Below are 144,179 nucleotides of genomic sequence, written 5' to 3'. Positions count from 1 at the left end.
ACAAACCTGGCCGAACCAGTATAGTTATACATTCCATTGATACTGGAGATCATGCCCCAATCAGATCTGTTCCGTACCGTGTGAATGGGAAAGTTTTGAATGAGATCAAAAAGGAGGTGGAAGAGATGCTGGAATTAGGAGTGATCAAGGAATCCATCAGTCCCTGGGCCTCAAGTATTGTCCTGGTTCCGAAAAAAGATGGAACGACCAGGTTTTGCATTGATTATCAGCTAATCAATAAAATTACTGTCCCAGATGCGTATCCTATGCCTAGGGTAGACGCTATGTTAGAGTTATTGGGGGCAGCAACCATTATCTCTACACTAGATCTCTGTAAAGGATTTTGGCAAATGGAACTAGACGAGCAATCCAGAGCCAAAACTGCCTTCAGTACACCAGATGGGTTATATGAGTTTGTGACCTTACCCATGGGACTAAGGAACTCACCAAGTTCATTTCAGAGGCTAATCAATACTGTGTTGCGAGGCATGTCAGATTTTGCAGTGGCCTATATCGATGACGTGGCCATTTTTAGCAAGTCGGTGCCTGAGCATGTCCAACACCTGACAACAGTATTGGAGCCCTTAAGAAAAGCAGGCCTCACAATAAAAGCTAAGGAATGCCAGTTTGGACTAAAGGAAGTAATCCATTTAGGACATAAGGTGGGGAGTGGGAAAATCACCCCCTTATGGAGCAAGGCGGAGGCAATACAAGCGTGGCCGATCCCCTTAACCAAAAGACAAGTAAGGGCATTTCTGGGTGTGGCTGGATTTTATAGGAAGTTTGTGAGAAATTTTGGGGAAATAGCAACCCCCTTGCATGAATTAACAAAGAAGAAGTGTTCTGAGCATGTGGTATGGACGGATGAATGTCAGAAGGCTTTTGAACTACTGAAGCAAGCCTTGTGCCAAGGACTCATATTAATAGCACCAGACTATGAGCAACCATTCATCGTGGCTACAGATGCGTCGGACCTGGCGCTGGGAGTCGTCTTGCTACAGGAGAGAGAAGGCACCAGACATCCAGTGGCGTATCTGAGTCGCAAGCTGACGCCGAGGGAAAAAAACTATTCGTCGGTCCAGAAGGAGTGCCTAGCGGTCGTGTGGGGACTGAACAAGTTGTGCCCATACATGTGGGGACGAAGATTCACAGTGACTACGGATCATCGGGCCTTGTTATGGTTGCAGACTATGAAAAACCATAACACTATGCTGCAGAGGTGGTCCTGGGCCCTACAGGACTATCAGGTGGACTTCCAGTTCATCAAAGGCAAGGACAATGTACTGGCCGATGGACTTTCCAGGCAAGTGGCTGGGACTGCAGTGACGTGACCAGACAGAGGAACAAAGAAAGACATTTTCGCCATAGAGACTTTTATTTGTTAACGCGATGTATAAATCCTGGAACAGGAATAATACTCTGCTGTTGTTTAAGGGGGGGGAAATGTGATGTTCCTATATTAATGTATATATGGTAAGTGTTGTTGTTTTAGAAGATACATGGTAAGTGGAGTGAAAGAGGAGGGGGAGTGAATGGGCAGTAGGATGCTAGATGATTGGCTGAGTTTAAAATGGCTGAATGTATAAAAGGAAGAGTGAGAGTGGAATCAGGGGGGAGAAGAGAAAGAGTGGATTGCTTGGTGGGGTTTAGAGAGTTGTTTGACAGGAGAGAGTGGAGAAGGAGGGAGGTGGAGTTCGGATTAGTATTGAGTAAAACCATATGCTTATGTGCCTTAAGAAGAAATCTTGTTAATCTTGTTAGCTTTGTTATCTGTAATAAATACTTAATTTGGTTTACCAAAGGCTTGATCCTTGGCTGGGGTTTCACAGACCAGAAGGGAGGGTAAGGTAATGACCAAGGCTGAAGGGGAACTGTAACAAATGGTGGCAGCGGTGAAGAGAATAACAATACCAGTATTCAGAGTCTCTGGGAATACTAGTATTGGGACGTTACTGGTGGTTGCCTAGCAGGGGGATCTGTTGAGATCTGTGCTAGAGCGGATAGGTAAACCATAAGAGAGTGCGGTCCGGACTGGTGGAGTCCCTGGTGGTGCCTAGAGACAGGCAGTAACCACGAGCAGGTAGGAACCTGACAGGGAGAGCCAGGGAAGGACGCATCACAGAGTCCCTCAAGGATCGGTATTGGGACCTGTACTTTTCAACTTGTTCATTAATGACCTAGAATTAGGAGTGAGCAGTGAAGTGGCCAAGTTTGCTGATGACACTAAATTGTTCAGGGTTGTTAAAACAAAAAGGGATTGCGAAGAGCTCCAAAAAGACCTCTCCAAACTGAGTGAATGGGCAGAAAAATGGCAAATGCAATTCAATATAAACAAGTGTAAAATTATGCATATTGGAGCAAAAAATCTGAATTTCACATATACGCTCATGGGGTCTGAACTGGTGGTGACCGACCAGGAGGGAGACCTCGGGGTTGTAGTGGACAGCACAATGAAAATGTTGACCCAGTGTGCGGCAGCTGTGAAAAAGGCAAATTCCATGCTAGCAATAATTAGGAAAGGTATTGAAAATAAAACAGCCGATATCATAATGCCGTTGTATAAATCTATGGTGAAGACATCAGAGATAAAATTGTTAATGCTCTAGCAAAATTTCTGGATTTGAATGAAGATCGGATGGAATTTGAAATAGACAAAGTGTATAGAATTAATTCCAGATATGCAACAATGAATAAAATTCCAAGAGATGTGCTTGTTCATTTTATAAAGAAGACGACCAGAGATATGGTATTACAGCAACACTTTAAAAATACCTTTAAAATTGATGGTAAGGAAATACTGGTGATGAAAGAAATTCCTATTAGACTTTTACGTAAGAGAAAAGAATATGCTTTCCTTACAGAGAAACTTAAGCAACGCAAAATTCAATTTAGATGGGATGTTCCAGAAGGAGTGATCTTTACATTCAGACAACAGAAATATAGATTGAATACTGTTCAAAAAGCAAGGGACTTCTTGAGAAAAGCTTCAAAAGATATGGATGAAGATAAACTCAAAGATATGGATATAATTCCTGGGGAACAAAGTCAACAACATATGCAGAGGAAGGGAAGGAAGATGATGGATTAAAAGGAGCATCAGGCACATTTTAAAATACACGCTTAAAGATGGATTACAAATATCTAACTTGGAATATAAATGGAGCCAATACGGCGCAGAAGAGAAAGAAAGTGTTTCATTATTTGAAAAAATTAAAATTGGATATAATTTGTTTACAAGAAACTCATATTAAGAAGAAAGATTCCAAATATTTGATTTGTAAAAATTTGGGTGAAGAATTTATTTCGGCTGGACCAAAAAAAAAAAATGGAGTTGTTCTCTACATTAACCCACAATTGCTTCCTAAATTGGTATTATTGGATGATAGTGGTAGATTTGTGGGGGTCGAAATTACTTTACAGGGCATAAAAATTTTGATAGTGGGTATTTATGCCCCCAATGAAGATAAAACAAGGTTTTACACAGGACTTATGGAAAAATTGTCAGAGTTTTCATATGACCATTGGTGCGTTATGGGTGATTGGAATGGGGTAATCTCACCAAAAATTGATAGGCTTTCTGAAAAAAATATCAAAGAGACACAGGGTAAATTACCGAAGATTTGCTTTGAACTGATGGAACATTTAGAATTGGTGGATACCTGGAGATATATAAATGATAATGCAAAGGAATTTACTTATTTTTCAGAAAGACACAAAACATTCTCGAGGATTGATATGATTTGGATGTCTAAAATTTTAGTGAAGGACACTTTTAAAATGGATATATTACCAAAAACTTTTTCGGATCATAACCCTGTGATATTAACTTTAAAAAAGAAAAATCTTGGATTTAGATGGAGACTAAATGAATCTTTATTACAGAATGACAAAGTAGTACAAGAATGTAAGAAGAAATTAAAAGAGTTTTTTGAACATAATTTACATAAAGGAACAAGTGAAAATATCATTTGGGATACAAGTAAGGCATTTATGAGGGGATATCTTATTAAATGTAACTCTGAATTAAAAAAAAAGAAACAACAGAAAATGCAATTAATTTTGGAAGAGATAAAACAAAAAGAGGAAGAATTGAAAAAGAATCCAACTAAAGTTTCTATTGTAAATCAAATCAAAATGTTACAGAAGCAAGTATCAATGCTGACAGTTAGAGAAATTGAAAGAAAACTAAATTTTGCTAAACAAAGGACTTTTGAATTTGCAAATAAACCTGGGAAATGGTTAGCATATAAATTAAGAAAAGAACGTCAAAAAAATATCATTTTAAAGATACAAGAAGGAGATGAGACGTTGACAGATAATGTAAAAATTAAAAAGATTTTTCATCAATATTATTCAACATTGTACAAATGTCAGGAAATTCCATCTGAAAAAATAGAAGAGTATATATCTAAACAGAATTTGCCTAAAATTACAGACTTTCAGAGACAAGCTATTAATGGTCCTATTACGTCAAGAGAGATATCTGAAGCTATAAACAAAATTAAATTAGGAAAGGCACCAGGACCAGATGGGTTATCTGCAATGTATTATAAATGTTTGGAGGAAGAACTCTTACTACCTTTACAGTCTACAATGAATCATATTCTGCAAGAGGGAAAGATACCGGATAGTTGGAAAAATGCTATTATAACATTAATACCTAAAGAGGAGCAAGATTTAACTAAAACAAAAAATTATTGACCAATATCTCTATTGAATAATGACTATAAAATTTTTACAATGATCTTGGCAGAAAGATTGAAAATAATATTGCAACAATTTATTCAGGAAGATCAATCAGGGTTTTTACCTAAAAGACAATTACGTGACAACGTCAGGAATGTCTTGAATGTCTTGGAATATTTAGAACAACGAAATGATAAACAAGCAGCTTTGATTTTTTTAGATGCTGAAAAAGCATTTGATAATTTGAATTGGAAATTTATGTTCCAGGTTTTGGAGCAAATGGATTTTGGAGACAATTTTATAAAATGGATTAGATCGATTTATACATCTCAGAAGGCTCAGATAATTGTTAATGGAGATTTAACGGATTCATGTGAAATACAAAAGGGTACAAGACAGGGATGTCCTTTATCTCCCCTTTTATTTATTCTGGTCTTAGAAGTGCTGCTTAGAGATATAAGGCAAGATAAAAGAATTTCGGGATTAAAGATAAAAAAAGAAGAATATAAATTGAGAGCATTTGCTGATGATTTGATAATTGTACTAGAAAATCCTTTGGAAGGAATTAATGTATTGATGGACAAATTAAAAGAATTTGGACCGTTAGCAGGATTTAAGATCAACAATCAAAAAACAAAGATGTTGGTGAAAAATTTAACTTTAAGGGAACAGAAAGAGTTAATGGACAAGACAGATTTTACAATATAGAAAAAGTTGAAATATTTAGGTATCATTATGACAAATAAAAATTCAAAGTTGTTTCATAATAATTATGAAAAATTATGGACAGAGATTAAGAAAGACTTGCTAAGATGGGATAAACTACAACTGTCATTAATGGGTAGAATATCTGTGATAAAAATGAATGTATTACCGAGAATGATGTTTTTGTTTCAAACAATACCTGTAATATCCTCTGATTTACCTTTTAAACAATGGCAAAAAGATATCTCTAAATTTGTATGGCAAGGAAAAAAACCAAGAGTTAAATTTAAACTACTACAAGATGCCAAAGAAAGAGGAGGACTGGGATTACCAAATCTGAGACTTTATTTTGCTGCCTGCTGTTTAGTCTGGATAAAGGAATGGATTTTATTGAGGAATAAAAGACTATTGGATTTGGAGGGCCATAATTTGAAGTGGGGATGGCATGGATATTTATGGTATGACAAAGTAAAAGTAAATGTAGACTTTAACAATCATTTTATAAGATGCCCTCTGTTGAAAATATGGAATAGATATAAACCAAGGTTTTATTCGAAAATACCATTATGTGTCTCAAGTCAAGAAGCGTTTTATAGAAGAGAAATGGCTGGAAAAGAGAAATGGTTAACTTATCAAGAACTATTAGAAAATGTACATGGAGAATATACAATGAAAGAGAGAGAACAACTGACAAAGGAAGGATATAGTTTTCAATGGTTTGCCTATTTACAATTGTTAGAAAGATATAAAATGGACAAGAAAATGTATGGGTTTGAAATAAGTAAATCTGATTTTGAAATAGGATTGTGTACAAATGATGAAAATATAATTGCGAAAATGTATAAACTTATTGAAAATGGATATGGAGGAAGAACAAGTAAAAGAGTGTATGGTAAAGTGGGCAAAAAATTTTAGTCATAACATACAAATGGATCAATGGGAAAATATGTGGAAAAAAGGTTTGAAATTTACACTATGCTATAATCTTAAAGAAAATTTTTATAAAATGATGTACCGTTGGTACATGACTCCAGAAAAGTTGTCAAAAATGTATAGTAATGTTTCTAATGTTTGTTGGAAATGTAAACAACAAGAAGGATCATTTTATCATATGTGGTGGTTATGTAAAAAGGCAAAATCATTTTGGGCACAGATAGGTATTTTTATTTATTTATTTATTTATTAAATTTATATACCGCCCGACTAGCGATAGCTCTCTGGGCGGTGAACATAAAATAGTATAAAAATACAATGAATAACAAAATAATATTAAAATACAATCAACAATACAATAAACATTTTTAAAATTAGATCAATGTAACTTAAAATGCTTCAGAGAATAGGAAGGTTTTGACCTGGCGCCGGAAGGAAAGCAGAGTCGGCGCCAGGCGTACTTCCTCAGGGAGACTGTTCCATAGTTCGGGGGCCACCACTGAGAAGGCCCTAGATCTTGTCATCACCCTCCGGGCCTCCCTGTGAGTTGGAACCCGGAGGAGGGCCTTCGTAGCAGAACGTAGATAGGTAGGAAGATGCAAAAAATTCTAAAGATAAATATTCAGTCAAAACCAGAATTTTTTTTATTGGGTTTTATGGATAAACAAATAGAAAAGAAATATGGAAGAATAATATTATATATGATTACGGCAGCAAGATTATTATATGCACAAAAGTGGAAAATGGAATCAACACCAACAATGGAAGAATGGTTATTGAAATTAATGGACTTAGTAGAAATGGATAAATTGACATGTTTACTTAGAGAAAAATCGACAGATACATTTCTTAAGGAATGGAAGCCTCTTTTAGACTTTTTGTTGAAAGATCAAAATAAAATGATGATACTGGGATTTGACGATTAATTAAGACAGCCTATGGAGAAAAGGGACTCTGTATGTATACATTAAGGGACAGGTTTGATGTATATTATATACTTATAGCTGATCTGCGACAAATCGGAAGTCAACTATTTTATTTTCATTTTTTGTTGATGTATTGTTATGTTTTTTTTACTTTGTTTTGTTTGTTTTTGGAAAAATTTGAATAAAAATTATTATAAAAAAAAAAAAGAAAATAAAACAGCTGATATCATAATGCCGTTGTATAAATCTATGGTGCAGCCGCATTTGGAATACTGTGTACAGTTCTGGTCGCCTCATCTCAAAAAGGATATTATAGAGTTGGAAAAGGTTCAGAAGAGGGCAACCAGAATGATCAAGGGGATGGAGCGACTCCCTTACGAGGAAAGGTTGCAGCATTTGGGGCTTTTTAGTTTAGAGAAAAGGCGGGTCAGAGGAGACATGATAGAAGTGTATAAAATTATGCATGGCATTGAGAAAGTGGATAGAGAAAAGTTCTTCTCCCTCTCTCATAATACTAGAACTCGTGGACATTCAAAGAAGCTGAATGTTGGAAGATTCAGGACAGACAAAAGGAAGTACTTCTTTACTCAGCGCATAGTTAAACTATGGAATTTGCTCCCACAAGATGCAGTAATGGCCACCAGCTTGGACGGCTTTAAAAGAAGATTAGACAAATTCATGGAGGACAGGGCTATCAATGACTACTAGCCATGATGACTGTGCTCTGCCACCCTAGTCAGAGGCAGCATGCTTCTGAAAACCAGTTGCCGGAAGCCTCAGGAGGGGAGAGTGTTCTTGCACTCGGGTCCTGCTTGCGGGCTTCCCCCAGGCCCCTGGTTGGCCACTGTGAGAACAGGATGCTGGACTAGATGGGCCACTGGCCTGATCCAGCAGGCTCTTCTTATGTTCTTATGTTCTTATGAAAATAACAAGATTACTTATGGGATATTTAACAAGCGTATGGTTTCATATATTGTGTTCCTCTTTATGTTTCTAGTCATATATAATCTGCCTCAATACCAGCCAAATATAATCCAACCCACAACCAACTCCAAAACCCAAACTCCACAACCAACCGACCACCCACTCTCAACTGTCATCCTCTCATTTATACCTTCAGCCACTCAAACACTCAGCCAATCACAATACAGCATTCTCCAGCATTCTAGCCCATGTACTCCCCCTTCTCACTCACTCTACTTACCACATTTACCCTACAAAACCTGCACTTACCATATTTACAGTAATCAAAATACAGGGGCATCACCGAGGGTTGTAAGCCCCCTTGAGGGCCTTTTCGCCAAAAGGCAGGGTAGAAATAAATAATAATAATACCTTACCTGGGAATAAGCCCTATTGAACCCAATAGGACTTACTTTTGAGGAGGCCTGGATAGATTGTTCAGTAAGTCTCACTGAATTCAGCTCCCTGTGATTGGTCTGGGCAACGGTTTTGAGCTGTCTATGACCCTGGGGAACCCCAGGTCTCTGGCTGGCCTTTGGGACTCTCCCTAGCCACACCCCTCACTGGTGCTGCTCTGCACCTCCTTGAGTCTTGCCTGGCTGGAATCTGTTCTTGTACTCTGATAATTTATTTTATTTATTTATTTAGTGTATTTGTATGCCGCTTTTCATCACCAAGTGATCTCAAAACGGCTTCCATATAAAGAACAAAATAATATAATATAAACATGCCTCTTGCTAATGCCTCTTGCTAATTCATGAGCATTTGTAGAAACTAGCTTACTGTCATAAAGGTAAAATTTACATTTGTTGCTCTGTTCACTTTTGTCTCTGGCTCCACCCACCATTGACATGTGACCCCTAGAAGGCTGCCCAGAAGGAAATGCAGCCCTTGGGCTGAAAAATGTTCCCTGCCCCTGTCCCAGGCCATTGTTCCACCTCCCCCATCATTAGTGGAACTTCGTTTCATTTATTTTATGTTTCCTTACAATTTTGTAGAGCTGAATTTGGGCCATTGCACATAGCAATGCAAACTTGTATTGGTTTTAACGTAGTTTAATTGTCATGTCTTCCTCCAATGAATCCAATGAATTGTAGTTTGGTCTGGGTATGCTGAGGAAGATCCTTTACTAAAGATATGGCTATGGGCAGGTACACTAGGGATGGGCGAGAATTCCACTGAACTTGGACTTAACACCTGATTTTCCAATAGTTCACATATTCTCTATCTTTGCAGAGTGATCATATTTGTTCTGAACCTCAGCGTCTTTCCCCTGACATTGGATTTTTAAAATCTAAAGTCTCCCTCATATATTGTTTTTGTACTGATTTTACTCACAGCACAACACAGCTGTAATACCTCTCTCTCTCTCTCTCTCTCTCTCCCACCTCCCCTCCATTCAAATAATCCAAGCTCCAAATGGGGAGTGAGTGAGACAAGGCTAGCTTCTCTGTCACGATTAGGAAAAAACATCACCAAACTATCTGAAAGTATAGCATTTAAAGGATCAACACTACAGAGATTAAAAGACAAGTCTAGTAAATCTCCTTAATGTGGGCGAGACTATCTAGACTTGCCTTTTAATCTTGGTAATGTTATCCTTTAAATGTCTTTTCACCTTGTTCCTTTCCTCTCCCCACTCATCTTATTTGCAAACCCTCTCTCTCTCTTTCTCTCTCTCTCTCTCTCTCTCACACACACACACTTAAATCAAACTGCATAAAAGTAGAAAATAGCGGAAACAAACTATAATAGAATGGAATGTCTAATTAGTTCAGATTAGAACTAATAAGCGGATCCCATCCCTAAGGTCCACACCATACATTTAAAATGCATCCAACACACATTTAAAGAACATGATTTCTCCCCCACAAATCATGGGAATGGTAGTTTGCTAACAGTGCTGGGAATTTGTATCTTTACGAGGGGAATATCACAGTTCCCAGAATTCTTGGGGGGAAGTCATATGCTTTAAATGTATGGTGTGGATCTGCTCTAAATCTAATGTTCTCAACTAAGAATTTGGGGAGACCTTTTACTCATACTTCAAAGATTCCCAAACCCACTTACAAAATTATAGTTCTCTGGGGAAAGAGAATCACTATTCAACCACTCTGTGGTATGCACCAACTAGCCCTTAGTTACTGCTTCTACAACTGCCACCACATAGGATCAGAGTGAAAGGTATGATACTGGTTGGTCAGGTAGAGACCATTTGATCTGACTCAGAATAACATTGTTGTGCTCTTACCCAAGTAAAGTCCTGAGATTTCATCAGAGTCCTGCTCTCTATGAATGAGTTGGATTATGCAATTGTGCTTACGTTGGAAAGATTTCTTTGTTTTTAATTGTGCAACTGACCTAGATGACTTCCAGCATGAATTATTCTCCACTTGTCAAGGTTGGCTGAATAAACTTGAAAGCAAAATTCAGAACGGGAGCCACAGTAACTGCCACTGCTACAGTTCCCCTTGCACCCTGCACAGTAAGCTCCCAGCTCCAAGAGAAATCATAGCACAGAACTGCATTCTCTCCTTGCCTTTTTGTCACAGTCATCTCCCCCTCTCCCCCCTCCTTTCTGGGAATGACCCATTGAGTTTTTGTATGGGGCAGAAGGATGCAGAAGTATTTTATGCTTCTAGCCATCAACATTTTAACCAGCCTGCCTTTAACTCAAAAGGGGAATCCCTTTTTTGAGTAAGAAGTAGATAGCAAACCTTTTTTGCAGGCTAATATTTGGGGTGGGGGGCTCAACATGACTGGGGTCAGCAGTAATCATTACTCGGTAGCCAGAAAGTGTCCTTGATTCTGATCATGCCTTTTGCTTGCCTGGGCAGAGATTAGAGAGGGGTCCGTAAGTGCGTGTAGAAAGAAAGTAGTCTATTGTTGCAAAAAAAGTAAAATGCCTCTGGCTCCACCCACGAGTGGCATGAGGTCCCCAGAAGGTTGCCCAGGAGGGAATGCAGCCCTTCGGCTGAAAAAGATCCCTCACCCCTGATATAGAGCATCATCCTCCCCGTGCCTTGTGCTCGGGGCGGTTATACAGACTGGGAAAGTGAAAGGATCACAGCATCAACAGGTGGACCCATTCAGGGAGGCTACTAAAAGAGCGCCGCCTGCCCCCAAACCTCCCATAAACTCTTAGAACTAGTGCTGGGCCTTAGTAACAAAGCTGCATGAAGGGTCTACTTCCTGCCTGCCACTCAAGCATGAAGCCTCCTAAAGCTGCTGGTGATTGGCCCGGGGGGAGGGGGGACAGCCATTACCTGAATCTGAGTGCAACATCCTCTTGGCTCCCCGTAACATGTCTCTCTGCAAACTCATCCCTGTTTTTAAAGTTGGATTTGGAGAGCTCTGATCAGAGGCCTGTTGCAGGGGGCAGAATGTGCAATCAGCAGATAGACCTCACATCTGTTGGCTTAGAGGACAAAATCATGCGGGATGGGCCACTCAGCAGCTCTCAGCTATGAGAGGTCAGTGGGACCTTCAGGTTCAGAGGCACTCAATGTAAGAAACTGCCTTATACTGAGTCAGATTACTGGTCCATCTAGCTCAGTTTTGTCTACACTGACTGGCAGCAGCTGTCCAGGGTTTCTCCAATCCCTATCTGGAGATGCCAAGATGAACCTGGGACCTTCTGCATGCAGAGCAGATTGTCTGCCACTGAGCTACAGCCTTCACTCTACCTCCAAACAGCAGATACTGGGAGGAAATAACAAAGGAACCACTGTGCCTTGCTTGTGGGCTTCCCAGAATCAGTGACAGCTGGTGGCTCCATGTCAGTGGGGCCATGGAATCTGCTGTGGGTTTTAGTCTGAACTTTCAAGGAGCTGTCCAAAGTGCTGAACCCATGCTCCTTCAAAATTCTCACTAAAACCCGGAGCAGATTCCACTGCACCACTGACATGGAACCATCAGCCCCCACTGCCCAGAATCATCTGACTGGCCACTCCTTGACACTAAATGCTGACTGAGATGGATATAAGAGCATAAGAAAAGCTCTGCTGGATCAGGCCAGTGGCCCATCAAGTCCAGCTTCCTGTTCTCCCAGTGACCAACCATATGCCCATTATGGGAAGCCCACCAGCGGCGCCTGAACACAAGAGCACTCTTCCCCCCCCCTGTGGTTCCCAGCAACTGGTATTCAGAAACGTTCAATATGATCCAGTAACTGTGGTAAAATTAAGAAATTTTAGAGTGTGGACTTAATGGTCTGGGGTAGGGAGCTGCTTTAGATTTTAATGAGGTGTGTGACTTCATTGACTTCAAAATGAGATGGGTGCAAGGCAGGCCTACAGTCAGTGGCATCTGGTAACTCCATGTCAGTGGGGCAGTAGAATACGCTCTGAATATTAGTCCAGACTTTCAAGGAGCTGCCCAAGGATCTTGGCCATCTCCTTGAAAGTTCAGACTGAAACCTGGAGCAGATTCCATTGCCCCGCTGACATAGAGCCACCTGCCACCACTGACTGCAGTGTTTGGGGGCCCTCCTGTTCATTCTCCTGAGTGGATGCTGGAATTCTGCCCTGAAAGTCATGCCCTGACACGACCACTGTGCAGCAAGATTCCTTTTATGCTTGACACAGCTGTCAAAACAAGCAAATCTAAGAGGTTTTGCTGCAATGGTTCTTGCTGATAACCTCGTCCACAGCAGGGCTGCAATGTATAACCCAGCTAAGAAAAGCATACCCCTCCAGATATTGCTGGGCTCCAACTCTCATCAGCTCCAGCCAGCTCAGCCAAGTCAAGGTTGATGGGAGCTGTCATCCAACAACATCTGGAGGGCCACACGTTCCTCAGGCCTGTCCTACAGGGTGGTGCTTGCTCCTCAGAGTGAAAGAGAAAAGATGCAGAGGGGTAAAGATGATTGCCATTTTCAGCTAGCAGCTGGTGTTTCCCGGACATGCCCATCCTGCAAAAAGGGAAACGACAGGTGGGAATCAGCCACATGGAGCTGCTCACACAAGGGCCAACTCCTCTTCACAGTCTCACTGAGGTGGGTGTGCCCTGCCGAGATGTGGCTCACCAGCGCTCAGCTGAAGTAAACAATTGTGCAAGTTTGCTGGCTTAGAAATGCACTTACAACTCTCTTACATAATTTGCTCCTCTGCAAGGCCTGCTTTGTGACAACAGGAGCAGCCAAACTCAAGAGGAGACCCTCTAAATAATGGGGAAGCAGGAAGGCAAATTAGCCTGCTCATGCTGACTGGCTGTTGCTGTCATCAGGGCTGACACGAGCTTCTGCAAGCATAAATTAGTTTGCAGAATTCCAAACCACAAAATCTGCCCATGTAGCTGAGTTAGGTATTTTTTTAAAAAAAAACACGCACACACAAAACAGTGGATATGTGGTGTTCGTTTTGTGTGGAGCTGGATAAAGAATTTGAAATGCGCAGGCAGAGAAAAAGAAATAGATCTACCTTGCTCCTGAGGAAGGAATACTCCGAAACGCATTGAGCCTCAATAAATTTACCAAGCACCGGAGCCTGCCTCTCTTTTTTGTCCAAGGTGCATTCCAACCAGAAGGGGCACCATCCCAAGACCACAGATTACAGCAACATGCCAGCACTGGAGGACAGTGAGGAATCAGAGGAACCTGCACAGCCAGAAGGGGCAGCAGAGAGTCCTGCACCAAGACGCTCTAACCGCACCAACAGAGGTGTACCTCCACTGAGACTGTCCTACCTGGCAAGAGCTGATGAACTTCCAGAGCCTGAGACCTGGAAAGATATTGACGCCTTACCCAAAGCTGAAGCTGACAGGTGGAGACAGGCAGCCAAGGAAGAGCTGGAAGCTCTACACAAGAACAAAACGTGGACACTTACCAAGCTTCCTCAAAGAAGGAAAGCTGTAGGCTGCAAGTGGGTATTCAATAAAAAGCCAGATGCTGAAGGGAACATTGAGAGATACAAGGCAAGACTAGTGGCCAAAGAATACTCTCAAAAGTATGGACAAGACTACTATGAAACCTTTGTTCCTCTAGTCAAACATACAACAATCAGAACTCTACTAAGTGTTGCTGCTAACAAGAAAATGCAGGTGGAACACATGGATATAAAAACAGTGTTCTTGCATGGGGAAACAGAAGAGGAAATTTACATGCAACAACCACCAGGGTTTGAAATACAAGGAAAGGAAACCCTTGTATGCAAACTGCAAAAGAGCATCTAAGGACTGGAACAAGCTGCAAGAGCATGGAATGACAAACTGAACCAAATGCTCTTGAAACAAGGCTATAAAAGAGGCGAAGCAGACCAATGCCTATATAGCAGATTCAAGAACAACAAATGAACTTATATTTTGATTTATGTAGATGATTTACTACTGGCTTATGAGAATCCACAAGACAAGTAAGAGTTAGTAAATAATCTAAGCAAGGAAGTTGAAGTGAAATGTCTGGGCGACATCACGTACTACCTTGGAATACAAATTGAAAGAGAGGACGATGGATCCTTTCTTCTGAACCAAAAACAAAAGATTCAAGACCTACTTGAGAGTCTAGGACTGAAGGATGCACATCTAGCACCTACACCAATGGAAGTAGGATGCTTGAAACCAGACCAGAACAATCAACCCTGGGAAGACAACGAAAGGTACAGACAAGCTATAGGGAAACTCCTGTACATCAGCACAATAACCAGACCAGATGTGGCGGTAAAAGTGGGATACCTTTGCAGAAAAACCAGCTTGCCAAACAAGAAAGACTGGGAAGCACTCAAGAGAGTGGCAAGATATCTGAAAAGCACTGCAAACTTAAAACTAAAGCTATCAGCTACTCGAGATCCTAAGCTTCTAGGATATGCTGATGCTGACTGGGCTGGAGACACCAAAGATCGCAAGTCAACCAGTGGAAACTTGTTCTACTATGGACAGTCACTTATCTGCTGGACAAGTCGAAAGCAAGAGACTGTAGCACACTCATCTACTGAGACTGAGTACGTATCAGCTGATGAGGCATGCAAGGAAATGCTGCGGCTACGCAAGCTTCTAGGAGACTTGGGCATATCTGAACCAGAGCCTATCAGAATACTTGAGGACAATCAAGCCTGAATAAGACTTGCAGAATCAGAAGGGCAAAGTTCTCACATGAAGCACATTGATGTGAAGTTCCACTACCTCAACGGAGAAAGGACTTCTAGAGATGACCTACTGTCCAGCAGAAGAGATTACAGCTGATGCTTTGACCAAACCATTGGGCAAAGTCCGACACCAGGAACTATGAGGCAAGATGCACCTTGTAGAATGAACCAAGTTCTCGTTGAGAAGGGGTGTTGGAATGTATGTGGTTCAACTCCAACTTGGTGGGTTAAGGCTGCATGGGGTTAAAAAGGGTAGCTAGGGAGGAGACCTCTTTGTTGCTAGGCTATACCTGTCCTTTGACCCTTGCCATCTCTCCCCCTCCTGCTGGACTGATATGCAAAGGATGTTGATCCCAGTTCCTTCCCACTTTCCCAGTCCTTCTTCTCTCTCGAGAGGGGAGCAGACATCTTTCCTTCTTCTCTCCCTCTCAACCAGCATGAGAGCTGCACTGGGACCAGTGCCGGCTGCTCCAACATAGCTAGTTAGCTAGATATAGAACTCTTTCCTATCAAGCATGTACTTCCAGAATAAAATAGTTCTTTCTTATTTTAAAGCTTAAAGTCTCTGTCTGACTAACTTGCAGGGAAGGTAGAATCTTAGCAAAGATTCAAACACACACACACACATAAGCTCGCTCAATACGCTCCGCTCTGCTACGCAACTCAGTAGAATTCCGACACTTCCAGCCAGGCTCTCCTCCCCACTGTGCTATACCAGCTGTCTATATGAATGTATACATTGGGGAAAATAGCATCCAAAATACATTTATTAGGGAAACTTTTGCAAAAATGTATACATCAGGGAAAATTGCATACAACAATGTGATTATTTTACTCACACTAAAATGCTGATGAATTTTCATGAGGTTTTAATTAAAAAAATCTCAGACTATTGTGAAAATGTGGAGAACTGAACTTAAGACTGGAAAAATAAGAAAAACCCAAACAGACATATTCACCCATACCTAATCACAGGTCAACATCAACCAGGAATCCCCAGACATGGCATGCCTCATAGCCTGAGATGGTTGCAGGTGTGCCACCAGCGGGTGGCCAGGTCTGGCACTAGCAAAGGGCCCTGTGGATAGCTGAGGGCCCTTGCCACTAGCCAAGGAACCCTGTGGCTAGGACGATGGAGCTCTGGCTCTGTGATCCCTGCCAGTATCTTGGATGATGGCAGGCATGTGCACTGACACACAAGGTGACACAACCAGGGCACATATGGATGGAGGTGAGGCCGAACAATGGGCTAGTGCCCAAGGGCCTGTGGCGGGCTGGTGCTGGTCCTGGATGGTTGATACAGGGGAAAGGACTCTTTCATGCACTTGGATCACAAGCCATTTAGGGCTGTGTACACAAGTACTAACACACTGAATTGGGCCTGGCAATTTACTGACAGATATGACTTCATAAAGGTCGGTCAACAGCTGTTAAATAGCTAAATGGAACCCCCATGTTCAGGGTCACTATACCTCTGAGGACTAGATTCTGGGGACAAGCAATAGGGAAAGGCTATTGCCTTTCAGCCCTGCTTGTGGGCTTCCCAGAGGCATCTGGTTGGCCACAATCGGAAACAGGATCCTAGACTACATAGGCCTTAAGTCTGACTCAGCATCAAGTTAGTTCTTGAGCAGAGCAAACCTGGAGGGCTGTGTACTGAGAAAAATGAAAAAAAATGGAAATGGACTGCCTTCAAGTCGATTCCGACTTGTGGCAACTATATGAATAGGGTGTTTATGGTAAGCAGTATTCAGAGGGGGTTTACCATTGCCTTCCTCTGAGGCTGAGAGGCAGTGACTGGCCCAAGGTCACCCAGTGAGCTTCATGGCTGTCTGTGTTGGCTTACTAGGCCTTACTACCAATGTGTTTTTTCATCAGGTCTGAAATGTTTCAAGATGTATGGGAAAGCAGCCTTATCTGCTGTGTTGGCCTGGGAGCGCTCATTCAAGGCCAGACAGTAGTTGTCATGGTAACGGGAGATAACAGCTGGGAAAGTTGTAACTGCTGTTAGTTGTTCCTTCTTCTGTGTGTGTCTTTGAAGCAAGCAGGTCTATCCTTGAAGGGGGGGGAGAATTCTACTTGTATCTATCCTCTTAAGCCTTTGGCCGTAATGTCTTAGTAAAGACTCTTAAACCTTTATCAAGCCTCTGTGAAGTTTCTTGCTCAACTTAACTCCAACGTAACGTATGCTGTTCACGCAACAACGCTCACACATCAACAGGGTTATGGACCCAGATCCACAGCACGTTACACAGGAGTAAGTGGCTGGTCTGAACGGCAGACGGAGTTCCAGAGAGGGCAGCTTGATTGATTGTGCCAGACAGAGGTGAGCAGGGTGGCTGCTGTAAACATGTCTGGAGGCTTGCCGATGGAACGACTTAATGAAAAGAATTATGGAAGCTGGAGTCCAAGGATGCGTGCTTTCTTGATAAAAGAGGATTTATGGGAAGCTATTGATGGAACACCCCCTGTACCCCTTACAGCGGCCTGGACTCGGAACGATGAGCGGGCGCAAGCTTTTATTATTCTGGCTCTATCCGACTCTCAACTGCTACACGTGAGAGATGTTACAAACGCCAAACAGATGTGGGACGTGTTGGAGGCCCTTCATGTGCAACAGACCGCGGGATCTAAATTGTGTTTGGCAAGGAAGCTGTACCAGATGCACTTCACGAGTGAGTGCAAAATGAGTGAGCATCTCACGGAATTCAGACGCCTATTTGCTGAGTTGCAGGATCGAGGCATGGAACGCTCTGTCCTTCAGAAGACCTATTTGATCCTGGCTTCACTCGATGGGACTTGGAATAATTTTGTTATGGGAATTGAAGCCATGCCCGATGGGGGGCTGAATGTAGCCTTTATTGAAGAAAAGCTGACCCAGGAATGGCAGCGGAGACAGGAGGCGAAAAGTGCCGTGCCGAAAGAGGCAGCCGGAAACAAGCAGGAGCAGCAGCGGCTGCGGAGCTCGTGGGCATCTTCAGAGAGACTGTGCAGTCAAGCGAAACTCCAGGGACGGAGGCTGGAAACAGAGCGGCAGTGTGGGACTTCCGGGAAGGGTGACTTAGCCTGTGCCTGCTTTTGAGACGGGCTCCTGCCTCAAAAGAAGCTTATTCAGATATATCAGTCAGTTTTTTCTTTTTTTTTTGACTGATTAAACTTCTCCCGGGTAGGGAGAAACGAAGAGATTAACCTCAAAGCCTATTTTTGTTGGGACGACCAGATCTCATTAATTTATGGGACGAGGTCCAGCCGACGGAGGTGGGACGGATTTTTAACAGCAAGCTCTATCTGATAAAGCGAACGTTCACCTTATCTTCTAAGAGAGAACGCACTAACAGGCAAGCACCCTTCTTTCTATATTTTTCTTTTACTTGACTTAAATTGTTGCTGTTTAAAAGAGATTTGCCAGATTGATCGGTTTTTGACATCTCACTGGGGAGCCATAACTTCTCTCTGCTACGCACTAATTAATAGCTTATCTCTGTTTTTGTTGCAAAAAGCTGTCCTGGATTTGCATTCTAAAGATATACACAGAAGAGGGATTTCTATTCCAGATTTTTATTTTGAAAAATATTATACTGTTTTGAGACTACTCTCTTTTTGGTCTATTTTATTTTGACGAATCTGTTTCTTGACGATTGCCATTAATTGTTTCGATCCTGGGAACTGCATTTTGTTTACTTAACTATTGGAGAGATAAGGCTGTCTGCTCTGTTTATACTGTGATGTCACCAAGTTTGGAGTATTAACCCAATTGTTGCTGAAATAAGAAGTGGTTTTCCTATATTTTTCTTTTAAAATGGCAATTAAGAAAGTGGCTGAAAATCTGGAAATAACTATGTTTCAGAAAATAATGGATGAGATTGAGATAATGAAAATTGAATTGAGTAAAATGAAGCAGGAGATTAAAGATATAAGGGTCCCTGTGAGAGAGGTGACCCTGGAAGGGGTCCCTGTGAGAGAGGAGACCCCGGAGATTGGAACAGGGGTCCCTGTGAGAGAGGTGACCCTGGAGACTGGAATAGGGGTCCCTGTGAGAGAGGAGATCCCGGAGATTGGAACCAACGTGGAACAGGAACAAGATTTGGAGTCTATGGACTTTAGAAATAAAATCTATTGTTTGGAACTCAATGTTATCTCTGAAGAAATGAATGAAGATTCTAGAGATAAAGTTATCAATGGCATGGATAATCTTCTGGACTGGAATGATGTGATGGAGCCCAATATAGAGAAAATCTATGGAATTAACTGCAGCCATGTGACAATGGAAAAACTTTTAAGAGATGACCCAGTGTATTTTGAAAAAAAGAACAGAGATATGATTTTACAGCAGTATTTCAGCAACCTATTCAGAATGGATGGCAAGAAAATATTTGGGATAGAGGTAATCCCCATCAGACTCTTACTATATGACTATGGCTTTGACAGCAAGATTATTATGGAATACTGATAATGGAAGATTGGATATTGAAATTACTGGACTTAACAAGACTACTGAAGATGGAAGATGGAAAATGGAACTAATAGAGATAATAGAACAATGGCTACTGAAATTATTGAACCTAACAGATTCTGATGTGATGGATTAATTGAAATGTTTATTTTGACTATGGTTATGACAATAAGATTATCATAATTAGTAATGAGATGGATTAATCGATATGCTTATCTGGAAAAAAAATTGATAGATATATTTCTTAAAGAATTGAAACCTCTCTTTGACTTTTTGTGGAAAGAATAAAGTAATGTTTATGAGATTTGATGATTAAGTAAGATAACTACTGGAGGAAAGTGATTTTATAATATGACTTAAGAGACAGGATTGTTATATATTATAGACTTATAACTGATTTGATCTTTGACAAATGGGAAGTCAATATTTTATTCTTTATTTTTTATTTTTGTTTTTTTTTTTTTTCTTTTTTTTCTTTTTGTTTAACTATTTTTGATTTTGTTTTTTGTCTTTGAATGTTTTATGATTTTGTCTTGTATGTTTTATGAAAATCTGAATAAAAATTATTGAAAAAAAAAAAAAAAAACAGAGCGGCAGTGTGAACTTTGTTTGTAAACAGAAGTCTCAAGATTTAGGACCTGTTAACTGGATTCTTGACAGTGGGGCGAGCCATATATTAATCAAAGACAGGAGTTTGTTTTACATGTCTACAGATGAGCAGGACTTTGTTCAACTGGCGGATGGATCACGCAAGAATGTGGAGGCTTGAGGTCTGGTGAGATTTGATAAACTTGGAATACTGTCAGATTGTTTGTTTGTACCAGAACTGTCTCATAACATATTGTCAGTCAGAAAACTGGTGAGTTGTGATTTTTCAGTCTTGTTTGACAGAGGGAAATGTTTTGTGCAAAGAAGAGGCAAAGTTGTCTGTCAGGGTTTCATGACACAAGGGCAGTTTAAAATGACCATGGGTATGAAGTGTGCTGATGCCTTGAGTTTAATGAGGCGGAAAGAGAATGACGGTCAGAGCTGTAAGAAGACAGCTGTTAAAAGCACACAGCCACAGTATTCATGTAATGCAGTCAGGCTAATGCCTGAGAAAGTGCAACGTAGTGGAGTTCGCAAGCCACAGGGAAAGAGAAGTGGCAAACTGGCACCCAGAACACAAACACAGCAATTAATTCTGAGCCGAAGCATTAAAGTTGCAGAAAAGCCTTGGGATCAAAGGCAAACAGTCATTCTTACAGGATCAACTGACACACAAGCACAAACACAAGCACAAACACAAGCACAAACATTCAAACCAAACCTTGACATAAAAGTGGAAGGCACACAAATTCCTCTCAGGGATGCGTTAAATGAACTCATTTGTGGGAAACGTAGAAATAAGAAATGCAAGGCTGAAGAAATGGAATTTCCTGATCAAGCTGTGCCAAGTACCAGCTCAGATGGGGGGGCTGAGAGAGCAGAAGCTCTAGTTCCTTTGAGACGCTCTACAAGAGCGAACATTGGCAAACCGCCTGAAAGATTTACTGTGGGGGTAATTACCAGCCCAGGTATGCATAAACAGGTTGAGATGGATCCAGAGACACTATATTTGACCTGTGTTCAGCCGAAATTTGATTGAATAAAGTTATGAAATGTACTGAGTTGTTCTGAAATGTACTGAAATGTAAACTGGATCTGTATGATGCATTATCTTTGTATTGTACAAATGTGTTATTGTTATTGTTGTAATGGATTTACAGACATGATGAAAGGGGGAAATGTTGGCTTACTAGGCCTTACTACCAATGTGTTTTTTCATCAGATCTGAAATGTTTCAAGATGTATGGGAAAGCAGCCTTATCTGCTGTGCTGGCCTGGGAGCGCTCATTCAAGGCCAGACAGTAGTTGTCATGGTAACGGGAGATAACAGCTGGGAAAGTTGTAACTGCTGTTAGTTCTTCCTTCTTCTGTGTGTGTCTTTGAAGCAAGCAGGTCTATCCTTGAAGGGGGGGGAGAATTCTACTTGTATCTATCCTCTTAAGCCTTTGGCCGTAATGTCTTAGTAAAGACTCTTAAACCTTTATCAAGCCTCTGTGAAGTTTCTTGCTCAACTTAACTCCAATGTAACGTATGCTGTTCACGCAACAACGCTCACACATCAACAGTCTGGGGATTCGAACTCTGGTCTCCCAGGTCACAGTCCAACTCCTTAACCACTACACCACACTGGCTCTCTTACACCACACTGATTCTTATTTACCCAGAAAGTGGCTGGTTTGTGTACGTCAGAGCTGGGTTTTGTCTGTAGGTAATTTGCTTGCACTGATCTTTCACCCCAAGCTATACTTGTAACTGTGGAGAGCTGCAGTTGCCCAATGCCATCAATGGCACAAGCACCCGTCCTCCTTGGGTACCTCAGGTCTCAGAAGGAGGGGAGAGGTTAGGCTAGCCTTCCTATCCCCATCTCCATCTTAAGAACATAAGAACATAAGAAGAGCCTGCTGGATCAGGCCAGTGGCCCATCTAGTCCAGCATCCTGTTCTCACAGTGGCCAACCAGGTGCCTGGGGGAAGCCCGCAAGCAGGACCTGAGTGCAAGAACACTCTCCCCTCCTGAGGCTTCCAGCAACTGGTTTTCAGAAGCATGCTGCCTCTGACTAGGGTGGCAGAGCACAGCCATCATGGCTAGTAGCCATTGATAGCCCTGTCCTCCATGAATTTGTCTAATCTCCTTTTAAAGCCATCCAAGCTGGTGGCCATTACTGCATCTTCCCTTTGATTCGGAGAGAAACTCAATAGACCTTTCCTCATCAGCTTTTCCCGCCTCCTTACAATTCATGGCCTCATCTTGTTCCCCACCCCATGCCACCTGCAGAGTCATAGGTAGGCCCTCAGTCATGCATAGGCCAGTAATGCACCATAAAAGATGAAAAATCTGATGTCCCCCCACAATGACGGGTCAACCGTCATCATCTTCCCTGACCACTTCCAGGCAATCTCTGTCTCTCAGCTTCTTTCAAGGACAACCCTCCAAGGAGGTCATCAACACAATGCATGACACACCGGGAGATAACCTTCTTTCTGGCACATAAACAACCCTCTACCCACGTTTTGCAATACACAATTAGCTAATCCACCCTGCCAATCTCATGTACAAACACAATTACATAGTGAACAGCTAGATAGCTGCTTCCTCAAAGTGAGCAAAAGATCCCACACACAAACGGATAGCTTACATCACTTTACCACCCAATCCACACACAAGTTGCCCTTCCCAGCTACCACAAAACACAACCCTGATAACCCCATTATCCGCACACATATTTTTTTTTACAAAGCATTGTCGGTTCTTAATACATGGATTGCACACACAGAGCACTGCTAGATCACAAAGATAATTTGTGATGCAGTTAGCATGTCAGCCCTAGTTTTTGGCTCCTTTGTTGTAATGAACCTTTGGGTTTATTTCTCGTTTCTGTTCTTTGTTGTTGTTGTTTTGAAAATGCTCTGAATATCTCTGTCGAAATAAGGGTGCTGTCTAGCTGGTAAGCCCGCCTCCAACTTTGGAAACATGAGTTAGCCCAAGAATCAAAATTTTACTGCACTTTGGGTGGAGCAGCTCTCTCTCCTATGAGGAAAGGTTACAACATGTGAGACTTTTTAGTTTAGAGAAAAGGCAAATAAGAGGGGACATGATAGAGGTGTAGAACATTATGCACAATGTGGGAAAAGTGGTTTTTCTCCATCCCTCATACTACTAGGCAGAGCTTGGAAAAGTTACTTTTTTTGAACTACAACTCCCATCAGCCCAATCCAGTGGCCATGCTGTCTGGGGCTGATGGCAGTTGTAGTTCAAAAAAAGTAACTTTTCCAAGCTCTGGTACTAGGACTCAGGGATGTCCAATGAGGCTGCATGCTAGAAGATACAGCATAGGCAAAAGGAAGCCTATCCTGAAAACAACAGAATGAAATTTAACAGGGATAAGTGCAAAGGCCTACAACTAGGAAAAAGAAACAAAGTGCACAGTTTTAAGATGGGGGATACTTGGCTCAGCAATACTGCATGTGAGAAGAATCTCAGAATTGTTGTTGATCACAACACTGTGATATAGCTGCAAAAAAGCCAAATGCTATTTTTAACAGAAGTATAGTTACCAAATCGTGTGAAGGACTAGTTCCCCTCTATTTGGCACTCATCTTGAGTACTGCATCCAGTTCTGGACACCATAGTTTAAGAAGGATATAGTCAAACCAAAACAGGTTCAGAGGAGGGCAACAAGGATGATCAGGGGACTAGCCCAGGGGACAAAGCCCTATGAAGAGAAATGAAAAGAACTGGGCATGTTTAGCCTTCAGAAGAGAAGACTGAGGGACGATATGATAGCACTGTTCGTCAAAGGTTGCCTCACAGAGGAGGGCCAGGATCTCTTCTCGATTGTCTCTGAGTGCAGGACACAGAATAATAGGGTCAAGTTACAGGAAGCCAGATTTTGGCTGAACATCAGAAAAAACATCCTAACTGTTCGAGCAGTATGACAATGGAACCAATGACCTAGGGAGGTGGAGGGCTCTCTAATACTGGAGATATTCAGGAGGCAGCTGGACAGCCACCTCTCAGGTATGCTTTAATCTAGATTCCTGCACTGAGCAGGGGGTTGGACTTGATGGCCTTATTAGCCCCTTCCACCTCTGCCATTGTGTGATTCTATTATTCTAAATATACAGCATATAGTTAAACTATGGGATTTACTTCCAGAAGAGATAATGATGGCCACCAACTATATGTCTTTTAAAGGGATTTAGACCAGGACCTGCACCAGACTTCAGGGGCCTGCAGTACAATATGACCCATGATTCCCTCTGCTGCTGGCAGTCTCTGCCCTGTCACCACTAATCCTCCTCTTTGGGCAGCAGTACCACTAGACCTCCTCCTCTCCCCTGCCTCCCCTCTCACATCTCCACCACCTGGTTTCTGAGAAAAGGCCAAGGGGGTCCTTCATCTCAGAGCCAGGTATTCTAGGTGAAGTGGCCAGGAGAATGACTGCACACTCCACACTGCAATGTTTTATTGCAGGTCCCATTCATAATTTTATAAACATCTGTCATGTCCAGGGTTGCCAGGTTCAAGACCTGAGACTGACCCTGTATCTTTAGGAGAAGAGAAAGTCAGCCAAGTGCGGGTGTTCTTGCAACACTGTAATGGGAACAACCACAAGGTGGAATTCTCCCTTCCCCCTGCACAACTTTTTTTTTTTTTTTACAATAATTTTTATTCAAATTTTCATAAAACATAGAAAACAAAATCATAAAACATTCAAAGACAAAAAACAAAACAAAACAAAAATGATTAAACAAAAAAATAAAATAAAATAAAATGTTGACTTCCCATTTGTCACATATCAAATCAGTTATAGGTCTACAATATATAACAATCCTGTCTCTTAAATCATATTATAAAATCACTTTCCTCCAGTAGTTATCTTAATTAATCATCAAATCTCATAAACATTACTTTATTCTTTCCACAAAAAGACAAAGAGAGGTTTCAATTCTTTAAGAAATATATCTATCAATTTTTCTCCAAATAAACATGTCAATTAATCCATCTCGTTAATAATTATAATAATCTTATTGTCATAACCATAGTCCAAATACACATTTCGATTAATCCATCTCATCAGAATCTGTTAGGTCCAATAATTTCAATAGCCATTATTCCATTATCCCTATTAGTTCCATCTTCCATCTTCAATAGTCCTGTTAAGTCCAGTAATTTCAGTGTCCAATCTTCCATTATCAGTATTCCATAATAATCTTGCTGTTGTAGCCATAGTCATATAATAAGAGTCTGATGGGAATTTCCTCTATCCCAAATATTTTCTTGCCATCCATTCTGAATAAGTTGCTGAAATACTGTTGTAAAGTCATATCTGTGTTCTTCTTTTTTACAAAATGCACTGGCTCATCTCTTAAGAGTTTTTCCATTGTCACATGGCTGCAGTTAATTCCATAGATTTTCTCTATATCAAGCTCCATCACATCATTCCAGTCCAGAAGATTATCCAAGCCATTGATAACTTTATCTCTAATATCTTCATTAATTTCTTCAGAGATAACGTTAAATTCCAAACAGTAGATTTTATTTCTAAAATCCATAAGCTCCAGATCTTTTTCCAATTCCACATTTGTTCCAATCTCCAGGGCTTGTATCTTCCCTTTATTTTTTCTTTTCTCATCTCTGATCTCATTCTCCTCTCTCACAGGGTCCCCTATTTCTTTAAACTCCTGCGTCATTTTGCTCAGTTCAATTTTCAGCTCCTTACTACCCTGTCGCAGGGTTTGTTTCGTTATCTCAATCTCATCCATTATTTTCTGAAACATAATTACTTCCAGATTCTCAGCCACTTTCTTGATTGCCATTTTTAAAACCACGAAAACAAAGCAAAACAAAAATAAAGAAGAACCACTTCTTATTTCAGCAACAATTGGGTTAATATTCCAGGCTTGATGACATCACAGTATAAACAGAGCAACCTGCCTTATCTCTCTTGTGCAAGAATGCAAAACAAATTTAGTTCCCAGCATCAAAACAGTTAGTGGCGTCGTGAAGAAGCAGATTCGTCTGGGTGCTTGCCTGTTAGTCCGTTCTCTCTTTGAAGAAAAGATAAACGTATCGCTTAAGCAGATAGAGCTTGTTAGAAAGTCCGTCCGGCATTGTTGGCTGGACCTTATCTCATAAATTAATGAAATCCAGTCCTCCCAACAAAAACAGGCTTTGAGGTTGATCTCTACGTTTCTCCCTGCCCGGGAGAAATTTCATCAGTCAAAAAAAAAAAATGTTTTGACTGATTTATATCTGAATAAGCTTCTTTTGAGGCGGGAGCCCGTCCCAAAAGCAGGCACAAGCGAAGTCACCCTTCCCGGAAGTCCCCCTGCACAACTTTTAAAGATAGAGAAGACCTCTTGGAGGCCGGGCCTGACAACCAAAAGTTCTTCCACTCACGCATTTATTTCACTGCATACTGTCCACAGAATGGAAAACCAGTTCAGTTTTACAATTGGAAGGGCCAAGGAGGACTCCATTGGGATTGTAGCCCTTTGGGGATTCTGGGCATGGCATGGCAGATGGAAGGAGGTCGCATTTAAAACAATCTTGTACCACTGTTAACTATCATGGCTTCCCTCAAAGAATCCTGGGAACTGTCGTTGTTAAGGGTGCTGACCTCACAGTGCTACAATGCCCAGCATACTTAACAAGCTACAGCTCCCAGGGTTCACCACGACTTGTGTGTAAATGTGCTTTAAATGTGGGGTGGGGAATGTGACCATAACAGGCAAGAAGAGAATGTACCAAAAAAAGGCAGTGAGATGGAGAGGAAGGAAGAGGAGGCAAGAGAGATGATCAAATGAAGCAGACCTGCTTGCAGAAGGTAGGGCTGGAACCAAGGAGTTGAAATATCAGGGAAACTGCAGATTTTGGCTAAATGTTAGGCGAAACAGTAAGCACTGTTCAGCAGTGAAACAGCCTGCCTGCCTCAGGAGATCTTAAGCTCTCCTTTGCTGAATGGCCATTGGTCAGGGATGCTCGAGTTTCAGATTCCTGCACTGCCCATCATGCATTGAGCAGGGGTTGGACTGGATGACCTCAAAGATCCCTTCCAGCTCTATGATTCTGTGAAAATTAGGGTCAAAGAGGAGTTTTAACACATCCTTAATGAGAAAGCCCCACTAGATCAGGATTCCTAACCACCCCCCACACACACACACACAAATTGAATGACACATTTCCCAGTCACCACTCTATTTGCATGCATTTCTTCAGCTGCTTCCATAATAAGAGGAAGATGAATGATGCAGGTGTCAATCAACACCAGACAGCCCACACTGCTCTTGTCATATTAAGATATAACATTAACTGCCGAGATAGATTTTTGCCATAGTTGAAGGCAACTCGGGTCAATCCAACGGAATGTCATGTCAAGAACATTTAAAGTGTTGCAATCCCAGCATGCCGTTGGCTGGCAGATCTCCACTACAGATCATGAGTGATGAATCAGACGGCGCAACGGTCTGGGAGGGAGGCAAGCTTTCGAATGATACAATTTTGCAGATGGCAGGCTGAGCTAACGATCACAGGATTAAAGATGGATAAGGCCTCCCTGCAATTCCACGCTGGATGGAACAGCTGGGCTGCCTCAAGGCGAACTCTAAGGAAGGGTGATGCCTTTCAGTGAGTCCAGGTCTGCAGGTGACACGTTACATAAATTATATTCCTGCAACAGGAAAGGTAGGTGGAACAGCCTAAGGGAAAATGACTCAACCTGCAATCAGCAAAAAAAAAGGAGGGGAGGGGAAAGCATTTGAAAATTAACTGCTCAAAATATATGCTGTCTATGCTGAATCTCAGCACAGCAAGAGTCAGATCTGGGTGTAATAATTCTTTCCATATTACATTTCCATATCACTGTGTACATACAGCAACTCAGTAATGTGCAACGCTCCCATAGAGCAGGCTGCTATTGGGTTGTATCGAATGTTAGTCCTTGTCAGAGTAGACCTGTCGAAATAAATGGGCATGACTAATTTAGATCCATTAATTTCAGTGAATTGACTCCAAGGAAAACATAGTTGGATCCAACCCGTTATAATCATTCATCTCTCCATATTAACTATCATTTTTAAAAAAAATTAAAAATATAACAGAAAAAAAAGAAACAAGGTCAGCTCACGTTAACCCTATGAATAACTCATCAGTCCTAGTTTAAAGATTATATATTAATATAAACAGTTTGTATCCCAACAGATATCCAAATGGGATTGACAATTATGAGGTATATGTTCAAATGCGGAAAGGGCAGGGGGATCTTCAGACCACAGAGTGTTGGATGGTGGGTGTACTGTTTACCCTTCCAGCCTTTAAGTCTCTTTGCAACTATAAGAGCCCACAGGGATCCGTTTTCCTTGTCCTTCTGTACATCTTCACATCATTTAAAAGTGAGCATCCACAAATGACAGGGAAGGACGTAGCTCAGCTGGAGAACATCTGCTTTGTATGCAGAAGGCCCCAGATTCAATCCCCAGTGGCATCTCCAGGTAGGGAGCAGGTTGGGTTGGAAAGACCTGTCTGTTCCAGTTCTTTCAGGTTCTCATTTTTCCAGTGTTAAATTTTCTACACTTCTACAGCAATCTGAGATTTTTTAAAAAAAAATCCTCATGAAAACTCTCCACCATTTTAGTGTGAATTTCTCCAAATAAACACATTTTTGTATGTGGTTTTGATAAAGCTACACATTTTTGCAGCCATTTCTCATCATTTCATGCCTTTTTGCATGCTATCTTCACTCATGTATTCATTTTTATGTACACGTTCCCCTAACATATGCATTTTTATAAATGTTGTTCAGTTGGCAAACTGCATCCCAAAATTCTAATAAATGCAAATTTCAAAGGATGGCTCTGTTCCGGTTCTCACATTGTTTTGGAAAGTGTGAATTTTATAAATTCTGCTTGAAATGCGAACTGAATAGAAATTCCCACCCATCCCTACTGCCAAGACACAGCTGGGGGAGGCCTCACTGAGGAAATCTTCATCAGGGGAAGGGCAGGAGGTGCCAATTATGGGGGCCCCACCCCAAATCAGGCCACATCTGATGGTGAAGAGCCACGATGCTGTGACGAGGTCAAGAGAGGGCCGTTTACACCCAGGGCAAGTTCAGCCTCAGACACTGAGGCCGAAGAGGTTCCAAGCCCAGGGGAGAGGCCAGCTGGAGACCCAGCCCATTTTGAGGAGTGCCCGACTGTAGGCCCAGATGCTTTGGGAGTAAAGGTCTGGCTGAAGGTGATTAATAGCAGTCAGCTGAGGTTTGGGGTGTGGTTCCAGCAGCTCCAGCATAAAACCCCCCAGTGCTGGGCTGGAAGAGCTGCTGGAACAATGTCTGTACATGAGTCCTGTGCCTGATCTGGCAGTTGTTGATGGCAGACCTGCCTCTTGATCTGTGTTGCACATAGACTGCTCTGGCTTTGCTTCTTGCCAGACCCCTTTGTTGTGGTGGACTCTGTTTGGACTCTGACTTTGGACTGACCCTGGATACTGCCCTGTAGGGTTGCCAGGTTCATGGCCTGAGACTGATCCTGTATCTTTAGGAGAAGAGAAAGTCAGCCAAGTGCAGGTGTTCTTGCAACACTGTAATGGGAAAAACCACAAGGTGGAATTCTGCCTTCCCGCTGCACAACTTTTAAAGATACAGAAGACCTCTTGGGGGTGCTTCCAGGTGGGCATTATTTTGGAGGTGGGGTACCAGCAAATTCAGGATGCACAGTAATAATTGATTGGGGAGGTCTTATGCAACAAACCCACTTCCCCCAAAAGATCAAACTTTTTGGAATAAGGAAAGTGATCAGGAATGCCTGAGAAACGTTGTCTAACCTCCCCACAAACAAATAAGGAGGAATGGTCAATAAACACATCATCCAAAAGTCCTTGGCCTTCTTTCTCCTTTCTTTTACTTTTGTTGCTTGTTCTAAATTTTGAGTACTTTTGAGGGCAGATGGTTACATCTGTTGAATGAGGGAAGGAGCCCCTCTTTGATCACCTTCAGACTGTCATTCCTTTGCAGGAGGGATTCAAGCACATTCCAGAAATTTAGTGTCCCACAATTAAAGTTGATCAAACTGAAGAGTAGGGATGGGATCTGTTGGCCGTTTCCATTTCGAAAGCATCAATTTGAGTTATTCTCTGTCTGCAAGCAGTTGCTTTTACTGATCCATTTTCCCCCTCAAGAAAAAAAGGGATACTAATATCAATATTTTTTAAAAGGAAATGTCAATATTTTGAAAGGAAATGTCGATACAACATATCTACTTTTTTAGAAGGGTTTTTTTGCAGTCAGGAAAGTGAGTAGGCAAGTGTACTAAAAAAAAGTGGGATGAACAAATGGTTAACAGGAAGACATATGGCCAGCACACCACAGGATGAATGTTCCCTGTTGTATAACTTCCCTGCAAGCAAATCAGAATGAATGCTTGATACAGTCCAGACATGGTCTAACCTCTGTGTGAAATCAGGGTGAATGCCCATTAAGCAGCTCATCTGCAGGAGCCCTTACTTTGTATGCAGAATGTGAGGTCTGCCTGCCCAGCCTCACAGAAGGGGTCTCCCCAAGCTAGTTGTTTTCCTTCGCTCAGCTTCAGAAATGCATATGTAAGACCTGAATTTCCACTTATCAAGCCAAGGTGTTCAGAGCAAACAAACCACAATCCAGTCAACAAAGCCTGATTAGAGGCTTCCTTTTTCTCTCTGTTTCACGGTATCCTTGAAACAGACAACAGAAAGCTGGCTTGCAAAACAGTCCTCAGGGTCTCCATATACTCTTCCAGTAGACTTCCACTGCCCCAGATCCAAGCATGGTCTGCTTGTGCAAGCAGAAGGTCCCAGGTTCAATTCTCCAGGTAAGGCTGGGAATATCCCTTGCCTGAAACCCTGGAGAGCAACTGCCAGTCAGTGCAGACAAGACTGAGCTAGATGGACGAATGGTCTGACTCCGTGGAAGGCATTTTTCTATGTTCCTTAGCCCTGCAGTGGCTGCACTACAAAAAAAAAAGAGAGGAAGGCTCACAGAAAGGCCATTTAGGGGGGGAGGAATGAACTTTGCCCCACATTTTAGACTTCTGAAAGAGAAATAACAGCATATTTCCAATTAACATTTCCATCCTAAACACATTTTCTCTGAAGCAAGTCCTATGGATGCTTTTGATGGCGTAAGTGTTCAAGTAAGCAACCTTCGGACTGCCGCCTTATTTTAAGTTCAAGATTATGATTCCGTTACAGTTTCCAGGTGCTTACAAACGTCTGTGCGTGTGCATGCGTGCGTGTGCGTTTGTGTGTGTGAGCATGTGTGTGTGTTCTCTCACTGGTGAATAATACTGAAAAACCTGTTCCATTTGCCCTGCAAAAAACACGTGCATGAGTAAACAGGGTTGTGGTTACCTCCGTAATAACTGCATGGCACATCCTCCACCTGTAACTCCTGTCTGTTGGTGACAGAGAATAGACAATGGACTCCTTCCAAGCCACTGGCAGCTGTCTCACCTTAGTCTCTCCCCACTCCTTGGATCTCTGAGAACTCTGGCACTGGGGAAAGGACGTCGCTCAGTGGCAAAGCATCTACTCTGCGTGCAAAAGGTCCCAGGCTCAATCCCCAGCATCTACAGGTAGGGCTGAAAAAGACCTCTTCCAGAAACTCTGGACAGCCACTGCCAGTCAGTGTCGACAATACTGAGCTAGATGGACCAAAGGTCTGATTCATTATAAAGCAGGTTCCTATGTTTTTGTGAGAGATTTCAGGTCTTCTCCCTCAGTTTTCAGCTTTCATTCTGAATACGTTTCTGTTCCTTAACTCAGTCTTTCCCAACCTTTGGGTCCCCAGATGTTGATGTACTACAGTTCCCATCATTCCTGACCATTGGCATGCTGGCTGGGGCTGATGGGAGTTGTAGTCCAACATCTGGAGACCCAAAGGTTGGGAAAGGCTGCACTGGTAGAGATATAAGGAAACACATGCAGTACCATATGGGGAATGGTTATCACAGACCTTTTTTGCAGGGCCGGGCTGGTCTTTTTCAGCCCCAGCAACTCAGAGGCATTTATCCCACATATACCACCATTTCTACTGGTGTTTTCATTTCTTCCGCCTTTGTACACTTGTCTTTATTGAATTTCACACATAGAGATTTCTTGCAGTTGCATAGATACTTCCACCTGATCTTCAGAAATGTATGCAGCATTCTCTAGGTTCATATCATCTACTTATCTAGATTATCATAGTCTCACTTCCTCCCTTCAAGCCATCTTTAATTTTTTTTAAAAAATTGAACTGTACCAGGGTTGCCAGGTTCATGGCCTGATCCTGATCCTGTATCTTTAGGAGAAGAGAAAGCCAGCCAAGTGCAGGTGTTCTTGCAACAGTGTAATGAGAAAAACCACAAGGTGGGATTCTCCCTTCCCCCTGCACAACTTTTAAAGATACAGAAGACTTCTTGGAGGCTGGGCCTGGCAATGAAGATGTCTTCTGTATCTTTAAAAGTTGTGCAGGGGGAAGGGAGAATCCCACTTTGTGGTTTTTCTCATTACACTGTTGCAGGAACACCTGCACTTGGCTTTCTCTTCTCCTAAAGATACAGGATCAGGCCATGAACCTGGCAACCCTAAACTGGACAGGATCTAGGATCGGCCCCTCTGTGACTCTTTTCCACCCATTAATTGCAGAACGGGGTTTTCCAACCTGTGTATGACACACAGCGGTTCCTTCTAGATCACATCTGCTTGGCTTGTGTATGAGGACAGCATCTGGTTCAGAGCCAGAGACTTTGCCTAACTTGTTTATCCTAGACTTTATACCAATATAACAGCCTGCTGTGTCAACATAACCATTACTAATTAATATTTATTTACATCAAACATATGCTAGGTGCTGCAGATACACTGTAACATCATTCTTTGTGACACTGTGTTTACAAAATGGCAATTTTCCCCCAAAGCACATTTACTGGTATATCAAGTCTAAGACTGCCTTGTTTGATTGAAACTGGAGGGTTGTTTGTGTACATAATCTGCTTGCAGATGGGCATGCCCACTCGAAACAGCAAGTTGGGGCACTAACTTACCTTGATGGGTTCAGTTCCAATAGCATACTTGAAGTGCCTACACATCTGCAAACAGACCTGCTTGCAAGTTGGGACCCCAGCCTTCTTTTGCAAACAGCTTGCTGACAGAAAACCGTGGCCTGGTTCCCATGCATAAAATTAATCCGTAGTTAAAAATTAAGTGTGGCTTAACATTAGGTGTGAACCAGGCCAGCGTGTGTTCAGACATCACAAAGAAGATTGCAGGAAAAAGGGAACCCCTTTAATGAGGCACAGGAGAGTTCTGAAATGAAAGCGTTAATCAGGAGCACCAACCAGAACCAAATAGGGGCTATACATGCTATTTCCAGCATGCTCTGTTAGCACACCTCTCCAGAAAGTTAGCTGATGTTGCAGAGGACAGACACACGCCTAAGAATCAGAACATAAAGTGATGTATGCTAACGGCGCAAGCTTATATGTGTTTACTCAGAAGTAAGCCCCACTGCAATGGGGCTTGCTTTCAGATAAATATGGTTAAGGCTACAGTCCTATGCACATTTATCTATGCACATATGTCAGTGCACATTATCAGTATTCCCCTTATTTTCTAAGGCAGCGGTGGGAAAACTCCAGCCAGGGAAGGCAGATGCCAAAGAGGAGAGGACTCCTGCATCTTTAATGGAAGAAGGAGGAATTTCAGCAGGCGCAGCTTACATAACAAGCTGCACCTTTTAGGAGCCCTGTCTTCTTCTGCATCTGGCCACCCTGCCTCGGGCACTCCAGATGTTGTTGGGCTCCTCCTACCATCAATATGGTTAATGGTCAGGGTCCAACAACATCTGGAGCAGAGCTTGGAAAAGTTACTTTTTTGAACTACAACTCCCATCAGCCCAATCCAGTGGCCATGCTGGCTGGGGCTGGTTGGAGTTGTAGTTTAAAAAAGTAACTTTCAACAAGACTTTTAAGTAGAGACATCCCAATTTGCGTTGACACTGCTTTTTAAGATGTTTTTAGAGCTTTTTTTAAAAAAAATATGTCTTTGAAGATGTTTTGTTTTAATATATTTTAATATCTGTTTTTGTGATGTTTTATAGTGTTTTTAGTGTTTTTGTTTGCCGCCCTGGTCTCCTACTGGGAAGAAGGGCGGGATATAAATCTAAATAATGATCATGATAATGATAAATCTTCCTGCATTCTCTCCATCCCCAGCATATAATACTCGTTTCCCATTCATTCTTCCTGTTTGACTTTGCAAAAAACAGCATGCAGCTATTTGTTGTTGTTATGTGCCTTCAAGTCAACTACGACTTATGGCGACCCTATGAATCAATGACCTCCAACAGCATTTGTCGTGAACCACCCTCTTCAGATCTTGTACGTTCAGGTCTGTGGCTTCCTTCATGGAATCAATCCATCTCTTGCTTGGCCTTCCTCTTTTTTCTACTTCCTTCTGTTTTCCCCAGCATTATTGTCTTTTCTAGTGAATCATGTCTTCTCATGATGTGTCCAAAGTATGATATCCTCAGTTTCAGCAGTTTATCAGCAGTTTATCAGCAGTTTATGCAGCTATTAAATTACATCAAAATATGCCCGTTGTGGCTAATGGCCGTTGATTGCCTTATACTCCATGAATTAGTCTAGTCCTCTTTCAAAGTCCTCCAAGCCATCACTGCCTCTTGTGGGAGCGAACTCCATAGTTTAACTATGTGTTGTGTGAAGAAGGACTTCCTTCTGTCGGTCCTGAATCTTCTAACACTCAGACTCCTCAAGTTGTAAGTGTTATGAAAGAGGGAGGAAAGCTTTTCTCTATCCACTTTCTCCATGCCATGGGCAACTTTCTACACTTCTATCATGTCAGCTCTGACTTACCTTTTCTCTAAGCTAAAAAGTCCCAAATGCTGCAACCTTTCCTCGTAGGGGAGATGTTGCTAGACTACAACTCCTATCATCTCTGGCTTCTGGCCATGCTAGCAGGAGCTGATGGGAGAAGGAGTCCAACTACACAAATTCCCCACTCCTGCTTTAGCACTTTTTGTTAGAGATATATCAGAAAAATATAATTGTCTAAAGCTAGCTCAGCTGAAAGCGGCCTTTGCCAACCTAGTGCCCAGCTTGGGGCCACAACTTCCAACGGTCTCAGTGGGAGTTATAGTCCAAATCATCTGCAGGGCACCAAGTTGCCAAAGACTGCTTTAAAATATATTTCATTGCCCTCCAGTGTGAGAAAGGGCAGGCTATGCACTGCATGGTGCCTTAGGGTTCATCATGCACATCATGCATTTACACGTGTGTGCACTGTACATGAGATGCATCCCCTCCCATGCACTCTCAAAAAAGTGACTTTGTAGAGTCCTTGGGAGAGAACTCAATCTGGAAGAATGACAACTATAGCTGCTACTCACACTATCAGCATTTTAATAAAAGTATCTGCTAAAGCCAAAGACAGGGAAAGAAGTGGGACCTGCAACAAAATGTTGCAGCATGGATCACTCCTGTACTCCATTCCATTCTCACTCCCGGTTTTCAAACTTTACTCTCCAACAGTTAGTCACCATTCTGCACCCATGAAGAATTCTCAGTCCTCATAGCGCTGTTTTGGTTGTCTCCTCTCCCCTTAGAATTTTTTTTTTTTAATTATGTACTTTTGCAGAATTCCTTCCAGTCTGCTGATATCTACTCCTTGTGCCTGGATGGTGCCATTTGGGCAACGTAAAGACTGGTACCCAGAGAACGTGAGTTCATTGTTTGAATATATGATGAAACAAGGACAGAGGCTAATCAGGTAGGAAATAGGGGCTGCCCCATCCAGTAAGTAGGGACTATTATAGTCTATGCTACAGGCCTCCACCTTTCCTTGTGGTTCAGAAAATGAGCCAATGAATCCCTTCTTGAACCATAGTGGCAGCAATCTCCCTGTATCTAGCATCTATGAGAAAGGTCGTGTAATATCTGAGATCTTGCCTTAATCATAACCCTGCTTTGGGTATAATGATGGATGTGAATTGCAGCAGCAGAGGTTTGCCAGGGTCCTCTCTGGTGCCAATTTTACTATGAATCATATAGTCATAGTATATGTGGCAAGAGGCATATCATCACATAGCTATGCCTTCAAACCTTCTATTAACCCATAGTGATTGTGCTCAGACCATGCCACCCTTGAAAAACCCATCTGCATTTTGAAAGTAAACCCTTTGATATATTATCGCTCCCTTCCCCCGCTTTGGAGTTCAACTGCAAGATGGACTCAAAACTACAGGAAGACAGATTACAGTTAAACATTACAGAAACAATCAAAAATGTAAAAGCAAAATGACAACGTGGAAATATCCCAAGGGAGGAATGCATTGCCATCTTTAGAGGATTCCAGGAAAGAGAGCAGGTAAAACATGCATCTCCCAGATATAAGGAAGTGGATAAGAGACTGCATGATGAAGTATGAACTCATCAGCTCAAATCTCAGATTTGCTAGATTTCTTTAGGCAGGCTCTCTCAGTGCAGAGCCCCATTCACAATATAATCTAGTACCGAACCAAGGTGGTGAGAGCCAACAGTAATGGAGCAAAGCAGGGCCACTGAGAAACAAGAGGAAGGCATCAGCATGCTCGGAGGAAGACTGATGACATCCAAATTACTCTCTTTTTCAACCTATTCCTAAGGAGGGAGATTCTGAACAGGCGATGGCAGTGAAAGATTGGTTGGGGGTTGAACAAACAATCCAAAAAAGATAAAGGCTGTGATGGATTCAATATAATTTCAGTATTTTATCATAGCCTCTTTTTTTCCTTCTTTAATTAATTTCCATGAGTCCTTGTTAAGTTCCTATTTCCCCTTAATTGCCAGCTTCCTGGGCTGAACATCTCCCTTTACTTTTATTCTTCCTGTGCAGTTTTGACCCTCCTGTGCCGGTGAGCCTCTAAAGCAAAATCTAACTATTTTATAACAACCAAACAGAACACAAAATAGTGGTTCAGTTTCATTCTTCACAGAGAAACTGTTGGCAGGTGAAGTAGTTGATCCATGGCTATACCCCATTTTGAATGGGATGGCACTTGCAGCTTGGGGGTGCTTTATGGTGCAGTGCTCTTCCAGAATGCCCAGGCAGTGGTGGTCACCAGGAGTCAGCCCTGTAGCCAGCCCTCCTTGTTTGGTGGGGCAGCCACATATCTAGGTGGGGCATGGGGGGAGGTGCATAGCACCAGCCAATCCCCCCCAGTGGAGAGGATGTGAGGGCGAGGCCAGGGGAAGGGAAAGGTAGTGACCTTCTCTGTCACACCTTCTCCATCCAGAGAGTGTGTTAACTTACATGAATGAAATTTAATCTGTTGAATTGTCTCACCCTTTTTTGACAGATCCCCAGGAACACCAGACTCAAATCTTGATTTTACCTATAGCTGCAGTCCCCTTTCACTTGTGGTCTATCCCTGTGTTCTGATTCTTCATAAACTGAACTACTTTTGTAAAAACAGTGAACTCATGAACTTGGCTTTGATGCTGCATTAGGTTTTAGATTCATTGGGGAGGAGACCCTGGCTGGGAGTCCAGAGTCTGTGACTTCAAATCCTCGCTCATGTCTCCTGGGTGTCAAGGGTCAGCTAAAGATTACCCCACAGTGAGTGGCTCAGGGGTTATGTGCCCTGCCACCTGTGCAGCTGTGGGCAAGCGGCATCGTTCCAAGGAGCCCAATTGCCCACCAGCTGGCAGTTGTAGACAAGGAAGGGGCTGGCTTGTGCAGCTGTGGCAAGCTGAGCAGGCCCTAGCCAGCTGGGGAGGACTAGTCTCAGAGGGAGGCAATGGTCAACCCCCTCTGAATACCGCTTACCATGAACATCCTATTCATAGGGTCGCCGTAAGTCGGGATCGACTTGAAGGCAGTCCATTTCCATTTCCAACTGAAAAACAAACAGGTTTAGGGAAGAAAGAGACAAAATAAATACTATTGGGTGTGTTTGTTAACTCCTCCTTGAAAGTCCCTCCTTCTAGTCTTGTTCCTAGCTTTTAGATTTTCCTTCCTTGGACAATCAAGGGAAAACTTTTTAACTAGCTGCTACATAAAGAGAAACAAAGCAACTGGAAACTAATTGTGGAAAACAATTGGACTTTTAAAAACTAGTTATTGTGTTGATTCTTCTGTCCAGAAACCCCAAAAAGGCCTCACACTGAGCTGCACATATTTGGAAAAATAAGAAGTTAGGCCTGAGTTACAGCTTAGGTGTCCAGACAGTCAGCTAGCTAAGTGTAGTGTACACAGCAATATTTTCATTCCTGTAGGGCTGTTTTAATGCTTTGCCATCAAGTAATCAAGAACAAGAAGAAATAGCCACTATGATTGTGAGTATAGTGAGTGCTTTAAAAGAGTGAAGGGTAGGCATTTTTTCAGGTCATTTTAAGATCTCTTTATTTCATCCTTTAGCAATAAGCACCCAATCCTGCTCTACTCCTTGTAAGGCCTTCAGAATAAACAAACTCTTGCTTCTTACTGCAGGCAAACAAACATGCTTCTTTACTGCTGGCTGGGTAGATAGCACAACCGAAAATGAAAATCAGAGCAAAGGAAAGTCCAAGGGGTGGAATCTAACTCTCTAGCCCATAATACAACGTTCTAATATTTAACTCTTTAAGGGTCATGTTACTATACAAGATTTTTTTTCAGGGTCACTGAAATAATTACAAGGTGATAGTGATTGTGAAAATTCCACCCTCAGTCAGAGAGTCTTGAGTGAGCAGACTTTTGGGGGCTCTTCCAAATGAAGCTTTTGTTGTGCACTTGCCCTGCCTTATTCAATGAATTTTTTAGATGGTCCTATTCTTAAATTGCTCCTGTTCTTAAAATAAGCTATCATTCTTTAAATGGAAGTTTTCATTGTCTGTCATTGCCGACCTGAGCTCCTGCTGGGAGGAAGGGCAGGATATAAATCAAATAATAAATAAATAAATAAAATGTCACAAATTACAAAGAAGACGATATTTATTTATTTTATTTATTTAATTCAATTTTTATACTGCCCATAGCAAAGCTCTCTGGGCGGTGTACAACCAATATTCCCCCAATAAATCCTAGCAGGAGGGCTAAGCACAGCTTGGGGGCAGGGCCGGATTAAGCTGAGGAGGGCCCCTAGGCTGATTGATGTTTGGGGGGCCCTTCTCCCTACCTTTCTGCTTTTTTTCACGCAGGTTTGCCATCAATCAAGATGACAGCCGAGGTTTCCCTAAGGGGCTGAAGCCTCTGCCGCCATCTTGGTTGATGGCAGCAATGCAGTTTCATTCGGGGATGTAAGTAATGTTTGTACTATCCTCCAGGTTCAGGCCATGTGGTGCCAATGTGTCCAGAGAGAGACAATAGAACCAATTGCCTAGAGAGGTAACGGGCTCTCCGACATTGGAGGCATTTAAGAGGCAGCTGGACAGCCATCTGTCGGGAATGCTTTGATTTGGATTCCTGAATTGAGTAGGGGGTTGGACTTGATGGCCCTTCCAACTCTACTATTCTATGATTCTGTGGCCCTCCAGATGTTACTTGACTACAACTCCCATAATCTCTGGCTATTGGCCATGCTGGCTGGGGCTGATGGGAGTTAGAGTCCGACAACACTAGGAGGAGCAAAGGCTCTCCTTCCCTGCTATCGATCTTCCTACAAAACAATTGGGCAGATGTGCCCTGAGGAGGTGCAAATGTTCTCTGCCAGCCTGTAGCAACGCACGTACGTCCGCCTTGAGAGGCAGTGGCAGAGCATCTGCTTTGCATGCAGAAGGTCCCCGGTTCAATCCCCAGCATCTCCAGTTAAAAAGATCTGGGGAAAACCTCTGCCTGAGACTTTGCAGAAGCCTTGGCAGTTGGAGGGGACAGCACCATGTTCTGACTGTGCAAGGCAGCTTCATACATGAAGGACCACAGCTCAGTGGTTAGGTGGAGCACATGCTTTGCCTGCAAAACAACTCAGGTTCAAACCCTAAATTTCCAGGTAGGTCTGGAACTTAGCAAGCCGCCTTATATCGAAGTCATTCAGTTGACCCTTCTAGCTCAGTATTGTCTACACTGACTGGCAGCAGCTCTCCAGGGTTTCAGACAAGGTCCAGCGGACGGCAACCAGGATGATCAGGCGACTGGAAACCAAGCCCTAAGAGGAGAGACTGAAAGAACTGGGCATGTTTAGTCTGGAGAAGAGAAGACTGAGGGGAGATAGGATAGCACTCTTGAGGTACATGAAAGGTTGTCACATAGAGGAGGGCCGGGATCTCTTCTCAATCCTCCCAGAGTGCAGGACACGGAATAATGGGCTCAAGTTGCAAGAAGCCAGATTTTGACTGGACATCAGGAAAAACTTCCTAACTGTTAGAGCCATACGACGATGGAACCAATTACCTTGAGAGGTAGTGGGCTCTCCGACACTGGAGGCCTTCAAGAGGCAGCTGGGCAGCCATCTGTCGGGAATGCTTTGATTTGGGTTCCTGCATTGAGCAGGGGGTTGGACTTGATGGCCTTATAGGTCCCTTCAACTCTACTATTCTATGATTCTATGAATCTCTCCCAGCCCTCCCTGGAGATGCCATTGGGGACTGAACCAGGAACCTTCTGCGTGCAAAGTAGATGCTCTGCTACCCACTGAACTCAAAATCCCTCTCTGCAACACTAGGGAGCTGCTGTTAGTCAGAGCAGGCAATACTGTGCTACACGGACTCATGGATTGACTTTGTATATGGCAGCCTCTTCTGTTCCTACATGCTCTTCAAAAGGATGCAACGCTTCACCAACACAAGTACATCATCTCATCCTGTTCAACACCAAAAGATGCAGATCTGCCTTCCTGAGCCCTGTGCTGCTGGCCCTACCAAGGGATCAGCTTCATGCTGAATATGATAATTCACCAAATGCTCATTACATAACAGCCCCCACCCTGTGATTACATAATTTGAATTGCCCAATCCATTACATAAGGCTCAGGTCACAGCCCATCGGGATAACTCTTGGAGCCATTATGTAAAACGTGGGAAGAACTGAGAGAAAACACTTCGGCCAGGGTGAAAGAAATGGGAGGAAAGGTGATTGCTTGAGGCAAGTTATGCCTCTCTCTCTCTCTCTCTCTCTCCACACCTCCACCCCAGAAGGCTCATCCGGCAGACAGGAGTCACGAAGGGGGCTGAATCCCTAAGGCAGGTGGTGTGCTACTAGGGCCAGCTAAAGATCACCCCCACAGTGAGTGGCTCAGGGGTTATGTGCCCTGCCACCTGTGCAGCTGTAGGCAAGGTGCACAGTCCCAAGGAGCTCAGTTGCCCCCCAGCTGGCAGGTGCGGACAAGGAAGGGGCTGGCTTGTGCAGCTGTGGCAAGCTGAGCCAGCTGGCGAGGACTCGCCTCAGAGGGAGGCAATGGTAAACCCCCTCTGAATACCCCTTACCATGAAAACCCTATTCATAGGGTAGCCATAAGTCGGGATTGACTTGAAGGCAGTCCATTTCCATTTTCAAGCAGAATTTATCAAATTCGCAATTTCCGAAACAATATGAGAACCTAAACACAGCATTTGAAACTCGCATTTGTTAGAAGTTTGGAATGCAGTTCATCAAATACAAAAATGCATCTATTAGGGGAAAGCGTGCATAAGAACGAATACACGAGTGACAATAACATGCAAAAAGGCACGAAACAATAAAAATGGCTTGCAAAGATGTGTACCTTTGATAAAAACTGCCTACAAATATGTGTTTATTTGGAAAAATTCACACTAATATGGTGGAGAATTTTCATGAGGATTTTTTTTAAAAAAAAATTCGCAGATCCCTGTAGAAACGTAGAGGACTGAATTTAACATTGGGAAAAATCAGGGACTGAGAGAACCGAAACAGGTCTTTCACCCTTATGTGCTACAGGGCAGGGATGTAGCTAGCTCAGTGGCAGAGAAGCTGCTTTGCATGCAAAAAGTCCCTGGTTCAGTCCCGGGCGTCTCCATGTGCTTCAGGCCACGTGCATGATTCCCGCATTGACTTGATGGCCTTATCGGCCCTTTCCAGCTCTACTGTTCTATGAAGGCAACAATTTTTCTCCACTCCCAGGAACACAATGGGCCACAAACTTGAAAATACTTTCTGCACCCTCACACCTCTCGTTCCTCAAGTGACGTTGGGTTCAGGGTGTCATACTGTGAACAACATTTACTTCCTTTACAGTATTTATTTATTTATGCATGCATTCATTTATTTTAAAGCAGTTCTAAACCCCTTAATATTTAATTGTCTGTTAAGCAGTGTTCAACATAAAAACAATAAACAATATCATTAAAACCAAAATACAGCATAAAACCAGTAAAAGAGTAGTATGGGAATTCAAACAAATAAAAGGCATCCTCCTATTCTGCTGGCTGATACCGTTCAGGCCATTTTAACATCTATATGAAGCCCTTGGGAGCGGTCATCAGGAGCTTTGGGGTGAGGTGTCAGCACTATGTTGATGATACCCAGATCTAGTCCTCCATAACATCTGGATCGGGAGAGGCCGTGCAAGCCCTGGACCGCTGCCTGGACTCGATGGTGGGCTGGATGAGGTCCAGTAAACTGAGTCTGAATCCTAGCAAGACGGAGGCACTGTGGGTTGGTGGTTCCCGAGTTTGGATAATTGGTCAGTTGCCTGATTTGGACGGGGTTGTACTCCCTCTGAAAGAGCAGGTCTGTAGTCTGGGGGTGCTCCTGGATCCATCTTTGTCGCTAGAGGCCCAGGTGACCTCAGCGGCTAGGAGTGCCTTTTACCAGCTTCAGCTGGTGAGACAGCTGCAGCCATTTCTGGACTGGTATAGCCTGACCACTGTTGTCCACACACTGGTAACCTCTAGGCTGGATTACTGTAATGCGCTCTATGTGGGGCTGCCCTTGAGGTTGGTCCGGAAGCAGCAGCTGGTGCAAAATGCCATGGCGAGACTGCTCACTGGGGCAGGGTAACTCCAACATGTCACCCCGCTGCTGAAAGGACTGCACTGGCTGCCCATTTGCTACCAAGCCAAGTTCAAGGTTCTAGTTCTGGTGTACAAAGCCCTTTACAGCTCGCGACCAGGATACCTTTAAGACCGTCTTACCCCTTATATACCCAGTTGATCACTGCACTCTGAAGGTGAGGGCCTCCTGCAGATACCATCTTATCAGGAGGTTCATTCTGCACAACATAGGAAATGGACCTTTAGTGTGGCGGCACCTACCCTGTGGAATTCCCTCCATTTGAATATCAGGCAGGCTCCATCTCTGCTATCTTTTCGGTGCCTTTTGAAGACTTTCCTCTTACAACAAGCCTTTTAAGTTGAGACTTATTCCAGTCTGCATCTGTGTTAGAATTGCATAATATGTTGTTTAATAATGTTTTTAACCCTTTTTTAAAGTTGTTTTTTTTAATGTTTTTAAGGCTGTTTTGTTTTAATGTATTTTAAGATCTGTGTTTATGATGTTTTAAAGTGTTTTTAGTGCTTTGTTTGCCACCCTGGGCTCCTGCTGGGAGGAAGGGCGGGATACAAATTACATAAATAAATAAAATAAACTCCAGGTTTATAAAATGGCTGGATTGCCGGTTTAGTTTCTTATTGTTTTTGTGGTATTTTTCTACATTCCTCTGAGTGTTTTGTAATAGCAAAGGAGGTTAGAAATGCTGTTAATGAAGACAGTGTGTGCAATATATCCTACACATCATCACCGCAAAAGTGATTAGGCAGACAGATGTATTCCTGGGCTCTCATGAAAGGCATGACTACACACGTGGGTGCACCTGGCCGTGCAACTTATTTATGCAAAGTCTTGTAGTTTTCCTAAATAATTTAATCAGTGAGAGGCAGCCCTAAGAGGGGAGTTACAACTTCACTTCTTATTCTCGCTTTAGCTAGCCTTGTGCATTCTTAGCCAGCTGCCACTCAAAAAGGAATAGAGAAATGCACAAACCCATTCATTATACAGGAGGACAAAACCAGACATTCAACGTTCATTTGACAGAACATGCCACTGCATTTACTCACATTCCTCTCTCACTCTCCTTGTCTCTCACTCCCCTCTTCCTGTGGATTCCCCATTCTCTGCCAAAGTGTTATGATTCCCGAGGGCAGAGACACATATATTTGTGTTTCCCCAGATGGTACGGTCCTTGAAGGCAAAGATCTGTATATTTTCGCTCATCTAACTCTGCCTCGTTTCCAGGTTCTGCTGATGTGGTCTTTATTTAAATTGCAAGCAAAAGGGAAAGAAGACCTCAAGAGATGCCCACACACAAAAAGTCCATTTGTTGCCCCATATATGTGTGTGTGTGTGTGTGTGTGTGTGTGTGAACTGTGCTTCAGGAATGACTTCAAAGAGAAAGCAAAATTTTCTTCTACACCAACTCAAATAGCCATGGTAGTGGTTAAGGTGTTGGACTATGACCTGGGAGACCAGGGTTCGAATCCCCACACAGCCATGCAGCTCACTGGGTGTCCTTGGGCCAGTCACTGCCTCTCAGCCTCAGAGGGAGGCAATGGGAAACCCCCTCTGAATACCCCTTACTATGAAAACCTGATTCATAGGGTCGCCATAAGTATGGATCGACTTGAAGGCAGTCCATTTCCATTTTTCTGCACACCTGAGTGGTCCACCCGTTTGTCATCCCTGCATTAGGTGCCTCCCTGTCACTCACTCCTTGATATTAATGTGTAACTAGGAAGAGGCTGATACTGTATCCCTTTACGGGCTCTCTGGCCTAGAAAAGGGAAAGAAAGAAAAATTCTCATGAACAGCAGTACACAGTTTCATATTTGTGGTCCTAATAATCTCATCCTGATAGTCCCAATTTTGAGGTGAGATTCAACCACATACTAGCAAATTCACATTATTCAATTAAAGTACAGTTGGCAATCTTGCACAGCAACACACACACCCCAAATTGGACTTTTTGCAATAAAGAAAGTGATGGCAAAATGTACTGGAAAAGTTTGGAATAACTTTTGCTTGATGCAACATTGCCTAGCATCCCTGCAATCTGTGTGCAAAAACAAATCAGAATGAATGCTCAATTAATAGGTCGTTGGGAAGTAGGGATGGAGAGGAAATTTGATTCAGTTCACATTTAAGGCAAACTTAATGTAATTTACACTTTCTGAAACAGTACACAAACTGAAACTCAGCCAACCTTCAAAATCCACACTTCTCCAGATGTTGCAATGCAGTTGTCCATCCAAATAATGTGTTGTCCATCCAAATAATGTGTACAAATGCATCTCCTGGGGTACTATGTGCATAAATATGCATATATTAGTGAAAATAACAAAAATTAGGAAGATTGTTTTGCAAAAATGTATATTAGGTGAAATTGCATACAAATGTGCATATTAGGAGGTGTTTGAATTCAAATGCTGATGAATTTTCATGAATACTTTTTTTAAAATGCTAACTGATGCAAAAAATGTGGAGAACTAAACTTGTTGGAAAAATCAGAAATTGAAATTGACATATTTGCCCGTCACTATCTGGAATAAGTTGAAAGCACAATCATTGGGAGATTTTTAATTTGAACCTTTTGGCCAGCATTGACAGAAGCAGACACATCTAATCCCATCTCCTTTTCAGAAAATGTGCGTCCCCACACTAGTAACCAAACTAAACTCTTCCAAACTCCTTTTTGAGTTTATGGATTAGGCATGAGAGCTGATTTAGGAAAGGGCAACAGCCACACTTGTCCAGAGCTGGGATTCCTGTACTGACAATATAAAATGCATACTTCTACAAATACAGCTTTTATATTTTATTTGCTGTGCTTAACTTTAAACTATTTATTGTGATCTAAACTATTCTAACAATTTATTGCAAGAAGACATGGGGGAAGTATTTCTTTATACTTACACACTCTTTTAAATCTTTTAAATTCTATTCATGTCTGCCTAACCAATGGGGTCCAATGAGGCTTATCCCTAGGTAAGCATGTATACGATTGAAGCCTTAATAAAATAAGATTTTAAAACAAATTTCCATAGCCCCAATCCAACATGGTGTGAAGCATCCTTAAACCCAATCCTTTTATTAGGCTTAAACATATTCATCTCCATTCAGTTGTGGTCCAGATGTAGGATGGTATCATTTGCTGCCCTGGGCTCCTGCTGGGAGGAAGGGCAAAATATAAATCAAATAAGAAATAGATTTGTTCTCTTGTCATGGACATATTGTTTTCACAGCAATGCAAGGGTGTGTGTTAGACTACTTGTCAAAATATTTCCATTCCTATACAAAGCTGGCATATATTTGCAGAGCAATAATTTCAACATTTTACAAAGCAGAATTAAAAATAGCGATGCTATATTTTGGATAAAATTCAACCAAAATTTGCCCCTTTCCTAGGGACAGACAAATTTGTCAATTTCAGCCTCTGCATTTCTCATTTTTCCAGTCTTCAGTACTCCACATTTCTGAAAAATCCTCATGAAAATTCATCAGCATTTTAGTATAAATTTCTCCTAATAAACATATTTTTGTTTGTGACTTTGACTAAAACACACATTTGCAAGCAAGTTCCCTTAATATAATTCCCTTAATGCATTTTTGTATATTTACTAATATATGCATTTTTCTTTTTTTTTTACAATAATTTTTATTCAAATTTTCATAAAACATAGAAAACAAAATCATAAAACATTCAAAGACAAAAAACAAAACAAAACAAAAATGATTAAACAAAAAAAAATAAAATGTTGACTTCCCATTTGTCACATATCAAATCAGTTATAGGTCTACAATATATAACAATCCTGTCTCTTAAATCATATTATAAAATCACTTTCCTCCAGTAGTTATCTTAATTAATCATCAAATCTCATAAACATTACTTTATTCTTTCCACAAAAAGACAAAGAGAGGTTTCAATTCTTTAAGAAATATATCTATCAATTTTTCTCCAAATAAACATGTCAATTAATCCATCTCGTTAATAATTATAATAATCTTATTGTCATAATCATAGTCCAAATAAACATTTCGATTAATCCATCTCATCAAAATCTGTTAGGTCCAATAATTTCAATAGCCATTATTCCATTATCCCTATTAATTCCATCTTCCATCTTCAATAGTCCTGTTAAGTCCAGTAATTTCAGTGTCCAATCTTCCATTATCAGTATTCCATAATAATCTTGCTGTTGTAGCCATAGTCATATAATAAGAGTCTGATGGGAATTTCCTCTATCCCAAATATTTTCTTGCCATCCATTCTGAATAAGTTGCTGAAACATTGTTGTAAATTCATATCTGTGTTCTTCTTTTTTAGAAAATGCACTGGCTCATCTCTTAAGAGTTTTTCCATTGTCACATGACTGCAGTTAATTCCATAGATTTTCTCTATATCAAGCTCCATCACATCATTCCAGTCCAGAAGATTATCCAAGCCATTGATAACTTTATCTCTAATATCTTCATTAATTTCTTCAGAGATAACGTTAAATTCCAAACAGTAGATTTTATTTCTAATATCCATAAACTCCAGATCTTTTTCCAATTCCACATTTGTTCCAATCTCCAGGGCTTGTATCTTCCCTTTATTTTTTCTTTTCTCATCTCTGATCTCATTCTCCTCTCTCACAGGGTCCCCTATTTCTTTAAACTCCTGCGTCATTTTGCTCAGTTCAATTTTCAGCTCCTTACTACCCTGTCGCAGGGTTTGTTTCGTTATCTCAATCTCATCCATTATTTTCTGAAACATAATTACTTCCAGATTCTCAGCCACTTTCTTGATTGCCATTTTTAAAACCACGAAAACAAAGCAAAACAAAAATAAAGAAGAACCACTTCTTATTTCAGCAACAATTGGGTTAATATTCCAGGCTTGATGACATCACAGTATAAACAGAGCAACCTGCCTTATCTCTCTATGTTCAAGAATGCAAAATAAATTTAGTTCCCAGCATCAAAACAGTTAGTGGCGTCGTGAAGAAGCAGATTCGTCAAAATAAAATAGACCAAAAAGAGAATAGTCCCAGACAATATAATATTCCTCGGAATAGAAATCAGGAATAGAAATCCCTCTTCTGTTTATTATCTTTAGAATGCACTTCCAGGACAGCTTTTTGCGACAGAAACAGAGATAAGCTGTTAATTTCGTGAATAACAGAGAAAAGCTATATCTCACCCAGAAGTTGTCCAAAGCCGATCAATCTGACAAATCTCCTTTTGCTGCAACAATTTAAACCAAGTAAAAAAAATAATAGAAAGAAGGGTGCTTGCCTGTTAGTCCGTTCTCTCTTTCAAGAAAAGATAAACGTATCGCTTAAGCAGATAGAGCTTGTTAGGAAGTCCGTCCGGCATTGTTGGCTGGACCTTATCTCATAAATTAATGAAATCCAGTCCTCCCAACAAAAACAGGCTTTGAGGTTGATCTCTACGTTTCTCCCTGCCCGGGAGAAATTTCATCAGTCAAAAAAAAAAATGTTCTGACTGATTTATATCTGAATAAGCTTCTTTTGAGGCGGGAGCCCGTCCCAAAAGCAGGCACAAGCGAAGTCACCCTTCCCGGAAGTCCACTAATATATGCATTTTTCCACAGTTTTGTTGGAGAACCAAAATCAAATTTCTCCTCCATCCCCAATCTCCCCTCATTGTACTTTCAACCAGCCTTCTGACTGGAGATAAACACTTATTAAACTTTATTTCCTTATGTTTTAGCATGAGGTGTAGTCTCTCCCCTCCTGATTTGTTGGGTGTGGCACTTTAGAAGACAGGTCCCTGCCTCCAAGGGGCTTACAATCTAAAACATAGGGAAGAAACAAGATAGAGAGGGAAACAGAGGTGGAGCAAACAGGAGTAGAATCAGTGGCGACTGGTGGCTCCATGTCAGTGGGGCACTGGAATCCACTCCTGGTTTTAGTCCGAACTTTCAAGGAGCTGAAACTTATGTTGGCTTCCTAAGGTTAGGATTGCTCTGCCCAAGAAGGTAATTGAATGAAGTTATGAAGGGGTGCATTCTGTTTATTTGTGTTGGTTTGTTAAGATAACATATAAATCATAGAATCATAAAATAGTAGAGTTGGAAGGGGCCTATAAGGCCATCGAGTCCAACCCCCTGCTCAATGCAGAAATCCAAATGAAAGCATGATATGACATGCTCGTTTTGAGCTGGACCACCTCAAGTCTAGTCTGGCCCCATTCATGCAAACAAGGGGAAATGACCGATTTGCACATGTTCTGCACAGCTGGCCTCTGGAACTCACTGCTACAGAATGCACTGAAGGCTGACAGCAACCTCCAGCTCCAGTGATTCTTAATCAACCGCAATTGGCTCCAGACTGAGGAGTCTACGGATGGTGCAAGGGGAGAAGATGGGGAAAACACCATTGTGCTAGTACTAACTCTAGCACTAGTGCAAAAAGTTAGTTTAATACCCCCCATATTATCCTGGCTCCCTCCCCAGTAACTGTTGCATACCAGGAGGAATCACCAATTAGCATTTAATTGTGAGAAAGGAATTTCCCCATAAAAGTTTTGTGATGAAGCCAGTTTTTGGTTGAACATCAGAAAAAATGTCCTAACTGTTTGAGCAATACGACAATGGGACCAATGACCTAGGGAGGTGGTGGGTTCTCCTGCACTGGAGACATTCAAGAGGCAGCTGGACAGCCACCTATCAGATATGCTTTAATTTGGATTCCTACACTGAGCAGGGGGTTGGACTTGATGGCTTTGTTGGCCCTTCCAACTCTACTATTCTATGATTCAAGCAACTGATCTGCTACTTGCAAAGAGCTGGTAGGAGCAGCTTGCAGGAGACTGTTTCAAGAAGGATCTTCCTCCTTCTAGCAGATCTTACCAATAAATAAGAACCCTGGGCTGGTGGGCAAAGCACCAGGCTGGTGTTCTTACTCATGAGTAGATCTACCAGTCAAAGCAAGGGAATCATTGCAGCCTAAAAACCCCTCCCAGCCATGCAGATTGCTCAGTGCAGGACAATGGCTCATGGCTGATGGTGGAAACCACCTTCCCTGAAAAACATGAACTTTAACATTATGTGATACAAAAAAATCTATATGTAGTGCTTGATGAGTGATGGCTCATTTTTCCATGCAAGTTGCCACTGGTGCTGTGATGATCTGGCATGCATGTAACCAGCCCACCCTTTGAAAAGGGTTGTTCTCGACATGAACAGTTCAGTTAGGAATCCAAAATCTGTATCACAGGAATCCAAAATGCTTTCTCTTTGGAGGCAAACACCACTTCCCTGAGCTTTGTTTGAAACTTGATGATTCCTACAGTTTACGGCATTTTCGATCTTCTCCTCTCCATTCATCTGGTGTAAGCTTCCACCCAGTAAAACCTTGCTGAGTATGCAAGCAGGGATAATAACAGAAGTTTTATAAAAATCAGAGCTTGGAAAAGTTACTTTTTTGAACTACAAATCCCATCAGCCCAATCCAGTGGCCATGCTGGCTGGGGCTGATGGGAGTTACTGTCTCAGTAACCTATTAGAATTCTTTGAGAGTGTCAACAAGCATATAGATAGAGGTGATCCAGTGGACATAGTGTACTTAGACTTTCAAAAAGCGTTTGACAAGGTACCTCACCAAAGGCTTCTGAGGAAGCTTAGCAGTCATGGAATAAGAGGAGAGGTCCTCTTGTGGATAAGGAATTGGTTAAGAAGCAGAAAGCAGAGAGTAGGAATAAACGGACAGTTCTCCCAATGAAGGGCTGTAGAAAGTGGAGTCCCTCAAGGATCGGTATTGGGACCTGTACTTTTCAACTTGTTCATTAATGACCTAGAATTAGGAGTGAGCAGTGAAGTGGCCAAGTTTGCTGATGACACTAAATTGTTCAGGGTTGTTAAAACAAAAAGGGATTGCGAAGAGCTCCAAAAAGACCTCTCCAAACTGAGTGAATGGGCAGAAAAATGGCAAATGCAATTCAATATAAACAAGTGTAAAATTATGCATATTGGAGCAAAAAATCTGAATTTCACATATACGCTCATGGGGTCTGAACTGGCGGTGACGGACCAGGAGAGAGACCTCGGGGTTGTAGTGGACAGCACGATGAAAATGTCGACCCAGTGTGCGGCAGCTGTGAAAAAGGCAAATTCCATGCTAGCGATAATTAGGAAAGGTATTGAAAATAAAACAGCCGATATCATAATGCCGTTGTATAAATCTATGGTGCGGCCGCATTTGGAATACTGTGTACGGTTCTGGTCGCCTCATCTCAAAAAGGATATTCTAGAGTTGGAAAAGGTTCAGAAGATGGCAACCAGAATGATCAAGGGGATGGAGCGACTCTCTTACGAGGAAAGGTTGCAGCATTTGGGGCTTTTTAGTTTAGAGAAAAGGCGGGTCAGAGGAGACATGATAGAAGTGTATAAAATTATGCATGGCATGGAGAAAGTGGATAGAGAAAAGTTCTTCTTCCTCTCTCATAATACTAGAACTCGTGGACATTCAAAGAAGCTGAATGTTGGAAGATTCAGGACAGACAAAAGGAAGTACTTCTTTACTCAGCGCATAGTTAAACTATGGAATTTGCTCCCACAAGATGCAGTAATGGCCACCAGCTTGGACGGCTTTAAAAGAAGATTAGACAAATTCATGGAGGACAGGGCTATCAATGGCTACTAGCCATGATGGCTGTGCTCTGCCACCCTAGTCAGAGGCAGCATGCTTCTGAAAACCAGTTGCCGGAAGCCTCAGGAGGGGAGAGTGTTCTTGCACTCGGGTCCTGCTTGCGGGCTTCCCCCAGGCACCTGGTTGGCCACTGTGAGAACAGGATGCTGGACTAGATGGGCCACTGGCCTGATCCAGCAGGCTCTTCTTATGTTCTTATGTTCTTATGAGTTGTAGTTCAAAAAAGTAACTTTTCCAAGCTCTGATGAAAATTCACTTTTGCTCTTAAAAAGCTTCCTTTGCAGTTGGCGGAAAACCATACTCAGAATCGGGCAATTCCTTTTCATGAGGGCACCAACTGATCCAGGTCAGGAAGTAGCACAGCTGTAGCCCCCAGCATGGAGGCTGATTTTTAAAGAACTCTTTCACTCCTTCCCAGCGTTCATGTCTAGTATTGCTCTCCACTGCACCAGGGGATCGTGGAAGGAAGGAATAGATTCCCCCATCCTGTAATACAGGGTTGGGCAGCACTGAGATCACAGTGAATCACCAGGTCAGTTTCTAGTAGATCACCCAGCATCTACTGGACGGATGGAGAACCTGTGGCCTTCCAGATGCCACTGGACTCCAACCCCCATCAGCCACAGTCAGCATGGCCCAATGGTCAGGAATGATGAGAGCTGGAGTCCAGCAATGGCTGGAGGTCCACTGGTTGTCCATCCCTGATCTACTGTTTGCTGGAGTTCTTGCTAAGAATTCAGGGTTACTCCCTCCCATTGCTTATCAGCAGGCACGGTCTTTATTATCTTTTCTATGCCTACAGAAGGCCTTTGAGTAGAGAGATTTTTTATCACAGGCTATATTCGTATTGGAGTTGTTTTTACCTATGAAAGTGTTTGAATTGTTTTTAAGTATGAAGTCATTTTATATTATTATTATTATTTATTAGATTTGATTAGACGCCCATCTAGCAGGGGTTAGTCTGCCACTCTGGGCAACATACAGCAAAACACAAATACAGTTCATATAAAAACATAAACATTGCCAGGCCCGGCCTCCAAGAGGTCTTCTGTATCTTTAACAATTGTGCAGGGGGAAGGGAGAATTCCACCTTGTGGTTTTTCCCATTACAGAGTTGCAAGAACACTTGCACTTGGCTGACTTTCTCTTCTCCTAAAGATATAGGACCAGTCTCAGGCCCTGAACCTGGCAACCCTAGTGTACACCAACTTGAGCTCCTTGGAGGAAAGGTGGGATATAAACATAACAACAACATTAATGGCAGGTGTGAATCAAGTGAAGTTTATTTGTTGAACTGTATTTATTCTTTAGCTGACAATAACGGAAGCTTGAGAACGAAGGTGCAGATTCAGGATCACTTGACTGGCCCAGTATGGTCTGAAGGCACAAGTGCAATTCTTGAAGCCAAGGATGAAGACAGAGACAGGAAGATCCAGTGATGGGAGTTGTAATCCAACAACATTTGGAGGGCACCAGGTTACTGAAGGATGCTTTAAGATGTCATATTTCACTATAAAGTGGCCCGTCCCCAAGCAGTGCCTGGATGGAAGATCAGCAATGCATTTGCTCTAACAATACATCACACCTTGCTTGCTTGCTAACTTCTGAAAAGACAGCAGGCAGGCTGAGTCCCCAGCTATCAATGAAATTTTCCAGATCTTGCTGTAACACTGGGCCTGAAATTCTAGAAGATTTTACTCCGGTTCAGGAGAGTTCACTAGATAAAGAGAATCCCCTTCACCACCTTAATGCTGGAAATGTCTGCTACCTCCTGATATGATCCACTTTGAGAACATCAGAAGACCTTGCTGGATCCACTTCCACTCCCGGGAAGGTGCATCCAGGGAAGGGTGACTTCGCTTGTGCCTGCTTTTGAGACGGGCTCCCGCCTCAGAAGAAGCTTATTCAGATATAAATCAGTCAGAACATTTTTTTTTCTGACTGATGAAATTTCTCCCGGGCAGGGAGAAACGTAGAGATCAACCTCAAAAGCCTGTTTTTGTTGGGAGGACTGGATTTCATTAATTTATGAGAAAAGGTCCAGCCAGCAATGCCGGACGGACTTCCGAACAAGTTCTATCTGATTAATGCGATACGTGTATCTTTTCTTCAAAGAGAAAACGGACTAACAGGCAAGCACCCTTCTTTCTATTTTTTTTCTACTTGGTTTAAATTGTTGCAGCAAAAAGAGATTTGTCAAATGAATCAGCTTTAAAGAACTTTTGGGTGAGCTATAACTCTTCTCTGTTATTCACGAAATTAACAGCTTATCTCTGTTTCTATTGCAAAAAGCTGTCCTGGAAGTGCATTCTAAAGATATAAACAGAAGAGGGATTTCTATTCCGAGGAGAAAAAAATAAAAAATATGAACTTTGGAACATTATATTGTCTGGGACTATTCTCTTTTTGGTCTATTTTATTTTGACGAATCTGCTTCTTCACGACGCCACTAACTGTTTTGATGCTGGGAACTAAATTTGTTTTGTATTCTTGAACATAGAGAGATAAGGCAGGCTGCTCTGTTTATACTGTGATGTCATCAAGCCTGGAATATTAACCCAATTGTTGCTGAAATAAGAAGTGGTTCTTTTTTATTTTTGTTTTGTTTTGTTTTCGTGGTTTTAAAAATGGCAATCAAGAAAGTGGCTGAGAATCTGGAAGTAATTATGTTTCAGAAAATAATGGATGAGATTGAGATAACGAAACAAACCCTGCGACAGGGTAGTAAGGAGCTGAAAATTGAACTGAGCAAAATGACGCAGGAGCTTAAAGAAATAGGGGATCCTGTGAGAGAGGAGAATGAGATTAGAGATGAGAAAAGAAAAAATAAAGGGAAGATACAAGCCCTGGAGATTGGAACAAATGTGGAATTGGAAAAAGATCTGGAGTTTATGGATATTAGAAATAAAATCTACTGTTTGGAATTTAACGTTATCTCTGAAGAAATTAATGAAGATATTAGAGATAAAGTTATCAATGGCTTGGATAATTTTCTGGACTGGAATGACGTGATGGAGCTTGATATAGAGAAAATCTATGGAATTAACTGCAGCCATGTGACAATGGAAAAACTCTCAAGAGATGAGCCAGTGCATTTTGTAAAAAAGAAGAACAGAGATATGACTTTACAACAATATTTCAGCAACTTATTCAGAATCGATGGCAAGAAAATATTTGGGATAGAGGAAATTCCCATCAGACTCTTATTATATGACTATGGCTATGACAGCAAGATTATTATGGAATACTGATAATGGAAGATTGGACACTGAAATTACTGGACTTAACAGGACTATTGAAGATGGAAGATGAAATTAATATGGATAATGGAATAATGGCTATTGAAATTATTGGACTTAACAGATTTGATGAGATGGATTAATCGATAGGTTTATTTGGACTATGGTTATGACAATAAGATTATTATTATTATTAACGAGATGGATTAATCGACATGTTTATTTGGAGAAAAATTGATAGATATATTTCTTAAAGAATTGAAACCTCTCTTTGACTTTTTGTGGAAAGAATAAAGTAATGAGATTTGATGATTTGATTTGATTTGATGATTTGATTTGATAAAGTCTATGAGATTTGATGATTAATTAAGATAACTACTGGAGGAAAGTGATTTTATAATATAATTTAAGAGACAGGATTGTTATATATTGTAGACCTATAACTGACCTGCAACAAATGGGAAGTCAACATTTTATTTTTTTGTTTAATCATTTTTGTTTTGTTTTGTTTTTTGTCTTTGAATGTTTTATGATTTTGTTTTGTTTGTTTTATGAAAATTTGAATAAAAATTATTGTAAAAAAAAAAAGAAGACCTTGCTGGATCAGGCCAAAGACCCATCTAGTCCAACATCCTATTCTCACTGTGGCCAACCAGATGCCTATGGGAAGCGCACAAGCAGGACACGTGCACAAGAGCACTCTCCCCTTCTGTATTTTCCAGCAACTGGCATTCAGTCATCCTGCCTCTGACCATAGAGTATAGCCATCATAGTTAGCAGCCATTAATTGATTCATATTGATCCCTGAATTTGTCTAATCCTCTGTTAAAACCATCCAAGTTGGTGGCCATCACTGCCTCCCATGGCCATGAATTCCAGCACTGCGTGAAGAATTTTCATGACATTTTGGCAGAACCAAAATCCTCATTCTGCTCCCTTTGACCCATAGATGAAATGGTGGGGCTGACGTTATTGAACTACCATTCTGCTATGAAATTAAAGAAAGTTTGGAGTTCAGGGAACACACATCTGTTTGACTTAATACAAACACTCAGAAATGGGGGAGGGGAGAATCTATCCAGGTTAAAACTTTGTCCTTAATTTGAGGGTTGGATGGAGTGTGTCCTATGCGTATTTTTGAGAGAAAGGGTGGAGTCCATAGGAATTATTAATGCTCTAATGGCTGTAGCAAAGGTTTCCTCTGGGTATGAGGAGTGGGTGGGAGAATTCTCCCAAAAGCCATGCAAGGGAGATCTCACTGTGTGTCTGCACAGAGAGGATAGCAGTGCAACACCATAATATCTTGTATCATCATCGGGGAGAAGGCTCGGCTGGAACCCTTCTCCCTGACATGCTGGTTTTCTATGGGCGGTTCACATGTAACAGTAAGCCATAATAACCTAACCCAGTGCCTTCCAGATGTTCAGGGGGAAGGGATATAGCTCAGCGTCAGAACACCTACTTTGCATGCAGAAGGTACCAGGGTCAACCCCTGGCATCTCCAGGAAGTGCTGGGAGAGAATGTTGTCTGAAGCCCTGGAAAGCCGCTACCAGACAAAGTAGGCAATATTGAGCTAGATAGACCAATGGTCTGGCACAGTACAGGGCAGCTCCCTATCTTCCTATGGACTGTAGATACTATTGCATTAGGAGGTCCCCTACATACAGTACAGGAATTGGGTCTATATCATGGCGGCATCTACCATTTGGAATTCCTTCCTCTTACGTATCAGACAGGCGCCATCTCTATGATCTTTTGGGTGCCTGTTGAACACCTTCCTTTATCCCAGTCTGTACCTGTATTGGATTTGAAAATGTTTTTACGTATGAAATTGTGTTAAATTGCTTTTACATACAAATTGGGTTTTTTTATTGTTGGATTTTTTAAAATTGTGAAATCACTTTAAGGTATTTCATGAGAAGTGTTCGTACATGGAATTAAATAAATAAATACAGTTCCCATCATCCCTAGTCAGCATGGTCAGCAGTAGTGTAGTGGCAAATTCAGAAGTGCAGGGTCCCTTCATGATAGTCACAGCCACACTCCCTTCCCCCTTTCTTGCTGTTGGGTTAATTAGATCCTTGTTAATGCCTTATCCCACAACAGTCATCCTAGCAGCCAATCAGCATGAAAGGGGAGAGTTTTGGCTACTGAAAAGAGTCTTCTCAGTGGCTGACTCACCTCCTTTCACTCTGATTGGCTCCAATCAGCAGGAAAGATCAAGGAAGCATGCTAGAAGACTCTTCTCAGTGGCTAACACACTCGCCTTTCATACTGATTGGCTTGTAAGCATGCTGGAGACATTGGGACCCTGCTCCCAAAAATGTAAGGGGTCTAAGACCCCCTGTGACCTGGACGACGACACCCCTGGTGGTCAGTAGCCAGGGATGATGGAATTTGTAGTCCAAAACATCCAAAGACACCGGTTGGGAGAGCCTGCCATAAGCCATAGCTTACTGTGAACAAGCAGCATGTTGGCTTTCATGCAAACCAGCACTTACGGCTTGTTTAAAACTGAACAAACCACAAGCAAAAGGTAAGTTTGTTCTTTGCTTCCACTTGTGGTTTTTTGGAGCAAAACAAACCACAAGCATGGAGCGCTAAGACAGTGTGGTTTGCTTCCTCACAGCAATGCAAAGTGAGGAGAGAGGCAGGTGCAACTGAGCACGAGCACACTGCTCTATCATGATAAGCCAAGATTTGTGTTAGAATCTGACATTTAGACCATGACTCATGATTACAGTGAATGGGGCCTATGTGCATGTATTAACTTTTTAAATGTATTTTTCACAGAGCAGTATTCAAACAAATGAGCTTCACCTTTAGGCTGCAATAGCATAGTCCTGGCACAAGTTAAGAACTTGGCTGGAAGAGCTTCTGTTTTCCTGTCACTCTTCAGTTTTCAGTTGCAGACTCCACTTCTGACCCGGTCCAAAGATCTCCAGACCTTGGTACCTGGAGTTCTACCAGAAAGCTTTGCAGCAGCTCAGGCTGACATAAGGAGTGTACTGTTGCCGCAACTGTCTTACTTACAAAAGTAAGACACCAATGAAGTTAGCACACCATCTGAATGGTGCGCCCCCAAATCCCTTAAGATTGTGCAGACAATATGCATCCTGAGAACATTCTCTCCAGTGCTGCAAAGGAGCCAATTGTGCACCACACAGACTGTGCACTGCTGAAGTGCAAGGTGCCCTAAATGTTGGGGGGGAGGGTACTGGCCTTTCCCCCAAGTCAGATTCCACACATCCTGGATCATGGGTAAGTGGGACTGTCCTAAGGTTGTCAATTGTTTTAGGACAGTTTACAACCAGCAGCATTTGCATTTGTATACCTAAGGTTTGGGACTGTCTAAAACCTGGTAGCCTCCAGATGTTTTGGACTCAGAGTCCCATCAGCCTCAGCCACCATGGCCAATGGTAAGGAATGGTGGTGGTCCAAAATATGTGGAAGGCAGCTGTAACAAATTCAGAATTATTTATATGTTTAAAAATGGTTTGAAATTGTGTTCAGGTAAGAAAGTATTAATAGAATGTTAGTAGGTGCAGATGAGGTAAGTCTGACAGGTGGGAAGAGGTGTGCAAGTGAGAATTCTGAGGGGAGTTTTGAAGAGAGTGAGATAGGGTTAGGGATCAAGAAGAGAACATCTAAGTCAGAAGGGCTGGGGTTTGGGGGAGGATTAGTAGGGTAGGATAGGTAGGCACGATAGGGACAATAACAACTTGTTCATTTACTATCCCATTTAACATCTTGTATATAATAAAGTTTATTTGTTTGATTCAAAAGCCCACATGTCCGCTTGGTCAAGAGTACTACCATAGGAAGGTCCTATTCTGTACTTACACTTATGCCAAATTTACAGGCAGATTACACCAGTGGTCGCCTTTTGGGAAAAGGTGGTGAAGCTGAAGTTTGCGGTTCAGAGGGCATATCTGACCCAGACTGAGGCCGACTTCCTGGAGATTTCCTGATCCATGGGTTTGGGAATCAGGAGGTGGTAATCCCAGAGACACAGGAACATTACAGCAGCAAGTTGTGGAAGCCTTGTCTAAAGGTTGCTGTGGCTGTCAAGAGCCTTCCCCTTGCCAGCCTGGGATGCAGAAACCTGATTATGGCATACTGCAGCCTTCACCAGTCTGGTGACCTCCAGATGTTTTGTACAGTAGGGCTGGCTGGGGAGGATGGGAGTTGTAGTGCAAAACATCTGGAGGGCACCAAGGTTAGCAAAGACTGGTATATGGCATCAGATTTTGACAAAATCCTATATAGCCACATTTTCAGGCTTTATGCAAGTCCGACACCAGATTTTATCCCCAACAGTATAGGAACTAAAACAGCACAAGAGCTGTTCCTTGGTGGTCCAGGACTGATCTTTTGAACTGGGAAGGGGGGGGAGAGAGAGAGAGAGAGAGAGAGAGAGAGAGAGACTAGAATTTCTTGCGGCTGTCTGGATCCCTTTTCATCCTGATACAGTTACAACAGGAAAATGTGAAGATACACTTCCCTCTCTTAACAAAGGTTAGATTCAGGCTAGTGTCTCCTTGCAGCATGTATAGTTAAAGATTAATCAGCAATTCACTTTGTAAGCTACAACAGTAGGAGGTACTGTAGTAAAAGTAGCTTTCTGGAATTTTTATAGTATACTCTGTTTATCTTTTCTCTCTGCAAAAAATGTTACCATTTCTTTCTTTAAAAAAATTTTTTTTTTGCTTTTAATCCACCTGCTGACAAGTTTGGGTTCAGAGGTGGCAAGTTCAATTTAAAAGTATCAGACATACACAAAAATAAACAAATTAAAAACTAATCAAATACGCACCTGTCTATGACCCCTAAATTCCTGACTCAATTTAAAGTCTTATCCAAGCACAGACTTTAGCAGACCTCCTGGGAGGCAAAGTTCTAAAGGGAGCAAGAAGCCAATCAGGATGCCTCTCTGTTCCTGCACTAGGAATATATTCATTAACAGGCAAAAAAAAAAAAAAAACTTGCTGTTTAAGAACATACCTATGGCCAATATATATTTCTATCAAACTTTAAAAAACAGGGAAGTTGGACAGCTCTAGTGAATGCATCAGGGGAGCAGGAGACCTGACCTCCTCTCTGAGACATTGTACTGCCCTACAAATTTGCCAAAATGCAAACACAGTTTGGGTTGGTCTTTCACAGTCCAATCCACTTGCTGTGTAGCTTGGAAGAATTTGGTAACATGTGCCTCTGAGCATATGGTGAATTCTCTGGGAAGAGGGGCTGACTGTTAAACCACTCTGGTCACTGGAGCTTTGTCAGGGGAATAGGAGTCACCTAAACAACTCTCAGCACCCTTCACAAACTACACTTCCCAGGATTCTCTAGGGGAAGCCAGGACTGTCTAAAGTGAAATAAAGGTCTGGCATGAGTGTGGCCACTTGATTAGCCAAGTCAAACAGCTGTGAGTGGCTTTTAGAACACTGACAGTCAGTTCCTACTGAGCATGCCCACGCTTATCATTGACTCCAATGTTAAAATTCTTAAATCAATTAAAAAATAAAAATAAAATAAAAAATAAAATAAAATAAAAATAAAAATAAAATAAAAAAGAACACAAACTCTGGCAAAAGAAATGCAAGAAGACAATAAGGGATGCTAAAAAAGAATTTGAGGAGCACATTGCTAAGAACATAAAAACCAACAACAAAAAATTCTATAAATACATTCAAAGCAGGAGACCATCTAGGGAGACAATTGGACCCTTGGATGATAAGGGAGTCAAAGGTGTACTAAAGAACATTAAGGAGATTGCAGAGAAGCTAAATGAATTCTTTGCATCTGTCTTCACAGTGGAAGATATAGGGCAGATCCCTGAACCTGAACTAACATTTGCAGGAAGGGATTCTGAGGAACTGAGACAAATAGTGGTAACGAGAGAGGAAGTTCTAAGCTTAATGGACAATATAAAAACTGACAAATCACCGGGCCCGGATGGCATCCACCCGAGAGTTCTCAAAGAATTCAAATGTGAAATTGCTGATCTGCTAACTAAAATATGTAACTTGTCCCTCGGGTCCTCCTCCGTGCCTGAGGACTGGAAAGTGGCAAATGTAACGCCAATCTTCAAAAAGGGATCCAGAGGGGATCCCGGAAATTACAGGCCAGTTAGCTTAACTTCTGTCCCTGGAAAACTGGTAGAAAGGGACTTCCGGGAAGGGTGACTTAGCCTGTGCCTGCTTTTGAGACGGGCTCCTGCCTCAAAAGAAGCTTATTCAGATATATCAGTCAGTTTTTTCTTTTTTTTTTGACTGATTAAACTTCTCCCGGGTAGGGAGAAACGAAGAGATTAACCTCAAAGCCTATTTTTGTTGGGACGACCAGATCTCATTAATTTATGGGACGAGGTCCAGCCGACGAAGGTGGGACGGATTTTCAACAGCAAGCTCTATCTGTTAAAGCGAACGTTCATCTTATCTTCTAAGAGAGAACGCACTAACAGGCAAGCACCCTTCTTTCTATATTTTTCTTTTACTTGACTTAAATTGTTGCTGTTTAAAAGAGATTTGCCAGATTGATCGGTTTTTGACATCTCACTGGGGAGCCGTAACTTCTCTCTGCTACGCACTAATTAATAGCTTATCTCTGTTTTTGTTGCAAAAAGCTGTCCTGGATTTGCATTCTAAAGATACACACAGAAGAGGGATTTCTATTCCAGATTTTTATTTTGAAAAATATTATACTGTTTTGAGACTACTCTCTTTTTGGTCTATTTTATTTTGACGAATCTGTTTCTTGACGACTGCCATTAATTGCTTCGATCCTGGGAACTGCATTTTGTTTACTTAACTATTGGAGAGATAAGGCTGTCTGCTCTGTTTATACTGTGATGTCACCAAGTTTGGAGTATTAACCCAATTGTTGCTGAAATAAGAAGTGGTTTTCCTATATTTTTCTTTTAAAATGGCAATTAAGAAAGTGGCTGAGAATCTGGAAATAACTATGTTTCAGAGAATAATGAATGAGATTGAGATAACGAAAATTGAATTGAGTAAAATGAAGCAGGAGATTAAAGATATAAGGGTCCCTGTGAGAGAGGTGACCCTGGAAGGGGTCCCTGTGAGAGAGGAGACCCCGGAGATTGGAATAGGGGTCCCTGTGAGAGAGGAGACCCTGGAGACTGGAATAGGGGTCCCTGTGAGAGAGGAGATCCCGGAGATTGGAACAAACGTGGAACAGGAACAAGATTTGGAGTCTATGGACTTTAGAAATAAAATCTATTGTTTGGAACTCAATGTTATCTCTGAAGAAATTAATGAAGATTCTAGAGATAAAGTTATCAATGGCATGGATTATCTTCTGGACTGGAATGATGTGATGGAGCCCAATATAGAGAAAATCTATGGAATTAACTGCAGCCATGTGACAATGGAAAAACTTTTAAGAGATGACCCAGTGTATTTTGAAAAAAAGAACAGAGATATGATTTTACAGCAGTATTTCAGCAACTTATTCAGAATGGATGGCAAGAAAATATTTGGGATAGAGGTAATTCCCATCAGACTCTTATTATATGACTATGGCTTTGACAGCAAGATTATTATGGAATACTGATAATGGAAGATTGGATATTGAAATTACTGGACTTAACAAGACTACTGAAGATGGAAGATGGAAAATGGAACTAATAGAGATAATAGAACAATGGCTACTGAAATTACTGAACCTAACAGATTCTGATGTGATGGATTAATTGAAATGTTTATTTTGACTATGGTTATGACAATAAGATTATCATAATTAGTAATGAGATGGATTAATCGATATGCTTATCTGGAAAAAAAAATTGATAGATATATTTCTTAAAGAATTGAAACCTCTCTTTGACTTTTTGTGGAAAGAATAAAGTAATGTTTATGAGATTTGATGATTAAGTAAGATAACTACTGGAGGAAAGTGATTTTATAATATGACTTAAGAGACAGGATTGCTATATATTATAGACTTATAACTGATTTGATCTTTGACAAATGGGAAGTCAATATTTTACTCTTTATTTTTTATTTTTGTTTTTTTTTTTTCTTCTTTTCTTTTTTTTTTTTTGTTTAACTATTTTTGATTTTGTTTTTTGTCTTTGAATGTTTTATGATTTTGTCTTGTATGTTTTATGAAAATCTGAATAAAAATTATTGAAAAAAAAAAAAGAAAACTGGTAGAAAGTATTATTAAAGCTAGATTAACTAAGCACATAGAAGAACAAGCCTTGCTGAAGCAGAGCCAGCATGGCTTCTGCAAGGGAAAGTCCTGTCTCAGTAACCTATTAGAATTCTTTCAGAGTGTCAACAAGCATATAGATAGAGGTGATCCAGTGGACATAGTGTACTTAGACTTTCAAAAAGCGTTTGACAAGGTACCTCACCAAAGGCTTCTGAGGAAGCTTAGCAGTCATGGAATAAGAGGAGAGGTCCTCTTGTGGATAAGGAATTGGTTAAGAAGCAGAAAGCACAGAGTAGGAATAAACGGACAGTTCTCCCAATGGAGGGCTGTAGAAAGTGGAGTCCCTCAAGGATTGGTATCGGGACCTGTACTTTTCAACTTGTTCATTAATGACCTAGAATTAGGAGTGAGCAGTGAAGTGGCCAAGTTTGCTGATGACACTAAATTGTTCAGGGTTGTTAAAACAAAAAGGGATTGTGAAGAGCTCCAAAAAGACCTCTCCAAACTGAGTGAATGGGCAGAAAAATGGCAAATGCAATTCAATATAAACAAGTGTAAAATTATGCATATTGGAGCAAAAAATCTGAATTTCACATATACGCTCATGGGGTCTGAACTGGCGGTGACCGACCAGGAGAGAGACCTCGGGGTTGTAGTGGACAGCACGATGAAAATGTCGACCCAGTGTGCGGCAGCTGTGAAAAAGGCAAATTCCATGCTAGCGATAATTAGGAAAGGTATTGAAAATAAAACAGCCGATATCATAATGCCATTGTATAAATCTATGGTGCGGCCGCATTTGGAATACTGTGTACAGTTCTGGTCGCCTCATCTCAAAAAGGATATTCTAGAGTTGGAAAAGGTTCAGAAGAGGGCAACCAGAATTATCAAGGGGATGGAGCGACTCCCTTACGAGGAAAGGTTGCAGCATTTGGGGCTTTTTAGTTTAGAGAAAAGGCGGGTCAGAGGAGACATGATAGAAGTGTATAAAATTATGCATGGCATGGAGAAAGTGGATAGAGAAAAGTTCTTCTTCCTCTCTCATAATACTAGAACTCGTGGACATTCAAAGAAGCTGAATGTTGGAAGATTCAGGACAGACAAAAGGAAGTACTTCTTTACTCAGCGCATAGTTAAACTATGGAATTTGCTCCCACAAGATGCAGTAATGGCCACCAGCTTGGACGGCTTTAAAAGAAGATTAGACAAATTCATGGAGGACAGGGCTATCAATGGCTACTAGCCATGATGGCTGTGCTCTGCCACCCTAGTCAGAGGCAGCATGCTTCTGAAAACCAGTTGCCGGAAGCCTCAGGAGGGGAGAGTGTTCTTGCACTCGGGTCCTGCTTGCGGGCTTCCCCCAGGCACCTGGTTGGCCACTGTGAGAACAGGATGCTGGACTAGATGGGCCACTGGCCTGATCCAGCAGGCTCTTCTTATGTTCTTATGTTCTTTAATTTAAACTCAGCCAAGCATTTTTTTAACTTTTAAACTGCAGAAGATAAATGTCAGAATATAGGGCAAGGTCAATAATAGGATTATAGGTACTCTGTGAACATGGCTGATTTTTAATTAATTTCAACAAATTACGAGACCACAGACAGAAAAATGTCCAGCAGGGGTCTGGATTATTTTTCTCTTGTTTTACACTTTGAATTTTTTATTTTCTCTCAGTGCTTTGTGTATCGCCATGAAAACTTATGGGGTTGTTAAGCAAACATTTCTGAGTTCAAGACTATAGGTTTTGTAAGATTTTGTTTTGAAATGATCTTATGGGAAACAGCAGAATAGCATGGGGGGTATTTTCAATCTAACATTGCAGAATGTGAAAAAAACATGCTGGCTATGTTATACAGCCACTCTCATGGCTGTATAATTAAGTTGCTTCATGTAGAACCAGGCTATTGGTCCATCTAGCCTCATACTCTGACTGGGAGCTGCTCTCCAAGGTCTGAGGCAAAGACCATTCCCCAACTTTGCCATCCACCTGAGATCCTCTTCCTGGAAATGTCACATCTGAGGTCTCCAATGAAGCATCTGTGGGCATCTCAGCATCCTCCAACACCCTCCTTGACCCCGTCCCTCTTCCAATTGTTTTATTTAGAATTCAGTTTTGTTCCTGTTGTTGGCAATTTGCTTGTAAGGAGGGGGCATCACCTGTTTTTCTTTGTGTTTTATTTCGTGGAGTAGGTGTTTTGTCTATTGTTTGGTAGCAATTCTGAGGACCACCATTATTTCTTCTGTGAAATGGGTATTTTGGAGTGCCCACACAGTTCCTGTGTGTGTGTGTTATGTGCCTAAAAGTCTATTACGACTTATGGCGACCCTATGAATCAGTGACCTCCAAGAGCATCTGTCATGAATCACCCTGTTCACATCTTGTAAGTTCAGGTCTGTGGCTTCTTTTATGGAATCTATCCATCTCTTGTTTGGCCTTCCTCTTTTTTTTACTCCCTGCTATTTTTCGCAGCATTATTGTCTTTACTAGTGAATCATGTCTTCTCATTATGTGTCCGAAGTATGATAACCTCAGTTTCATCATTTTATCTTCTAGTGACAGTTCTGATTTAATTTGTTCTAACACCCAATTATTTTTTGCAGTCCATGGTATTGGCAAAGCTCTCCTCCAATGCCACATTTCAAATCAGTTGATTTTTCTCTTATCCACTTTTTTCACTGTCCAACTTTCACATCCATACATAGAGATTGGGAGTACTATGGTCTGAATGATCCTGACTTTAGTGTACAGTGATACATCTTTGCATTTGAGGACATTTTCTAGTTCTCTCATAGCTGCCCTCCCCAGTCCTAGCCTTCTTCTGATTTCTTGACTATTGTCTCCATTTTGGTTAATGACTGCGCCAAGGTATTGATAATCCTTGATAAGTTCAATGTCCTCATTATCAACTTTGAAGTTACATAAATCTTCTGTTGTCATTACTTTAGTCTCTTGCTGTTCAGCTATAGTCCTGCTTTTGTGCTAAGTTAGCATAACTCTCATAGCTGCCCTCCCCAGTCCTAGCCTTCTTCTAATTTCTTGTCTCCATTTTGGTTAATGACTGTGCCAAGGTATTGACTTCATTGTCCTCATTGTAAATGTTAAAGTTACAGAAATCTTCTGTTGTTCTGTCATTCTGTCTTCTGTTGTCATTACTTTAGTCTTCTTGACATTCAGCTGTAGTCCTGCATTTGTGCTTTCCTCTCTAACTTTCATCAGCATTCATTTCAAATCATTACTAGTGATAAAATACACCCATGTCTCACACCCTTTCCAATTGGGATCCAGTCGGTTTCTCCTTATTCTGTCCTTACTGTAGCTTCTTGTCCAGAGTATAGGTTGAGCATCAGAACAATCAGATGCTGTGGTGACCCCATTTATTTTAAAGAATTCCATAGTTTTTCATGATCTACACAGTCAAAGGCTTTACTGTAATCTATAAAGCACAGGGTGATTTTCTCCTGAAATTCCTTGGTCCGTTCCATTATCCAACGTATGTTTGCGATATGATCTCTGGTACCTCTTCCCTTTCTAAATCCAGCTTGGATGTCTGGCATTTCTCGCTCCATATATGGTAAGAGCCTTTGTTGTAGAATCTTGAGCATTACTTTACTTGCATGGGATATTAAGGCAATAGTTCGATCATTACTGCATTCCTTGGGATCTCCTTTCTTTGGAATTGGGATGTATATTGAGCGCTTCCAGTCTGTGGGCCATTGTTTTATTTTCCATATTTGTTGACAAATTTTCATCAAAATTTGGACAGATTCAGTCTCAGTAGCTTGTAGCAACTCTATTGGTATGCCATCTGTTCCTGGTGATTTATTCCTTCCCAGTATTTTAAGAGCAGCTTTCACCTTGCATTCTAAAATTTCTTCATCATACAGTTCTTCACCATACGGTTCCTCCGTGAATGAATCTGCCATCCTTGCATCTCTTTTATAGTCTTCCTTTTGTTTCATCTCGGTCAGTCAGTGTGTTCCCCTGTTGATTATTCAACATCCCTAGTCGTGGTTTAAATTTCCCTTTCATTTCTCTAATCTTTTGGAACAGGGCTCTTGTTCTACCCTTTTTATTATCCTCTTCTATTTCTGTACAATAATTATTATAGTAGTTCTCTTTGTCCCTACGTACTAGTTGCTGTATTGTTGCATTTAGGGTTCTGACCGTGTTTCTCCCTCCTTTTGTTTTTGCTTTCCTTCTCTCTTTAAACATTTTAAGAGTTTTGACAATTGCCTATTGAGGTCTTTCTCTCTTTTTAATTAGAGGTTTTATCTTTTTGCATTCTTCCCTGATAATATCTGACTTTACTCCATAGTTCTTCTGGTTCTCTATCAGCTAGGTTTAAAGCCTCATATCTGTTTCTTATTTGATCTTTACATTCTTCTGGGATGTTATTTAAATTGTATTTTGATACTATTATTGCTTTGTTGTTGTTCTTTAGCTTAACTCTCATTTTTTATATTACCAGTTCATGATCTGTCCTGCAGTCTGCTCCTGGTTTTGTTTTCACAGAAAGTATGGAACTTGGCCCCCAGCCCTGAAGTTTCCCATCTCTTATCTAAAGGAACACCTGCTGGTATAGCACAGTGGGGAGGAGAGCCTGGCGGGGAGTCCGGAGTCTGTGAGTTCAAATTCCCACTCATGTCTCCTGGGTGTCAAGGGCCAGCTAAAGATCAACCCCACAGGGAGTGGCTCAGGGGTTATGTGCCCTGCCACCTGTGCAACCGTGGGCAAGCAGCATAGTCCCAAGGAGCCCAGTTGCCCCCCAGCTGGCAGTTGCAGACAAGGAAGGGGCTGGCTTGTGCAGCTGTGGCAAGCTGAGCAGGCCCTAGCCAGCTGGGGAGGACTAGCCTCAGAGGGAGGCAATGGTAAACCCCCTCTGAATACCGCTTACCATGAAAACCCTATTCGTCAGGTGGCCATAAGTCGGGGATTGACTTGAAGGTCCATTTTCATCTAAAGGAACTGCCTGAGGGGGGTTTGCACTTGGCCTGGCCCTGCATTAAGTTAGGATAAAAACCAAAGAACTGTTCAACAGAGATCTTTTCCCGAAGTCATGTTATTTGCTTGTTTTGGCAGCCCGACTTGGCATTTCCTTTTTAAGGCAGGGAGCCCCACACGGACCATCCTTTTAGCCCTGCAGACGAAGCTCCCTTTTCCTCTTTCCTCTTTAATACCCACTGAGATGGTATTAAAGCTGTCAGGAAATCCACATGCTAAACAAGTGAGGCGGGCCATTAGACATGCCAAGGCAAACCACGTTCATTGTGAGAAGAGCGATGTGCTATCAGGACGGGGTTTGTCAGCAGGTCTCAAACCTGCCCGGAGAAAAGTGGGAGGCAGCTTTTCCTGCTTGAGTTGCCCTCTAAAGAGAATCTGCTTTTGAAAGATTTCGTTCGGGTTAATTAGCAATGAGGAAAGGGCGTATCTGAAGGTTAGGGGGATTTCTCTTTCATCTTGGCTGCCTTTATTTCCCGTGATAGAGCCAATCCATGAAAGGCTTAGTAATGGGCTTACCGGCCCATTTACAAGCCACTGTTATGACAGGCTGGGTGGTTAACAGAGAGAAGGATCTATATATTGCAACAGTGAGGGCCAGGATGCAGAGACAAAGAGTTACTGCACACAGATCTCTCTCCACCTACCTGGGGCCACAGTGCCAGGGTGGCAGGCAGATTTGGTTTTGACCACAACATGATCCCCAAAACTGGGCAGTCCTTTAATTTTCTCCTGAATAACAAAATGGCACTTTTGATGGGAGAAAGTCGAAGGCACAAGTTAAACCTTCCACTTGTTCCCAATGTCTGGGGGTGAGGGGCAGGTTTTCTCCCCCCCCCCCGGCATTAATACAGCCCATTGCAACCCATTCACTTTATCACCACAAAACTTAAATGGGTGGCTTTTGTATAAGCACTTTGCAAAGGTCTTAGGCTTGGGATCTTTGTTTTGTGTTAGTGTATTTAAAAGGCAAGCTTCTAGCCCTTAAGGCTGCAGAGACAGGTCTGAAAGTGTGAGCCATGCCTGACGAGGACAAAAAAGACAAAAAAGGTGGTGGTGGGGTGAACAGGGTTTTCTAGAATTTGGGAAGTGTAGGGAGGGACTCCAAAAAAAGCGTGATGTACTGGTTCCCCTATATTCAGCGCTGATTAGGCCTCATCTTGAGTACTGCAACCAGTTCTGGACACCACACTTTAAGAAGGATGCAGACAAACTGGAAGGGGTTCAGAGGAGCCATTGGTTATGGGCGGTCTATAAATGAAACTAAATAAATAAATAAACAAGGATGATCAGGGGACTGGAAACAAAGCCCTCTGAGGAGAAACCGAAAGAACTGGGCATGTTTAGCCTGGAGAAGAGAAGACTGAGGGAAGATGTGATAGCACTCTTCAAGTACTTGAAAGGTTGCCACACAGAGGAGGGCCAGGATCTCTTCCCTATCATCCCAGAGTGCAAGGCACAGAATAATGGGCTCAAGTTGCAGGAAGCCAGATTTCGGCTGAACATCAGGAAGATTTTCCTAACTGTTAGAATCATACAACAATGGAACCAATGACCTAGAGAGGTAGTGGGCTCTCCGCCACTGGAGGCGTTCAAGAGGCAGCTGGAGAGCCACCTGTCGGGTATGCTTTAAGTTGGATTCCTGCATTGAGTGAGAGGTTGGACTCGATGGCCTTAGAGGCCCCTTCCAGCTCTACTATTCTATGATTCTATGTCTTTTTGCTCCCCTCCACAACTAGCATTATCATTATCATTTATTGAATTTATATCCCCCCCTTCCTCCCAGAAGGAGCCCAGGGCAGCAAACCAACAACAAAACCAACAACATCTATAAAACATATTAAAAACAAAACAGTATAATGCATTGTACAAAACAAGAATGCGAAATGATTTGCAATCTTTATAGAAGTCATCTTTTCTTTGTACAAAATGTCATTACCTTGATACAGGACACAATCCTCTGCATACAACAGTTTTCTCATTCTTTCATTTGTTCCAACTCCTTTGACAGGTGCTAGATTTTGCCTATAACAACCCAGAGAACTTCATAGCCAAGCAGAGTTTAAAGCTCAGTTTTGTATATATCCAAGCCAGGTGTTCTATCTATCTAGGAAATTAATAGGGGTGAGTAGAACCACTTGATTCCATTCCAAAACAACTCTAATGGATTTCATCCCACTCTGCCAAAACTTTGGAGTGGATTGTGGAATGCATATTATGATTCTGACACTGCAGGCGGAGACTGAGGCTGACATGCTCAAGGCCACCTAATGAAATCATGGCAGAGGTGAGACGGGAACTAGGCCAGCCTTTGCCAACCTGGTGCCCTCCACATGTTTTGGACTATCATTGCCATCACCCCCAGCTAGCAGTTGGTTTCACAGCTCAAGCTACTGTAGACATTGCCAGTTCAGTCCGGGTGTTTCAATGTCAATTTTGACACCTGCAATTTTTAAAAAAAATTAATTGTCTTTCCTGTTGCAGTTTGTTACAAAATCGAAGCCACAGAACATCACAAAAAAGTCTTGCCTCCCACACTGAAGCCATTTCTTGCTTGCACTGTATATATGGTGTAAAAGAGTTAATAACAAGTCATATTTGGCAGTGTTTAACAGCTTCTGTCTGTACTTAAGTGTATATTTAAAGAAGTCACTCCTTCCTAGTTTCTTTTACTGGGAAGGATGAACATAGAGCATGATCTCATCGATTGTCTTCTGCAGAAGGCAGAAAATGCATATATAGGCATTGTCACAAGGCTCTTGTGCAGGTGTAATGCCATGAGTTATGGTGATGCAACAGTGCACAGCAGCAAAATATCCAGGGTAAGTTGTCTTAACGCAGGGGTGTAGAACCTAAGGCCCAGGGGCCAAATGTGCCCCTCCAGGTCTCTCTATGCTTTGATCATGCCTCTTGCTTGTCTGGATGTAGGACAGAGGGTTGTGTGAGTGTGTGCAGAAACAAGCCTACTGTACGCAGGTAAAATTTACATTTATTGCTCCACCCACTTTTGCCTCTGGTCACGCCCACCACTGACATGGGCCTCCCAGAAGTGTATTTAGATCAACAGGACCAAGTGTGCCTTCCTCCCCTGACACATTTCCCCATTTCCTACTTCATGTGGAACCACAAAACATTAACTAACGTTGAAACCACCACATGATGCAACAATATCAACCACAAAACTATGAGGGCTTGAGGCTCACAGAGAAAATTGTAAGATGAGTGTCTGAGTGCAGAACTGTGTGTATTTTGCAAATGAGCACCATCTTCATTCTGGAAGCTTCTGTGCTCATTTAAAAGGAAAGTGTAGAGGCAACAGGAGGGTTCTCAAGGAGATGTGCAGGCATGACCGAGTGCCTTTGACCCTCAACATGGCTTGGAAAAGCAGAATAAATTACACAATTTGCAAAAACAAGTGCATGGGCATTTGCATCATTTAGGCAGGAGGTGACAGACTGGATTTTCCTGGTGCAGAATTTCTAAACACAGAGTCTGAAGCGGTACTAGGAGGACTATGCCAAGTATCTTGCTCCTGTGCAAGCGTTGGCATGGCAGGCGGCTTGTCAGGTCCTTGCCCAGGTGTCTGGCCAGTCTGCAACCCTGCAGAAGAGCAAGGGTGATTTTTCTCGGTCAGCCTCTGCCCACACATAGCCTCTTAACAGCCTATCGCAGATACAGAAGACTCCTATGGTAGGTAGGTGCATTTTCCTGATGGTCACTGCAGGTGCCTGCAGCTGGAGGATCCCCCTTCCAGCCTTTGCCTTACCTGCACTCTGAGCGCTGAAAGAGTGACTGCTGCTAACACAGCATTCCAGTAGTGCCTCACTTTTTCTTGCAGAGAGAACAAGGGAAGTTGCCTCCCCACCCCGACATTTCCCTTCCTTTCCCACCCACCACAATTCACTGCTCTTGCCATCAGTTGAGACAGGGCAGATCAATGTAAAGCTGCTGGGGAGGGAGGTGTAACTGAACAGAGGTAGGTGTTCATTGCCTGGATCACAAAGCAACATAAGGGTAGGAGGAGACTCATAAGCTTTAAGCACCTGTAGTGGCCGTCAGAACCACTACAGTCACTGGAAGGCTTTGGGGTGGCCATTGGATGCAGGGGAGATGTTCCAGCCCACATCCTTGCCTTTTAAGATTAACCTTGTCCCCATGTTACACTGTACAAGCTGTCTCTACACACGTGCATGTGTTTGTGTGAAAGAGTACACTTGTTCATTTGTACAGCTTAACTACTGTGTATAGAGGCAAAGAGATTGTGTACTTGTTGAACATGGCGTGTGAGTAACTCTAGTGTACAGCTCAACTATTTGTGTATATAAGAACAAAGATTGTACACTCCTTGAATGTGACATGTGGACACTCCCAGTGTGAACATCCTGAATCCACTTAATGACAGAGAAAACACTTCAATCCTGAGTATAACAGTGTCAGCCCAGAGCACAATAAGCTTTGGAGAAAACAATTATTTCACACCCTGACAGCTTTAGGAAGGGAGTGAAGTTTTAATTAGAAATCCTCTTGATGAACAAAGAGCAACTTTCCAATTATTTCTTCAGCCTCAAAAGGCGACAAGGGTTTAATAGGGTTTGTAGAATAACGGAGTCCTTTGAAAGGGACGCCAAGGCTATCTAAACTGGATGTGCCTACAGGAGGAAACAGGATGGAGAGAGGTTTCTATGTAATAAAAATACCTTTCCTATCAAACAGTTCTGAACGGAAAAAGTTATGGGTGGGAACACACCATGAGCAACACTTTAGACATGCGGCACAACGTTCCAGAAGATTCTAAATGGACCATTTCTCTATACGAGCCTCTACCAATTTGACTAGTCCTTCTCCCAAGATCTTGAAGTCTTCCAAAATGGCCTCCACGTTGGGAACAGTCAGAGGCTCGGTGCCAAGCACTGACACCATCCTTCCTTTCATGTTCAATGCCTGGAATGGAAACAACAGATATAAGCAAGTGGGTCAGTCTATGGCTCAAACCATGCATTGTAGCAAACTAGCAAACCATGATTTAGAGCTTGCCTGTCTGCTTTCATTTCCCATCTGCTCACCATTTCCCCTTCTATGGTGTAGCAGCCTCCAAAAGGGGAGCAACTGTGGTTTGTCAAATCAGATACTACACCAAACGTTGGTTAGCACAAGCCATGGTTTCCAAACCCATTTCAAGCCACATATTTGGGTCCTTTTCAGTGGTGACACCCAGTGTTTGGGATTTCCTCCCCAGAGCTGCTTCCATGGTGCCGACACTTCTCTTTTCAGTGCCACAGGAAGACTTTAGTATTTATTTGGGCTGTTTAGATGTTTTTATCTTACTTGTATGGGTTCTTCACTGTGTAATGTTCTGTTTCAACAATACTGTTTTTGTTTTTAAACTTCTTAAAACTTTTACTCTGGAAGAATAAGGTAGAAATGTTCGTAAACTGATACATTGTGGTTTGTTGGCTGATCACAAATCATGGTTTGTCAGTTCAGACATCACACCAAACCATAGTTAAGCTTCTTCTTTAACCATGGTTTAGCATGAAGCCTGAATTGAGCCCCACTCGCTAGGCCAGGCTAGTCTTTGAAACTGAGGCTTTTAAAATAACTTTTAACAGAATCTGCCCATGTGAGATCAGAGCTTGTCATTTCAATATTTATAAAATGCCTCTCTGCCAAAAGTACCTGAGCTGATGTACAAAATGCAAATTCAACAGCACAGGGTTAGCCACCATCATGCCCTCCAGATGTTTTGGACTACAACTCCCATCAGCCCCAACCAGCATAGCCAAAGCTCAGGGATTATGTGGATTGTAGTCCAAACATCTGAAGGGCACCACATTAGCACGTAGAAAAGGAATAAAAAGCCCCACCTACCCTCATGAGGGCTAGGAACTTGTTTTGTTATTAAGAAAGGGGGAGGAAGGATGCTGGATTCTTCTGTCAACTCTGATCAGATTTTGTGCTAGAGGCTACGCTCTGCAAACAGTGGGGTACATAAAGCCATGCAAATCCCTACACCCTCTTACTCATGAAGCTGGCCTCATCTGCATCAACAGTTGAAGTTTCAAAGCAGCAGCCATAGGGAGGGGCGGGGAGCAGTTGGCTGAAACGCAGGAGTTCCTCACCCCTCCCACCCCGCCCTCTGCTCAAGTCAGCTTTCCCTCCAGCCACTGTACACCGTGCATCTCAAAAGCATCCTTACTCTGGGGCTTGCTGCCAATCCCCTCATCACTTTCAGGCTCCTGCCTCTGACCTTTCTCCTCCCTCTCTTTCCCTTACTCCAACTCTCTCTCTCTCTCTCTGCCTGCACTGCATTCATCCACCCGCTTACTTACTTCCCCCACCCTCGAGTCTTTGCACCTTTCGCTGTGTTGCTCACCAAAAGAGCAGCCCACCTCTCCGCCAACAATTCCCTTCTCTTTCCAAGCCACTTCTTCCATGAAAGCCTCCGCCCTGTGTCAAGGCCAGAATATACCTGAATCTCAGCCCTGACCTGGAGAAGGCTGCACTCTCAAGTGAAGCAAGAAGATTGGCCAGATAAAGGCAAAACGTCCAGGCTCTGCATGTTCATTCCAGGCTTAGCCAAGGCTTCAATACTGCCTGCCAATTGAAGCGGCTGCCGTCATACACCCAGTTCTCTTCTGTGTCTGACAGCAGTGTAGTGGCAAATTCAGAAGTGCAGGGTCCCTTCATGATAGTCAAAGCCACACACACCCTTTTTTTTTTGCTGCTGGGTTGATAATGAGATCCTTGTTAATCCCTTCTCCCACAAAAACAGACATCCCTAGGAGCCAATAAGCATAAAAGGAGTGTTAGCTACTGAAAAGAGTCTTCTCAGTAGCTGATTCACCTCCTTCCACTCTGATTGGCTCTAATCAGCAGGAAAGGACAAGGAAGCATGCTAGACTACTCTTCTCAGGGGCCAACACACTCCCCCCTTTCATGCTGTTTGGCTCATAGGAGACACAGGGACCCTGCTGGGACCTGGCTCCCCCCAAAAATAAGGGGTCTAAGAACCCCTGAGACCCCCCTGGAGGACTACACCCCTGGTGTCTGAGCAAACACAGTCCTCACTAGGCTAGGCCACAGGGACATAAGGAAGCTGCTTTATACTGACCCAGACCACTGTTCCATGTATCACAGTATTGTCGACACCAGGTGTGGGGAACCTTTGGCCCTCCAGATGTTGCTGAACTGCAACACGAATCTTCCCAGGCCACTGGCCAAGCTTGTTGATGGGAGTTGTAGTTCTGCAACACCTGGAGAGGCAAAGGTTCCCCACTCCTGGTCTACACTGACTGGCAGCAGCTCTCCAAGGTTTCAGGCAGGAGTCTCTCCCGGCCACACCTGGAGAGTGAAACTTGGACCTTCTGCATGCAAAGCCAAGACTCTACCACTGAGCTACGGCCCGTCCCCCAGAGGTCCCGGGTTGAATTCACAAAGTCCACAAATCGCCCAAATAAATGTTTTGTTAATGGGAGGTACAGAAATGTTGGAAGTCAATAAAAATGACACTCTTGAATAGGGTTGCCAGTTTCATGGCCTGAGACTGATCCTGTATCTTTAGGAGAAGAGAAAGTCAGCCAAGTGCAGGTGTTCTGGCAACACTGTAATGGGAAAAACCACAAGGTGGAATTCTCCCTTCCCCCTGCACAACCTTTAAAGATACAGAAGACCTCTTGGAGGCCGGGCCTGGCAACCAAGAGGTCTTCTGCATCTTTAAAAGTTGTGCAGGGGGAAGGGAGAATTCCTTGTGTTTTTTCCCATTACAGTGTTGCAAGAACACCTGTACTTGGCCGACTTTCTCTTCTCCTAAAGATACAGGATCAGTCTCAGGCCGTGAACCTGGCAACCCTAGTATTCATCACTCCCCTCACGAAGTCCACAAATCGCCCAAATAAATGTTTTGTTAATAGGAGCTACAGAAATGTTGGAAATCAATAAAAATGATACTCTTGAACCGTCTGAGCTTCATGTTGCCTGCTCTTCCAAAGTCCGTTTCTGACCCCTCACCCCACCTTACTCCACCCCCATATGCTTTAAGCATCCTGGGAAGGAACTAGCTATCATCCGTATTTATTGCACAACTCCTTGCACACAGAGGGGCCTATAGAATTGTTAACTAGCACTGGTTACCAAGGTGCACGCGGTCCAAATCCCAGGGATGAGACCTCACCTTGAAAGGCTGTGCCTCAAAGGCTGTAGGCTTCCAGAGGACTCCGATGACCTCCCCTCCGTGCTTGTCATAGAAAAACAGAGCAAGGCCACTGAAGGCCTCCTGTGAAAGAGAGAAGGTTCACAAGAGATCAGCATTAAGCCTGGCTTGCAAGTTGAATCAGGAGGAAGCCACAGTCATCTCAGCACCCTCAAAACTGTGGTAAGATTCATAACAAGCCAATTTGGAACAGAAGGCTCTTATTAAACTAACAAGAGTTTGTTTTTTAAACCAGGATCCTTGTTTCAACCACAACAAGCACCAATTTTTTGTAAAAGTGAAATTAAACTGTGCTGAAGTAGTCCTCTGGTCAGGCAGGAGGAGAAGGGAAGCATGCTGCAAGCTCAATGCTCTGCTCAGACGTATTCCTGTAGAACTAAACCATGGTTTAGTGTTACATCCAGAGCGCTAAACCATGGCTTAATGTTATGACCAAACTCAACCAGAGAGAAAGAAATATTGTTTCTGGCCCTGTCCTACCTACGGTTGTAATTATTTTTGTAAACTTGTTATAACAAAAAAAGTTAACAATGCATGACTTCCAAGCCCTTCAGAAGACACTCTGCAACAATGCTTAATAATGGTTACAGTCTACCACTATTTTTTCCTCTCCTTTATCAGTTTACTGCTTTGAAAGGACAATATATAGCTACACTGTATCATTATAGATATATTAAATGAACACACTTTTGCAAAAATTGCAAAGTTAAAACATATCACTAATTTTTACACCACAACTAGAATAAGAGTAAGATAGTCATAGAAAGAGAATTCTGAGAGCAACCAATTTAAAACTTGAACTGGATATATCTGGCTCCAATTAACAGCTATTCTGAATGTTGTATTTGTAAACATTATTTCTTAAAAGCCACTTGCAATTTGTATTTGTGATTTATTTGTTCCTGTGATATACCAGGCCAGGTTTAACCAAGAAGAAGTTAAAATGTGCTTATGTGATTCCTTCTGTATCTTTGTTATGATACATCGCTGGCATTTGCAAGTTACTCACTGATCTGTGATATACAGATTGCACAGAATTTCAAAAAAATTAAAATGCCTAAAGGCAACTGCTGATTTGAGACACATTGGAGCCAAGTATCGCTGCGTCAGCAGAGTGCTGTCCCAGGAGGTTGTTCCAGGTGGTCTGAAGCCTGGTCGGTCCAGTTGCTCAGGAACCCTTGGAGCAGTCCAAGACCTCCTGTGACAAGTTAGCAAAGCACTTTGCTGACAAAATCGAACATTTACGGAGCTCGATCCCGTACGCTGTGGATGCAGTGAATGAATCAGAGTTGGCCAGCTGCAAGCCAGTCAAGTGGGATTGGTTTCGGCCTCTCCCTTCTGAGGATGTGGACAAGGTGCTCTCGACTGTGAAGCCTACCACCTGTCTAAATGATCCTTGTCCATCGTGGCTCCTGGTGAGCTGCAAAGAGAAACTGGGCAAGGGGATCAAGGCGGTGGTCAATGCATCCTTGAAGGAGGGTGTAATGCCATTAGCCCTCAAAGAGGCAATTGTAAAGCCCATCTTAAAGAAGCCCTCCTTGGATCCCCAGGTTTTGAATAACTTTCGCCCAATTTCGAATTTACCATTCTTGGGCAAGGTCATTGAGCGAGTGGTGGCTAATCAGCTGTCGACACACTTGGATGAAACGGATTATTTGGATCCATACCAATCGGGTTTCAGGACTGGACATGGAACTGAAACAGCCTTGGTCGCTCTGGTTGATGATATGAGGAGGGCATTAGATAGGGGAGAATTCACCTTTCTTGTCCTCCTCGATCTCTCAGCGGCTTTTGATACTGTTGACCACAGTATCCTTTTACATCGCCTGGAGGGATTGGGAATAGGAGGCACTGTATTACGGTGGTTCCATTCCTTTCTCTCCGATAGGCATCAACAGGTAGCATTGGGGGAGGAGGTTTCAGACTCTTGGCCTCTCAATTGTGGTGTGCCACAGGGCTCTTTCCTCTCTCCCATGCTATTTAATATCTATATCAAGCCGCTGGGGACAATCATTAGGAGATTTGGGCTGCAGTGTCACCAATATGCGGATGACACTCAGCTCTATCTCTCGTTTAAATCTTCGCCAGAGTTGGCTGTGGAGACCATGTCCAAGTGCCTGGAATCCGTGAGTGGATGGATGGGAAGGAACAGGTTGAAGTTGAATCCCGATAAGACTGAGGTGCTGCTTGTGGGAGACAAGGGAAGGTTGGGAGATGTTGACCTGATGTTCAATGGGGTAAGATTGCCCCTAAAGGACCAGGTCCGAAGCCTTGGGGTTGTTCTTGATTCCAGGCTGTCCATGGAGGCTCAGATTTCGGCAGTGAGCCGGGCAGCCTGGTATCAATTACACCTCATTCGTAGGCTGCAACCCTACCTCCCTGTTCATCAGCTCCCACTGGTAGTACATGCTCTGGTCACCTCTTGATTAGACTACTGCAATGCGCTCTACGTGGGGTTACCCTTGAAAACGGTCCAGAAATTACAACTTATACAAAATGCTGTGGCTCGACTACTTACAAATTGTCGCCGCCGGGAACACATCACTCCAGTGTTATTCGATCTACACTGGCTTCCAGTTATTTTCCGGGCTCAATTCAAGGTGTTGGTGTTAACCTTTAAATCCCTATACGGTTTCGGCCCAGTTTACCTGATGGAGCGCCTCCAGTGTCACCAATTATGCTGCCCGACAAGATCAGCCACTCAGGGCCTTCTCTCAGTCCCACCAACTAAAACAGCTAGGTTGGTGGGGACTAGAGAGAGGGCATTTTCAGTGGTGGCCCCCACTCTCTGGAGCTCCCTCCCGTACGATCTTCGGCATGCCCCTTCCCTGAATGTATTCCGCAAAGCCTTGAAGACCTGGCTTTTCAGACAGGCCTTTGGGACTTCCGGGGAGGGTTAATTTTCAGGACTAACTGCCTATTACTCTGAACTGTTATCATTGCTATTTATAGTTTCCTTGTTATATTGTATTTTATGTGTATTTTATTGTGCTGCATTTACTGCAACTGATTTGTACGTCGCCTAGAGTGGCCATTGGCCAGATAGGCGACACATAAATTAAATTATTATTATTATTATCATAAGAAGGCCCTGGAGCATAAATCACTGGCTTCTTCAACATATTGTGGCCTTTTCGGCTATAGAAAAACTTAAGAGGGGGTCAGAGTGACAGGTGGAAACTGACTGAAGCATGCCAAGACATTCCAGCCAGGAGATGTACATTCAGATAAGGCTCGCTTGGGCACATCTTGCTAAATCAGTAGTTATAATAAAGAAATGGCCTGCCTTCAAGTCGATCCCTTATGGCGACCCTATGAATAGGGTTTTCATGGTAAGCAGTATTCAGAGGGGGTTCACCATTGCCTTCCTCTGAGGCTGAGAGGCAGTGACTGGCCCAAGGTCACCTAGTGAGCTTCACGGCTGTGTGGGGAATCGAACCCTGGTCTCCCAGGTCGTAGTCCAACACTCTAACCACTACACCACACTGACTCTCTAATAAAGAAATAAATGGCCCTAAAAATCTTTAAAATGAAACAAAACCTCAACAACACCCACCAAGATCTAGATATAGCTGTCTAATGCCCATGGGACATGACTGCCGTGGGCATTAGACAGATATATTAATACCTACTCTTGACATAACACAAATATGTCATTCCATGAACAAAATAAAATTAAGTGTGTGTTGAATTTAATTTATTTTAAGTGGAGGGGGGAAGTACAGCTGGGTTGTGTTTGTTTGTTTTTAACAGCTCAGCACAGCCCCTGTTGTCCAAAGAACATGTGGAGATCCCTGCCTGCAGCAGTTACAAAACAGCCAGAAACACTTACTCTATAAATAATACAGTTAAAGACAAGTAATTAAAAACACATTTAAAACAATTAAAACAGCAACAAACTAAAAAAAATTAAAACATATCAACATCTATGTGTCTGGATAGGCGTGCCTAAACAGAAAAGTTTTAAGCAGGTGCTGAAAAGAATACCGTGAAGGCACCTGCCTGATGTCACTAGGCAGGGAGTTCCAAAGAATGATTTCATACAAGTGCAGCAATGGGTATTAAGTGGCACCTGTAACAGTGCCTGTTCTGCAGATCAAAGTGCTTGAGGAGATACATATGGGGTAAGGCGGTTCTTCAATATCAAATCTATAAATAATAATAACTGTGTTTCAAAGTCCGCACAGACTTTGGCTCAGCCGTCCACTACCCATACCTTACTTATAAGTCTGTAACTCAGCCTAGGCATGTACAACTGAAACAATGTCATGTGATGTACCACACGCACACACGATGCTAAATTAATAAAGCTGGAAGATGATGGTGCAAGTGTCTGTGCAGAGAGCAACAGACAACGCTCCCCCTGAAGCCTTTCCTAACGATGGATGTTTGCTTAATGAAGCTGCAAAAGCTAATAAAGCAGCTCTTGGGAGGATTATTGGTCTGCACCCAGCCAGGGCTCTGTGCTCTTCTTGTTAAAACCATAACATGATTCAGAAGCTGTTGAAACAACAAAATCCAGATGCTTTTTCTTTTTTTGAAGAAAAGAATATGGAGTCCCTGGGAAACTCCCCTTTCGCGAGAAGGCAAAAGAGGCCGATCAGGATGAAACCTGTTTTCTTGCTCTGTGGCAAGGTGGAGGTTGAAGCCTCTCATTGCTTGGAAGTGCCTGGGTGTCACTGGGTTCTCTTAAGGCAGCAACAGCTGCTGGTGCTCTTCCTGTGCAATTATTTTATTTCCCTGGAGTTTGCAGTGGCATCATCTCTGAAGCAACTTTGTGGTCTGTGCTGAGTAATCCACTCGCTGGTTGAAAGGGTTGATGGCTCTGTCGCTTAAAAGGGTGCCCCACGGTGCCTGAAACTCCCTTTCACACATACATGGTAACCCCCATTTCCCTTTCAAAAGGCCACCTTCTTCTGTAAAGCTCACCTTCGATTTGTGCCCTCAGCCGCAACCCCTCTCATTGTCCCTAGCCAAAACAAAAATCAATGGGTGGCCCTCAAGCCCTGCCGGCGGGCTTTCCGGAGTCATCTAGTCGGCAACTGTGAGAAACTGGATACTGGACTGGACAGACCCTTTGGTCTGATGCAGCAGGGCCCTTATGATTTTCTAATCCTGGACAGCTATGTTCCCACAAAGGACCCACGCAGAGGACCATTGCTTCCAATCTTGGAAACACAAGTGCATAGCTGAACTATGGAACTCGCTCCCACAAGAGGAAGCGATGGCCACCAACTTGGATGGATTAAAAAGAGGATTAGACAAATTCATGGAGGAAAAGGCTATCAGCGGCTACCCAGTATGATGGAAAGCAAAAAAGGGGGGACAACAGGCACTGGGACATACCAGTGCAATGCAATATAAACAAGCGTGCAAATAGCCAAAATGCAATGGAAAATCACAGCAAACAGTAGATATTACAGATGCCAAAGACAATGAAGTGTGTTACTGTAATCCCAATAATGCAGTGCAAACATATATTACAAATGGCCTAAATGCAATTCACCACAACTACTAGTACAATATGCCACAATAGCCAAAAGCAGAGAAATGATGGCATTACAATGAGCACAATGATCAGTGGCTACTAAGCGTGATGGCTTCCCAGAGGTTTCCTGGTTGGCCACTGTGAATAGAGGATGCTGGACTAGATGGGCCATTGCCCTGATACAGCTGTAGGGCTTCTGTTATGTCCTTATGGTTAAGGCAGCCCATTCGCGGTATCTCTTCAGATGGTGGAGAATGACCAATGAAGAGGTTTATTATACTAAATGGAGCAATCTGAATGGAGCAATCGAGTGTAGGGGCAGCACATTTTGGAATACTCGATGCTGGGGCCAGTCAACAGGGGAAAGCAGATGTCTTCATGCCTTGCTTATGAGTTTCCCCAAAAGGCATCTGGCTGACCACTGAAAGAAATGGGATTCTGGACTAGCCTGACCTCTTCTTCTCCTTTTCATTAACCAAAATGGAGACAATAGTCAAGAAATCAGAAGAAGGCTAGGACTTGGGAGGGCAGCTATGAGAGACCTAGAGAAGGTCCTCAAATGCAAAGATGTATCACTTAATACTAAAGTCAGAATCATTCAGACCATGGTATTCCCAATCTCTATGTATGGATGTGAAAGTTGGACAGTGAAAAAAGCAGATAAGAGAAAAATCAACTCCTTTGAAATGTGGTGCTGGAGGAGAGCTTTGCTCATACCATGGACCACGAAAAAGACAAATAATTGGGTGTTAGAACAAATTAAACCAGAACTGTCACTAGAAGCTAAAATGATGAAAGTGAGGTTATCATACTTTGGACACATCATGAGAAGACCCGATTAACTAGAAAAGACCATAATGCTGGGAAAAACAGAAGGGAGCAAAAAAAGAGGAAGGCCAAACAAGAGATGGATTGATTCCATAAAGGAAGCCACAGACCTGAACTTACAAGATCTGAAGACGGTGGTTCATGACAGATGCTCTTGGAGGTCACTGATTCATAGGGTCACCATAAGTCGCAATCGACATGAAGGCACATAACAACAACAAGCCCATGGGAAGGGTTTGTCTTCATATCAGTATCTAATTTCTGCGGCTGCTTTCATAATTGTTATCCTCAATCTGATGTTTGGATGTCAGTGCCGATGTTTATGGATCCAAAACACCACCAACCACGCACAAGAGTAGGCTCAAGGGAGCTGCAACGATTGCAGGAGTGCAAAATGACTTGGTGGGGTGAAGGGATGATTCCAAAAACAGTCCAATGAGGACGGAGTGTCCCCAGCGGGAAATGGAAAGGAAGTGTCCTGCACAGAGCGAGACTCACGAGACGGAGACGAGGATGGAATCAATTCCTGTTTTATTAAAGTAAGATCGAAGGCAATACGTTTCATAGGCACACTATGCTAGCTCACTGCAATCCCTAACTAAGTAAACTCTGCAGCGTGTGAAAGAAGTTGAGTCAGCACCCCGGTCAGGGGGGAGCAGGCTTAAGTAGGAAAGGTCTTCGCCCATAACCTCTGACTCCTTCGAAGAACCTTCCTCTGACCAAAGCGCTTCTCCCGACGTCTGGCACAGGGCAAAAGGGGGTGTGCCTCCGCTGGCTCATCCGGCAATACAGCCTCGATAGATGCCAACTCGGCTTCAGGAGGTGGGGAAGCGCTTGACATGCCAAGGGGGGAGCTCAGGGGGGTGGAGTTGGGGCACACACCAAGACATCCCCCAACGGCTCTATGGGGACATCTGGAAGCTGAGCGCTGTCTTCTTCGGCGGGAGAACTGTCCATGGGAACTGGCAAAGTGTCAACCACACACCCTCCTGCCTCAGCCTCAAAAGTCTCAACACCCTCTGATTCTTCCCCTTGCCCTAGCAGCCAGAACTGACACTCATCCAGCCCCCCTCCTTGATCCTCCTGAGAGAGCTGGGGCTCGACAGGAAGAATAGTGGGACATTCTATATTCTTACAAGGATGTGGTTATCTTTCGTATGGTTGCAGCAAAGCAATTAATAAGTCGACATTAGAGAACAGGACAAGAACTTCCATTAAACAGACGGTTCACAAATCTTTGGCAAACTGCTCTCATAGAGAAACTCACAGGATTGCGTAGAGAAGCAAAAGGAATGGATGACAATTATGGCGCGAATCGGTATTGTTTTGTAGCTTTTGCGAACACGAGCAAGGGCGCAATACATCCACCAGCAACTCACAGCACATTGTGGTGAGGTGTATTGGGATATCTTTTATGTACGTAGCGATGCATGAGATATATATTGTTTGGCACTGCCTGCTCTTCTGTTGTAATAACTGCTGCAAAAGGAATTTTTAGGAAAAAATATTGAAAATTGGGTGGGAAAGGAAATGGAATGGAGTATTCTGAAGTATGGCTCGCCGGCTGACTGACTGGAACACTCAACAGTCCTACAACCATCTTTGTCACTTGAGGCTCAGGTAGCCTCGGTGGCACAGAGTGCCTTCTATCAGCTTCAGCTGGTGGCCCAGCTACGCCCCTATCTGGACAGGGATAACCTGGCTTCTTTTATTATTATTATTATTATTATTATTATTATTATTATTATTATTATTATTATTATCTAAAATTTATTAGACGCCTATCTGGCAGGTAAAAATCCTGTCACTCTAGGCAATGTACAGTAAAAATATAATACAAATACATATCAAAACACAAAATACAAAACAGTCAATTAAATCAAATTAAAAATAAAAAAAAACAAAAGACCAATCCACACTTTTAACTACACAGCTCTGACAATTTTCTCCTCCCGCCTAATCAAAAAGCCAAGTCTTCAGCTGCTTCAGAAAACACAAAAGTGATGGAGCTAGACGAATAGAAACTGGCAAGGTATTCCATAGTAAGGGAGCCGCAATAGAGAAGGCTTTAGACCTAGTGCCGGCTAACTTAGCCACTCTGATTGAAGGAACAAGAAGAAATTTAGCAACTGAAGATCTAGTGTGACCACCTTCTCCAAGAAGAGAAAGTCTGTTCTTCAAGTAACATGGACCAGCATCGGAAAAGGATTTGTAAGTTATGACCAATATTTTAAACTTCACCCTTGACACAATCAGGAGCCAATGAAGTTCCCGGAGGATTGGAGTGATATGGTCCAATCTCTTGTCCACACTCTGGTAACCTCCAAATTAATTACTGCAATGCGCTCTATGTAGGGCTGCCTTTGAAAACAGTTCGGAAACTGCAGCTTGTGCAAAATGCAGCGGCCATTATGGTAACAGGGACCAGAAGGTTCAAACATATAAAACCGATTCTGGCCCGCTTGCATTGGCTGTCTATATGTTTCCAAGCCCGGTTCAAGGTGCTGGTTTTAACCTATAAAGCCTTACATGGCTTGGGACCACAATACCTGACGAAACGCCTCTCCCAACACGAACCTACTCATACACTACCCTCAACATCAAAGGTACTCCTCTGTGTGCCTACTCCAAGGGAAGCTCAGAGGCTGGCGACAAGGGAGAGGGCCTTCTCAGTGGTGGCCCCGAAATTATGGAATGATTTCCCCAATCAAGTTCACCTGGCACCAACATTGTTATCTTTTGGGTGCCAGATCAAGACTTTCCTTTTCTCCCAGGCATTCTAACAGCATGTGCTAAGCTCTGACCCCAGGTCTTTTAACTTGTTTATCTGTGCTTCATGGTTTTAAACTTTGTATGGTTTTAAAATTTGTATATTTATTTTAACGTTCAATGTTTTTAATTTTTGTAAACCGCCCAGAGAGCTCTGGCTATGGAGCGGTATATAAATGTAATAAATAAACAGGCGCACTCCATGCTGCAGCACTTTGTTGCAGGTCCCACTTGTATAATAATCAACATAAAACTTGTGCTACTTCCCCCCCCCGCCAACTCTTCTTTATCCAACATCCTACAGTCTCATGCCTACCTGCAACTCCTGGAGGTAAAATTGAACTGGGTCGTAATCCACCACTGGGAAAGCAAAGGTATTCACGGCAGCATCACTTTTCAACATCCCCCGGCTGAAGGACTTGGCCGGCCGGTCTACTGCCTCCAAGTGCCTTGGAATCTGCTTGGGATTCAGGTGGATAAGGACATCATAGAAATCCAGAGGTGGGCGGAAGACCATCTGCAAGGAGAAAACCGGTTAATGGCAACTGGTGAGATGTGGAGCACAAACATGAAGGCAGGGCTGGAAGGACGTTTCTCCCATCAACAACATCTCAACAAGGCTAAGGCCAGGTCTCAGTAACCCCATCTGCAAATTACATTCTTGTTATTGCTGTATGCCATTAAAGCAAGTGATCTACTTTGTGAATGTGGCAACACCTTTTCTATCCCCTTTTCCGGACAGGGATAGCCTGGCCACTGTGATTCTCTAACCTCACAGTTAGACTACTGTAATGCACTCTGTGTGGGGCTTCCCTTGGGACTGGTCCAAAAGTTGCAGCTGGTGCAATACACTTCAGCCACGTTGTTGAGTGGAGCACTTGGGACATGCACGTATATTACACCTGAGTGCTGAGGGTACTGCACTGGCTGCCTATCAGCTACTGGGCCATGTTCAAGGTCTTCTTGTAAATATGTAAAGTCCTGAACAACTTGGGGCTAGGTTACCTGAAAGACCCCTGTATAGACCTGTAAGATCACTTAGATGATCTGGGGAAATTCTAGCCATGGCACCTCACTCTACAGAACATCACAGGGCAGTGACCTCAAAATTGGCACTTTTTGCCATTGCTATGTAATGCCATACAGAAAGCAGAAACCATCAGTTGCTTCATACATCTTCTCTTTTTAATTTGTTTGAATTCCCTGAATTCCTGTTTTAATATGCTTTTATGTCACTATTTTACTCGTTTTATGTTGCATTTTTGTTTAAATGATACTGTTTTTATGTTGTACACCACTTAGATATTCTTTCTTAAATATTAAAAGCGTTTATAAAAGTATTTGTTATGCTTAAACTAAACAAAACCCCCCTCCCATACACAGATGCAGCATTACCACATTCAGAAGGAATGTCAATTGTTTTGCCCAGGTCACTGCAAGCACCATCTAATCACCTTAGAACACAGGTGGACAGCCTGTGGGCCACATGTGGCCCTCTGCCCCATTTTAGCTGGCCACATTACCACAGTATCCTGCTGCTTAGTAAGAGAAGAGGGTGTGGCTGCAGAATCCCTGCTCAGCTGATTGGTGGGGGAAAGGGGGCTGGGATGCATGTAAACTTAAGCCGCAGACTGCCACCCTTTGCCACACTTTTAAGCATTTGTTCAGCAGCTGCCATGAGTGAGGCCAGATTCATCAAGATTTCTTTTGCCTTAAGGGAAATATCCTTAACAATATTGACTGTTAGATCTGCCGAGATCTTTTGCAGACTGAATGATGAGCTGACCAATTTCTTTGTGGACTTTGCTCACTGCAAATGGTGATTTCACTTTCAGCCATCTGATCAGCAATTTGTTCCAACTGAGTAGGCACAGGGGTCTCCCACTCTGACAATTCTAGCTTGGCCTTCGCAAATTCCAGCCCCCGGGGAATTTGCTTGGCCGTGGGGTGTAGGAGAAAAGCAAGGGTGTAGTCATCCAGGGTTTCAGGGGGTCTTAGACCCCTTATTTTTCTGGGAGGTGAGTCCCACCAGGGTTCCTATGTCTCCAGCATCCTACAAGCCAATCAAGCATGAAAGAGGAGTGCATTAGCCACTGAGAAGAGTCTTCTCACGTGCCTCCATGTCATTTCCTGCTGGTTGGATCCAATCAAAGTGAAAGGAGTTCCTATTAGTTCATACTCCAAAAAGCTAAGTTGTGAAGAGTGAGAATTTTATAACTGCAGAAGAAGAGACAGTGAATCCTGATGATAGCCTCCCATCTACATCATCAAGTAATTTGGCAGCAGGAGGAGATAAACATGTAGGCAATGATCTCAGTAATTCAAGTAATATCTCTGACAGTGGGAAAGGACAGTCACATGGGAACAGTTTACCATCATCATCTTCATCATCATATCCTGCCCTTTCTCCAGTAGGAGCCCAGGGCAGCAAACAAAAACACTAAAAACGCTAACACATCATAAAAACAGACTTTAAAATATATTAAAACAAAACAACCAGTAAAAACATTAAAACAAAACATCTCTGAAAACATTTAAGTTTTAAAAACATATTTTTTTAAAAAAAGTTTTAAAAACATATTAAAAAGCAATTCCAACACAGAGGCAGACTGGGACAGAATACTGCAGAAAGCAATATTCAAGCCTGTCGAGATTGTTCTATAATGTTAGAAGGTTGTATAGTCTTAGAAGGGGGTGTGGCTGTGACTATTATGAAAGAACCCTGCACTTCTGAATTTGCTACTACGCTGCATTACTACTAAGAGGGAATGCAGAAGGTCTTGGGTTCAGGATTCTTTGGGGGAAGCTATGACTGTTAAACTGGCATGAGTGTGCTTTAAATGTGGGGTTTGGATGTGACCCAGGTCTTGGAAGGCTGTTTTGGAGGATGTTATATCTCCTACTGTAGTCAAAGCGTGCTGTCAGTGTGTGGGGGGGAGCAGATAAGCCCTTTGTGGTGATTAGCGTTATCTTTGGAGATAGTCTCTAAATCAGATTGGGAGATAAAGCTGTCAGGGCTTGGAGGTTTCATTTAGCCGGCAGACCAAAGATTACCCACATCTGCGCTAAACAGATCTTGTGGAAAGTAAAATATTCTGAAATACCAGCTGTGACTCAGCAGCTGCAAGTGACATCTCTGTTTACGCATCTGCAGCGATGCTGACAGCTTAGCCATGAGTTCATCAGGTTTGGCTGTTAACTTCTCTTGCCAGGGAAGAGCCCGCTGCACTACTTTCGCAGACTTAGAACCCTGGCCACAAAGTAAAAATTACACAGAGCCCTAGGACAATGCTGCAACTGCCAGGCAGGCTCAGGAAGTGGTTGTCACTCTCACGTGGGCCTCAAGAACACCCAGCTCTAAAATCGAAGTACGAGGAAAAGCACAACGCATCATGCTCTGTCCAAACACGTCAACACATCAATCTATGCAGAAGCAACCAACCAACAAACAAAAGCAAACCCATACACAACAGACTACGGGGTGAATTTACTTCATTTTAAAAAAAAAACATAGCAGATTAAAATTTGGCAACCAAAGTAACAGAGATTTAGCGCTAAAAGAAACTCAGTTCTGCAACCTGCATCAACTAAGATTTCACTTCATGCATCTGACGAAGTTGGCCCCTTCAGTCCTCAAAATGTTTTGCAATACACCAACCTCCCTTCCACCTCACTCCCCTAGAGTAAGCAACAATGGCCGGCCTGCTGGGAAGCTAGCATACTGGCTCTGCCACACCTGGCAAGCTGCTTCTATCCACAGCCACCCTTGCGAGGTTGGCTACTACTGCACTCATTTTACAGACGTGTAGAGAAAACATGGTTTTGCCAAAACGAGTTCATGGCTTAAGGAGGGATTGGGTCCAACGTTGGCCCTATGGGGAGGAACTTACCTTTACATCCTGGCTTCCCAAAGGGTCCATGAGCTGCTTCTCCAAAGCCCGAAGTGACTCCAGAGCCAGCACAAGGAGGCGCTGTAGGATCTGAAGTGGGGTGGAGGAGAAGGACGGCTTTTAAAAAGGGGAGAACCAATTGTAGCCAGCACCACTGGTTAGCATGTGAGGACACTTGCCAAGGCCCAGGCCATCTAGAGACTCACTGGTTTTGCAAGGCCTAGTCTGATTTCACAGGAAAACTAACGAAGGTGGAGACATCAAACTCAGGTGGTGCCCCTGCCTCTGGACCCTTCCCCACAAGCAATAAGGTGGCCTCTTTTGCCCTAGAACAGCAGCACTCCCCCAAATAAAAACCCCATAACCCAAGAAGGTCAGCAGTTCTATGCTGCTTTATAGCCGAATAGCTTGCTCTTATTTCCTTTATCTTGCACTCCTTTAATTGCAGCAGCTGCCTGTTGTTTTCAGTAGCCTCGTTCACAGATAACACTAATGAATGAATGAATGAATGAATGAATGAATGAAGCCAAACCAAGTGTGACGAAGCAAGCATGCAAGTGCATGGAGTGAAAACCTGGGCTCCTGGTTTGTCTCCCCAAAGAAACCACAAGCGGTAAGCCAAGAATACAACCTTGGCTATAGTTTGTGATTTGTTGGGAGCGATATCAAAAAAACCAAACAAACCCTCAATTAAGCAGATGTTAGATTTAAGGATATTCTTATTATTTATTAGATTTGTTAGTTGCTTGTTACTCAAAGGTCTCCAGGCAACTTACAACACTGTTAAAAAACAAATATATTACACCATAAAAACAAAAACCACAATGACAAGCCCCACAGAAAGTTTTGGAAACACTAATAACAAACAATATCATCTTAGTCTATCAAAAGTTTGGGCAGGGGGAAAGATAAGTCTTGACCTGGCACTGAAAAGATGTCATCAGAGGCACCAGGCAGGCCTCACTGGGGAGCATGCTTCATAGATGGTGGACAGGGGCTTCTTAGTTGTGGCCTCTCCCAAGCTTCCCTAAGAGAGGGGACCTGGAAAAGGGCTTCAGAAGAAGATCTAAGGGCCTGGGTAGGTTTATATCAGGAAGCGTGTTCCAGATTTAAAGTTTAAAAAGGATTTTTTTAAGGGTCTTCATCCGATGCCAAATATACCACAAATTACTAGGCGCCGGGTGAGCCTTTCTGAAGGAAGGCTTCCACAAGCTGGGGTGTAATCACTGAAATGGCCCATTCCCAGTAGCCACTTGTTGCACCTCACTTGCTGGGGGCACCTGGAGAAGTGCCTCAGAGGGTTATCTCAGAGTCCAGAACGGCACCGTTAGAAGGCTACACAACACTGCTGAGGGAGGCATCCTTAGACCTGTTCAGTTTTAGTAAAGGCTGGGCCACTTCAGAGGCAACGAGAGAGGACGGATCTGAGGCTGGAAAACAAAGATTTGAAGATTTAGGCAAGGCAGGAAGGCTGCAGCTTGGCTTACTTGTGCTGAAGGCTTCTCCTTGGTCCACAACGAGTTCTGCCGGTCTCTGGGGGTAGCGATAAATACGACGGGGAGGTGAGGCCGGGCAGCAACAAAATTGTTCCTTATCTCCACATAATCTGCATCTGAATGCAAAACAAAACCCCAAACCCAAATCACAGGGTCAGGCAGTGCAAACTGTTGCGGGGAGGAGACTTAGCCAAGATTCTCTGATGCTTCCCATCTCTCTCTCTCTCTCTCTCTCTCTCTCTCCAAATATCAGTGCAAGCGGCAGAGAAGGGACGGGCCGTAGCTCGATCTTATCCGCATGCTGCTTCCCTTGAATATTTTATTCATATTTTGCAAGGCATGAGGAAAGAAAAGCAGGGCACTGAGCCCCAGTACATCCCCAGCGCTAGAAATCTGAATCACACACTTTCAAAATGCACCTTCAAAAGGCATGAGGACTAGAAACTTGCCTTTTTGTAAAAAAAAAAAAAAAAGGAAAGTTGAGATTTTTCAGAAACCTAAATTTTGCATAGAGAGTTATAGTGTTTCTACTATGCTACATTTTAACGGACCTTTAAAGGAACATAGTTATGACCTCCTGGAAAAAGCACCTGAACGGTAAGAATCCTGCTCTCTGAGAAGTATCACGTGGAGCTATTTAGACTGCAGGCACCTTTCATGGGAGGATTTATCGTATGGGGGTTGAGGGAATGCACAAATTCTGGTTGCATTTAGTAGCCAAAATTTGTGACCGGTACCAACTGCCCCTCCCTTTAGGAGGAGAGGGCGGCCGGCCGACTTGTGTCATGGTACTGGTAGAGGAAAGCAAGAGGCCGAGACTCAGGAGAGGGGCTATGCCACAAAGGCAGAAGATATAAAGAGCCTGTCTGGTGGATCATCTCATCCAGCAACATGTCCTCTCAGTGGCCAACGAGATGCCTCTGGGAAGCTCGCAGGCAGGACCAGAGCACAACAGCACTCTCTCCACTTGTTCACAAACAAACCCAGAGCTGCAAGGCTCTTTTTTATGTTCTTGTATCACCTTCAGCAACCTGGTGCACTCCAGATGTTTTGGACTACAACTCCCATCAGCCTGCGGAGCCTCCATTTACAAAAGTAATAAACATGTTCCACTTGGCTAGGGGGAAAAAAATCAGGCTTAAGCCAAGCCACTCTTTTGTTGTTATGTGCCTTCAAGTCGATTACGACTTATGGCGACCCTATGAATCAGCGACCTCCAAGAGCATCTGTCATGAACCACCCTGTTCAGATCTTGTAAGTTCAGGTCTGTGGCTTCCTTTATGGAATCAATCCATCTCTTGTTTGGCATTCCTCTTTTTCTACTCCCTTCTGTTTTTCCCAGCATTATTGTCTTTTCTAGTTAATCTTATTTGCTGTGTTAATTTTCCCCCGAGGATAATTTGTCAAAACACATTGTAGCAAGCAGTTAGGGCAAGCAGACCCACCATTTCCCACAGTTTGGCCGCAAAAGCAAGACACTATCTAATGTTTGTATGCCAATATTTTCAGTTCTTTGGGAAACAAGCCCATGTAAAGACACTGACGGAGGAGGCTTTCAAGCTGGTCCTGTTATTTTGCTAACCACTTGGCATGCCTGTGTGTCCAAAACCTGGAAATGACCTCACAAACCAACCACGCGTGAGAGAACGATCTGTAGAGTCTGCACCCCCACCAAAAACATGGTGAAGGCGTTTTCCAAGTGCGGTGAAGAGTTTTAAGTGGGTAAAGCAATGGGTAAAGCTTTCATTTTAGCAGAGACAGTCTTAAGAACAGCTTTATGGCATATGGCACATCAAAGCTCAGGTTGCCTTAGATCCACTTCCTGCATCATTAATAAGTCATCTGCATTTCCCCAAGACTGAATGATCCAAACATTATAGATAACAGACACTAGCCCTCTAGACATATGTGAGCTTTGAAGTACATACTTTTCAAATTCAGTGAGCACGCAGGAATGACACAGTATGTAAATGAAACATCTTAACTCCATGGAGTTGAAACAATAGTTTTTCCCTCATATTTGGCTGGTTCACCAGAGACAGGATGACCTCCTTCAAGCAAATCTTTCAATCTGTAGAGACCCTGATGTCCTCAGTTTCTGCAATGTTGGTATTTATTGACATAAAAAAAAGATACGAGGATCTGTAATGGGTACAGGGTGCAAAGCCAGTGGGGTATGTTTATGGGCCCGAGACTTATAAATAATGACATAAGAAGAGCCAATTGGATCAGGCCAGTGGCCCATCTAGTCCAGCATCCTGTTCTCACAGTAGTCAACCAGGTGCCCTAATGGGAAGCCTGCAAGCAGGACCAGACAGAGCATTCTCCCCTCCTGAGGCTTCCGGCAACTGGTTTTCAGAAACATACTGCCCCCGACTGTGTGAAGGCAGAGCATAGCCATCATGGCTAGTAGCCATTGATACCCTTATCCTCCATGTATCTGTCTAATCCTCTTTTAAATCCATCCAAGTTGGTGGCCATCACTGCCTCTCATGGAAGCGAATTCCATAGCTTAACTACGTGCTGTGTGGAGTACTTTTTTTTTTTGCCTCTCCTGAATCTTCCAACATTCAGCTTCATTGGATGTCTACAAGCTCTAGTGTTACAGCTATACAGCTCAGGACCAGGATGCCTGAAAGACTGTCTTATCCCTTACATACCCAGTCGAACACTGCACACTGCATGTGAGGGCCTCCTGCAGATACCACCTTATCAGGAGGTTCGTTCCGCACAACATAGGAAATGGACCTTTAGTGTGGCAGCATCTACCCTGTGGAATTCCGTCCCCTTGAATATTAGGCAGGTGCCATCTCTGTTATCTTTTCGGCACCTTTTGAAGACTTTTCTTTTTCAACAAGCCTTTTAACTTGAGAGCTATCCCAGTCTGTGTCAGTGTCAGAATTGCTTAATATGTTCTTTAATAATATTTTTAACCCTTTTTTAAAAAGTTTTTAAATGTTTTTAATGCTGTTTTGTCTTAATGTATTTTAAGATTTGTTTTTATGATGTTTTAAAGTGTTTTTAGTGCCTTGTTTGCCGCCCTGGGCTCCTGCTGGGAGGAAGGGCGGGATACAAATTAAATTAATAATAATAATAATAGTGTTATGAGAGAGAAAAGGCTTCTCTCTGTCCACCTTCTCCACGCCATGCACAGTTTTATAGCTCTTGTGAGGCAGCTCTTGTGAAAAAGTAACTTGTTTCATGAGCAGTGTGTGGACAGCAGCAGATAGGGAACAAAGTCAACTATTAATGATGGAAGTGGTTCTATGAAGAACTCCATGGAAAGCCAAGGCTGACTATCTTAATTTTGTATTAAAATGGTGCGAATCATAGAATCATAGTTGGAAGGGGCCTATAAGGCCATCTAGTCCAACCCCCTGCACAATGCAGGAATCCAAATCAAAGCATTCCCAACAGATGGCTATCCAGCTGCCTCTTGACTGCCTCTAGTGTCGGAGAGCCCACTACCTCTCTAGGTAATTGGTTCCATTGTCATATGGCTTTAACAGTAAGGAAGTTTTTCCTTGCAGCGGCTTTTCCAGCATTCAAACCAGCCAACTGAGAACACAGGTAACAAATATATACAGCAGAGGCAGCCAACATGCACACACACCCCAGATGTCGCTAGACTCCCATCAGCTCAAGCCAACATGGCCAGTGGATATGGATAATGGAAGCTGCAGTCCAACCAGATCTGGAGAGCACTATGTTGGCTACCCCTGATACACTGCCCCTCGTTGCTGCAAAAGATGCTGATGAGTCTGGCACCATCTAATCCTTGAAGTGGTGTACAGAAACAGAGCTGTGCATAACTTTCCCCAAAATGAAGCTGATCTGCAGTCGGAGGCTGCATGCTTTGGAATACCATTTGCTGGAAACTGCAGGAGGGGAGAGTGCTCTTGCATTCAGGCCCTACTTTAGGATTTCCCACTGTGGCTGGCCACTGTGAGAATAGGATGCTGAACTAGATGGGCCCCCTTTGGCCTGATCCAGCAGGCGCTTTTTAGGGTCCTTTGTGGGGGGGCTCAGGACAGACGAAAAGAAGCCCCTCTCCACAAGGCGAGCACAATTCACTATCAGAAGCTATAGTGATGGAAAGAAGCTTACAGACAAACTAGATGTGGGTGACATTAGGGACTGGCAAATAAGATCTTTCGTGTTTTAAAGAAAAATGTTAACAGCAGCTGCAGGGACTCCCAGTCAGGGTCAAGGCATTAGCCTTTTCATCTGGGACAATTTTCCAGATGAATACCACCCCCAATACTCAGATGGGACAAAAAGCACTTGGGGGGGAGATATTTTAAACTAGGAAAACAACACAGGGGAAAGGGTTAAGTCCCCTCCCAAATATTGCAGTCCCTATCCAAAATGACCCTCCCAAGCTGTTAGCAATACTTTTAAAAAACTGAGAGAGATTCAACCCGTGTCTAGTTAGACCCTGAGATCCCTTATAAAAAGGTGTCTGTGGGGGGGGAACAATGCAAATTGAAACAAGTTATACTGGCTGCTATTAGACACAATGGCAAAAATGGAGCCTCCATGTATAGAGGAAGTATATCTCTCCGAGTACCAGGCGCTGGAGACGAAAATAAGAATGAGATTGGGCACTCCCTTCCTGCTCTGCCTGTTACCTTCCAGAGCCATCTGGCTGGCTATTGATAGAGGCGGAATGCAGGATCCAGCAAGTGAATCCTCGTGTTCAAAGAAACAAAAAAGAAAAGAGTGATGATTACCCTGAGCGTGTATAATCACGCTCAGGGTGATCTTAGCATGTCAGAGCTGAATGTACCTTAAAAACAAAAAGGAGCAGGAAGGTTTTAAGCAGCAACGGTACAAACTGGATTACAAATCCACCTGGCTTTGCTGCAGGGATCAGGTTACTAAACCCCTCCGAAGCAAGGTGCAAGAAAACCAGGAAACAGTAATAACACAGCGTGCTGCTCTTGATTCGTTCAAGGCAAGCCCCACCCAAGGGACCCTTGGGAGAAGGTCTGCCATCCCCAGAAAAGACTTACAGACTTTTCCCTAAGAAAAGGAAGCTGGAATGCCCATGCAACGGCCCCTCCCTCCCTCCTTCCGCCCCTGCATCTCCCATCGGCTCTCTCACCGTTCAGTTCGGCATTCAGGTTCACGATGAGGGGGCTGTTCTTCCAGTCAAAAGTGGAGAGTAGTAGGAGGAACCGAAGGAAGCCCACTTGGGGAGAGCTGTGGGGAGAGGAAAGGCATGATGAGGGGGGGACTTGTGAGGTACCACGCGCCAAGGTCCCCCTTCAGACTGAGAACTTAAGAACCGGACAGCCTGCCTGCTGGCATCCCTGTGCTCACAGTGGCCAACGAGACGCCCCAGTGAGAAGCCCGTAATCAGGACCTGGGTGCAAGAGCACTCTCCCCTCCTGCAGTTTCCAGCAACTGGGGTTCAGAGGCATATACTGCCACTGAAAGTGGAGGGAGAATGTAGCCAGCATGGCTAGTAGTCACTGATAGCCTTTTGTCTCGTCCTCTTTTAAATGCATCCAAGCTGGTGGTCCTCACTGCCTCTTGTGGGAGGGAATTCCATAGTTTAACTCTGCGCTGCATGAAGAAGGACTTCTGTTTGTCTGTCCTGAATCTTCCAACATTCTGCACGTACAAGAGTTCTAGTCCTTATAACAGGACAACTAGACACTCCCAATTCCCCTGAACACAGTAAGGTGCCTTACACTAGATCAGCATATTTGTCCACTTAACCCACTATTGTCTGCTCTGACAGGCAGCAGCTCTCCAGAGTCTTAAGAAGGTCCTTCCCATCACCTGCTATGCAAGACCCTTTTCAAACTTTGGGGATTGAAACCAGGGAGGGGCCTTCTGCAGGCAACACTATCGCTCTGCCACCGAGTTTCAATGCTTCCCCAGCAAGAGAAGAACAAAATGCTTCTGAGAAGCACATCAGTGGGGACCTGCTCAGACCTCAGGCTTGTGAGGTCTACTGTGTTTTTACTAGAATCTCAAGATCAAACAACCAGAGGGGGCTGGTGCAAAAGACACACCCTTCATATTAAGGGATCCTGAGCACAGGGATACTTTTTTAAGTACCAGAATTGAATAGCGCTCACAATCCTCCCATAGAACAGCAATGGGCGATATATCCAATAGGCAATATATCCAACGGGCCACCTGTCAGCGCAAGGACTTGCATGTGCGCAACAGAACTCCCCCCACTCTTCACTCCCAGGATTCAATGCACAACCTCCCCAAACCTGCTCTGGAGATTTGGGGGGAAACCCAGAAAATATTTAGGGGTGCGCAGGGAGAGGAGAGGGGAAAGTTCCGTTATGCAAGTGGAAATCCTTGTTGGATACTACATCATCATAATCTATTATTGTTTTTAAAAACAGGACAAGAGCAACCAGGCCTAGGGTTAGAAAGAAAACAAGATGAACACCTAAGGCAGACACCTTTTTATCTAGCTGGAAAAGCTTGTCGAACCAAAAATGTCTTCCTTTCCAGGACGTACACTCAGGGCTACTCCCAGACTTTTTTTTTCATTTCAGCTGTGTAATTTAGGGCAGCAGAGTCATTTTGTTCCCGCTCCTGTTAAAGAACTGGGCGTCAGAAACTCCCACAAATCACCCAGTGAACTGCTAGCAGATCCCAGGGTACCTTCTGCCCGTCCCTGCCATAGCCCTTTTTATAATTTATTTTGCTGCTTCTGGCACACAAGATATACTGCCTCTGAACAAGGAGGTCCCACTTATGCATGTTTAAAACGGAAATGGGCTGCCTCCAAGTCGATCCCGACTTATGGCGACCCTATGAACAGGGAATTCATGGTAAGCGGTATTCAGAGGGGGTTTATTATTGCCTCCCTCTGAGGCTAGTCCTCCCCAGCTGGCCAGGGCCTGCTCAGCTTGCCACAGCTGCATAAGCCAGCCCCTTCCTTGTCCGCAACTGCCAGCTGGGGGGTAACTGGGCTCCTTGGGACTATGCAGCTTGCTCAGGGCTGCACAGGTGGCAGGGCACGTAACCCCTGAGCCACTCACTGTGGGGTGATCTTTAGCTGGCCCTTGACACCCAGGAGACACAAGTGGTGATTTGAACTCACAGACTCTGGACTCCCAAGCCAGGCTCTCCTCCACACTGTGCTATACCAGCTGTTATGTATGTTTAATGTAGCCTCTATTAAATGGGTAATTGCAGCTTCCCATTCTTCCTGTGTCATAACTGGAGAATTAACTTTGGATTAAAAGTGTCGGGTCTGATCCAGTAAGACATGTTTCTAGGGTACATTCAGAGTTTCCTCAGGTTTTGGGAAGGCCACAAGCAGGATATGATGTTAACAGCCCTTCTCTGCCACATTTGGCAATCTCAGGGCGAATCCCCCGAGACAGGGAGGAAACAGGAAAACCCTGCCAAGCATAATAAAGGAGGGAAGATATCATACTCAGGAGGCTGTGAAGCAGATGTCCCGCCGAGTGGCCCCTTACCTGGGTGCGGTGAAAGGCGCTGGGCACAGGAAGAGGGAGGCCACCAATAAGTCCACGCATTCCTCCGAGAGGCTGTCGCTCAGCAACTGAGCGCTGATCCAGCGTTTGGCGAGACGGCAGCAGCCACTGAAAGCAGGATGTTGCTGCTGGAGGCTTGGGGTCGGGGAAAGCAAAGAGTTTGAGAGCTCTCTACTGTATCTGCCAGCAACATGTTTACACACACACACACACACACACACGTGCGCACGCCATACTTGAGAGTGAGAGGGGATTGAGAGACGCCGCTGCACAACACAAACCTGATTACAGCAGGAGCCCACAGTTCTATTCCAGAGGCAGCGTGCTTCTGAAAACCAGTTGCCGGAAGCCTCAGGAGGGGAGAGTGTTCTTGTACTCGGGTCCTGCTTGCGGGCTTCCCCCAGGCACCTGGTTGGCCACTGTGAGAACAGGATGCTGGACTAGATGGGCCACTGGCCTGATCCAGCAGGCTCTTATGTTCTTATTAAGAACATAACAAAATTCCTGCTAGATCAGGCTAAAGGAGGCCCATCTAGTCCAGCATCCTGTTCTCACAGTGGCCAACCAGGTGCCCCCAATGGGAAGCCTGCAAGCAGGACCCGAGTGCAACAGCAATCTCCCCTCCTGAGGCTTCTGGCAACTGGTTTTCAGAAGCATCCTGCCTCCAACGGTGGAGGGAGAAGATAGTAATTGTGGCTAGTACGCATTTTTTTGGCTGCTCCAGCCGGGGCAGGAGATGTTCCCTCCTCCCTTACCCGTGAAGAGAGCTGGTTAAAAACGGCAAATGCAGCGTCTCCATCTCCAGCCTCTGGGATTCCTTGGTGTCCTGGTGTGTCAGCATACCTGTGGGGGTGACTACCTCCTTCAGGATTTGGGGCTCTCGGTGGTAAGCCACCTGGAGACGGAAGACATAGCCGTCCTGAGGACGAGGAGAAAGAAGCAAAGAAGAGGAAGAAAGTGCATTTATTTACTTACTATACTTACTAGGAGCTTCGCCCTTGCATGCTTTGCATGCCAATCCCAACACCCCCAGGCACCCTCACTCCCCTCGCCAATCCCCCTGTGCTTCCAGGAGTTGGTGCACATCAGCCGCCATCAGCTCACTTGTGCTCCTCACTTCCTTGCCTCCCCTGTTCCTCTACCCCGCTGCCACCTCCATCTCTGTTTTTCTTCTCCGTTAAACCTACCTCCATTTCACTCCTGCTTGCCTCCTTTTCTCCCTCCACTAAATCTTCCCACCCCCTTCTTCGGCCTGCCTCTGTTTCTCTCCTCCGCTAAACCTCACCACTACCCCACTTTACTCCTGTCCTTCTCGGGTGCACATGCATGCACACCTGTCAGCTGAGCGCCTTGGAAGCTCACTCTCCTGGCCTGGCCACCACCATGGAATGCTGCAGATTATTATGCTGTAGTTCGCACCGCCACCTGTCTGCAGCCAAGCAAACTGCAATGTGACGCTTACATTTTTATTATATAGTATGTTTGGCAGGCACCATCTGCGAGAGGGACTTTTCCCGAGTGCACCCCATTGCTTGCATCACCTGACTGGAGTGGGAAAAAGAAACCTGCCTTTGGAAGCATTGGCTGCAAGCGGATGAAGGCTACGTGATGACTCCCATTCCCCTACACCTTTTATCAAGGGTAGGTGCCACCGCACTAAAGGCCCTGATAGGATGGTATCTGCAGGATGCCCTTTCCTGCAGAACGCAGTGATCGGTTGAGTATATAAGGGGTGAGACAATCTTTCAGGTATCCTGGTCACAAGCTCTATAGGGCTTAGTTAACCATTGCCAGCACCCTGACAATGCAGAGCACGATGGCTATCCTGGCTACCTCTTTTGGAATCAGACTCGGGATCAATGATGCGCTTTTCTGTGTTGCCTTTAATGTGAAACTTAACACACAAGCGCTGCACAGATCAGACTACAGCTCACACAGGGCTCTGGGTCCTGACAAGGTATTACCAGGCATGGCTACTCCAGTAAAGATGTTGTCAGAACAGTTTGACACGAACCCCAGGGACCCCTTAAATTGGATTGGGATGAGCACACTACTTGCACAGGAAGTCTCACTCAGTTCGGGACTGGTCAAGCAACCCGGCATTCCTACGACGGAGCTCAGTCTGTTAGTGCCTGCGCAAGCAACTGCACATACTTGGTGACAGAGCCGGAGAGACCTTGGCCAGTTCTTCCCCAAGTTCTACTTACAAGCACTTGCACCACTCCACAGAATATCTATGACGGGGTGGGTTGGGGGATGTTCAGGAGACAGTGAATGCTCTTGGTTGGGGGTTCACCTGGTAACTCCCCCTCATCTGTGGCAACCCGCACCTCAGAAGTGGGGCTGTCACTTGGCAGACTATGGAGACCTTTCCCGGCATTATTTATTATTATTTATTATTTGATTTATATCCCGCCCTTCCTCCCAGCAGGAGCCCAGGACAGCAAACAGAAACGCTAAAAACACTTTAAAACATCATAAAAAGACCTTAAAATACATTAAAAGAAAACAATGTTAAAAACTTTCTTTTAAAAAAGCTTTAGAAACATTTTTTTTTAAAAAAAGGGAGGGGTTAAAACATTATTAAAGAAAACATATTAAAAGCAATTCTAACACAGACACAGACTGGGATAGGTCTCAACTTAAGGCTTGTTGAAAGAGGCATTGTCTCCACCATCATCCCCCTCCCCCCGCTGCAGACCACTGGGTCCCAGCCCTCCTCCTCTTCGGAGCCACTCTGCCAAGAGTTCTCTACGGGGCTCATGACAATGGCAATATTCTGCCCCAGTGAGCAGTCAAGCTGCCGCATATTGCACTACTTTCCACGTCAGCCTCAAGGGCAGCCCCATGTAAAGCACACCGCAGTAATCCAATCTGGAGATTATTTCAATACCCAACTCTGAATATGATTTGTACAAAAATTGGATTTATTGGGGCATGCACGTGTGTGTAAAGACCCTGGTCATGTTGCACAAAATAACAGCGTCTAAGCACAGGAGACAATTTCCACATGTCTGCGTACGCACATGCGCACACATCCTCCAAGGCCATTACCTTGTACACATCTGTGTGGGTTGGAGAAGGCCTGCATAGCAGACGGTGCTGCTGGTGCAAAAGTTCTGCCAGCCGCACCTGGAAGGCGGCCTTGACGCGTTTGATGGCTTCCTTGTCCTGAGGCCACTGGCCACTCCCTTCCATGTGGCATATCACTGGAGCAAGAGGGTGAGGGAAACGGGTTCAAAGAAGGAACGGTGAGTGGCATGGAAGCACAAAGGATGACACTTTGAAAGACAAGAACGTAAGAAGAACTTGGCTGCTGGGTCTGGCCAACGGCCCATCTAGTCCAGCATCCTCTTCTCACAGTGGCCAGCCAGATGCTCCAGTGGGAAGCCCAAAAGCAGGAGCTGAACACAACAGCATTCTCCCCACTTGCAATTCACAGCAACTGGCATTCGGAGGCAACAGTGGAGGTAGAACATAGCCATCATGGCTAGTAGACACTGATAGCCTTGTCCTACATGAATCTGTGTAATCTCCTTTTAATCATTATCATCATTTATTTATATAGCACCATCAGATGCACATGCCACTGTACATAAAATAAAACAATGAAAACAAGTCCCTACCCAAAGTGGGGAGGAGAGCCTGGCTGGGAGTCCAGAGCCTGTGAGTTCAAATCCCCGCTCGTGTCTCCTGGGTGTCAAGGGCCAGCTAAAGATCACCCCACAGGGAGTGGCTCAGGGGTTACGTGTCTTGCCACCTGTGCAGCCGTGGGCAAGCTTCCAACTGGCTTCCAATTTCCTTCAGGGCCAGATTCAAAGTGCTGGTTTTGACCTATAAAGCCTTATACGGCGCGGGACCACAATACCTGTTGGAACGCCTCTCCCAATATGAACCTGCCCGTACACTGCGTTCCACATCGAAGGCCTTCCTCCGAGCTCCGACCCACAGAGAGGCTCGGAGGATGGTAACATGAACTAGGGCCTTCTCTGTGGTGGCCCCCGAACTGTGGAACAGTCTTACTGATGAGGTGCGCCTGGCGCCGACGCTGCTGTCTTTTCGGCGCCAGGTTAAAACCTTCCTCTTTTCTAGGGCTTTTAATCTAACTTAATTTAGTTTTACAGTGTGTTGTAATTGTTTTTAGATCTTTCATTCTCTGTACTTTGCTGTATGTTTTATTGGATTTTATTGTATATACTTGTATTGCTTTGTTGTTCACCGCCCAGAGAGCTATGCTAGTGGGGCGGTATAAAAATTTAATAAATAATAATAAATAAATAAATAATAGTCCCAAGGAGCCCAGTTGCCCCCCAGCTGGCACTTGTGGTCAAGGAAGGGGCTGGCTTGTGCGGTTGTGGCAAGCTAAGCAGATGCTAGTCAGCTAGGGAGGACTAGCCTCAGAGGCAGACAGTGGTAAACCCCCTCTGAATACTGCTTACCATGAAAACCCCATTCATAGGGTCGCCATAAGTCCGGATCGACTTGAAGGCAGTCCATTTCCATTTTCCACCCAAAACGGTGTACAATCTATCTGTTCTGTATCTACATACATCTATATATCTACATATGGGCTTGGAAAGGTGGCTTCTAGCCTCATTCCACACTGCCCCTGCAAGTCCCAGACTTGGACATGTGGCCGTGGACAAGCCATTCCCTCTAGGCCTCAGTTCCCCACCTGTAAAATGGGAAGAGTGATCCACCTCCCACGGCTGCTAAGCACTTTGATAAGTTGCTCTTTTGTCAGGGATGTGGAACCAGCAACCTTCCAGTTGTGGCTGGACTGAAACTCCCATCAGTCCCACGCAGCCAATGCTCAGGGGAGATGGGAGCTGTAGTCCAAAAAGAACTGGAGGGCCACAGGTTCCCCAGCCCCAACTTATGAAATAAAGTAATAAAGCAGCTGCAGAGATAAGCAGGATCCCTCTTACCACCAACCCTGTTGGAAGTGGGGCAAGAGCAACCCGTTTGGGTTCTTTTGTGTGTGTTCCAGAAGGAAGACAGAGTGAGGGTCCTCCAGGCGGCTAGGCTGGCCTACCTTTATCTGTGCTCTTCTCTACCTAACTTCCTTCCGTTATAAACTGATATGCTCAGGGAAGCTGACCTGCCCCTCCTTCCTTTGTCATCTTCTTCGACTGTCCAAGGAGAGAGGAGACATCTTTGCCTTTGCTCTGTCTCCTGAGCCAAGTCTGGGCATTGCACCTCTAACGTCGTTAGTTAGAACTAGGTATGCCTTTCCTGTCTGCTATGTATTTCTATAAATAAAGTAGCTTTTCTTATTTTAGTCTTAAGTCTCAGTGATCTAAACACAGGGTAAGAGCCTGCCACTTAGGTAAATACACACACTGGCACACACACAGCTCAGACCACTGAGGATCTCTGCATATTTTCATAACAGACCCTCTGCTCTGAGAAAATGCTGTCCCAGACCCCCATCCTTGCCTTTCATTGGGGGAATATACGCCGGGCAGGGCTTCTCTGCCAAGGGCAGAAGCGATTCCCGATCCTTGGTCCTGGCATGGTAGGCGTAATCTGGTTTCATGGGCACTGGAGGGAAGACCTGAGAAAGAATCAGAAAGGAGCTTAATCGGAGGAAAGGGGGAGCCACACAGGAACTCGAGGTCATGGCACATCCTCGGGACATCTTGACGGAAAATGCCCAGTCTCTAATTTAAAAGAAGGCAGCTCAAGTGCTGGAAAGAAGCTATGGTCAATGGCTCCCTATGAACCCTTGTTGAATGGTTCTTTTAAAAGGCAGCTTTCTCAGGCGATGCTGCAGAACCTACCTGCTCACTTGGGTAAGACCAGAAGTCCATTTAGCAGTGCACTGTGTCTCCAACAGCAGCCTGACACAAAGGCTCTTCAGCAGGGCTAGGGGGAACCTCAGGCCCAAAGGCAATGTGGCTGTCCAGGCCTCTCTGTCTGGCCCTCAGGACCCTACCCGAGCCACACTCCCTCTCCTCCGCTTTACCCCTCTCTGGTCCTGCTTTGTACCCTCCTTGGGTGCTTTTGCATGGCAGGACCATGCCCTTGGACTGTGATAACGCTTCTCGCTTGACTAGATGGAGATGTGTGTATATATATATGTATAAAAACCTCTGGCTTTTGCCTGGATGAAATGTAGCCTACTGTCCAAATGTAAGAGTCACATCCATACTCCACCCCCTTTTCCCTCTGTCAGCACCCACTACTGGCATGTCGCCCTTGGAAGGACAGCCATGAGGCACTGAAAAAGGTCCCCTATCCCTGCTATAGAAACTCAAAAGCCAGGCATAATGGCAAGTGGTCCCTAATTGTTTGTACCTAACTTCTTATACTAAGAAGAATATTAAGACTGAGGGGAGGGGACTGTAGCTCAATGATAGAACATCTGCTTTGGATGCAGGCCACAGGTTCAGTCCCTGGCATCTCCTGTGAAGAGGATCTCAGAACCTTCTCTGTCCCAGACCCTAGAGCAGCCTTTCCCAACCTTTGAATCCTGATGTTTCTGGACTACAACTCCCATCAGCCCTAGCCAGCATGGCCAATGGTCAGGAATTATGGGAACTGTAGTCCAGCAACATCTGGGGACCCAAAGGTTGGGAAAGGCTGCCCTAGAGAGACACTTCCAAGTCACAGTAGACTAGGGACAGCTTGCATGATGCCCTCCGGGTGTTGCTGGACTACAACTCCCATAATTCCTGAACAACATCTGGAGGGCACCATGTGATATTTCACTGTTATATGTGATAATAAATGCTATTTTACAGGTAATGTTTGACACAGGCTTTTATTACGTTAAATATGGTAAGTAGAGAGTGAGTGGAGGGGGAGTGAGTGAGTTGGAATGTTTCAGAATGTTGTGTGTTGACTGGCTGAGTGAATGGGTGTTGGTGTTTTTATCTGTGTGTATGACAATTTACATTGAGTGTTACTTAAAGTAAACGACAGAAACTTTGTCTGTAACCACATGCTTTTAAAACCTGAGTATTTAGTATTCTTGTTTTTGTTCACAACATCTGTTGAGTAAATTCTGTTTGGTTTAAATACATGCCTGGTTCTTGGCTAGCTATCACAAAGAACACATATATTGGTAAAAGGTAAACAAAGGTTGAAAGAGTAATTTATGGTGGCAGCGAACTTTACCTCAGTGAAACAGTTACAGGTTTCAGGCAAGCAATCCATACCTGGGTTCTTTAAGGGCAATAAAGGATCCAGAGGGGTTGTGGCTATCTGTTGCCTGAACAAATAATAAGCAGAGGCATTGCCTAACAGTGGTGTGTAAGGAAATAAGTATCCCTTTGTTGCTTAAGGCAGTGAGTAATAGCAGGGGGATACAACACACTACATTGGCTACCCCTGCAGTAGACAATCCTCGTCTACGTGGACTCAGTAGCAGACAGCTTCCTATGTTCACAAATGGCTGCTCCCTTGAAGCTTTCAGGAAGGACCTGTAAAGCAGGAGATACCCGATTCCTGCCATCTCAGGGAAATCCACCTGGACAAAGATTTTTCCCATGCAACACTGCCACAAAGGCATGCATTATGTCATAAGAGGCCCAAGGAAGAAGCCCTCAGCAGACCAAACGTGCCCCCTGACAGCCCCACTTCCGTGGATCAAACTCACATCGGTGTATCGAAGGGCCGGGTGGGCTCCTTGCACTGCTGTCACCGTGAGCGGCAGCCCCTCCAGGTTCCACAGCTTGCGACTCAGGTCGTCGTAAGAACGGACAACTCTCACCATGGCCTCCTCGCCAGTACCTGTTGGCTGTGCAGGATACCAGAGAAACAAAGAGATAACAGCAGATAAACAGACGGGGAATGGGCTGTCGTTCAGTGGCAGAGCGTCTGCTGTACGTGCAGAAGGTCCCAAGTTCAATTCCTGACAGCCATCTGCAGGTAACGCTGAGAGAGATCCCTGTCTGAAACCCTCGAGAGCTGCTGCCAGTTAGTGCAGACAATACCAAGGTGGATGGACCAGAGATCTGACTCAGTATATGGCAGCTTCCCAAGTTACTAAGTAGGGGCGGCTAATCTTTTTTCAGCCTGGGGGCCACACTGAAGGTTGGCCAACCCTCTTGAGGGCCGCATGCCACTTGCACACAACATGTGCATGCTCACCACACACATGCAAACCACACACATGCATCCAGACACGTAGTGGGTGCAGACCCATGTACACGAATGTGATGAATTATTCCACTGTGGCGCTGAGCAAAGAGGAGAGGTTTAAGCCTCTCTCCTCATCCCAAAACTATGATTGGTTAATTTTTCCCTAACTGCTTACCTTTCAAAAGCACCTCTTTCCCTCAGCTACAGCACCAGTGTTAGGAGGTCCTTCCGACCAGGAAGGAGAGCTCCTTCCTGTTTCTGATTGTAAGACATCCTAGCAAAATGGTGTCAGAAGTGGTGCCTTTGCAGACAGGTCAGGAGCCACTCAATTTTGCCTGGGCCTGGAAGGCCAATTTGTTTTTTAAAAATTATACACTATGCTCTCTACCGCAGATGCCGCACTCAAAATGATGCACACATTAAAACCAAGGGCAAAACACACACTGCACAGATTTCTCCAAAAATGAGCAAAATGTATTTTTGTCTCTGTCAATAGCTGAAAACTGGCTGCTTTCCTCTACAGAACTCATATTAATTTTGTTACTAAGCTATTTCTTTCATTTTTTTAAAAAAAAGTATTGTTGGTTTATGTAGATTGTGTAATTGTTTGATTTGTGAAACACATTTTGAAATAAATAAATAAATACCATATAAAAATGTTCGTAAACAGATAACCTCCAGGTTCAGTGGCAGTCTACCCCTTGAACACCAGATACTGGGGACAAACAACAGGAGGATGGGGGATCTGTGGTCCTCTAGATGTTGCTAGACTACAATGCCCATCGTTCCTGACCATTGGTCATGCTGGCTGGGGAAGATGGGAGTTGGAGTCCAACAACATCTGCGGGGTCAATAGTTTCCCATCTTTGGAGGAGGGGAACGTTGTTGCCCTCCTGCCCTACTTGTAAACTTCCCAGATGCATCTGGCTGACTTTTGAAAGGAGAAGGCTGGGGTGGATAGGCCCATGGTCTCATCAAGCACACCAGTTCTGAATGTGTTTGGGCTTCTTTGCTCCAGACCTGCATCTTGGCATGGAGAGAGGTATGGGACTTACTGCTTTTCCACCCGATTTCCGCCTTTGGAGCGCCTGCAGTCATCCACAGGGCAGATATCACCCGGGGATGCTGCACTCTTCCAGGCAATCATATTCTATATATTCAAAAGCAAAGGCCGCTACAAAGACACTGTTATGTCACTGAGATAGCAGCAGACAAAAACCAGATAATCAAAGGTGGACAACTAAACTAAATTTAGGAGACTCCAGAGAACCTCTGTGCCAAGTTACGGCAACTGATCGTACAATCTTATACCAGTTCTTAATAGCATATAAGAACCAATTTAAGATTGTACAATCAGTTGCTGTATGAAACCCTACAGCCTGGTGGCCTTGAGATGTTTTGTACTGCCAACTCCCATCAGTTGATGAGAATTGTAGCCCACAGTATCTGGAGGGCACCAGGTAGACGAAGGCTGCTCTATAACTAATATATTTATTCAGCTCATAGCAAAAAAGCAATCTTGTCTTTGCCTCTCAGTCTGGAGCGATCTCAAGGATATATTTCAAAAAAACAAAACAAAAGGCTCTCAGAACATTTAAAAATAAATTACAGTGTACAATATCTTCAATTGTTCCCTAACCAACAAATGCAGAAGTGTGAATCAGCCGTACCCAAGTCAGCCAAAGGCACAGTCTGAAACCTTACCAAGAAGAGACTGTCAAGAGTGCCCAGATGTTCAAGGGAGACAATGCAAAATGCAAACGGAAAGAGATCGAATGCCATGCGCCTGTAGCACAAGACCACCAGTTTCTTAGGAGAAACCAGATTTCAGCAGTTCATTTGATGCTTCTTTAGAGAAAGCAGCTCTAAAGCACACTGTAATGCACTCCCGTCGAAATCTTGCAGCTGAAGAGTGCCACCTGCAGGGCAATGTAGCCCCTGTGAATTGAATAACCCCAACTTTTTTATATTGGCACAATATACTTGATGATGATGCACTGCCTTCAAGTCGATCCCGACTTATGGTGACCCCATGATTAAGGTTTTCATGGTAAGCAGTATTCAGAGGGGGTTTATCATTGCCTTCCTCTGAGGCTGAGAGGCAGTGACTGGCCCAAGATCACCCAGTGAGCTTCATGGCTGTGTGGGGATTCGAACCCTAGTCTCCCAGGTCACAGTCCAACACCTTAACCACTACACCACCCTGGCTATCGTCGCACAATATACTTACAGGAGAATAAACTACCAAACTAGATGAAATGTTAGATCTGTGAACGATCAGGATTAGGACTATGGCGGGAGAGGAGACAGGCTAACCATTCCTGCCTCATCCTTCCACCATACTGTGATCCTGACACCCCTCAAAAATGCAGTTAGCCTCGGAGCGAAGCCACCAAACAAGGAAGGGGATTTTTTTTCAGGACTACACCACAGTCCTGTTTGTGATTGGGAGGGTCACAGCTGCCATTTAATTTTTTTAAAAAAATCAGGCACATTAAATGCATTCACACATTTAATGTATCATCTAATTGGGCCTCGGGGGGGGGGGGCTCACCTTGCATCCTCCAAGACTTTTGACAAAGCAATGAAATGACAACCTCCCCCCTTCCTCAATGAGTTGCCTGTTTCCAGGTGGACAAGGTGGGTGTAACGTGGTCCAAGGATGGTCCCCCAGGCCTTACTTATTTTTCATAAAAGAAAGTGGTAGAATGCGGCATGTTTGGGGGATCCAATCCAGAAATGATTCTGCCCCAAATGGAAATCTGCTCCGTATCTTAGTTGCAGCAGTTACAGCAGACACGGAATCAACCACATGATGCCACTGCGTCAAAGGCCAACACGGGGAAGAAGCATTTGCAAGCTCAGGAACTAACAGCAACACCCCTGGCGGTGGCGGCTGCTGCTGCTGTTGATGTTGATGAGGATTCGCTTGTTACCCGAAGGTAACTTACAACACTAACAAGATATTAGCACTGCAAGGATGGCCAGTCTGTTTTACTTACATTTAAGGTGTTGAACGATGACCTGGGAGACCAGGGTTCAAATCCCCACACAGCCATGAAGCTCACTGGGTGACCTTGGGCCAGTCACTGCCTCTCAGCCTCAGAGTGAGGCAATGGTCAACCCCCTCTGAATACTGCTTACCATGAAAACCCTATTCATGGGGTCGCCATAAGTCGGAATTGGCTTGAAGGCAGTCCATTTCCATTTCCAAAGTCTTTTGTTTTTAAAGGTGTTTTAAAGTGTTTTTAGCGTTTTTGTTTGCCACCCTGGGCTCCTTCTGGGAGGAAGGGTGGGATATAAATGTAATAAATAATAATTATAATCACAGATTTGTATAATGGTATTATGATATTGACAGTTTCAGCTTCAGTTCCTTTCTAATGGTCCCTAGTGTGGAGTTCATCTTTTTCACATCTACGGCACACAGGGTGACCTTGGGCCAGTCACTGCCTCTCAGCCTCAGAGGGAGGCAATGGTGAACCCCCTCTGAATACCGCTTACCATGAAAACCCTGTTCATAGGGTCGCCATAAGGGCCAGTCAACTTGAAGGCAGTCCATTTCCATTTCATACACAAAATTATTTCCACGTAAAGGGAGCCCAAAACACCACATAGTTAAGAGGGGCTTGAAGGCAAATCCTATGAAGACAGGCTGAGGGAACACCCAAAGCATCGATTCACATTTCTCACAGCACGTAGGCCTCTTCCACACACACCCATAGCAGCCATTTTGCATTAAGCCATATTCCCCACAGCAGCCATTTGTGACTGGCGCCCACAGCATTTTTCTGAAAATTCCAAACGGGCCTTGTGGCTCAAAAAAGGTTGGTGAGCCCTGAGTTAAGCTATAGACAACAAAGACAGGTGAAATGTTAGACTATTTGAAGAGTCCTGCGGCTGGCTCAGGCCAAAGAGGGCCCGTCTAGTCCAGTATCCTGTTCTCACAGTGGCCAAGCAGATGACACAAAGGGAAGACCACAAGCTGGATCTGAGTGCAAGAGCAATTCCAACAGCAGCTCAGCAACAGAGCAAACTGCCTAGTAGGGAGGCTGTGCAATCACATTCCTTGGGACAGTGGCAAAAGCAAAGGACAGAATGAAACCTGCAGGAGATACTAAAGGGACACAGGTGGGATTTGATCAGGGTGATCTAGGAAGCCTCCCCCCCCCATTCCAATACTTTGAAGGATACATGGCACACCCAACAGCAAGCTACACAAAAAATAAAATAAAAGTTTGGGATTTTATTTCTCCTTCCCTCTTCCCAAACTTTTGATGCTAAGATTTAAGAGAGCATACTCTCAAGACTTCTGCTTGCACAGTGGAACTCCCCACACATCTCCTCCAAAGCTGCCTGTGCACCCTCAGGATCTGCTCCAGAGGGTTCAGGGATCCTCAGGAGCAGATTTGGGGGCATATGGGAAGGGGAGAGGAAAGGACCGGGACGCTTCATTGGATACAAAGCCAGAATATCTAGGCACCCATTTCTAATGCACTGGTCATTCCACAGACACCAAAGAGCAGAAAGAAAGAACTTACCTCACGCCCCAGTTTGATCACAGACTCCAGCAGGGCACCTGCATAGCAGATGGAAGATTCTGGAATGTCCATGTGTCTGCAGGCATATAGAAAGTCACACAGTTAGGGATTGTTAAACACAGAATACATACTTCTCATATTCCATCATAATAGCACTCTGGAAGGACTTGAAAGGTCGCCACACAGAGGAGGGCCAGAATCTCTTCTTGATCATCCCAGAGTGCAGGACACAGAATAATGGACTCAAGTTACAGGAAGCCAGATTTTGGCTGCACATCAAAGCTTCCTAACTGTTAGAGGGGTACGACAATGGAACCAATGACCTAGGGAGGTGGTGGGCTCTCCAACACTGAAGGCATTCAAGAGGCAGCTGGACAGGCACCTTTCAGGTATACTTTAATTTGGATTCCTGCATTAAGCAGGGGGTTGGACTTGATGGCCTTATAGGCCCCCTCTAACTCTACGATTCTATGATTCATTCATAAGCAATTCTCCCCCCTTCTTTTTCTTGTTTTGAAGTTGCTAATACTTTTACAGATGTAAAGTCAGAAATGAGCTCAATGTGCAGAATGTGTTGGTGCAGCAGAACATGGGGTTTCTTTATTTTATTTAATTAAATTTATATCCTGCCTTTCCTCCCAGAAGGAGCCCAGGATTTGGTCTGTTAGGGCAAAGAATTCACAGCCTTGCTCCACGCCCAACCAACCAAGTCAGCTAAGTGCAGGTTTTCTTGCAACTCTGTAATGGGAAACACCACAAGGTGAAATCCTCGCTTCCCCCTGCACAACTTTTAAAGATACAGAAGACCTCTTGGTTGCCAGGCCTGGCCTCCAAGAGGTCTTCTGTATCTTTAAAAGTTGTGCAGGGCAAAGGGAGAACTCCACCTTGTGGTTTTTCTCATTACAGTGTTGCAAGAACACCTGCACTTGGCTGACTTTCTCTTCTCCTAAAGATACAGGATCAGTCTCAGGCCATGAATCTGGCAACCCTAATTCCAACACAGACGCAGACTGGGATGAGGTCTCTACTTAAAAGGCTTGTTGAAAGAGGAAGGTCTTCAGTAGGTGCCAAAAAGATAACAGGGATGGCGCCTGTCTAATATTTAAGGAGAAGAATTCCCAGCTGTTGGTGCCACTACACTAAAGGTCCACTTCCTATGTTGTGTGGAACGGACCTCCTGATAAGATGGTATCTGCAGGAGGCCCTCACCTGCAGAGTGCAGTAATCAGCTGGTTATATAAGGGGTAAGACAATCTTTCAGGTCCCAAGCTGCACAGGGCTTTGTACACCAAAACAAGCACCTTGAACTTACTTGTTTGAAGAAGTACATCCCTTTCACCAGCCTTGAACCTCATGCCAAATTGTTTCATTGACTAATTGTGCAACGAGGCCATCACTCAGTGGCCAAAAGCACATCTTCTGCTTCCTTGCAGATGGGCCCCATGTCCACTCTCCCACATCTCTAACCGAATGGGGAGGGCCACAGCTCAGCGGTAGCACACCTGCCTTGCAAGCAGCAGGTTGCAGGTTCAATCCCCAGCATCCCCAGGTAGGACTGGGAAAAGACTCCTGCCTGAAAGCCTGGAGAACTGTTTCCAGCCAGTGCTGGAGGTTCTGAGCTACATAGATCAATGGATCTGACTCTGTATAAAGCAGCTTCCAACATTCCTAAAAAAGAATCACAGAATAGTAGAGTTGGAAGGGGCCTATAAGGCCATTAAGTCCAACCCCTTGCTCAATGCAGGAATCAGGTGGCAGGTCATGGGAAAGGCCTTTCTCTGCCCGAGACCTTGAAGAGCTGCTGCCAGTCAGAACAGGCAATACTGGCTAGATGAACCAACAGCCTGACTCGTTCTATGGAAGCTTCATACGGTGATGTATGCATCAATGCACATCTATCTCCCCATCTCTATATACAGTGTCTCGTGTTCATGTGAATACCAGTTGCTGGGAACCACAAGTGGGGAGTGTGCTGTTGTGCTCAGTTTCTACTTGCGGTCTTCCCTCTGTGGCATCTGGCTGGCCATTGTGCGAACAGGATGCTGGACTAGATGGGCCCCCTTTGGCCTGACCCAGCTGCAGGACTCTTCAAATGGTCTAACTGGGAAGTGTTTCCTAGACTAGATGGGCCCTGCAGGCTCTTCTTACGCAGTTCTAGTGTAATGAATGCAAAACATTTTTCTCCATCTGCTCTCTCCCTCCTATTCCTAACTTTGTAATTCTACCGCCTAGTTGCCTTTTCCCCTAAATTAAAAAGCCCCGAGCGCTTCAGATGAGAAGGTGCTCTAACTGTAAAGGCCTGTTCCACCCTTCAGTTGTGTTGCATTGACTGGACTTGGCACAGGAAGTGCTGCCATTTCAGGCGGTGGGGGTCCGCCTCAGCTTCCCACAGATTGAGGGAGCATCCATTCACCCACCAAGACCCATCACCACCAGCACCCCTCCACACACACCCGCCTTCTCTATGTCCCCCAAAAAGGAGACACCACATTCTACTCACAACTTCAAGAGGTGACGAATTATCTGTTCTGGAATAAGCCGCTTCTGGTTCATGTTTGGGGCATCCCACAAAACAGCCTCACAGATGGCACCATCATGGAAACGCCTCAGCTCTGACCGCTCTCCCCAGAACTGTCGAAACTCCACTGCCTGCCGGAAAAGACACCGAGAGAGGGGAAGCAAAAGGCGGTTGTCTCCCTGCCCCCCCCTTACGCTTGCTTTGTTTAAAATTAAACAAAAGTAATTTAATTCATTTGTGTAGATCAGTAAAGTCATTTACGATTTTTTTTTTAAGTAAGAAGGTTCTCTGAATCAGACCCAGCCTTTCTCGGTTTGCACAGATACATTTTCAACTTAACTTCTGTCAGTTTGTTTTGAGTGTTTGAACTACAGCATAAGGATTAAAGTAGAATTAAAACCGATATGAACAAGAGAATTATCATGCCAGTTGTCTTCACAGGTAACGCTAATCCTGTTTGCAGAGTGAGAGAGTGAGTGAGTGAGTGAGAGAGTGAATGAGTGAGAGAGTGAGAGAGTGAATGAGTGAGAGAGTGAGAGAGTGAGTGAGTGAGAGAGTGAGTGAGAGAGTGAGTGAGAGAGTGAGAGAGTGAGTGAGAGAGTGAGAGAGTGAGTGAGAGAGTGAGTGAGTGAGTGAGAGAGTGAGTGAGTGAGTGAGAGAGTGAGTGAGTGAGAGAGTGAGTGAGAGAGAGAGTGAGTGAGAGAGAGAGTGAGTGAGAGAGAGAGTGAGTGAGAGAGTGAGTGAGTGAGTGAGAGAGTGAGTGAGAGAGTGAGAGAGTGAGAGAGTGAGAGAGTGAGAGAGTGAGAGAGTGAGAGAGTGAGAGAGTGAGAGAGTGAGAGAGTGAGAGAGAGAGTGAGAGAGTGAGAGAGTGAGAGAGTGAGAGAGTGAGAGAGTGAGAGAGTGAGAGAGTGAGAGAGTGAGAGAGTGAGTGAGTGAGTGAGAGAGTGAGAGAGTGAGTGAGTGAGAGAGTGAGTGAGAGAGTGAGTGAGAGAGTGAGTGAGTGAGAGAGTGAGTGAGAGAGTGAGTGAGAGAGTGAGAGAGAGAGTGAGTGAGTGAGAGAGTGAGTGAGTGAGTGAGAGAGTGAGAGAGTGAGAGAGTGAGAGAGTGAGTGAGTGAGAGAGTGAGAGAGTGAGTGAGTGAGTGAGTGAGTGAGAGAGTGAGTGAGTGAGTGAGTGAGTGAGTGAGAGAGTGAGTGAGTGAGAGAGTGAGTGAGTGAGAGAGGTGAGAGAGTGAGTGAGTGAGTGAGTGAGAGAGTGATTGAGTGAGGAGTGAGTGAGAGAGAGGTGAGTGAGAGAGTGAGTGAGTGAGAGAGGAGTGAGAGAGTGAGAGAGAGTGATGAGTGAGAGTGAGAGTGAGTGAGATGAGTGAGTGAGTGATGTGAGTGAAGTGAGTGAGTGAGTGAGTGAGTGAGTGAGAGAGAGTGAGTGAGGTGAGAGTAGTGAGTGAGTGAAGTGAGTGAGTGAGAGAGTGAGTGAGAGAGTGAGTGAGAGTGAGAGTGAGAGAGTGAGTGAGTGAGAGTGAGTGAGAGAGGAGAGAGAGTGAGAGAGTGAGTGAGTGAGTGAGAGAGTGAGTGAGAGAGTGTGAGAGTGTGAGTGAGTGAGTGAGTGAGTGAGTGAGTGATGTGAGTGAGAGTGAGTGAGTGAGAGAGTGAGTGAGTGAGTGAGTGAGTGAGAGTGAGTGAGTGAGTGGTGAGTGAGTGAGTGAGTGTAGTGAGTGAGTGAGAGAGTGAGTGAGTGAGTGAGAGTGTGAGTGAGTGAGTGAGTGGTGAGTGAGTGAGTGAGTGGTGAGTGAGTGAGTGAGTGAGTGAGTGAGTGAGTGAGTGAGTGAGAGAGTGAGTGAGTGAGTGTGAGTGAGTGAGTGAGTGAGTGAGAGAGTGAGTGAGTGAGTGAGTGAGAGTGAAGTGTGAGAGTGAGAGGTGAGTGAGTGAGAGTGAGTGAGTGAGAGAGTGAGTGAGTGAGAGTGAGTGAGAGAGTGAGTGAGTGAGAGAGTGAGAGAGTGAGTGAGAGAGAGAGTGAGAGAGAGAGATGACGAGAGAGAGAGAGAGAGAGAGAGAGAGAGAGTGAGGTGAGAGAGAGTGAGAGAGAGATGTTGAGTTTTCCTCTTTAAACAATAACATTAAATTAAAAGTCTAACTTGTCAAAAATTGTCAAGGAAGCAAAATGTGGCATTGAATATGTTACCAAAATTTGTTTGACCCTTATTTTTCAGCAAAAAAAGTTCCCCTCCCCCCTCACCTTCTTTGTTCCCACAGGTAACGTATTTTCTTTTTATTTAAGCATTTATGAATTTGTATTTCTTCTTTCTCCCCAGTTTATATGTTTACATCAAAAATTGTAACATTAAAAACATTAAAAATGAATAAAGAGAAATTAAAAAAAAAACATTCTGCAAGGGAGAGGGTGTGTAAGACAGGACAGCACAGAACTTTTATGAATTGGGTCCTGGAAAAGGCCCACAGGAATCCATATACACGCCAACGGCCATTAGGATCCACAAACAAGATGGAATAAATGGAAGATAGGAAAGTTAGCAGAAAATCTCACTGGTACCCAACAGAGGGCGCCAGAGAACTATTCCAGTCTCACCTCGGGTCTGTCTGCCTCAGGCCCCCTCTCCAAGATCCCGCTAGCAAAATCGGGGGTCAGCAGAAGCCCAAATGAAAGAGACCCGACATCTTTGTGCTTTGGGGGATCAGCATCGATGGGCCACTGGAGGGGAAAAATGGAGGAGCAAAATTAGATGAGCCACCCTGGAAAAATCCACAGGTAAGCACACAGCCAATCAACCACAATATGTATGTTGCAGCAGGAGAATCTTTCGGGAATCTTCTGCACACCCAGCCACCCTCAATTGTATTTGGAAAAGGTTCTCAGACAATTTGGGTGCTATGAACTTTTAGAAGAATGGTGGGATAAATATGATCTTAAATGCAAATCATTATTTATACACCACTTAAATTACAGTCGCCTCTAAGCAGAGTACAGGAAACTCAGTACAATGAAATGAAAAATGAGTTAAAACTATAAAATTCAATTAAAAAGCCTGCTGGGGGCAGGGGGAAGTCTTCAGTAAGTGCTGGAAGGTAACAGGGAGGGGGCCTGTCTGACCTCAACTGGAAGGGAACTCCATAAAAAATGGTTGTAAACCGCCCAGAGAGCATTGGCTTTGGGGCGGTACATAAATGCAACCAATCAATCGTAATAATAATAATAATAATAAAAATAATAAAAATAAAAAACTGGGTCCACAATAGTGAAAACACTTGTCCTGGTGGATTAAAAGCATGCACCTGAGCCTTGCTGGTCAACTAACAGTGACTCCCCCATAGACCTCAGTGATCAGGCAGGAGTTATAGGTATCCTGGACCCGAGTTGTTAATTACCGGCGGAGTCTGGGGTAGACTATGTGTGAGCAGGAGGCTCCTCTGGGCCAGCCCACTTTCCAGCAACCTGATGAGGAGAGGCAGAGCCGCAGCCGCATAATTCCCACCATGGTCTATCAGTTCGTTCAGAAGCTGCATCTTCTTGGAGGCTGCCTGTAGCTTCGAGGCATGCGTGAGGCTGAGACAAGAGGAGACACAGTCACTGCCGGGAATGTAGGTCACGATAAGCATCTTTGCACATGCTGTGCACACGCGGCGGTTTAAAAGAAATAAAAATTCTGTGCTTAGGCTCTGCTCCCAGAAAGGCAGGATTCTGCAGCCAGCATTAATTATGCAAATGAACCTATTTCATAACTCACCCCTTGTCTATTCCAGGCTTCACCAACTAGGTGCCCTCCAGATGTTTCAGACTACAACTCCCATCGGCTGTGCTGGCTGGGGCTGATGGGAGTTGTAGTCCAAAACATCTGGAGGGCACCATGTTGGAGAAGCCTGGTTTATTTTGACAGGCAGTAGCTCTTGAGCATCTCAAGTAGAAGCCTTCCCCATCCCCTGCTAAATGACTCTTTTAACTGGGAGTTGAAACCTTTGGATGTTCCATATGCAAAGCACCTGCTCTACCGTTGAGCTACAGCCTGTTTCCAACTCTATGGACATCTACTCTTTTTTTTATTGTGTCTGTCACGGGAAGGGGGGATAAAAACAGGTATTCTGAGCATGAATTACTACATTTCTCTTGATGGTGCCCACAGCTTCTAACCGATCAATGCAACATAAGGACTACAGACTTTAAAAAAATGAAAATTAAAACCCACAAAGCTGGGTTTTGTGCCCAAAAACTCACACCATGCACTTTTTCAGCACATACATGAAATTGGAGCAAAATCTTTACCGTCCTGACCTTAATCCAGACTGTTAAAAATAATCACACTTGCCTGACTTGGGGATATATTTCAACTCCAATGAAATTTCCAACGGAAGTGTGCGTTCACTTTGTACCTCAGAAACCTTTCTTTTTTGGGGTCACCACAAGTGTGCTTGATGCAAGCAAAGCACTTTGAGCCAAAAACACTTATTCAGAGGTGGTAGAATTTTTCTGAGCAGTACATATTGGCTCCTTCTCCATGCATCTTGAGTAAACTGGTGTATTTGGACCATAGTGGGTTTTTTTGTTTGTTTCTTTCAAGAAGGGAAACAGTAAGAGTTAACTGGCTGAAATTTGGAGATGTTGTACAAGTGACAGTTTGTGACAATATCCTAGGAGGACAACCCTGTAGGTCTAAAGGTAAAGGTGTCCCCGCACTTGTAGTGCAAGTCATTTCCGACTCTTAGGATGACGTCTTGCAACGTTTACTAGGCAGACCATATACATGGGGTGGGATTGCCAGTTTCGCCCCTGTAAATTATACAATAAAAGGCAGAAATTTGAACAAGGGATTTTTGCTGAGGCCTTTTTGTGCCCTAGTAAAAGGCAGAAATTTGAACAAGGGATTTTTGCTGAGGCCTTTTTGTGCCCTAGTGGTGTTTTTGTTTCCAGAAGGAAAACAGTAAGTGGTAACTGGTTGAAATTTGGGGACACTGTACAGGTTAAAATTTGTGACAATGTCCTAGAAGGACACCCCTTTAGATCTACTTATGTGTACATTACACAATGAAAAGTGCACCTGGGTCCAAAGGGACCCAGAAGTCAGGATGAAGGTTTAAAGGCTGGATGCCAACTCTTTCTCTTTTAAAAAAGAAAGCAGTCGCTCAGCTTAGGAAACTGAAGGCTACACCCAGTCACGTTCCATACTGGTAAATACATATTACCCTTGAACATAACAGACATTATAGCAAGATAGCAAGCTGGGGGTTTCAGGATTCTAAGAAAGGTAGGCACAGTGCCAAAGGAGTAACATTTAGCCCACTGTAGTTCCAGTAACAACAGAGGCCCAATCGGGCAGCGTCTTCCCTTCCCATGAAAAGAACATACTGGAACACGTGGTCAAAGGCTCGGATCAGAGGCTTGGGTGTCATGAGCAGCAACTGGAAGCCATCCACTGTTTTGTCATCCAGAACCTCCATCGAGTGCTTGGCTTCAAACTGAACCTAAGGAAGAGCAAGACCACACATATTTAGGCACCTAACAGAGATCAACTCTGTCAAGTGGACCACAATACAGCTGTTGCCATCAACGTATCTCAGAGGGTCCATACAAAATAGCTCTGGCCCAGGCTGCCAACACAAGCTCCCTTCTCTCTTCTGCTTCCATGATCCATTGGCACGGGCCAATGTAGAGCAGCAGATGCCACTGGGCTTGGACACAGGAGCCTGGTTCAAATCCAGGTAACCCTCAGCAAGTCACTCTCCTCCTGCAGATACCGTCCTATCTGTCCCACACAACATAAAAATGGACCTTTAGTGTTGCGGCACCCACCCTTTGGAATCTCCTCCCTTAAATATTAGACAGGCGCCATCGCTGTTATCTTTTTGGCGCCTACTGAAGACCTTCCTCTTTCAACAAGCCTCTTAAGTAGAGACCTCATCCCAGTCTGCGTCTGTGTTGGCATTGCTTTTTTAGACGTTTTCAAAGCTTTTTTTTTTTTTAAAGAAAGATGTTTCCAAAGATGTTTAATTAGTTTTAAAGTCTTTTGTTTTTAAGATGTTTTAGAGTGCTTTTATTGTTTCTGTTTGCCGCCCTGGGCTCCTTCTAGGAGGAAGTGCGTGATATGAGTTTAATTAATTAATTGGTTGGTTGGTTGGTAAATAAATAAATAAATATTGGTAAAGTTATCACGGGCTGGCTAGGGTTGATGTGGGTTGCAGTCCAAAACATCAGGAGGACACCTGGTTGACAAAAGCTGGGCTAACCCATCACCACATTTACCTGCTTATATGTGGAGGCAGTCATATCTGCACACAGGTTCACCAACCCCGAAGGGTCGACAAAGACCACGTGGAATGCCCTGTGGAAGTCAGCTAATGTAGGCTTAAAAAGAAAAAGAGAGAGAGAACAAACTTAATATTCAATGTAGATGATTTGCTAGCCGAGAAGGAGGCAGCTTCTGGCAAGGAAAGATATATGTCCCGCAGAGTTGCAAAAAAACATGCCTCATCCTCCATCTGCAGCAGAGGGCAGTACAGAGGACTGTCCTGCATTTAACATCCCCACAAAAGCCACTTGACATCTTCAGTCAACACTATCAGAGATTGGAGCCAACAACTGCCCTCTGTTTGACATTGGCACGGAAGCTTTGATTAGTAAGAGCACAAGAAGAGCCCCTGTTGGATCAGACCAAAGGCCTATTTAGCCTTTGTTCCCCACAGTGGCCAATCACCGGCCTAGAGGAAGCACAGAGGCCTGGCAGGAGGACAGCAGCCCTCTCTTACGCGGTGTCCCAGCAACTGACACTTAAGAGACATGCTGCTTCATCATCATCATCAAGATTAGTAGCCAATCTACTTCTCCATGATTCTGCCTAATCCGCTTTTAAAGCCACCCAAGATGGCAGCCATCACTCCTCTTGTGGGAGCGGATTCCATAGTTTAACTCTGCGCCGGGTGAAGAAGGACTTTCTTTTTTCTGTCCTGAATCTTCCAACGTTTAACTTCACTGGACGTCCATGAGTTCTAGTCCTTATGACAGGACAACTAGACACAACTAGAAAACTGACCAAAAAATACATGAGTACTTTTTAATACGTTCTTAAACCTTTTTTAATATGTTTTTAATCTTAGAAGATGTTGTGAAAGCTTTTCTTTTAAGAACCGTTTTTGAAGATGTTTTCTTTTAATGTGTTTTAAAGTTTGTTTTTATGTTTTAAAGTTTTTAGTGCTTTTCTTTGCCGCCCTGGGCTGCTACTGGAAGGGTGGGATATAAATCAAATAATAAATAAATAAATAAACAGACACTCCCAATTCCCCTGAACACAGTAAGGTGCCTTATACAAGGATCAGCGCATTTTAGCCTACTATTGTCTACTCTGGCAGGCAGCAGCTCCCCAGGGTCTCAAGAAGAGAAAGGTCCTTCCCATCACTTGCTATGTGAGACCCCTTTTTTAAACTTCAGGGCTGAACCAAATCCCATAGTTCAACTATGCGCTGCGTGAAGAAGTACTTCCTTTCGTTTGTTTTGAATCTTAGGAACATAGGGGGCTGCCATACACGAGTAGACCAACAGTCCATCTAGCTTAGTATTGTCTACACTGACTGGCAGCAGGTGCCCAGGGTTTCTAGCAGGGTCTCTCCCAGCCCTACCTGGAGATGTCAGGGACTGAACTAGCAACCTTCTCCGTGCAAAGCAGGTGGTCTGCTACTGAGCTTCCCCAACATCCAGCTCATAGGAAGAAAACCAATTCCTGCACACACCTCTCTGCCTCTCTCTCGCCACTGTCTCAGATGCCACTCAACATCAATTACAAATAGCAGATGGGTGGGTCCCGGCCCCCAGCCCAATCCTTCTGCAAAACAATGATTTCTCCCAAGATTCTCATCACTTTGTATAAACTTAAATGTCATTGTTTTATGTAACTTTGGTTTAGTCATCCAGCATACCAATGGAAATATAAAATTTAAAAAATCAGGAGAGGAGGGCAGGCCATACTGTGAAGACAGCCAGTGTGGAATAGCAGTTTAGAGTGTCAGAGTAGGACCTGGGAGGCCAGAGTTCAAATCCCCATTTAGCCATGAAGCTCACTGGATGACCTTGAGCCAGTCACTACCTCTCATAGTAACCTACCTCACAGGGTTGTTGTGAGGATAAAACAAGAGGAGAGAACCACGTACCCCACCTTGAGCTCCTTGGACGAAAGGAGGGCTATAAGCATAATGAATAAATAAATAGAGTCCGCCCTGGCTGCCCTAATCAGCACCCCAAGTACCTCAACGCACACTCTTACCAGCAAGGCATCGCCATCCTTTGAAAGGCTGATTCCAGAGGTACTGAGGTCTGTAGCAGCTGGAAAGGAAGACAGAAACATTATTATTATTTATTACATTTATTACCTTTCTTTTTTCATGTAACCCAAGGCGGCTTACATATGGTTCCCAGGCAGTCTCCCATCCAGGCACTGACCAGACCTGACCCTGAGCTGGCCTCATGTGCCTTCAGACCATAGCCTGGGACTGCTTTTTTAAACATTAAAAAAAAAAAAGATCAAACAGTCGCTCACGGGTTGCAAAAACACAAACCTTTTCGCAGAAGTGGGAAGAGAAAGGCAGAGGACCGTTTTACGGCCAACCAAAGCTATGGGTTGTGGCAACAGCAGTCAAGGTGGGCATTAATTTTCCCCAAATCTTTTGGGAAAAGGGAATTGCAATCTTAATGTAGAAATGAGTAAGCAAAAGGTTTCAGGGAGGGAAGTAAGAACAAGAGCCTGGCTGCTGGTTGAGGCCAATGATCCATCAAGTCCTGCACTCTGTCCTCACAGTGGCCAACCAAATGCCTTAATGGGAAACCCGCAAGCAGGACTTGAGTGCAACAGCCCTCTCCTCACTTGTGGTTCTCAGCAACTGGTATCCAGGGGCACACTGATTCCAACAGTGGAGGAAGAACACACCCATTGTGGCTAATCGCCATTAACAGAGCCTTGTCCTCCATGAATTTGTCTAATCCTCGTTTAAAGCCGTCCAGGTTGATGGTAGAGAATTCCGTAGTTCAATTATGGCTCTGGGATGGGGTGGGAGGAGGCAGATGGCTGAGGCATTTGTAATGAATGAAGGATGGGGCTTCTGGGAAAAGAGATGTCTGAAGAAATCCTTCCCCAAGACCACTAGAAGCTCCCCGGCTGCAGTTCTGGAGCCTTTAGTGGATATGTCCCACTCCTCCTAAAAAGATCTCTGCAAGGTTTAAACACAGGAAGCTGCATGCAAGGTAAAGGGATCAGAAGGTGAGGGCAGATGACCAACAAGCTTACACACACCAGAAGCAAACCCCCACATCCCCCCCCCAAAAGACCTCAACGGAAAGGAAAGGGAGGAGTTTCAGAGCCAAGCTACACATTTCTAAGAAAATCCACATCCCTCCTAGAATGTAGCAATCCAGAGGAAGGAATCATGACTTTGAGTGTTTCTCCTTGTAAGAAACTCCCTACATCTAGAAATCTATTATTTAGTTATTAAATTTATATTCCACCCTTCCTCCTAGAAGAAGAGGGCAGCAAAAACACAAAAACCCTCTAAAACATCTTAAAAAACAAAAGACTTTAAAACATATTAAAACAAAGCATTTTCAAAAACATATTAAAACAAAACATCTTTTAAAAAAGGTTTAAAAACGTCTAAAAAAGTAATTCCAACACAGACACAGACTGGGATAAGGTCTCTACTTAAAAGGCTTGTTGAAAGTCTTCAGTAGACACCAAAAAGATAACAGAGATTGCACCTGTCTAACATTTAAGGGAATTCCACAGGATAGGTGCTGCCACACTAAAGGTCCATTTCCTATGTTGTGCAGAATGGACCTCCTGATAAGATGGTATCTGCAGGGGGCCCTCACCTGCAGAGTGCAGTGATCGACTGGGTATATAAGGGATAAGGAATTGGTTAAGAAGCAGAAAGCAGAGAGTAGGAATAAACGGACAGTTCTCCCAATGGAGGGCTGTAGAAAGTGGAGTCCCTCAAGGATCGGTATTGGGACCTGTACTTTTCAACTTGTTCATTAATGACCTAGAATTAGGAGTGAGCAGTGAAGTGGCCAAGTTTGCTGACGACACTAAATTGTTCAGGGTTGTTAAAACAAAAAGGGATTGTGAAGAGCTCCAAAAAGACCTCTCCAATCTGAGGGAATGGGCGGAAAAATGGCAAATGCAATTCAATATAAACAAGTGTAAAATTATGCATATTGGAGCAAAAATTCTAAATTTCACATATACGCTCATGGGGTCTGAACTGGTGGTGACCGACCAGGAGAGAGACCTCGGGGTTGTAGTGGACAGCACGATGAAAATGTCGACCCAGTGTGCGGCAGCTGTGAAAAAGGCAAATTCCATGCTAGCGATAATTAGGAAAGGTATTGAAAATAAAACAGCCGATATCATAATGCCGTTCTATAAATCTATGGTGCAGCCGCATTTGGAATACTGTGTACAGTTCTGGTTGCCTCATCTCAAAAAGGATATTCTAGAGTTGGAAAAGGTTCAGAGGAGGGCAATCGGAATGATCAAGGGGATGGAGCGACTCCCTTACAAGGAAAGGTTGCAGCATTTGGGGCTTTTTAGTTTAGAGAAAAGGCGGGTCACAGGACACATGATAGAAGTGTATAAAATTATGCATGGCATTGAGAAAGTGGATAGAGAAAAGTTCTTCTCCCTCTCTCATAATACTAGAACTCGTGGACATTCAAAGAAGCTGAATGTTGGAAGATTCAGGACAGACAAAAGGAAGTACTTCTTTACTCAGCGCATAGTTAAACTATGGAATTTGCTCCCACAAGATGCAGTAATGGCCACCAGCTTGGATGGCTTTAAAAGAAGATTAGACAAATTCATGGAGGACAGGGCTATCAATGGCTACTAGCCGTGATGGCTGTGCTGTGCCACCCTAGTCAGAGGCAGCATGCTTCTGAAAACCAGTTGCCAGAAGCCTCAGGAGGGGAGAGTGTTCTTGCACTCGGGTCCTGCTTGCGGGCTTCCCCCAGGCACCTGGTTGGCCACTGTGAGAACAGGATGCTGGACTAGATGGGCCACTGGCCTGATCCAGCAGGCTCTTCTTATGTTCTTATGTTCTTATGTTTATGTTCTTAAGACGATCTTTCAGGTATCCTGGTCCCAAGCTATATAGGGCTTTGTACACCAAAACTAGAACCTTGAACTTGGCCCGGTAGCTAATGGGCAGCACATTGGAAGAAAACAGATTCTAGCTCAAGGTGAACGCAGAACACTTCTTACAAGGGGAAACAGTCAGAAATGTTATTACTACCATCACCACCCAATCAGAGTCCAGGGAGGATTCTAGTGCTTTGTTCTGTTGAGTGAGCTGACCAGCCTGTAGTCAAGGGGAGAAAGGCAGAGAGCTCCACAAACAAGGACTAATCACCTTGCACCTCAAAGTCAAAGCACACCGAACTTACCCAAGAACTGAAGGACATTCCTCAACACCTGGTAACCACTCATCACCTTGTTGATCTTTTGCTTGTCCAAGAGGTATGCCACCAACATGGAGACCATGAAGCCATTGAAACACCCAAGGCCCTGGAAAGAGTGTGGATAGGGGGAGAGACAGACAAGAATGACAGAATGCAATAACAGGTGAAAGAAGGTTCTCTTCCGCTATGGATTCCTGCCTCCCCCTGCCAACTTCTACCAGGACACAATCTTTGTATCAGAATTATGACTTGTTCTGTTTTAGAAGGGTAACCTGGAGCTGCCCAGGACTTTTTTTTTTAAACATCATCCAAAGGGATCTCACTTCAGCCTTCACCAACCTGGTTTCCTCAGGTTGGAACTCCAGCCATCTGGAGGGCACCAAGTTGGCAAAGGGCATTTTGGCACGTACAGTGCTTTACAAATCCTTGTTTCCTTCAACTCTGCAAAAACTGCAAGAGGCAGGTGGTCAAGAGTTGGCATTTTACAGCTATGAAAGAGAGGCTGCAAAGGAGAGATCTCAAGAACAGGGTGCTGAGGGTGTGGTAAGTTGCTGTGGTTCTGCAGGAATGCAAAAACAACACAGAATGGGATGCTCAGTTCAAGCTTCATGCAGACCTCAGCTTTTATTATTTATTTAAAAAAACAAAACATCCAGTTCAAGCCCTTAAGGCTGCAAATATATGCTTGAAAGTGTTGGGCAACACTAGATGTCTAAAATAGCTTTCTGTAGGTTGCGGGAAGGTGCGGGGAGGACGTACAAAACTGAACTGTAGATCACAATATGCAAACTAGAGATTCATGCACATTTGGTCAATGATTTTTTTCTGTCTATTAGAGAGTAGTTTTTGCTGCTGTTTTATCAGGTTCGTTTTATACGTTACTGCATGGCTTTTATTTTAACGCAGTGCTCTTTTCTGATTTTATGTCATGTCTCATGCTTTTAAAATTTTGAAAGTCGCTTGGAGGCTTCTTAGGTGTCAAGTGGCAACAACAACAACAACAACAATAATAAAGCATGATTTACACAAAGTGAAGAATCCATCTTTCCATGGTACAATTGCAGAATCTATGCAGATGCTTACAGGTCAAACCTACCACCAGGAATTTGCATTTGGTAAGAGCTGTAGCTGCAGCTCAGTGGAAGAGCATCTGCTTTGCATGCAGAAGGTCCTAAGTTCAAATCCAGGTAGGGCTGGGAAAGACCCTGTCTGAAATCCTGGAGAGCTGCTGCCAGTCAGGGTAGACAATACTGAGATAGATGGGCCCTCACACCCCAATAGAAATTTTACTACCAAGATAGCACTTCTCCCACTCCATCTCGCCACAACAGCCAGCTTCTGGGGCTAGCAAGCAAGCTGCCTTAGACCTCTTGCTCCTGCACAGGACCAGTTACCTTATCAAGCTCACGTTGACGCAACCAGACTTTGAGGAGAGACACCCCATCCCGCATGCCTTGAAAATCATGGGCTGCCCCGGAGAGGTAGTGCAGGTTAGAGTCCATCACCAGATCCCACAAAATGGAGTTGTTGTAGTGGGGGGTTGGTGGCTCTGCTGCTCCTAGGAAAAGCAGAACAGAAGTCACTAGGCACAATCAAATTAGGGAACTCCCTGCCTATTGACATCAGGCAGGCACCTTCGCTGCACTCTTTTCAGCGCCTGCTTAAAACATTTCTGTTTAGGCAAGCCTGTCCAGACACACAGATGCTTGTGTATTTTAATCTCTTTTAGTCTACTGTTGTTTTATCAACTTCTAAAATGTTTTTAATTATTTGTTTTTAACCGTTTTTATTCTTTTTGTCAACCACCTAGAGGTTTCTCACAATCAAGTGGTATATAAATTTTGTTACATAACATAACTAAATAAAATAAACAAAGCTGACACTGACAGTTGCGGCCTTCTCGGCTGGGTGGGGGCGGGAGGAGGGGGGACTGAAACCCCAGTAGAAACTCCACATCCAAATCTAAAATAGCCAATTTCCTGTGTAGTTCAGAAAGTGGAGAAGAGCAACTGTTAAGGGGCTTAAAAATGGGCCCTTGCAGAATGCCAAGGAAGAATAGACAAATCCAACAAAGATGGAAGTATCAACAGCTGTTACAACCAGGGCCAGGCCAAGATCCTTTTGTGCTTGAGGCAAAGGTCAAGATGATATTCCCTCCCTTTCCATATACAAAAGCCGACTGGACTGGCAGTTTGGAACTTACGTGAATGCTGGCGACAGGACTGAATCCTCCAGCGTGCCTGATGGCAACTGGCTCGCTTAGGGGACAAAAGGGAGGTTGCGCGGTGCACACAGCTCTGTCCTCCACTACTATGCGGCCCCTCCCTCCCTTCTACCATCTGCCAAGTGACAGGGCCAGCCCCAGTTACAACAGAGAGTTCTGCGGCACATTAACAACACCTTTGTTGGGGCATGAGCTGCCACAGGCACAAGCAGATGCAGTAAAAGGGGAGAAAAAACAAAGGATAGGGATATGGGCTGCTGCTGGGAGGAAGAGCGGGATATAAATCAAATAATAAATAAATAAAAATAAATAAAATAAATAAAACTACTTTATCTTTTTTCCCCCTTTTACAAGGAGAAATTGACATCAAGGGAGCCGATCTCAAACAATTACAGGAAGGATTTCCATGTGGCATCTTGAAGGAAAGAATAATGTTTACAGCAGAGATGGGGGTACTTTTTTCAGTCTGAGAGCCACGTTCCCTTCTGGGGTGCCACGTGCCAGTGATGGGTGCCAGAGGCAAAAGTAGGCAGAGCAATGGTAGGCTAGTTTCTACGCACACTCTCACACAACCCTCTCTCATTCTCCGGTAAGAAAAGCAAGAGGCTTTATCAGAATCCAAGGGCAGATCTCAGCCAGGCAAGAATATTTGGGGTGTGAAGCGAAGCCAGTGAGGGCTGTGGCCTGTGGAAAGTCCTGAGGGCCAACTACAGAGGCCTAGAGGGCCGCATTTGACCTCTGACCCCGAGGTTCTCCGCCCCTGGTTTAGAATATAGGCCATTTAATCTTCACATCATCTGAATATGGAATACACACAACCCCTCTTTTTCATTCTAGTATCTACATTATGATACACTGAACTTACTACAGTCACTTGATGTTGAAGGTTGTGCTAGCATGCAGTAGACTCTACAATAGTTTGCTGATTGATTGATTGATTGATTGTATTTGTATACCGCCCCATAGCCAAAGCTCTCTGGGCGGTTTACAGTAACTAAAACCATTAAAACAAATATACAAATTTAAAAACACATCTTTAAAAACACTTTAAAACACAATTTAAAAATTTAAAACATGTATACTCATGTAGTCTTTATAAAGAAAAGGTAGGAAAGTTGAAAAAAGTCCATTATCCCTTTATCCCCTTGCTTAGCACTGCCTCCAATATTAGGCAAGTCCTCTTTTTTCTTTTAGTTATGGAGTAATGTTGATTAAAATCACCCGTAAACTGCTTCCTCCGTGCTTAAAGCAGCTCTTACGAATCATTTAAAATTATTTAAGACCACAACATTCAAACCAGCCTTCTCCAACCTGATGCCTTCCAAACGTTTTCAACCACAACTCTCATCAGCCCCATCCAGTCAGGGATGATGAGAGTTGTAGACCAACAACATTTGGATGTCATCAGGCTAGGCTGATTTAAACAGTAAAAGCAAACCCTAGAATGTATCGACAATGTTACCCCGCATCTGAAAGAACTGCACTGGCAACTGCTCACTGGGGCAGGGTACTGCCAACATGTCACCCTGCTGCTGAAAGAATTGCACTGGCTGCCCATTAACTACTGGGCTGTTCAAGGTTCTAGTTTTGGTGTACAAAGCACTATACAGCTTGGGACCAGAATACCTGAAAGACCGTATTACCCCTTATATACCCAGTTGATCCCTGTGCTGTGCAGGTGAGGGCCTCCTGCAGATATCATCTTATCAGGAGGTCCATTTTGCACAACATAGGAAGTGGACCTTTAGTGTATTGGCACCGACCCTTTGGAATTCCCTCCCCTTAAATATTAGACAGGTGCCATCTCTGTTATTTTTTCAGCGCCTACTAAAGACTTTCTTCTTTCAACAAACCTTTTAAGTTGAGACCTTATCCCAGTCTGCATCTGTGTTGGAATTGCTTTTTAATATGTTTTTAAACCTTTTTTTTAAAGATGTTTTTAAAGCTTATTTAAAAAATGTTTTTAAATATGTTGTATTTTAATGTGTTTTAAAATATCATAAAAAGTGTTTTTAGTGCTATTGTTTGCCGCCCTGGGCTCCTACAGGAGGAAGGGTGGGATATAAATCAAATGAATAATAAATGTGTAGTCTGGATTATCACTGGGTTTGCTGGTTTTAACATTGATAAATACTGTAAAATTGAAGTTATTTGAAATGTTTTAAATATATTTTATTGTTGTGTTTTGATAGACCACCTTGGGAAGAATTTTATTTTTGAAAGGTGGTATAAAAATTTATTAAAAACAAGGGAGGCAGACTTTCATATATTTGGGGCCTAAGTTGTTTAAGACTTTAAGCACTAACGTAAGAACCTTGAATTACGCCTGGAAATGAACTGGCAACCAATGCAGCTGTTTCAGAACAGGGGTTATACAAGATCTAAATGGAACCCCAACCCGTAATCTGGCTGCTGCATTTTGGACCAGCTGAAGTTTCCAAGTTGTCTACAAGGGCAACCCCACACAGAGCACATTGCAATAATCCAGTCTGGAAGTTACCAGAGCATGGAGTACTGGGGCCAAGTCATTTCTGTCCGAAAGGGGTTGCAGCTGGCAAATTAGCCAGAGCTGCAAGAAGACACTCCTAGCCACCAAGGCCACCTGAGCCACCAGTGTCAAGGATGCATCTCTAAAAGCAGCCACAAGCTACAAACCTGATCATTCCAAGGGACTGCATCCCTGTCCAGAACAGGCTGTCTCCACACCTCCCTGACATGAGAAATCGGACACATCACACCTCTGTCTTATTTGGATTCAGTTTCAGTGTGTTAGCCCACATTCAGCCCATCAATACCTCTAACCACCCGTCTAACATTTCATCTGCCTCCCCAGATACAGAAGGTAGAGCTGAGTGTCATCTGCATAATGATGGCACCTCACACCAAATCTCCCAGTGACAGCTCCCAGTGGCTCTATATGGATGTAAAATAGCATAAGGGACAAGATGAAACCCTGAGGGACACCACAGGACAGCTCCCACAGCGCTGAACGATAGCCCCCATTACTAGTTTTTGAAAGTGGCCCTGGAGGTGTGAGAGGAACCACTGAATCACAGTGCCACCAACCCCAACCTCCCCAAGATGCTCCAAAAGGATACCATGGTCAACACTATTGAAGGCCACTGAGAGATCAAGAACAAGCACAGTCACACTGCCTCTTTTGCTCTCCCAGCAAACGTCATCAACCAGGGTGACCAAGCGAGTTTCAGTGCCACAGCTGAACCTGAAGCCATACTGAAATGGGTCCAATTATATTTGTATTTGCACCACATTACATTAAAGCTACAATCTTAATGTGCAATGATTTAGAAGTAAGGTGCAGAGTTGATGAATATTACAATATAATATGTAATATGTCATTTGTAGAATATGTTTGCCTATTTTGTATGTTTTGTTCACAGTATAAAATAATTAGAACAGAATATCCCAGGTACTATTTTTTTGTACAGCCCATAAGCTGGACATGAGTGCTTTCCCACTGGTGATTAACAGCGCCTCTGATCCCCAAGCTTCCACTCCCTGTTGTCCACAGTTCTCTCCTCCTCTCCATAGATTTGTTTTAGCCCCGTTTAAAATTTGCTAAGGCGGGGGCCAGCGTCACATCATGTGGCAGGGAATTACACAATTTTTTTAAAAGATGTTTTAAAAGATGTTTTGTTTTAATATGTTTTTAAGGATGTTTTGTTGCACAGTAATACATTTTAAAGTCTTTTATGATGTTTTAGAGTGTTTTTAGTGCTTTTGTTTGCCGCCCTGGGCTCCGACTGGGAGGAAGGGTGGGATATAACAACAACTTGCCCAAAATATTAAATGCCTAGAATTTGCAGAGGGGCCGGTAGTTATTGGGCAGAACAATGTTTCTCAATGAGATGGAAAATAAGGGCAAAATATGGCCAAAGTTAAGCATGTCTGACTTTTATTAATTCCTATAGGAGAGTAAAATTCTCTTGGTGAATTCTGGCTTTTATACTGTGTTTATGTATATGTTTAAGTATATGGATATTGTTTATGTATTTTGCTTTGTAAATTAATTTGATATGTTTTTATTGCACCTTGTGTATTCTATTGTAAACCGCTTTGAGATCTTTTTGACAGTAAGCGGTCCATAAATGGAAATAATAACAACAACAACAACTCCCCCCAAATCACATGCATTTAGCCACCATCGGGACAAAAAAGGCGTGAGGCTTCATGAACTATTTCCCTGATCCATTCTGAGAATTTCTACCACCTTCTGCCTGCATGCACACAAACACACACACACTCCAGATTGCCTCCAAAGTGTTACAGCCTTTCCTTCCTTAAGAACATCAGAGGAGATCCGCTGGACTAGACAGAAGACCCACGCGGTCCAGCCTTCACCTCCCACAGTGGCCAACGAGATGCTTCCAGGAAGCTCGCAAACAGGACAAGAGTGCACGAGCTCTCCCTTGCTCCCTGCCCTCCTCTCCCTCTTCTTCCAAGCATACCTGGTACAAGGGAGTCCTTTTCCGTGAACCAGGCAGTGCGCACATTGTTCTTGTTGGGGTGAAAGCGGCTGAGCTTGAAGACGCCCTGGGCGGGGCAGGCATAGAGGCGGACCGTGACCATCTTCACGTCTTTCCCTGCAAGCCCCCAGGAAGAATAGGACAAAGAAGCCAGGAGAGTTGATAAGGAAAAGCCATTTAAGACAAGACCTTTAAAAAGGTCTTCCCCCTCCAAACACAACACACACACACCTCTTTTCTTTGGTTCTGTTTTATCCTGGAGCCCCATAAGCCAAATAAGAGTGGGGTGCAAGTGAAAGGGAGAAACAGGAATTAGAGAAGTTGGCTTTAACGGTAGCCAAACATCACATTTAAGTGGTCCCCAAAGTCCAACTGATCTGACATCCATTTGTTCAAACATCACACACATCCAGATCAGACACCATATCTGTACCTTCGGGAAAAACAAACATTTTTGTTTCGACAAGCCTTTCCAGCTGGATGAAAAGATCCCTGCCTTAGGTGCTCATCCTATAATGTTTTTACCTCTATCTTTAGTTATTTTTTGTACTATTTTAAAAACTATTTGAGCTGTTTCTATGATATGTTTATAAATTGCCTTGACGTGCATGCAGGAGGCAATTCATAAATTAATAAATCGTCATAATCATGCCAAACCATGCACTAATTATAGTTTTGGCCCCAAACCAACAATGAAGGGCAGGCTAGAAATAAAATTAATTAATAAACAGTACCACGAAGATCAAATGTTACAGCCCTCACTCCCACTTTGATGCACGGTTCTGCTATATCCCATTTACAGGTGCAAGCTCCAAGTAAGTTACCAGAACTTCCTAAGTCTTGGAAAACAATACTTTTGCTAATGCAATTCAAAAATTGCAGTGGCCTCTTGTGCTGCAGCATCACACGGTGGGCTCCGGCTCCGCTTGTTATAACCAGAGCTTGGAAAAGTTACTTTTTTAAACTACAACTCCCATCAGCCCCAGCCAGCATGGCTACCGGATTGGGCTGATGGGAGTAATAGTTCAAAAAAGTAACTTTTCCAAGCTCCGATTATAACCCTCAACTGTTTCTGCACAAACCAGGTGTCCTTCCATGCGATACAAGAAAAGAGAGAGGGCATCTGGAGCAAGCACACAAAAAACCCTCCTCACCTTGTGGCTGTAAGAGTATGACTGGCTTCAGATGGTTGCCATTTACGTAAGCAAACTTCACACTCCCAAAGATCTTCTTCTTAGCCAGATGGTAGGCAACGTGAGCCAAGTAAAGAGCCCTCTTGCGGTGGTAGCGCTGGTTAAGGTTGTCCTTGTCTTGGAAGATCTCCTAGCAATAAAAAGAGAATATCCTTAAAAATATACCTTTAAAAAAATTTTTTTGAAACCCTCCTTCACCACAAATTATTGCACCATTACAGATCCCCCCCAAACCATATTGCACATCATGGTACCAGAGCGTGATCTGACGAAGATGATGTAGCCACCTTGCTGAAGCTAAGCAGGTCTAGGTCTGGTCAGTACCTGGATGGGACACCTCCTAAGATACCTCTGTGCATTGCATTCTATCATGCACACACTGTAACAAATGGAATGTATATTTCCAATGCGAAAGAATGTTTTCCTTTTTTTGCCATGACAAATATATTTTAGAAACTGAAAACGGGCAACCACATAAATCAAAGGGAAGGTTATGCTGAAAGAGGAAGAAATCAGTGTCAGGCTTGTGGATCAGGAAAAGAAGGGGGGGTCAGCATGGGGGGAGGGCTGTAGCTCAGTGGCAGGGTACCTGTTCTGCATGAAGAAGACCCCATGTTTGATCCCCACTAGCATGTTCAGGTGAGGCTGGGAAAGGCTCCTGTCTGAAACCCTGCAGGGCCACAGCCAGTCAGTGTAAGCTATGCTGAGCCACATGGAACAATGGCCTGACCACATCCTTGCCACCCTGGACTGCTTGGGGAGGGAGGGCAGGATATAAATTGAAATAATAATGATGCCGCTTCCTACGAGGAAGGACCCTAGTTCAGTGGCAGAGGACCTGCTTTGCAGGGAGAAGTCCCAGAAGTCAATCCCCAGCATCCCCAGGTAGGGCTGGCAATATACCCAGTCTGAAATCCTGGTCCTCTGCCAGTCAGTGTAGACAATATTGAGCTGGATGGACCCACGGTCCAATTCAGAATAAGTCAGTTTCGGATGTTCCTAATCCTCACAACCATGAACTAAGAAGTCATGCTGGAGAAACACACGTGTGTGACGTCACACTCCAACACGTCCCCGTCACACACACTCACAGCTCTGCTATCCTGCTGTGACTCGGCTTGAAACATATTAGGCTTATTTCTTTTATTTGTGAAGGTTTCTATGCCGCCCTCCCAGTAAAAACTCCGAGGTGGCATGGAAAAATGGAAATGGACTGCCTTCAGGCCAACGTATGGCGACCCTACAAATAGGGATTCCTAGCACGGTGGGGAGGAGAGCCTGGCTGGAAGACCAGAGTCTGTGAGTTCAAATCCCCGTTCTTGTCTCCTGGGTGTGAAGGGCCAGCTAAAGATCACCCCCACACGGTTACGTGCCCTGCCACCTGTGCAGTCATGGGCAAGCTGCACAGGCCCAAGGAACCCAGTTGCCCCCCAGCTGGCAGTTGCAGACAAGGAAGGGGCTGGCTTGTGCAGCTGTGGCAAGCTGAGCAGGCCCTCGCCAGCTGGGGAGGACTAGTCTCAGAGGGAGGCAATGGGAAACCCCCTCTGAATACCGCTTACCATGAAATCCCTATTCGTAGGGTGGCCATAAGTCGGGATCAACTTGAAGGCAGCCCATTTCCATATATATATATGGAAATATTATATATATATAAATGCTAAACTGGCATGGTGGAGGTGAATTAGAGGAGGGCAGGCAGAAATTAAGTGCAAAAAGAACAGAATTATGACTACCTGAAAGCAAAATGGTTACAATCCTCAGTCATCAAGGAAGCATTATTGTTATTATTATCTGTCTTTCACCATAAGAACCAAGGATGTTATAGCAATATTTGTTGTTATATGCCCTCAAGTTGATCCCGACTTATGGCGACCCAAAGGGGAGAGAATTCCACAGGACAGTTGCCGCCACACTCATCTGTACAAGCGCCACTCACCTTGCGCATGGTCAGCGCCACGTCCACATTAACCTCGGGCTTGATGCAGGTGCCCAGCATGTAACTCCCCACCACCTTCACTTCCGCAGGGGGGAGGAAGCGGAATTTGCCCTTGACGCTGGAAGGAAGCTGAAGGAATGGCACCTTCACCCCTTTCGGGAGCCATGACTGGTCAATGATCTAGAAGGAGATGGTGGAATAACAAAAGATAAAAGAGCAATCTATAAAGCATGGGGGTGTGGCCCAGCGGTGCAGCACCCCTTCCTTGCCACCGAAGTCTGACTGAAGGACACTATCCTAAGCATACTTACTAGGGAGTAAGCCCCATGGAACATAATGGGACTTACTTCCAAGTGAACATGCATAGGCATGCGCCGTAAAACTGCATGCATCTTGGACATACATCTTTTTCTGGGGCCTCTGGGACTGTGCTCAGCAAAGCATTGATTTCGTGGAGGAAGGAGTCGATTTTCTGTTTCCTCTTCTCCTTGAGCGTCACCTCTTTTAAAAGCTCCTCTATCTGCTCAGGGGAGAAAAGAGAGAAAGCATGGGAAGAAACGTCGCTTCTCGTATCGGCACTGCTCCTGTGCCACTTTTTACGTATTTATATACTGCACCTTCAACATAAATTTATATTCTCAGGGTGGCTAATAAAGTAGAACAATGAAAGTAAACAAAAAAACAGAAAATTATAAAATAAAGCATGCAAAAACAAAAAAAGCAACCGTACATTCCAACGTATGGTAAAATCAAAACTTCTTGTAAGTTAAAAGTGCTAGTGTTAGCAGTTCTCAAAAACCTAGGAAAAAAGAAACACTTTTGCTGGAGCCTAAATTATAGCAATGAGGGCACCAGGCAGGCCTCTCTGGGGAAGGCCTTTCAAAGGCAAGGAGCCACCACAGAAAAGGCTCTCCATCCACTTATTGCTCACTGCATTTCAGATGCCTTTTAAATAGCATCACTGTGCCAGGAGCTGAACAGAGCACTGGAACAATGTGGCCCATACCCTGAGATCCTAGAGTCTACATGCAGGACAGCATTGGGAGTCTGGCAAGAGACTACAGTGTGGGCCATGAAGGAGCAGGTCAGGTCAAGTCAGGTCAGCCCACGAGTGAATCTCCCCTGACTTAAGAACATAAGATGAGCCTGCTGGATCAGGCCAGTGGCCCATCTAGTCCAGCATCCTGTTCTCACAGTGGCCAACCAGGTGACTTCTCCCTCCCCTCTCCACCACATCCTTTCTTTGCTGTTATGAGTCTGAAAGCCACTACATTTGATCACTGTCAATCATCTCGACATGCTCTCAAATGCTGGATGGCTTTAAAAGAGGTTATAGCTTTCCCATAGGAGGCCTCTGGTTGGCCACTGTGAGAACACGACGCTGGACTAGATGAGTCATTTGCCTAACCCAGCAGGGCTCTCCTTACATTCTTATGCTCTTACGTTCTTCCCCTACCCAGTGCCCTCCAGATGTTTTGGAGTACCATTCTCATCGGCACCAGCCAGCCTGGAGCAGGCTGGGTTCATTGGGATTTCTAATCCAGAACACGTAGAAGGCACCAGTTTGGAAATACTGTTTTTTTTTTTATTAGTATCATCATCAGTTTAAATTTATTACCCACCCTTCAACTTGAGGTCCCAAGGTGGGTAACAACTGTTTAAAATACATCATTAAAAAGAATTTAAAACAACTTAAAATCACATAATTGCAAAAAATATCACAGATATTGGGGGTCCTAAAAATATATATCTCAGGTGTCAAAGGCCAGGGTAAAGAGGTGCGTCTTCAGCATATGGTGAAAGCTGTACAGTGAAGGTGCAAGATGCACCTCTGTGGGGAGGGAATTATACAGCTTAGGGGCTGCCACAGAGAATGCCCTGTGCTGGGTCACCCCCCACCCCAAAGCTTCTGAGGGTGGTGGAAGTACCAAGAGGGCCCCCTCTGCTGACCTCAACACCCAAGAGGGTCTGTAGGGAAGGAGACTCTCTTTCAGATATTTGGGACCTAAGTGGTTTAACGCTTTAAACACTAGCATGATCACCCTCACCTAAACCCAGAAACAAATTAGCAACCAATGCAGCTTTTTTAAAACAGGGGTTACATGAGATCTAAAGGGAACACTTGCCAATAATCCAGTCACTGCATTTTGGACCAGCTGGAGTTTAAAGGACAGCCCAACGTATAGCAGATTGCAATAATCCAATCTGGACATTACCAGAGCATGGAGTGCTGTGGCCAAGTCATCTCTGTACCAAACTGAAGCTGGCAAACTAGTTGGAGCTGGAAAAAGGCACTCCTAGCCACTGAGCCTCTAGTGTCAAGACTGGATGCAGAAGTACCCACAGCAGCAAGTTTCAAACCTACTCCTTCCAAGGGAAAGCAGCCCGATCCAGAATAAGCAGTCTCCCCACCTTCCCAACATGAAAACTCAGGACACATAACACCTCTGTCTTTTCAGGATTCAACTTCAGTTTATTGGCCCACATCCAGCCCATCAATGCCTCCAAGCACCAGTCTAACATTTCAACTGACTCTCCCAAATCAGACGGAACACAGAGATAGAGCTGGGTATCATCCACATGCTGATGACATCTTACACCAAATCTCTTTTTCGGAAGCGGCCCTTGAACCACCAAAGCTGAGTGCCTCCAACACCCAGTAAGACACTCCAAGAGGATACTGTGGTCAACAGTATCATAAGTGCTGAGAGATCGAGAAGAATGAGCAAGGCCGCACTCCCACTACCTTTCTCCCTAAAAAATGTCATCAATTATTAAATTTATATCCCGCCCTTCCTCCCAGAAGGCGCCCAGGGCAGCAAACAAAAACACTAAAAGCTGTCTAAAACATCTTAAAAACAAAAGACATTAAAATAAAACATCTAAAAACATATTTTTTAAAAAGCTTTAAAAACATCTTAAAAAGCAATTCTAACACAAATGCAGACAGGGATATAGTCTCTACTTGTAGGTGCTGAAAAGATAACAGAAATGGTGCCTGTCTAATATTTAAGGGGAGGGAATTCCAAAGGATAGGACCACCACACTAAAGGTTCGTTCCCTACATTGTGCAGAATGGACCTCCTGATAAGATGGTATCTGAAGGAGGCCCACAGTTGCAGTAATCTTCCACCTGCCCCCAGAAGGACTGTGCATGCCTTGCTAAGTAAGCCTGACCTGCAAACGCAGAAGGCTGGAATGGAACAGACTCTCTGTCTCCTTCAAGCGGCTCAGCTCCTCGTTAGTGGGCTGCTTATACAGTTCAGCCTTGCAGAGCTTCACCGGCTTCAGGATGCCTTCAGCAGCTAAAGACCTTTTCTTCCCCCGTGGTCTCCCCTCCTTGGTGAGAGCTTCACCCTTTTCTCTCTCCAGATCTCCCACACCTGCTTCCCTCTCTGCATCTTCAGACATCTGCAGTGATGACAATGAAAAATAGGTCAAAAAACAGGTCAGTCTTGAAAATAAGCCCACTAGTTTGCAGTTTATTTATTCATTGGTAAAAGCCTACTAAGACATTAGTACACAGAAGCATAGGCAGGAAGCTGTAGACCTTTGATCCATCTAACTCAGTATTGTCTACACTGACTGGGAGTGACTCTCCAGGGTTTCAGGCAGGAATACTTTCTCAGCCCACCTGGAGCCCTACCAGTGGGGACTGAACTGAGACCTTGTGCATGCAAAGAAGATGTTCTACCACTGGGCTACGGCCCCCAAGTGGCCTGTGTTTTCATGCTAGATAGAGGCAAGACAAAGCCACACTCCTTCACAGGCAACATAGAAGCATAGGCAAGTTTTTAAAAAAAATTTAAACTTCTGCCAAAGGATATGTTCTCCTCTGTGTTTCCATGCCATCTGAAGAGGAATGGGCATTCTGTTCACTTGTCTACATACATGTAATTCCTTGACAACCATTGTGACCAGGTAGGTGTTTCAATAAAAGGCTTGATTATGCTACAATCCTAACTAGAGAGTAAGCCGACTGAACTCATAATGAGTTACTTCTGAGTAAGCATGTTGGAAGTGGGGAAGAGCAACTCCTGTTTTGTTCTTTTGTTTATGTTCCAGAAGGGAGATAGAGTTAGGGTCCTCCAGCTGGATAGGCCTGATTACCTTTACCTGTGATGCTCTGACTGACTTCCTTCATCGTTAGACTGATATGTCTTAGGGAAGCTTATCTGCCCCTCCTCCTTCTGCCCTTTCCTCTCTTCTCCGACTGTTCAAGAAAGAGGAGCCACCTTTGTCACTGCTCTCTCTCTCCTAAGCCATGAGGGCAACTCCCAAGCCTGGGTGTTGCACCTCCAATTTAGTTAGTTAGAATTATGCCTTTCTATCTACTATGCATGTCTATAAATAAAGTAGCTTATCTTATTTTACTAAGTCTTAAGTCTCAGTGATCTCAATGCAGGGTAGAAGTCTGCTTTCTTAAGTAAACGCACACACTGGCACACACGCCTTTCATCCTGTTGTTGTTACTCTGCTTAACAAATATACAAATTTACACAACAACAAAGCATGCTTACGTTTGCACTGTTAGATACACAACCAATCAACCTTGGGCCATATCAGGATTGTGGCTTCCCCGCTGAGGAAGACAAGGTCACAGCCGGTTCATAGACATGAAATTTCAGTTTACACATTTTTTTCTGAATTTTGTCACCCACGAACTAGATATTTATATAGCATTTATATAGCCATGTGCAACAGTCAGCATTTATATAGCCATGTGCAATAGCCATGTGCAATGTTAAGGAAGGATGTAGACAAATGGTTAGAGGAAAGATGGAAGGCGCTGGGAAATGAGGGAGGAGCATGATATCCCTCTTCAAAGACCAGACAGGCTGTCACACAGAGGAGGTTAAAGCAGGGGTTCCCAAACTTTCCCCCCATGGGCCGCTTGAAAACTGATGAGGTTCATGGCAGACTACTTAATTATTTTTCTGCCTTTTGCCTAGCAATTGTAATGAGCTATTCTAGATGCTAGAGCATTTTTTTTAAAAGTATATGGAATGCAAACGTTAATGCAACAAAATAAATAAGAAATGCTGTATTCCTTCCTTTGTTCCCATGTATTGACTCTCTACTCCTTTCAAATGCCTTGTCAGCCTTTTTTTCTTTGGTCAATGTGGGAAGCCAAACACCAGACTTGATGGACTCTGCACAGCTCTTCTTGACTGCCCTGAATGCTAACCTTGAATCCACTGTGCCATGTCGCACTGTCTTTTACAAATCTTGCTTTAAAAGAGGATTGCACAGTTTCAGGGAACATCACTCTTATCATTTGACATTAGCGATGCTGGCTAAAAACCTCAAAGTTTAAGGGCAATGCAACTTTCTGTACCAGTTCTTGGGGAGCAACAGCAGGAGAAGCGTCTTGCCTTCATGCCCTGCCTGTGGGCTTCCCAGAGGAATCCAGTTGGCCATGATGGGCAAAGCAAAGCAAGAGCCACCTGTGATATTCTCTAGGGTTTTGTTTTTTGTCTGATCCAGACCAGTTCTCATTATCGCTCCCACCTTTCATCACTTGAATAATAATAATAATAATAAATTTAATTTCTTCGTCGCCTATCTGGCCAATGGCCACTCTAGGCGACTTACAAAATTATTAAAATACAATTAATAAAATACAGTAATACAATAAAAACAATAGATCTACAACAACAATATTAAAACTGGGTAGGAGGCATTACAATTATATCGATTAACCCTCCCCGGATACCCCGAAGGCCTGCTGAAAGAGCCAGGTCTTTAAGGCTTTCCGAAATACATTTAGGGAAGAGGCGTGCCAGAGATCTTGTGGGAGGGAGTTCCAAAGAGTGGGGGCCGCCACTGAGAACGCCCTCTCTCTTGTACCCGCCAATCTGGCTGTTTTTGTTGGCGGGATTGAGAGAAGGCCCTGTGTGGCCGATCTTGTCGGGCGGCATAATTGGTGGCGTTGAAGGCGCTCCGTGAGATAAACTGGGCCGGAACCGTATAGGGATTTAAAGGTCAATACCAACACCTTGAATTGGGCTCGGAAAACAACTGGAAGCCAGTGTAGGTCGAACAACACTGGTGTCATGTGATCTCGGCGGCGACTATTCATAAGTAGTCGAGCCGCCGCATTTTGTATCAGTTGTAATTTCCTGACCGTTTTCAAGGGTAACCCCACGTAGAGCGCATTACAGTAGTCCAAACGAGAGGTGATCAGGGCGTGTACCACCAGTGGGAGCTGATGAACAGGAAGGTAGGGTTGCAGCCTTCGTATGAGGTGTAGTTGGTACCAGGCTGCCCGGCTCACTGCCGAAATCTGAGCCTCCATGGACAGCCTGGAATCAAGCACAACCCCAAGGCTGCGGACCTGGTTCTTTAGGGGTAAACTGACCCCATTGAACTTCAGGTCAATGTCACCCAACCTTCTCTTGTCCCCCACAAGTAGTACCTCGGTTTTATCAGGGTTCAACTTCAGCTTGTTCCTTCCCATCCATCCACTCACGGATTCCAGGCAGTTGGACAAGGTCTCCACAGCCAACTCTGGTGAAGATTTAAACGAGAGATAAGAGCTGAGTGTCATCCGCATATTGATGACACTGCAGCCCAAATCTCCTGATGATTGCTCCCAGCGGCTTCATATAGATGTTAAATAGCATGGGAGAGAGGATAGAGCCCTGTGGCACACCACAATTGAGAGGCCAAGGGTCTGATACCTCCTCCCCCAACGCTACCTGTTGGTACCTGTCGGAGAGAAAGGAATGGAACCACTGTAATACACTTGAAGCCGGTCTTTAACCATCTTTGAGTTATAAAGTTTTATACCGGGGGGGGGGGGAGCTGTGACCCTCCATAGGTTGTTGGGCTTCACACCCATCGCCCCTGAGCACTGGCGATGCTTGCTGGGGCTGATGGGAGTTCAACAACATCTGGAGGGCCACAGATGTTCCCCCATTAAAGATGATGCAAGTCCACAGAGGGAGTCTCATCAACTGCCATTAAGGAACCTCCAAACCCGGCTGCAGTCTACCAGTGCGGGCCTCGATGGCCCTCTGGCTCGATCCAGCAGGGCCCTCCCGATCCGTCCCAACAGGATCCCCCCTTTCTTTCTTTTTTTTCATTCATTCATTCAATCAATCAATACCCAGCCAGCCACCTGCTACACCCACCTTCTACCCGGCCGCTTCTGCCTCCACGTGGGGGGAACTCAGCACCGCCACATGGAATCCAGAAGGGCATTTGCTCACTTCCGGGTCCTGGGACTATCTCACCTCCCGATTGGATAAACACAGGAGCCTTCCGCAGCTCTCACCAATGGGAACAAAGCCGTGAGGCTACGCCTACATAAGCAAGTTCGGTTGGCGCGTACATACCTATTGCTGCTGCTTTCGGAACCCGGCCATGATCTCCCTTGCCCTATGGGCGTGTCTGCCGTGACACAGAGATTAGCAAAAATGGAAGAACACATCTTGTTGTCTGGAGATGGAGCTTCCGGGTTCATATCTCGGTCGCTCGCTCGCGAAAGTGACCGCAAAAATGAAAGCAAAACTTCAGGATTCTAGCACTGCTGTGATTGGACAGTACTAAAGGATGGCCATTCTTAAGAGCTAGTCGCAGCAACGGTTGGAGTTCATGCTACTTTATAGAATAGTAGAGTTGGAAGGGGTCTATAAGGCCATTAAGTCCAGCCCCTTGCTCAATGCAGAAATCCAAATTAAAGCATCCCCAACAGGGGGCTGTCAAGCTGCCTCTTGAAGGCCTCCAGTGTTGGAGAGCCCACCACCTTCAGAGGTCATTGGTTTCATTGTCATACCACTCTTAGGAAGTTTTTCCTGATGTTCAGTCGAAATCTGGTTTCCAGAATAAGCCCATTATTCTATATCCTGCACTGTGGGACGATCGAGAAGAGATCCCGGCCCTCCTCTGTGTGGCAACCTTTCAAGAACTTTTCAGTCTCTCCTCATAGGGCTTTGTTTCTAGTCCCCTGATCATCCTTGTTGCCCTCCTCTGAACCCATTTCAGTTTGTCTGCATCCTTCTTAAAGTGTGGTGTCCAGAACTGGATGCAGTACTCAAGATGAGGCCCAACCAATGCATAGAGGGGAACCAATATTTCAGACAATTTGAAAACTATATCTCTGTTAATGCAGCCTAAAATAGCATTTGCCTTTTTTGCAGCCACATCACCCTGTAGGCTCATATTCAGCTTGTGATCAACAACAATCCCAAGATCCTTCTCACATGTAGTATTGTTCAGCCAAGTATCACCCATCTTATAACTGCATTTGCTTTCTTTTCCTAGATGTAAAACTGCACTTATCCCTATTGAATTTCATTCTGTTATTTTCAGCCCAGTGCTCCAGCCAATAAAGATCCCTTTGAATTTTGTTTATTCCAGGGTATTAGCTATCTCTCTCAATTTTGTGTAATCTGCAAATCTGATAAGCATTCCCTGCATCTCCTCACCCAAGTCATTAATAAAAATATTGAAGAGCACTGGGCCCAGGACTGAGGTCTGATTTCACGTGATTCTTATTTTTTATTTTGAAAATTTTTAATTACCCTTCCAGTGTCAATCTACACTACTATCTCCATATTGCAGTCTAGAAGACAGGTTGGGTGGCGGATGGGACTGAGAGTGGCTTAGAACAGCCCTGCAGTGTAGACCAGTGTTAATATCGCAGGTCAGAGAGGACCAGGCTGAGGTTGGTTTGGACTGCAGCCAAAATTTCTACGGACACAACACACACACACCAGGTTGCAGCAAAAATAAATCTGCTGAAATGGCCCCTCTGACCCTCTCTTAGCTCAGGTTCAGCGCTTTCATTGTATGCAAAAGCCTTGCTGCTTTTAAATGTTTAAATAAACGAATTGCATTTTTTGCACAAAATAAGCCCTGAGCTAGCAATCATCACCTTGCTGAGAGGGGGAGGGAAGCTGCCGCTCAGTCAAGGCTATGCTAAACTCCTCCATTGATTTCCATGGGCAAGGTCTTCTCAGAGAAGAAAAAGGAGGGGGGAAGGTACGGAATCAAAAGTTGGTGCCTACACTTGAGTCTATCACATTAAGTCTATACTCAATAACACAAGACATTATTTATTTATTTATTGTATTTGTATACCGCCCCATAGCCGAAGCTCTCTGGGCGGTTTACAGTAACTAAAAACATTAAAAACAAATATACAGATTTAAAACACATGTTTTAAAAACAATTTAAAGCACAATTTAACAAAATTTAAAACAATTTAAAAAAAATGCTAAAATGCCTGG

At 43.9% G+C, this 144,179-nt stretch overlaps 1 protein-coding gene and 1 long non-coding RNA gene across 4 annotated transcripts; one reads left to right on the top strand and one right to left on the bottom strand.

Annotated features, from left to right (window-relative positions):
* Nucleotides 1-31,792: 31,792 nt before the first annotated feature.
* LOC133375607 (uncharacterized) lies at nucleotides 31,793-37,798 on the top strand. The gene is made up of 3 exons (XR_009760256.1): nucleotides 31,793-31,942; nucleotides 36,006-36,087; nucleotides 37,705-37,798. It is a non-coding gene; the product is annotated as an uncharacterized LOC133375607 (long non-coding RNA).
* A 32,468-nt stretch (nucleotides 37,799-70,266) lies between these two features.
* Nucleotides 70,267-142,164, bottom strand: NOL6 (nucleolar protein 6). 3 transcript variants are annotated; one of them, XM_061613343.1, is made up of 28 exons: nucleotides 142,080-142,145; nucleotides 141,362-141,654; nucleotides 138,121-138,354; nucleotides 135,347-135,463; nucleotides 134,944-135,123; nucleotides 132,969-133,137; nucleotides 131,797-131,931; nucleotides 128,193-128,321; nucleotides 126,498-126,661; nucleotides 125,089-125,209; nucleotides 121,919-121,977; nucleotides 119,908-120,009; nucleotides 119,014-119,129; nucleotides 117,042-117,219; nucleotides 116,245-116,367; nucleotides 113,642-113,790; nucleotides 111,142-111,217; nucleotides 106,116-106,256; nucleotides 103,952-104,069; nucleotides 101,567-101,721; nucleotides 99,268-99,431; nucleotides 98,495-98,647; nucleotides 96,139-96,236; nucleotides 91,023-91,147; nucleotides 89,536-89,625; nucleotides 85,962-86,162; nucleotides 76,522-76,623; nucleotides 70,267-73,292 (listed from the first exon to the last, which is right to left on the bottom strand). In XM_061613343.1, exons 2-28 carry the CDS (start codon nucleotides 141,497-141,499, stop codon nucleotides 73,143-73,145), a joined length of 3,687 nt encoding a protein of 1,228 aa, XP_061469327.1. In that variant the 5' UTR covers nucleotides 141,500-141,654; nucleotides 142,080-142,145; the 3' UTR covers nucleotides 70,267-73,142. The 3 variants fall into 3 exon arrangements, with proteins under 3 accessions (XP_061469327.1, XP_061469329.1, XP_061469328.1); XM_061613345.1 differs by lacking the exon at nucleotides 141,362-141,654 and having other exon boundaries at nucleotides 142,080-142,164; XM_061613344.1 differs by lacking the exon at nucleotides 128,193-128,321 and having other exon boundaries at nucleotides 142,080-142,143.
* Between the last annotated feature and the right edge of the window lie 2,015 nt (nucleotides 142,165-144,179).

The sequence above is a fragment of the Rhineura floridana genome, chromosome 1 (assembly GCF_030035675.1).
Source record: "Rhineura floridana isolate rRhiFlo1 chromosome 1, rRhiFlo1.hap2, whole genome shotgun sequence".
In the NCBI taxonomy this organism is placed as follows: domain Eukaryota; kingdom Metazoa; phylum Chordata; class Lepidosauria; order Squamata; family Rhineuridae; genus Rhineura; species Rhineura floridana.
This window is presented reverse-complemented; position numbering and strand designations above follow the sequence as displayed.

Excerpts from the sequence above, each read along its gene's own strand:
- NOL6 (XM_061613343.1), bottom strand. The coding sequence starts at position 141,499 with ATGCGGATGACACTCAGCTCTTATCTCTCGTTTAAATCTTCACCAGAG. Across the intron at positions 126,662-128,192 it reads TTCAACATCAAGTGACTGTA|GAGCAGCAGAGCCACCAACC; the intron begins GTAAGTTCAGTG and ends TGCTTTTCCTAG. Across the intron at positions 116,368-117,041 it reads GTCTACCCCAGACTCCGCCG|TGGCCCATCGATGCTGATCC; the intron begins GTAATTAACAAC and ends TTTCCCCTCCAG.